Source organism: Anser cygnoides, chromosome 2 (assembly GCF_040182565.1).
Source record: "Anser cygnoides isolate HZ-2024a breed goose chromosome 2, Taihu_goose_T2T_genome, whole genome shotgun sequence".
Lineage (NCBI taxonomy): Eukaryota > Metazoa > Chordata > Aves > Anseriformes > Anatidae > Anser > Anser cygnoides.
The window spans coordinates 27,588,146-27,726,277 of NC_089874.1; the positions used below are offsets into that span (position 1 = coordinate 27,588,146).

Here is a 138,132-nt window from a genome sequence, read left to right on the forward strand (position 1 = left end):
GCCCAATTTTTCCTTCTTGGACTCTTTGACCCTTAACAAAATGAACATTAGAGTCATTGTTGTTTGAGATGGATCTTCTTTCTACGTCACAGAACAAGACTAATCTCTTTCTTGAAAAATTTGATTTCTTCTTCAAAAAACAAAATTTGGCCCTTTCGAAACTACAGTTTAGCGGAAGTCAACAGTTGGAGTGTTAATTTAGCTTAGGATGCTTGTGCAAATATGAAAATTTGGAATTACATCATATTTAGTTTCAAATCTTAAGGACCTGAATTTGATGCATTAGAAAATAAGAATGTTCATTAAAACCTTACTTTGTAGAGACAGCACTCGGAAACATACTGCAGCCGATTACCTTAGGCCCTTGACTTCCTGTGGCAAGGAGTGCTGGAGGATCAGAAAGACCAGGGGGCCTTGCTATCCCTGAAGGTACAAAAACAAATAAGAGGGTGGTGTTGACTTCAGATAATCTGCTCATTTGTTTCCTCCTTTGTTATTGAAAAGGTATCTAACTATGTTTAGTGTTTGGTAAAAATGGCTGTTCCTAAGACCTCTACCACTACTTCCATTGAGAGGACCTTCAATCTGCTTGCTTATAATTGTAACAAACGTAATTTTGGTACTGACACTTTTGACATCATGGTCCTGGTTAAAGGTTCTTCCTACTCTCCCAAATATTCCAAAACAACTTAGTAAAGCTGGGGTTCTTCACCATGAAAGTATTTTCACAACTTTTTCTTGTTGAACCCCTCAGTGAGTGCCTAGAAAGAAGAGCACTCACCCACCAAGAAGTTACTTTATTCGGTTTTCTCCTCAGTTTGTAGCTCCTGGCTTTACTTTCTGCTCATTATAAAAATAAGACTCTAAAGGAATAATTCCTAATTTCCACATGGGTTTTCCTATGTGTATCCTAAGCCTTATGAAGTTTAATGGAGGCTGAGGAAATGAGGAATAGTTCAGCCTTATGTTACAGAAATTAAAATTAAAAGCTTTCACACTTTCTAGGTGTTCTGCTTGAGATTTTCACATTTTAAAAGGATTCTATAGTATCATAGAAATGGCACTGTCCACCATAGGGAAAACAGAGCAACGTTCCTTTAAACTATGCAGAACGGATTTTAGAACTAAAGGTTCATGTTCTGACCCAAGTTAACTCTCCTTTAGTCTCTACCCTGCTCTTCACTGACTGTACTGTTTCATCTGCTCCAGAGATGCTTGTGTTCAGGCAGTCATGCATAAGTGGTGTAGGAAGATTCCGTCCTCACTTTGCCAACATACAGAGCTAACAAAACATGACAATGTTTATGAAATCTCTGTCACAGCAAGCAACTCTCCACAGATTTCTGTCTCCCCTCCAAAAAGACTGCAGAAGTTAAAATACCTAAAAGGAGATAAGACTCCTTCCATCAACTGCAGACAGAAAAAAATCAGGGACCTAACATCTACAGTAGCTAATGAAAAAAAAAAAAAAAAAGTGTTGGGCAATTACTTCCAAGGGTACTCTTCATTTTGATGGGAAGGGATTTTTTTTTTTTTTGATTCAGCACAGAATTATTTAACAAGCTGTTTTCAGCCTGTTTGAATGGTTTCAGTCTCTTCATCTGTTGGAGGCGTACTTTGTCAGTCATCCTGGGACACTATGGAAGCTGCCACTTTGGCTACTTGAGGAGCTTGCCAGAAATTCCAGCAGCAGGGGAAATGAACTGGCAGGTCCTCAGTAAAATGAAAAACATATCACAGCACATATGGAGGGCCCAACTGAGCTGCCAACTGTGCCAAAACAGCTCTGTGACCTGCGCCAGATGTGAAGCAAATTCTTGGAATTACCAGAATGCATTATTTCTGCCTCCAAAGGTGTACCATTTATCAACAAAATTAGATTGCGTATGAAACACAAAATGAACTCTCAGAAAACTGTAGGAGTATTTCTGTACCTTACTTTTCAATTACTTGAGGTCCCTGAGGTCCTTAAGAGCCAAACGGACCTTCCAGTTGCTACGTATAAAGAAAAGATAGAAATAAAATATATTAATTTATTAACACCTATTAATAATTACTAATCATAATGTTGGATTTTCAAAATTCAAAAAATAAATTTAAAATAAAATGCATTCAGCATTAATTCTTACACATTAGTTTAACAAAAAGAAAGAAAAAACAATTTTAAAACAATATGCCATTATTCTGCATTGAAATACCCTGAATCATCCTCCTTCATAACTATTCAAATCTTTTGATGCCATTTATAGCTTCTTCTTAGTTCATTATAGTTTCTGACACTTTATAGATGGCAAGTGCTTGTTTCATAACTATGTTTTACAGGCTACATTAAAAAAAAAATCCATAATTGTCCCCTCTCTCCCCTGTAAGATTTTCTTATCTGCTTTTTTACATTCAGAAAACATTATGAACATGTCTTGCATAATATCCTGTTGTCTCACAAAACACTTTGGCTGCCTAAAAGCTTCTTACAAGTTTAAGGTGTTTTATGCCTTTTTCATATGAGATGAACTCCTTCCTCTCTTGAATGAAGTTTCAACTTTTTTTCTCTATAATAATTCCCTTATTCCTGAAGGGATGTTACAAACCCCACAGAAGGCAGAGTTTCTTATGCCTTCAGAACATTACCATGTCACAGCCTCATTTTTCTTTTGACAAACCTAGTTTGCCTTTAAGCTCTTTATTAAAATACTTTTCTTAATGACTGTTCTTGAGGAATTTACACACACTTTCGTGTTGTCTTTGATACAGTATATAGAATGAAAGGGAAAATACCTAGGATTACCAAAGAGAGGATTCAGTTATGATTCATGTGATCTGAGCAATGACAATACTTATTTTTCAGTATTTCGTACTTAGTATAATGTAGGCAATTTAAAATTTATCCTATGTGTCTAGATAATGAGCGTTCAGCTGTTTCTCCTCTAAGCATTAATGTGTACAAAATCAAAAGAAGGCTCTTGTTTGACATCTACAGAGCTTGGATTAGACTCCATATCCACTTATAATTCCCTTTACAGAGCACATTTGAAAACAGTGAAGCAAAGGACACATCTAGAGAGCATTTATAGAACACATGTATAATTACTGGCAGGCCATGTAACACTCCCTTGTATTAAGGTTGCCCAATATTTCCTCTTTAAGGCTCTGCTTTTCATTGTTTATAGTTTTATGCAACTTTAAAGACATAAACTGAAACTATTCGTGCCAGATGTCTTTCTTTCTAAATTTTAGCCAAAGCCATTCAGTCATTTACAAGATGAAAGCTAACAAAAAACAGGTGTTTTTCTTGAGTTAAAAGTATTATTTTAAAAATAAAATCTCCACCCTTAATGTTTTGGAGCAGTAAAGTATACTTTGGAAAGTATATGGCTTAAGGAGGAGAAAGAAGATAAAAGAACGATGTACTTGCTGTAGCTCATATGCAAATCTACTGAATTTTGTCCCAAATGTAAGCCTTTGAAAAAGGTAATCTGAACTCTGTCATAAAACACTTAGACTAGAATGGGGAAAGAACTTGGAAAGAGAGGAGATAGAGGGACAAAATGCAAAAAGGTTGGACATGCAGGTGACCGCCACAGTCTGTCCTTGGTGGAGCATATTCCTCTGTAGCGCCTGAAATCAGACGTTTTACCTAGACTTTTCCATCCCTCTCTGGGGATTGTCAATATAAATGCTAACAATCTCATCTTCCTATCTTCTACTTCATTCACTCTAGAGGTGGAAGACCTCAAACATTACCGAAGGATAAAATCTGATCTTAGTGAAGTCTCTGTTTTCTCCTGTGAACATAGCTCTAGTAATAGCAATTCCTTCTGAAATACAGGCTTTTTTCTTCTGAAGAATCTCTTCAAAGATGCTGAAGTACAACATACTTCATACCACCCAAATGTTTTAATTTAAATGTGCAACTTACTCTGTCCCCTTTTAGCCCCAGTGGTCCACATTCTGCTGTTTCACCCTATAAAAAGCATTAGTAAGTTTCATATTTGAATGGGATTTTTCATATAATTTTTTCATCTGCATAGAATATAATGTTAAAGTTTATTTTAAGGATTTCTATTATCCTTAATAATCTTTAAGTATATTTTAATTTTCATTTTTTTTTAACACGTTCTTGTAATGCAAAAAATCTGGTATTTAGGGAAGACTTTGTTCAGCACTGAAATATTTCACTTAAGATGTAATTTTTTTCCATCACACAAACTAACAAACTAACAAAGTTAAAGAACAGCGTATGTTGTAATATAAAACTCAGATCTTGCAGTCTCTTCTTTTAGGCCAAGCTCCCTTTGGATGATCCCTCTTGACATTTATATAACAGGCTAATTACCATGGTATTTGTGGCCTTTGCCTGGGTGAAATTTGTGGGGAGAAAATACTTGACGGGGGGAAAAAAGAAAAAGAGTTTTCCTGGAAATGAAACTGCACAAGATTGGTTACAAGGAAGGACTAAGGAAAAGCTTGTGTCTGCAAAGGGAGAAGTCCGGCTACCACAACCTTCTTGGCAGGCAATAACCAGAGTCCTCTTGGCTGTGCTGCCATGTGCAACAGGTGTGCTGGTTTTCAATCACACTTATTTTTGTTGTTTTTTTTTGGTTTTTGTTTTTTTTTTTTTTCAGTTGCACTATTATGTCACGATCACTATTAAAGAAAATAGAACGATTCCATACAAAATTAACATTTTATTTAGGAACCCCCCCCCCCCCAAGCTTCCCAGCAGAAAACCTCCTGACACCGTTTCTTTATTATTCACAAACGGCTCCCTCTCCTTGTTTGCAGGGGCTTATGGCACACCTATGAGGAAATCTGCACGTGCTATGCTGCCATGAGGAAGACACGGAGAAAAACAGACTCCAGCCGAGGTACCGCTGACAGAAAACCTTTATTTTTGTTTTTATATTGAGCCACAGCCGAGGGCCCACAGCCGCCCTCCCGGCACCGCCCGCCGTGACGTCACCCGCCCGCCGCCATTTCGGCCGGCCCCCGGAAGCGATCGCGCCCCGCGGCCGGCGGTGCCCCGGCGTTTCCTTCCCCCGCTGCCCGCGCAGCCGGAAGGCGCCGCGCGGCTGCCGCTGCGTCCCCCCGGGCCGCTGGGGCCGGAGCGGGGCGTGAGGTGCGGGGCGGGCCGGGAGCGGGGCCCCTGCGCCCCCCGCAGCGGGGAGTGGAGGTAGGGGGAGGGCTGGGGGAACCGGGCGCTGCCTTTTGTCCTCCCGCAGCCGCGGGGGTCCCGTGGCGTGCGGGGGGCGTCGTGTGCGCCTGTAGGGGCGTGCGGTGGTTCGGGCTGCTGCAGGCGGCGGTGGGAGTCGGCGCGGTGTAAGTCTGTGTTTGCTAGGCCGGGTGTTAACGAAGGCGTGGGGACGCTGTGGCAGAACCGTGGGGTCGCAAAGGTTGGGAAAGAGCCGAGATCGGCCGGGCTGAGGTGGAACTGGGAGCAGTAGAGCAAGATTAGGAGCGGAGAGCCGTATGTTTATACAGCCCTTCAAATAGGGTCAGGCTTTAGGCAAAACAGGGAGACTGGTTTCTGTCAGCCAGCGCACTGCAATTAGGCAGAGACGTTTTCTACATGTTTTAGGGAGTGGCTCTTTACGGGCAGCACACCCACACACGGTGCCACACCGTGTTTTGCTTAATCCTTCCTTCCCTAATAACGAAATAGTTCTGCTGCGGAGTTTGTAAACACAGCAGACCCTGTTGTCTGTTTGTAGTTGGCTGTGTTGATTTTTTGCCTCAGTCAGCGTAATCAAAATCAAAGCGTGCAGCAGGGAAAGGGGTGTGATGTGGGGAATGCTGAGGGTTTGGGCCTGAAATGTATACGTGACAAATCCTGGGGCTAAAAGTAATCCAGAACCATCTTTGTGTTTGCTTTAAGATGATCTCAGATGACAAAGGAATTGGGATTTTGATAACATTCCTACAAATTATTTTCTCAACAGTTTCGATATGAATGGATATCACCTGAGTCTTCCTGCAAGAGTTTAAATTGCTGGTAAACTCACCCTAAACATGAGTGGCTCCAAACCTGATATTCTTTGGGCCCCACACCATGTCGACCGCTTTGTTGTGTGTGATTCGGAACTGAGCCTTTATCACATTGAATCTGCCGTAAGTTCAGAACTCAAGGCAGGGTCCTTGCGGCTGTCAGAAGAAACTACAGCCACGTTGTTGTCCATAAATTCAGATACACCATATATGAAATGCGTGGCTTGGTATCCAAAGTATGATCCCGAATGTCTTCTTGCCGTTGGACAGGCCAACGGCCGAGTGGTACTTACTAGCCTTGGCCAGGATCACAACTCAAAATCTAAAGATTTGATAGGCAAAGAGTTTGTTCCCAAGCACGCACGGCAATGCAATACCCTGGCATGGAACCCACTAGATAGTAACTGGCTTGCTGCTGGATTAGATAAACATCGGGCTGACTTTTCAGTACTCATCTGGGATATAAGTAGCAAATATGCTCCAGAGACTGCGGTTGCTACAGAGAAAGTGAGGCTTTCAACAGGCGATCCAGAAGTGGGACTGGTAGTAACAAAGCCACTTTATGAATTAGGGCAGAATGATGCTTGCCTCTCTCTTTGTTGGCTTCCACGGGATCAAAAGCTTCTTCTAGCTGGAATGCATCGAAATCTGGCTATCTTTGATCTGAGGAATACAAGCCAAAAAATATTTGTCAATACCAAGGCTGTCCAAGGAGTGACTGTCGATCCATATTTCCATGATCGTGTAGCTTCCTTCTATGAAGGTCAGGTTGCCATATGGGATTTAAGGAAGTTTGAAAAGCCTGTTTTGACCTTGACAGAGCAACCAAAGCCTTTAACAAAAGTCGCATGGTGTCCTACAAGAACTGGGCTGCTAGCTACTTTAACAAGGGATAGTAATATCATTAGGCTGTATGACATGCAGCATACTCCCACGCCTATTGGGGATGAAACTGAGCCTACAATCATCGAAAGAAGTGTCCAACCATGTGAAAACTACATTGCTTCGTTTGCCTGGCATCCCACGAGTCAAAATCGAATGGTAGTGGTGACTCCCAACAGGACTATGTCTGACTTCACAGTGTTTGAAAGAATTTCTCTTGCATGGAGTCCAGTGACATCATTAATGTGGGCTTGTGGACGACATCTATATGAATGTACAGAAGAGGGAAAGGCTAATTCCTTGGAAAAAGACATAGCAACCAAAATGCGGCTCAGAGCGTTATCGAGGTATGGTCTTGATACTGAACAAGTTTGGAGAAATCACCTCCTAGCTGGAAATGAAGATCCCCAGCTGAAATCACTTTGGTACACTCTGCATTATATCCTTTATTTTACTGTAATTTATTTTAAGAAGTAGCCTACACTTTATATGTAAACCAGTTATATGAAATGCATGAAAGTCTTTGAATATAATACAACATCCTCTAAAAACTTTGCATATGTTATTAGGATATGACTTTTAACTTTAAAAAAGTGTTTTTCAAATGCTTGGGAAAAAATTAAGGTTCCTATACATGTAAATACTTATGAAGCAGTATACTGAAGATATGGATCAAAAACTTACAGGAAACAAAGGTCCCTTAGTTTATGCTGGCATTAAGTCTATTGTGAAGTCATCTTTGGGTAAGAATATTCCAACTTTGATAAGTTATATTATAGTATATTTACAGAATGATGCACTCATGGGTTTGTCTTTAAAAAATTATTGGAAGAGACTATTAAAATATATCAACAAAGTATTAAAGTTTGTAATTTAATATATGTAGGTAAACAGTTTATCTTACAGTAATTTCCTGAATTTTTGGTTTTCTTTGAAGGTCAATGATCAGAAAAACAAAATAACCTCAGAGGTAAATCTTCAACTGAACTATTTCAAACATTCAGTGATTGACAGTGACACTGAAAAGTCTTGCTCCGCACGCAATTGTTTGTTACAGTTCTCAAAGCTCCACATGGGAGCGTAGTTCTAGAAGGCTGACTTCGGTGTAGCCAAAGTACATTTATATAACCATGTTTAAATAAGCTATCTTGTTTTGAAGTGGTAATCACCTCTTGTGCATCACATTACGCCTCTTATGCTCAGTGAAGTATTTTTCAGTGGCATTTGAATCTTCCCTGTTCATTGTGTGTCTTGTATTCATGCTGCTTGGAGCAAAGGCAACTCCTCAGTGGTGGGAAAGCTTCTAGCGTGTTGATGATTGCTAAGAAGAGGAGAACTGGTAGAGCAGGTGCTTGGCTGTATTTTGAAGTTGGACACGCTGATCATATCCTGTCAGCTCTGTAACAAGAACCTCCAAAAACTTAGGATGGTGAGGAAAGAAAAAAAGACTCAGTAGGGAATAAATGTCAAGTTTAGATACGTGATTATTAGGAGATCAGAATAAAATTGTTTCATAATGCTGCTCCTTACAACAGAGTTAATAGTGATGTTAATTTAAAGTAGTAAAGTATGATACTTCACTTTTCTCTCAGCTTTATGATTGAAATCAAATCACTGTGGCTGCAATTTAAATTGTGATTAAAGCATATTTTAACATATTTCCAATTTCTAGGAACAACAGAGAACCTCAGGCACAGCAGGAGTGGATCTGATAGACAGGCAGATATTATTCAGTATCTGAGTGAGGAGAGATCCTTGGCTTTGCAGCTCTGTGGGTGGATAAAGAAGGGAGCAGACTTAGATGTGGAACCTTTTTTAAATTCATTGGAACAGGAAGGAGACTGGGAACGAGCTGCTGCTGTAGCACTGTTCAATTTGGACATACGGCGAGCAATACAAATTCTAAATAAAGGTGCTTCCTCAGGAAAAGGTGTGTATTGCGTTTTCGCGTTGTCTTTTGGAGTTACATCACCTTGGTGGATTTTTCTGTAAACAGGATTCTGGAAGGTGGTAGGAAAAGGTGTGTGCTGTCTTTTAAAGTACTTACTTGAAGTAGCTGGATTGGAGCCTCAGAATCTGACAAATCTTGTTCTTTCACTCCTCAGACTATAATATGCCTTACTGTCTAATTAAAATGCATTGCATGTTTTAGAATTTCATGCTGATGCATGACACAGAAAGTGTTACACACAGAAGTAGTGGGACTTTTTTCTTGCAATGGAATTGCACGTTGGTCAGATGTCATGTATGTCCCCTTCAGTTGGGCCGTACGCAGCTTTCTGCCAGTGCAATGGCTGTGGAATAGCTAAAATATAATATTCAGGATTTACAGAAGACGTTTGTTTTGGAATAGTATTTGGGAAGTGTTACAATGTATGAAGGAAAAGATAATCATTTTACAGCTAAGAGATGGAGGTATTTTGTTACGTGTTCTTGCCAGTATTCCTCCTACATCTCCGATTTGCATGTGTGTTCTCTTACTAAATTTAAAATACTGTCTTGACAGTGTTTGCCCGCTTTAGAATTGCGGGAACTATGTATGTGTTTTCTGTAGGGAAGGTTCAGAACAGAGACTGGCCATCTTTGCATTGAAAAAAAGAAAATTGAACTTTCTGACAATAAATATTTAGATAAAATAGATTTAATGATTTTAGGAAATTTTATAACTTAAAGCTGTTATATGCAGTTGTCATCCACCAGCATGGTCTGTTAAGTAATGGTTATGTGTATATTCCAGTACTTTCACTTCTTGTGGATATGAATTATGGTAATGACAACCTTTCGTGAAAGCAATATGAATGCATGTAGCAATTCAAAACTATTGCAAAACACCAGAGCTAGAGTGATGTTGCTTAAAGTATAACTCAGGTTGTCATGCATGTGAGCTCGTTACTTTGAGAGCAGAAACTGGGTCATTGAAAGCAGAAACTGCAAAAAGCTAGCATATGTAAAGTTGTTTTAGCTCATGATAATTCTACCAGATTTTGTCATGTATTCTGTAGAATATTCTGCTTCAAACTGATGTGTTCAATTACAGTTTCAATTGATTTTCCAAGTCCTGAACTTGAATATTGTTTCATTGTTTCATTGTTGTTTTTTTAATAAATCAGGTGATCTGAACCTTAATGTAGTAGCAATGGCTCTATCAGGCTACACAGATGAGAAGAACTCACTTTGGAGAGAAATGTGCAGTACTCTAAGACTGCAGTTGAACAATCCCTACTTGTGTGCTATGTTTGCTTTTCTGACAAGTGAGTCTGGTTCATACGATGGTGTTTTGGTGAGTAAATTTATGTTAAATTCCTTTAAATAATAGGTGTTCATATATACACCCGTATGTAGGGGAAGTGTTACATACTCCATGAATTAATCAGTTCAGAATGTATTATTTTTTTCCTCATACTGGCAGATAGCATTTTTCTTCTAAACAGAGATCTCATATTAACGAACATTGTGTTAGTGTACAAACTGTGTAAAAATGGGTGTATCCAACAGAGTTCACACAGTTCTTAGAGGAGGTTTGTGGTAGTTTTTTTTTTTTTTCGTGGCATGGAATTCTTGAACCATTAGAACTGTATTATCAAAATAACTTAAGCAGGGGAAGAAAGCAGGAGAAAGGTTGATGAACTGGGAGGTGCTGTCGACTCCCTGAAGGGAAGAGAAGCCTTGCAGAGGGATTTAGATAGATTGGAGCACTGGGCGATCAGCATGGCCTGAAGTTCAGCAAAGGGAAATGCCGGGTGCTGCAGCTGGGATGGAGCGATGCCAGGCCCAGGCTGGGGGACAAGTGGCTGGGGAGCAGCTCAGCAGAAAGGGCCCTGGGGGTGTCAGAATATTGTGCCAGAAGCACGATAGCCCAGCCCTACGTGGTTTGGAAATCCGTTTCTGGAGTTTCAAAAGCCACATATGATGTGTTGAACCAGCCTTTCCTGCCATATGAGTAAATTGCTCCTGTTAGCCTCAGTCTTGATCTGATACATGTATCTGAATATCAACAGTTTGTCTGATATTCAGTGTTAGCTTTCTTCAGGTGCTTTCTTTGTACATAATCAAATCCGTTAATATTAGTTATACATTAAGGTAAATGTTCTGACTTTTACAAACAATGTATTGAAAAATTGGAAATTTGTATGTGATGGTAGTATTCCCATTTTTCTCTCCGAAGTATGAAAATAATGTAGCTGTACGAGACAGAGTTGCGTTCGCTTGCAAGTTCCTCAATGATGCTCAGGTAAGTCTATGGTCGGACATTGAAGCAAACTATTAAGCTGGGCTTTATGTAGAGAGGGAAGAAGATCTGGGGTGAAGAGGTGATGAACAGTGGAAGCAATGATTCATGAGGGATTTGTTTTTCTCCTTACACAATAGGATATAAGCTATGGTATAATCTGATCTTCAGTTTGTAACTTCAGCTTGATTTTTGACATTTTTAATAATAATATTCATGACCATGCTAGTTTTTAAAACTGTTGTATGGCTTGTATGTCTCTCTTAACAGAGTGTATATTTATTTATTTGTTATTTATTTCCAGACACTTACTTTCTCTTGAATAAAGGTTTCGTTTTGCAGTAGGAATGTTTAAGTGCTTAAAAAATAGGTGACCTCGCTCTTTGCTCTTTGTGTCAGGAGGTTTAAAGTACATAGATAAATCTGTAAATTCTTGCAATATAGTAGATATTGCCATATAAATTTTCCTGCGTCACATGCGGCAAGCAGCATGTTCTGTTAGCAAAAGACACTCTTAAGGAAAGCTGTTCAAATTGTAGAAAGTTTTGCCATATGTCATAAATGAGTTACAAGGGGATGAACAGACAGCAAAAGTTAGTGGGCTTTTTGTTTTGTTTTGTTTTTTGTAGCTGAACAGGTTTATTGAAAAGCTGACGAATGAAATGAAAGATGCTGGGAATTTGGAGGGAATACTGTTAACAGGGCTGACAAAAGATGGAGTGGACTTGATGGAAAGTTACGTTGACAGAACGGGAGATGTCCAGACAGCAAGCTATTGCATGTTACAGGTTAGTGTTTCACTCAAAAATAAATAGTTACTTAAGAGAACTATAGTTTCTTTAGCAGCATAGTACTCAATCTTGCGAACTGAAAAGTATTTTCTGTAGTAAATTTTGGCAGCATATATCATGCTGTGGTATGTGGATTTTTATGATCGATATATGGATGATGTTGTGGAATCATCCAGACCACTTGAGGTTAACTACAAACTTGTATCTTCGAGTTATCTCAACCAGAGAAAGTAGGGAAAAGAGGAGAAAAAACAAAAATAGCTGCACTAAGAATACCCATTCCCCTGCTTATTACTGGTGCATTTTCTGGTAGGTTCAAAGTATGCTTTTTTTGCTTCCAGGATTTTGATGGAGAACTGAGGTGTGGTGTGTTTTTGTTTGTTTTTGTTTGGTTGTGGGCTTTTTTGGCTGTGAGTATTGCTGTTGAGTTTATTGTGGTTTTTTGTGTGTGTTTGGGGGGGGGGGCATTAGTTGGGTTTGTTGTGGTCCTTACTGGCACAGTTGCAGCTACTTCCAGCACTGTGCATGTATCATTTTTATGGTTACATATGTTACATATACACGGGAATATGTGACAAAAATGTATAATCCTTTGTTTGACAGATGCAAGTGTTTAGGAGAACGTGGCAGCAGAAGTATTCTCAACCTGACAGGCAGACTGAAGAAAAGTTTTATGAAACTAGGGTTAAATTTTAGCAGATGTTGTCTTTCTCTACACAAATTACATTATTTCTCATACGTTGTAGTAAGCTTTGTAAAGACTTTTGAAAACGTGAATAATATGCATTGTGTATCTTCAGTGTGTGACTGGCATTTTTTTCCTACCTGCTTTAGGGTTCTCCATCAGATGTACTTAAGGATGAGAGGGTTCAGTACTGGATTGAGAACTACAGAAATCTTTTAGATGCGTGGAGATTTTGGCATAAACGTGCAGAATTTGATATCCATAGGAGTAAGCTGGATCCTAGTTCAAAGCCTTTAGCCCAGGTAAATTTATTTCTTGTATGAAGTATGACCAATCCAGAAAGGAATGCAGCATGGTGCTTCTACAGAAACAAAAATGATGGCTGCATCTTGGTTTTCATGAGGGTTCATGTGCAAAAGAAAGATTTAAACCAAGGCTACCCTAAAAGGGTAACCATGTTTGTTTGTTTTTCAAAATAGTTTGGAGAAAGGACTTTTAACTGTTTGGTAGAGAGCAGGGAAATAGGGTAAACAAATGTACTATTTTTTTATATCTAATCAAGGAAATGCCATTCTTCATCATGGTGAGGATGATGCTGAAACCAGGGAATTGAACCGAGAACCAGTTCAAATTGACTTTGTTTTAAATGATCTGAACCTCAGCTATTTTGAAGCCCTTGAACCTAAACTAAAGTGAACAGCACCTTTTATTATCAGTTCAGAACATAAGCTAAACTGAAAAGTGACACCCTATACAAATGTTATCTGGTAGCATTTTTTGCCAATGTGGTCTGGCCACAGCAACTGAAACTCGCTCATATTTGCTCAGTATGTGCATTACAAGCTTTAAGGTCCCAAGGATTTTTAAGGAAGGCTATATTTGAATTCACCTGTCCTTCACTTCACAGCTGTTTAAGGAGAGCTGCATCCATACTGTTGCGAGTGGGAGGGAGTTGTTTATTGCTCCTGCCTTATGTAAGCATTGTAAATAACCCCTAATGAGTGTAAAGTCTGTGCTTTCCTCTATATCACACCTCAGCTTGTGGCATTAAACGTGCAGGTGAAGATTGCTAGGAAAATCCTCATGTTCGGGACTCTGGAATGGATCACCCGAACAGAAAGAGGGAGAGGCCAGTAGAGTAAACTTAATTTATTTTATACCTTCACATATAGCTTTTTATAATCTTAGGTAATACCTCTCCAAGCAATAGCAATCGTGCATGGTGTTATGTGCTGTTGAGGTAACTGGGCATTGTTAAGGCCTGCTTCACAAAACTGCACGTCAAGTCTACAAGCCAAGATGTTGGCAACGCCTTCACAAGAGAGTAACTTTCCAGTGCACTATCAAGAGTATCTGGTAAATGAGCGTTAGCTAGCTTGAACAAATTCACTTGTAGCAGAAGTAGGACGAAACTGAAAAATTAATGAGCTTTTGTTCTCTTTAGGTGTTTGTGAGTTGCAATTTCTGTGGAAAATCCATCTCGTACAGCTGTTCAGCCATTCCTCATCAGGGGCGGGGTTTTAGCCAATATGGAGTTAGTGGTTCACCAACAAAGTCAAAAGTTACGAGCTGTCCTGGTTGTCGTAAGCCCCTTCCTCGCTGTGCACTTTGCTTGATAAATATGGGAACTCCAGTTTCCAGCTGTCCAGGTATGACATACTGGTTTTTAGCTATTCAGCTAGAGTAGTAGTTAAAGGCCTAATTAACAGTTGCTGTAGGAAGATCTTCTGTTGCACCTTTCTATTTGTTCTCATACTGTAAGTATTCATACCCTTAATTATAAGGGGGAGAGACCATAGTAGAAAACGTGTTTACATCCCATCTAATTTTATGATAAAACCTATGTCTCAATGTGTTGGTGTCAAGATAGTATGCAGTTACCTGGTTTTGACCATTTTTACCAGTGAGGTTGTCAGTGGAATCCCATGGCTTAAACAGACAAAAAGATTCAAGTGTCGTAGTATTTTGCATTACGAGCTTTAAAATTGAAAGAAACAGGAGGTATGGTTTTTTGGGATGAATTGATGGGAAGCTGCAGAAATCTTGGAATGTAAAACAGTTGATTTTTAACTGAAAGAAGAAGAGAGAATAAACATATACTTTCTGTGGCTAAGCATGAAAGAATTTATGGGTGCTGCTGGCACATCTAAGAAATACTATCAATGGAATCTCTTGGTTCTAAATGTTTTGGGCTCAGCATTATATAAGGTTTAAATGAAACTCATTTTGCCCCTATTTTTAAGTCAGTCTTGTTAAAGAGCTATTGACAGCTGTAAAGTTGTCATCTATTTATGTATCTCCTCTCATTCTTTCACTGGTCTGTGTTATGACTTACTGTTGCAATTGTTCTAATTCGTAACTGAGACTTTGTGGATTTCATATATTTGCACACACATATATCTATTTTAAAGCCAAAAATCCCATGTGCAGGAAAACAGGTGTATAATTCACTGGGACTTAAATCGAGTACTGAAACATAAATCACTGTTGAAAGAGACTGTGTTTCCAAAGTTTGTTTAATAGGCAGGGGTAGCACATCCATAGAATGCAAAGCATTAGCTGAGCAGTATAATTCTTGTTTTGGTTTTCTATCAGTTTTTCTTTCTTTAATAATTTTATCAACTTCTCTTTTAAAATCAGACTACTTCTTTGCTTGAAGTTCCTAATTCCAAGTTTATTGTAATACTGTTACTGCAATTGCAGTATAAATGAAACAAAGATTTACAGGCATAACTTTGGGGATGGGTTTGCTTTTGTACAGGAGGATCTAAGTCAGATGAAAAAGTGGATCTTAGCAAAGATAAGAAGCTAGCCCAGTTCAACAACTGGTTTACTTGGTGTCACAACTGTAGGCATGGTGGACACGCTGGGCATATGCTTAGCTGGTTCAGGTAAGTTGTTCAAATCTCCCGTGTTTCACTCGTGCATGCTGCACCAAGTAGGACACGACTTCTTAGTTTTATCTACAATTAAGATGTTTTGTTCTAGAACACTTGCAGAGCTTACCATGCTGCTAAGTGTTCTTTGAGATACTGTGTTCCTGCACATCCTTAAATTTATAGAATGCAAAATTCTTGTTAGTTTTATTTTACCTGTTTTTTCTTTTTTTTCTGCTATTGCTGTCTAGGGACCACACTGAGTGCCCTGTGTCTGCCTGTTCATGTAAGTGTATGCAGCTGGATACCACAGGGAATCTCATTCCAGCAGAGACTGTTCAGGCATAAATACTGCTTGAAAACATGGGGCTCTCTAATGGATGTCCATCATAGTCCAAGCATATATTTTAGACAAAGGTCATTTGTGACTTACTGTGAAAAAAATAAATTTGCTGTCAGATTAGTAAAATAATGTGCGTATGATTATGCTTGGCAGAAACTGATAATCGTGGAATGAGCCTCTGGTGTGGGCCTTGTTCAGTGAATTTAAAAGTTTTAAAGTTTAAATTTAAAAAGCACTCCTAGTGGCTTTGTTAAATTCAAAGAACTTTTAATGAAGTTTTCAGGGTAATGCTTATGGGCCCTTTTATCAGTTTTCTAAACAGAGCAGTGTTTATATACAGTGCTTAGTAAAAGTGAAACTTCAAAATAAACAACTGAAAGTGTTGTTCTCTAGAGGATGGCAGAATGATACGGTAGCATCCTTTCATTGATTGATCACACTTCCTCGAATGCAGTCATTTCCTTGTAAATTAATTGGGTGCCGCTGTTAATTGCATTCTAAAGATATTTAAAGAAAAATCCATTTATTTCTTTCCTCAAGTTTTGTTAATAGTAAGCAATATCTTTGCAATTCAAGATCTTATTTGATGTACCTATATGACCTAGCTGATGTGAATTTTAATGCTAAGGAATTCAGGAGCTTTGTCTCCTAACAAGGTTGATATCCTGGAGAAGAGTTTGCTGAACATTCATGTGTAACTTCGAGTGCAGAATGCAGGTGAGCTACAAGAGGTTTTATTTTGAACACAGTACTGTGAAGATCTGAAATCTCAAGGACTGGAGGCTTGTAAATATTTAAGTTTTAAACTATGTGCTGAGTTTTGACTACAAACATATTTGAATTTTTAAGACTTTGGGATAAACAGGATTTTCCTGCACTTCTGAAACATGCTGGGATGTGCGAAGTGAACCAATTTGTATCCTGCTTCAGGTCACTGCTGGACACCAGTGTGCTCCCAAAAGGCTGCACAATTTTAGGTCATTGGCTAGAAATGGTACTAGGTATGTTACCAGCTGGAATTAAGTTATTTATTAACTTGAGAGTCAATGATATCTTGCTAATGCTGTGTGAGGACCTAATCAGTATTGTTGTCCTTGATTTTGTAGGCAACAAAATTCACATAAATTAGGGAAAAAAACCTGTTTTAAGGTATGTGAAAATAACATCAGTTTACTTGGTGTGTGTTTATTTACTATTAGAAACAGTATGAGTTACTTAACACTTGCGTGCTATGAAATACTAAATGGAATGCTAGCAATAAACTGGTACCATATTGCCAGGACTGTGAAATTTGTTGTTTTAAAACAGAATATATTGTAATATACCACTGGTTCTAAGTGCTGTAGTGTAGTTGCAACAGGATAAAATGTGGAAATGTTTTCTGTGGGTGTACATGATTACATTTTGGACTTTCAGTTATATTGTCTAATTAATGTTGTAATACATCTGCTACATTTATTCTGATCTACGATTCTTGCCTAATTGACAAAGATATTTTTAAAGTTAAAATCTAAGAGGTACTTGATATTTGTAGTCAGACTGTCGTGGGAGAGCAGTTAATGGTTTTTTGTGTTAGAATATTTATTTCTCTTTCTAGTATTTTTGCACACCTTATGTTGCTCTTGAAGAGCTCTTTAAAATGTTCACCATTAATAAATGTAAACTGGGGTTTAATGTATGATACCCTATTTATATAAACACAGGCAATAAAACTTGCTTTATGAAAATAAGGATTTGTAAGTGTCAAGGATATATTTTTATTCCTCTGTAATACCACCTGTTACTAAATTCTCCAGATAAAATTCCATGTCCAGGAATGTACGTACTTAACAATGTCTAATTTTCTTATGTAAAAAAATGCCATATTTGTAACAGTTTTGACTTGACTGTATCTCTTTTGTTTCAATTGCCGTCATTAGATGCTTACTTTGACATTCAGCATGTCTTCGAAATGTTTTGGATTATGAAACATGTACATATTCAGGTCTAAAGTATCAGCTTTGGCTGTTGTAATGGGTATTTGGGGTTTCAGGCCAATAATTACACTATTTGCAAAACTTATAAAATAAGAGGTATTTAATCATCTTTTTTTTCTTGTTTTTGCTTTTAAATTAATAAAATCATGCTTTTGGGGGAGATTTGTTGTTTTCTAAGTAAACTATAGCTATAGCTATTTTATGAGCTGCAGTTACAGAACCACAAAATGGACAAGGTTGGAAGGGACCTCTGACGATCATCTAGTTCAACACCTCTGCTGAGCAGGATCACCTAGAGCATGTTGCACGGGATGGAAACCACGTGGGTTCTGAATATCTCCACAGAAGGAGACTCCACAGCCTCTCTGGGCAACCTGTGGCAGTTCACTATCACTCTCACAGTAAAGAAGTGCTCTCCCCTATTCAGTCAGAACCTCCTGTCCTTCAGTTTGTGCCTGTTGCCTCTTGTCCTGTCACTGGGCACAACTGGAAAGAGACTAGCTCCATCCCCTTGACACCCTCCCCTCAGATATTTATACACATTGATGAGGTCTCCCCTCAGACTTCTCTTTTCCAGGCTAAACGGTCCCAGTTCTCTGAGCCTGTCCTGGTACGACAGGTGCTCCAGTCCTCTCGTCATCTTCATCGCCCTCCTTTGAACTTGCTCCAGTAGTTCTGTGTCCCTCTTGTACTGGGGAGCCCAGAACTGGACACAGTACTCCAGGTGTGGCCTCACCAGGGCTGAGTAGAGGGGGAGGATCACCATCCTTGACCTGCTGCCAGCACCCTTCTAAATGTAGCCCAGGGTGCTGTTGGCCTTCTTGGCCACAAGGTATGTAGCTTGCTCATGGTCATCCTGCTGTCCTCCAAGACACCCAGGTCTCTCTCTGTAAAGCTGCTTTCCAGCAGGTCAGCCCCCAGCCTGTACTGGTGCCTGGAGTTATTCCTCCATAGGTGCAGGACCCTGCACTTGCCCTTCTTGAACTTCATGAGGTTCTTCTCAGCCCAACCCTCCAGCCTGTCGAGGTCCCTCTGAATGGCTACACAGCCCTCTGGGGTATCAGCCATTCCACCGAGCTTTTTGTTGTCAGTTCACTTGCAGACGATGCACTCAGTTCCATTGTCCAGGTCGTTGATGAGTAAGTTGAACAATACTGGACTCGGTACTGAACCTGAGGGATGCCACTAGCTACAGGCCTCCAAAATACTAGCTACAGTCCTCCAAGATAGGCTCGAGTTAAAAGGGACCTTAAAGATCATCTAACTCCAACCCCTCTGCCACAGGCAGGAATGCCACCCGCTGGATCAGGTTGGCCAAGGCCACATTCAGCCTGGCCTTGAACACCTCCAGGGATGGGGCATCCACAGCTTCTCTGGACAACCTGTGCCAGTGCCACACCACCCTTCCACAGTGAAGAATTTCATCCTAATGCCTAGTCTATCCTCTTTTAGTTTAAGACCATTCCCCCTTGTCCTATGCCTTCTTATGGGTAAGAGGTATAAATGGTATAAAACAGGCCCAATTTACCCAAAACGGAGCTCCTTTTGTCTAAAAAGCTTCCTGTGCTGCTCTGTGGAGAGCAGCCCATGCTGGAGCAGTCCATTCCTGAAGGGCTGCACGCTGTCGTACGAGTCCCGGGGTGGCAGTTCTCAGGCCGGCAGGCATTTTCTTGTGCACCGGGCTCAGGAGACTTTTTCTGTCAGCCTTTTTCCCATTAGGGCCTGGTCACATTCATAGCTGCTGCCGTCACCCAGCTACCCGATCCCATGATAATTTCCCATTCCCCAAATGATTTCCTTCTGGGTTGCTTTTTAAGATTCATTTTATTTTTTTCTTTAAACGCGGGGCCCAGCCTGGCGGCCTGTGTGGTCGCCAGCCCCCGGTTCCTCCTGCTGGGCCCTTTGCATCCACGACGTGTCCCTGGAGTTGACGTTCAGCGGGGACCGGGACCGTCTGCGCCCGTCCTGCTCCCAGTGCCAGGAGAAGCTGCGGACGAGCCGTCGTGGCGTGGAGGGGCTGCGGTCCCTGCGCCTGGGCGAGACGCTGCGGGACCTGTAGCTCGAGGGGCTCCTCCGCCGCTGCTGCTGCCGCCGCCCTGGACCCACGTTAAGTTGGGCCCTTCCCCGGCGCCGGGCGGGCGGCACCAGCCTGATGATGGCAAGGATGGGCCGCCGGCAGAGCGGGCAGGTGGCTCTGTGGGCGGCCCAGGGCTCGATGCACTCCCTGCAGAAGGAGTGCCTGCAGGGGTTCAGTCGTGCTGCATCGGCCAGCGGGCTCAGGCAAATGGTGCAAGTCTCTTGTCTGGGTTCCTCCGCCGGCAGCTCCCGGCGTGGCTGGCTCATTGTGCTTGCGGCTGCTCGGGCGTGGGGATGCTCGTCCTCCGCGGGACGCTGCTCCGATGACGAACGGGTATCAAGCGCCTCCGGTCCTCAGCACCTCCCTCGCAGGTCAACGGCAGAGCCTCAAAGACTCGCAGTCCACCAGCGGCACCTCAATGCCTTGTGCTCCACCAGACGCACCTCGATGCTTTGCCTGCAACCAGAGAGACCTCAGCATCTCACGTGCCCCCAGAAGGACCTTGACATCTCCAGTTCCACCAGCAGGACTGGGGTTCCTCACCTGCCACCCAGAAGGACTTCGCGTCTATCGTGTCACAGGAAGGATTTTGACGTCTCGCGTTCCACAGGAAGGACGTCAACGTCGCACCTTCCACTCGCAACACCACCTCGCACGTTCCAGCAGTGGGACCTCAACCTCTCAAGTGTCACCAGCCGGACTGAACGCAGGCTGGACGCTCAGGGCATTTATAGCCAGCTGCCTTTTGTGAGGTCATCGGGTGACAGCGACTCTGTGGTGACATCACACGGCTCTTGGGGTGCCCCTGATGGCAGCACTGGTGGGGGTAATGTGACTGTTGTGAGAAAACGCTGATGTGAAATGGCTGCTCCATGCTGACAGGAGCAACGTCTGCCAGGCTGGGGTCCAGGCTGGGGTCCAGCCCGTGCTGGAGCAGTCCGTTCCTGAAGGGCTGCCCACTGTGGTACGGCTCCCGGGTTGACAGTTCTCAGGCCAGCACTTGCTGGTACCGGTGCTTGGGGTTATTCAGTCAATCCATCTCCCTCTCTACTCATCTAGCCTGCGCTTCCTGAGCTTGCCCACTGTTTTCTGCAATCTTCTTGACTCTGATAGTTAGCTGTATGAAGGTGGCTTTGCATGCCAGAACTCCTTTTTAACCTCATGGTTCATTCTGATTATATTTCATTACTTTCATTATACGTCCTTGCCTCTCCTACCTGATTAAGCATAAACATTTTCTCATCTTATGCAGAGGATGCTTGCAAATGAGCACAAAATAACTTAATGTTTTCTGATTTGCTTCACGGAAAATAATTGTGGTCCCATGCTGCCGGAGCAAGGAGAGCAGAGCACATCTGGTGATAGTGACCAAGGTCAACCGCGAGTCCAGTGATCACCAGACAAGTCTGCAGTGACCAGGCACATCTGAGGTCAGGCTGGGAAGTCCTGTCAGCAGGAAGGGGACACCAACAGGCACGGGCAGGTGCAGGTATCCCTGCGCGGTGACTCAGGCCAGGACCTTGCCAAAGGACCATGAGGCAAAGAGGGGGACAGGGCTTTAATTTGTGGTTTATTGGGCTGGACAGCTAAGACAGACTGACGGTTTTGAATTGTTTCTCAAAACACAGCTCTCCCGCTCCAACACAGTATTACATAAAGACTGCACCACCTCGCAGCCCTTGCAGCAAGGCAGGTAGCCTTATGCTGCCTCTCATTTTTGAAGTAGTTACTAACTTCTGCCAACACCTAATTTCTCTGCTGTACCTGAAGGGAGCCTGGCCTGCGACCTGCTCAACCCTCCCTCCACCTTTCCTACAGCTATCTTGTCCAGTCTGTGCTTCCCAGTGCTTCCAGCAGGCATCCCTTTTCTTATAAACCCAAATCTTTTTTTTCCAATCATGCTTACTCAGACCAGGGTCCTGGCAATTATGCCAGATGTTCCAGGAGGAGATGGCAATGCAATAGTGTGTCCCTTGCTGATATTGGGATGGGCACTCCAAATATCCCCTTAGCAACAGCAGGGGAAAATGTGCCGTGCCCCTGAAGTTGGTCACAAATATGGTGGGAAAAGTAGGCTTATTATCCTGCTTCAAATCACAGTTATTGAATATGGGGCTGAGTGACAGGAATGCCTCCCAGTCAGCCCTGGCATCATTTAGTTTATATCCCCTTCTTTCATCTCCCTGTCTTTGCCATACTCCTGTCCTCCCAAAGAAGCTGTTAGCCCCAGTTTACACTTCCACTACTGGCCCTATCATTGGCCCCGGCTTTGCTGGTGTGATATCCTCCTTTGGCATTTATGACATGGTTGCCCTAGTGAATCCCCTTCAGCCAGCGACCCACTAAGCCACCACCACTTCCCCTTTTATTATTTATAAGGACAGGCAGGTTCTCCATTTATTTTTTGCAGTCCTAAGCGAGGGGTAGCAGCACAGTGCCTATGGTTATTCCTTTCTCTTTGATATCCAAAATGTTTGGCAATTTAACACATTGCTATCCTGCTAAGTGCACATATGACCTGAGCATTAATTTTCCTTTCATAACAAGAATATTCCATAGTTCCTTATTAGTATAAGCCATATAGTCAGGGTAGGCTGTTTATTCACAATATTTGATGCAGTGTAGAGAAGCAGATTAATGAAAAACACCTAATGGAAACTTTTAGTTTTATACCGCTTGCCTGACTGCATATCATTGCTCCAGGACAGGATGAAAGAGAAGTCTTGACAAAGGAAAACTATAGCATTTACCACTCAGATGCAATCAAATATTTACACTCATGACCACATATCCAAGGATGGTCTCTGTGTCAGGGTAAAGTGCTATAGCCATCTAGTGGTGGAATCTATTCTATCAGGCCCAGATAGGCCTTGCTAAGAACTACTTGCACGTAATATTTTACAGAATATATATACACAAGCACAAAATACATCTTTTCTAAAGTAGAATAATTCAGAAGAGTTAAATGCTAGTAAAATAAGCGTGTAGTTAGTAACAATGACGTTTTGCTGGACACTGCTAAGCACTAAAATATAGCAGGGACAGCACTACAGGACAAAGCATGGTATTGTGCCACTGGGACCTTCTTGTTCTGGTTTGCTGTACAAAACTGACCCACACTTCAGAGGTTGTTCTCCTCCCAGTGACAGTAACTTTGTCACTATCTTCTAAGTAGAAAGTCGAAAAACAGATCACTTGTTAACTTGATCACCTACCCCGTGGATGGGTGAACTAATGATCCCACTAATGATTTGCACAAATTAAGAATAGGGCTGTCCTTTGTAGTAACTTTGATAAATAAGGAGTCTTTAAAACACAAATTCCTTGACTGAAAATCGAGATATCCACAAATAAGCACAATGCTAGCAATCTTAATAAGGCACTAAATCTAGCTATTAAAACAGCAGCCTGTTTCTCTGAAATGTTAATGAACATGGATCCAAATAAAAGATTTATTTAAAATGCTTTGAAATGTTTCACTTTTTACCTCACAGTAAGTATTTCAGAAGTTAGATTTCACTTCGATTGTGTTACTTTAAGAGGCGTAAGAATTCTATGTGCTGTAAAATAGCCTGGATAGTAATGAAACTGGGGATTGTGTGGAAGTTTGTATGATTAAAGTCATCATGGCATGCCAGCTGAATCCTGGTACTTCTACCTTGACATCTACCAAGAATGAAAGTTGTAATGGGAACTCAATAGCACTTGAAATTCTCAAGCCTAATTAGACACTTACAGCTTAAGTGTTTAACGTCAGTGCAAAAAGCAAGTACCTTGTACTCCATTTTGTTAAAATTAAATTATGTGTGCAGGTAAAATAGAATAGGAATCACCCTGTATCACTGAAAATAGCACTCAAAGATATAATACTGACACAAGTATTTAAACATAGTCAAACCTTTTTTTATTGTAGAAGTGACCATTATCAAGATGCAAAATAAAACTCCCCCCCTCCATGTTTAATAAATTTATACCAAAGCAAATGAAATTAAAAAATATTTTTACATTAAAACCCCACTGAATGTCTTCAATACAAGTTTTGTGTTAAATATCCTGGAACCTCAATAAACAACAACAAAAAAAGATGCCTACAAAACTTCAATTTCTAGCAAGTCAAATCCTGCAAGAGACCACTCCTCACGAATGCAAAAGGGTTAAATATATACAGACAGTGAGACAGCTACAGAAACGTTCTGCTTCTTCCTTTTCAATTTCAGAGAAAGTAAATTTCACTAGCCACAGGTGGCGCATACAACAGCAGCATCTTAGTATATTGGTGGAAACTGATGCAACTGTTATCAAGCTGTCAGGCAGGAAAGCTAAGGTACTGTTGTACCCTCTGAAGCTCTAAATATATGCTAAGAAGAATCAATTGTTCCTCCCGGTACCGAATGGGAAGTATTCGGGGAATTCATGAATAATTTTCAGTGCTTCATTGTAGAGTTCCAGATCTGAAAGAGGGCAAAGAAAAACTCGTTAAATTCCCCACTAGCAAACAGCAGCATTAAAGCACTGCTTATTTTAAAGCAGTACAGCTGAGTGTTTTCAGTCCCTCTCACCCTCCGCAGTTTTCCCAAGCCTGCCACATTCTCATTGCTTTCCACCTGGAGGATTATTTTTAGACCTGCTAACTGGACAATCACAAAAGGAGTACAAGGCAAGGGAAGACAAAGAACCTGGGACTGGGAGAATGATCAGACCATGGCAAGGACCTAGATCAGCTCAGGCCTTGAGTCAGTCCCTGCTTTTTGCCTGTAAAACAGCATATTCAGTACGTAATTCCCACACCAGTGTCCATTTACTATTTTTCACAGAGCTTGAAGAATAACCTTGTCCGTAAGAGGGGATAATCAAGCTCTCTCTTCTTACTTAATGAAGAAACGTTCAGAACATAACATTAATTTCTCTTAACATATATCCTTACTTACCAAATGGACTTTTATCTTCTCTGAACTGGACGTATGACATGCACATGATGGTTGCCTGATTTGTTACCCTTCCCACCACTTCAATAACTCCTGAGATCTCTTCGTCTAGCTAGAAAACATACCAGAAATTAAATTAGTATCACCAAATTAGCTGCTGTTTCTGCTGCACAGCACTTGAGCTAGGAACAACAGATTCTGTTCCATGTCAAGCAATACACTACTACTGGGGAAACTACTGGAAGCGTGGTACTACTTCAGTTATGTCCTTCCAATGTAGAACTCCTGCACGTTATTTCTGCACGTACCAAGTTTCTTCCCTACGTACTTATTACAGCAGTGGAACAGGCTGTGAAATGCCTAACATCGTAGCTACGTATTTATAAAATTCACCCATTTACTCTCTCCCAGAAAGCTGTGGAATCACTGGTTGGATGCTGACATGCAACGCTTTAACAGTCCGACACAGGAAACCTTTTCATGGACTCAGGAAAGATTTCAATACAGGGCAGAACTTGTAGGAAAGACATTTTCTCGCAATTTGGAAATGAAGATAGCAAGTTTCACAATTGTAAGACAAAACTCCTCACCAGAAGAAGCTGCATTTTTTTTTTATCAACAGGACTCAAGTCTTGAAAGTCAAGGTATCACGTGCAAATATTTCATATCAAAATGGACAGACTTGCCAGCATTTAATGACTCGTTCAGCGGGAAAGATGGGATGACTACTGACATGCTCAATTTAGCCATCAAAAGGTGTCATAACCATAATAATCCTTCAGTCACAACATTTCTCAGACACAAAAAAGAAAAACACACAGAAGAAAATGCCTGGTTCTTATCCCTTTACAAATATTTGATATTGAAGCAATATTTCTGCACGTTAGTTATAATGCAATGGGTATAGGAATTGCTTAGTTGCTTTTTTTAACCAATTAAGTAATTCCTATACCTTGAAGCATTCCTATTTTCAAGGATGGGAATGCTATCCATTCTTAATAAAGAATGCTTTGAGCAAACTCTGAAGTTTATTGAAATGCTATGAGAAGTATTTTAGGAAGGGTGGGTGAAAGGTCAACTCAACAAACTCTCAAGAATATCATATTCTTCAGTGTTTTTTTTTGGATTATATTTACAAAATAGTCTGTTGGGGATAGGAAGACGGTTGATAAAGAGGCAAAGGAAAAAGTGCAAGGAAAATGAAACTAAGATATGTACTAAGATGGAATAGAGTAAGACAAAGCAGCCACACAGGGATGTGCTTGAAACAGAAGGAAATGTCTCTCTTTTAACTCCAGCCGAAAATTCATAGGCTTGTATGATGGCCTGAGCTGGAAGGGACCCACAAGGACCACCGAGTCCACCTGCTGGCTCCACACAGGACCACCCCACAACCAAATACAATTGGCAAAGATAATTGATTATTATTAAGACTGCGGAAGCTAGCTTGAAGATGAGTGGAGCAGGGACGGTGCAACGTGGGTGGAAAAGCGAGAAGCGGGAAAATTTTGTCCGGGTTTAAAAACAGAAACACGCAGAGGTGCGGAGGGGCCGAGGAGGGCCTTGCCGCCTCCTCCCGGCTGTCCCCGTAACTCACGGGCTCGTTCAGCTCCACGGTCGCCTGCTTCCCCTCGCCGTCCACCAGCACGAAAAGCTTCCCGCTGGGGTGCACCTGCAAAACAAACCGCGTGTCCCAGTGAGCCCGCAGCACCCCGACAGGCCGGGCCTGACCCCGGGCCGGATTACAGACCTTCTGGAGCCGCCCCACGAAGCAGACGGGCCTCCCGATGTGCTGCGCCAGCTGGGCGGCGGCGATGCGGTGCCGCGGCGCCTCATGCGCGTCCTCCATCATGGCGGCGGCGCCTCCTCCATCATGGCGGCCGCTCCTTCCCGCCCGTCGCCCTTAGCAACGGGGAAGCGGGAACGGAAGGGGGGAAAGGAAGAGGCGAGGTTTGCCCGCCGCCTGCCAATCGGCTGGCCGCGCTGCTCTGACGTCACCGGAAGAGCGGGCGTTGCTAGGGGACTCGGCGAGGCGGAAGTGGAGGCGGCGGTTGGGCCGGTGGGTGACCGCGGGCAGAGGCGAGGGAGGCCGGGCAGGGGGCCGGGACCCCCGGGAAGACGGGAACCGGCCGGGCCCGGCCGGTTCCCGTCTTCCCGGTGGTCCCGGCCCCCTGCCCGGCCTCCGCAGCCCTTCGCGACGCGGGTGTCGTGGTCTCAGCTCTGTCCCCTCCCGCCGCCCCCCCCCACCCCCCTCCCCCTCCGGGCTCTTGTTTCGGGAGGTACCGGGAGCGGCTCCCCGGTTGCTGTGGGGTTTAAAAGCGGCCCCAGGTCTCGTGAAGAGGGTCTGGCGAATGTCGCGGTTGGCGCGAGGTGCTTCAGTCTGCTGCAGCGTCCCTGCTAGGGCTCTTCGCGTCTGCCGCGTCTGAAGGGCTAGCCTCTAGGAAGAAGGGCTAGCCGTCGGGGGGAAAAGGGCCAGCCGTCGGGGGAAAGCCAAGCCGTGAAAGTTGTCACAAAGACGCGTCCGTCACGCTTAGTTGCCGTCGAAGGTTTGCAGCCCAAAGAGAACTGCTTGCAGGGAAAGAAGCGGGCTTTCAGCCTATTGGCTCTTGGATTTTGCCAACGCCTGGCTTGCTCTTTTAGTGTTTTCTAGCTCCTTGAACATTATGAATGTTGGCATCGGTTTGAGTGCCGCTATTTCGTTCCTGGCTGTGCCTTCGTCACCTGTGCTTTTATTGTCTGGCTTAATTGTGGTTGCTTTCTGTGACTCAGCATCTCAAGAGTGTAGTTAGATGGTGGTAATTTGGGTTGCGCTGGTGTTGGGTAATTTGAGTTCTTGGTATTTCTGATTCCCTTCAATTTTAAAAACTATAAAAATAAATATTCATATTGAGTTTAAGAAAAAATGTCTTCCTTAGTGTTTTGTTAAATGTGTATATGTATATATTTTTGTGTTTGTGCTTCTCTTGGCACTTATTTTCCTTTCTTATACTTTGAAGAAGCATAAACTACAGGAATATGACTGATGCTAATGCCAGATAAAGAAATGATCTGTTTAAATTATTTATTTATTTTTTAATTCTTCAAATAGTAACTTATACTAGGTTAAAAGCTTTTAAACCCATCTCTTGGTGTCACAGAAAAATCTTTTTGACGTGCATGTTCTCGACTCTAAATTGGTCTGTTTCATGTCATAAGCAGGCTGTACAGTGCTATAAACTGTACAGTCTTGCTGCTCTTGCTGTTAATTTATTGATGAATAACAGTGGGTGTTTATATGAAAGAGAGAATTGCCCTTTTCTTCTTCCATAGTCTATATAGCTTAAACAGCTGTGTGTGAAATTAGTCTCTTTCTTTAAGATCAGTTTTGCATCTTTTCTGAGCTCATTTCGTCATTTATTTATCAGCAGTGCCACTGCAATTCTGCTTTGCTGAATTCCCAAGCAGCCTCTCTTTTTCTTGGTCTGCATCTTTGCTGTTTTTAATATCGAATAGTCTTTCTTCTTCTGCCACTTGTGAACATGCAGGAAAAAGCTGAAAGAAATGCTAGGGTCCTTAACGTATACAAAAAATGGTATCGGGATATAACATATTGGCTTGGCTCAAAGGTCACCCATATCTCTTGTCGAAGGAGACCGGCAAAGTGCACCAGGAATAAATTAACCCCTTTGTGCAGCTCTGCAACTCATCTTCGCCCAATCCCATGTATGTTCTTAGAGCCTCACGTAAAGACAAAATATTTCTTGTAGCCTCACAGAATTGCTATAGTTCGCAGTTTATTACTTGTTAATGACTGAAGCAGTGCCAAAAGCATTATTCTTAACTATTAACAATTGAGATTAGAGAAAGGAAAAAATTATGCTCGCTTTTTGGTGAGGGGGAAACATGAGGAGACGGGAATTGCATATTCCTGCCAAGGGAGATTTTTATCTTTAGGCAGTGAATTCAATTTCAGGTCTCTTACAGAAATACAATTAAACCCATCTGGAAGTGGAAAGTGCTGAGCTATATAGGAGACATTACTGCAGAGACGTGGTGCTGTCTCTGACTGGTGGATGTGTTTTCTGTGATTTTGTGCTGACTGCTTCATTTAAAAAATACAGCACGAATAAACCCACCACCATCGACAAAAAATCCTTAAATAATTTTCTCTCTGGTTTATGTGAACATGTATCCACATTTGCAAACTTCAAATTTAGTTTTTACTCTGAAATTAAATTTGTGCAGAAATCAGTTGTTTTCAGCTTTAGTTAAACGAACCTCAACTTATCTACAAGTAGTAAAACTCAGCCTGATTCTGTAAGTGCTTCAACTGTGCTCGTCTCTTCCAGAGCACGAGTGTTTCCATTCAACTCAGTGTTTCTTTGTTCTGTTTTTAACATGTAATTCAAGAAACTTAGCCTTTGCATTTCACATTGCTGGAGAGATTTGTTTGCTTTTGAAGTACCACCGTTGATAAAATTCTTAAAGAGGGCAAATATCACAAATGCATTGCCCATCTAGGACTTTACCTATACCATACTTGATACAGCTCTACTTTTTGTTTCTGTGCCCCCCCCCCCCCCCCCCTTTTTTTGTGCCTCTTATTTAGTTTAAAGTTAATTCTGTTCAGGAACGATACTGAAATATGGCAAGTAATAGTTGGTGAGTTCCTGCCTCCACATCAGTTACGCAGACCTGTGTGATCTACAAGTTTTGATTTGAAGTGGTGAACACCCAGAGAAGGAAATGGCCTCACAAAGCGTGCTAGTCTGTTTTAACATGCAGATTCCTTACCACCCTCCCAACATTCACAATCCCCAAATACAGCGTATTTCTCACTGCTGGCCCAGTGATTTTATCAGAGTAAGAATTTGAGGCCCGCGTTTATAGGGATACTTCATTTCTTTTTCTGTTTCAAACAAAAAGATGTGTTTTTTTCTTCTTGAGAAATACTGCTGGCGGTGCAATTTAGTTAAAGAAGCTACTTCAGAAACTGGAAGCTACAAAGTAAAGTTTGAGCCTTATGTAGATAGGATGAATTTCACCTTTTTCTCAGTATCCAATTTTTTTTGTAAAAGGTTTGTCTTTTGTCAACAAAAAGAAAAAAATGAGTATGTGAAAGTGCTTGTAATGTTAATTTGGCTAGGTCAAGTTATACCAATTGTTAATCTACTCTGAATTGTAATGCCAGCAATGTGGTGTTTTTTTTTTTTAAGCAGTGAAGATTATTTTAGATGTGCAGGATTTAAAAGATGATATTCATGGTTTCCTATACAACTTTATTGTGCAGATGTTACGTATATATGAAGTACGATGCTTTTCCGTGCGCAAGAGAGGGAGGAGGGAGAACGGTGCCTGATAGAGCTGCAAACTGTATAGTAACGCAGATCTCCAAGAGAAAAAAATGTGACTGGAGCAATTGCAGCTCTGGCACCTTAAGTGGCTGGCTGGAGTCTGAGTCTTTACCAAAGCTACCTATAAGATTGTACACATCAAGTTGATTTTCCTTTTTGTTGCGTGCTTAGGAAGAAGGTAAAATTGCATTTTAAACTGTTCCACAACAGCCTCTCCTTCATACATCATTGGAGCAGAAACCTGACTCTGGAGCATTGCAGCACAGGTTTTTACCACTTGAACTATGGGACTGACAACCCTAATTGGTAGCAGCAGAAGACTTATTCCCTAAGGGCTAAAAAAGGAATATGCTGCTGGCGCCATGTGTTGAGCCCGGGCGTGGGGGGAAGGTAAGGAATAAATGAGGCAATTAGGAGTTGGCGCTACGCAATCTCCATGGGACTGGAAATATCAGTATTTCACGTGCTAAGGTAAGAAAACAAGCGCACAAGAATGAAGTGCGGATAATTAACATTTATTTTTGGTATTACCACATACCTGAGACTGGCTGGCTCTGCGCGTGCTCGCGTACCTCGATGTAGTTTGTTTGACTGATAGAAATTCCACTGCGTCAGCATAGCGAGCAGTAGCTGGCCAGCCTCTGGGGTACTCTGTTTCATTCGTGGGTATCAGCCCACGGCTTGAATCGCTGCTGATTTTTGCAGCGTGCTATTTATACGCCGTTCTGAAAGCCAATGCTCACGCTTCAGAAAGGGCTTTCTGTGATGTGCTGCGTGCAAGTATTTGATATGCTTGTAACGGCAGGGTGCGAGGCGGTTTATACGCGGTGAATTGTCGGTGCTGATTGTCAAGTGAATCACTGCAGGTCACTGGCCAGGGCACAAAAGTCTTGCTTATGGTGTCGTGAATACTTGGGTGGGAAGTGAGGAATTTTTGGCAAATAGTTAATCCAGGGGGTTGGTTTTTTATTTTTTGAATATAAACACTACATTGTGGTCTTCTGTGGTTCACTCATAATAATTCTTCCTTGTGAAATTTAGTGCAAAACAATATTATCATTAATATGCCTCGTTTCTTTAGGTTTGACTTTGATTTTCCTGGAGGTATATGTTAGGGTGTATGCGTTGCTGTCGGTTTCTCAGTCCCTGCACCTTGAAATGTGTGTCGGGGAAGTTAATCGGGATTCTACTCAAACTCTGCTTTGGACTCAAAATTACATTCATCAACTTCCCCTATTTGATATTGATATTTTAGTAGAGAGAGGCTTTCTGTACCTTTCTTAAAACCTTGGCGGCTGTTTGACACCCAGCACTTTGAGCCAGACCGTGTGCGGGCCGCTGCGCAGGGCAGCGATGTCCAAGGTCCCATGGCAGCACTCGGGGCGCTCCTCTGCCAGGGAGCCGGAGGAGGGTTAATAGTGTCCAAGAGGCAGCTGCTGGCAAGTGCTGCTTTCCTTTTTTCATCATCTCAGCTCTGTAGAAGTGAGCTGCTGTTGCTGGAGGAGGCAGTGGAGAGTTACAGCTGCTGCATTGAATGGTGTGCACTTTATATAGAGCACAGAAAGTAGGTGGTGGCACATTAGTAGTCCTCTCAGTGAGCTGAACCTGTACGTACGTGCTTTGTGGCTTCTGTTGTTTGGTCTTCAGAAGAGTGGGGCTTGCTTAGGAAGTTTTTCTTGCAACTTTGTTATTTAAAGGAATGAAACTTCCTCCAGTCTGCACCTTAAAGTTCACAATCATTAGAGAATTTGCTTAGAACAACGTTTCTTGATTTATCCAACTGTACGGAGGGATGCATAGGACTTAATTTGGTAAAAGCTGGCCCGTTTGGCCATCTTGTGGCTAATGCTTATAAGGTTTTTCAGATGGATTTGTCCTTTTTAAGCTGTTAACATTGCTTCAATATTGTCTTCCACTCCTGAGAGAAAAGAGATGCTGAGCATGATCTTTTCCAGTTAACACTTCCATCCCATTCATGTTATTTGTAGCTGAAGTCACAGTTCCGAACCAGTTTGGAAGATTATGAATTATTGAGTGAATTCTTGTTACGAAAAACTGCTCAATAATGTTGCAGCTTCTTTTAAGGGAATTAGTGTTAATTTGATCAAATACACCAAAGTTTTAAAGTGTCTGTAGGTTTACAAACTTGAAAAATGAAATGGATATTTGCAAGTATTGTGTATTTTGTTCTTGTTTTTTGTCTTTATAACTGATACACAGACACTGAAGACTGAGTATCTACTGTAATTTGCTTCATTCATTTGCTTTCATACTGCTGCATTATGAAGCTGCATTTCCTATAGGATTGTGTTTTGGGCTTCCAAGTTTAAGAACTCAAGAACTAATTACGGTTAGTTTGTGTAACAACAGTTTGAAGTAGCAGAAGAACACGAAAAAGTGCTTGGTAAAAGCTGACAGTAGTTTCTTTCTTTCACTTTCTAAAGGAAGGATTGAGGTGTTTTTTTATAGTTCTACTCCATAACTTCATAGAAGACCCTTTAGTAATTTATTCTTTTTGCCTGTTGAAGTCAATTGCTACATCACCAAGGTACTCTGTCTGATGTGCAAATGCCTGATACTTCAACTCTATTAACAGAGATTTAGTTGCAATATCATGTATTTTGCATTCAGAGTGGTGTGAACCTCTTATGCTAAATTCTGCTATCTTGTATTTACTTAACATGTATTGTCTTCGTTTTAGATAACAACTTAGAAGAAGAAAAAAAGAGGCTATGTTCGGCTTCTTCCGAAAAAGTCAAGATTCAAAGAAGATTGCAGTGCCAGAGAGAGAAGCAGATGGATTTGTTATTGTGGGTAAGTGATGCTTCTGTATGAAATGACTCTTGTCATCTTTGAAATGTAAAGAGGTCTTTGAGATGCTTAGATCAAATAAAAAGAGTTAAAAGAACCTATGACAAAAATCACTCAGAATTGTTACTGTTCCTGAAGGAGTTTGTATGCCTGCCCTCATTATACAGACTAAATAGCTGAAACTTTTTCTTCATGTTGTTTTCTGAATAGGTGCAAACTCTTAATCAATATCATTGAAAATGCAATTTTGTATTTTCTTTTCATCTGATAAACAAGGAGACCTTATTTCCTTACAGAGCAAGAAACCTCAAAGCTGATGCTTCTAGCTTTATGGTTAGAGTTGAGAATATCTCGTTGCAGCTGTTAGATGACTTCCTTTATTAGTTTCCCTCCTTTTGGTGTTACCCCCAATGTCTTTTTATATTAGAAGGCAAGGTGTGTAGCTGTTCTGATTTAGAACATTACTCTTGATTAGTTTTAAAACCCTAAACTGCTTAATTTTCATCAAAATCTTTTTGTTATTCAAAATTTAATCTTAAGTGTGTTCACCTGTGAACTGGCCAAATCTGCAGTTTTAGGTAAGCTCTTTCACAGTCCTGTAGGATGGCTCGAGCATGCAGGGGATACAGAATTTATTACTGCCAAGCTGTAACCGATCCTTTCCTTTTTCCTCTTTTGAAAAATTGGGTTTTCCTCCTTGTAAAACTGTCGTCATTAATACTCAGTTTCTGCTGCTTTAATTTACTGAGTTCTTATCAGGAATCTTGCAGTGTTTACCTATGCAAATGTTGCTAGAGCATTCTGAAATTGAGAGAGCGCCTGGATTATCAAAATCTAATAATACGAGAGACTACTGGGACTCATTCTTAGGAGAGCTTACTTACATTCTTTGTAATAGTTCTCCATTAAAACAAATATCCCCAACTATCTACCAGTTGTTAAAATAGATCTGGTTTCACATGTGACTCTGTGTTTTGATGGCTACATCAAACTGATCCAGCACTTGCATTGTGGAAACGTGGAAGGGGATACACCATCACCCAAAATTTGGAGGCTATTCAGAGCTTCAAATTGTGTAATAGGGAGAGAGCTCTGCACCTGAAGATTGCTTATGTGCCACAACTGCTGGTCTCAATTCTGTTTTTAATTTAGCTTCATTCCTTTTTCCTTAAATGCTCTCAGTGACTATTTAAATGTTGAAGAATTATCAATTATGCTTTAATTTTCTGTTATTTCTATTTACTATTTTTATGTTTGGACAGCAATTAATTTTGCAGACTGTGATGAAACAGACTGTCTTTTCATCCTAACTTCTACTTGGCAAAAGAATTACTGTCAGTCTCACCAGTTGAGCATATTGTCTTGCTGTGTAGAGGCAATTGCAGAATTAAGTACATGTAAGTACATCTGTAGAAGTTTTGTTTGTCTACGAATAGAGGCAGTCCAAAAACCTTAGCTATTCTGCTAGTTTGTTTTTTATTGCTCAGATGGGAGGTATTGAAACTTTTTAAAATTTAGATGTAAGTGTTCTAGAACACCAGCACTAAAAGTTTGCAGCTAATCTCAGCAGTAGTTATAGGAGAGCCATCTTTAGAACTGAACCTCCAGGTTGTTGATGTGAATACTGCTTTAGGCAGTGAACAGTGTCAAAGGGGGGTAAGAATTAAGTTTCATGTATTTTAGGTTGGTTCCTAAATCCAGTCTTTCATTCAAAGCATATAAGAACAAAAAGCCTTGTCCACTAATTCTCTGTGGACAAGTGAGGAAATTCTTTGCTTCTCTTTCATGGATCAAAAAGAGAAAAATGCATCTTCAGGGGATGCTTTCTCCTGATTTCCACCCTTGCAATAATGAGAAGCTCGTCTGTCACAAATTCCTTGCAAGGCTGTTCATACCATGCACCACTAATAAGGGCATTAAGGAATCTTACTGGGGGTCTCAAAGAGACTTATCAAGAAATAATCAAATGCTGTGTCCTTTACAAGTATAAAATAAGTCTATATAATAATGTAATGAGAGTACTTGGCATCCCAATTCAGTATAGATGAAATTAACAATACGTAGTTATTTTCTCTCTCTATATCATCTGATTTTTGAAAATGGGGGAAAGAGGTTTGATGCTTTTATTGAGAAAGTACCACCAGAGCTATCCCCTGTGAAATCTTGAGGATATTTTTTGCTATTTTTTCATAACTCCTCCAAGTGCTGTTATGTATTTCAATATTTTAAAAATATACTTGTAGAATATTTATACATTTGGAATTTCAATATCTGAATTTAATCTTTCTAGTAGAAGGACAACTCATAAAAACATCAGAAGCAACAAAAACCAACTTTGCAGCATAGTAGCTCAAAGAAATTCTGTATCTTACTTTTAAGGAGAAATCATTCTCTACAGAGGAGCTAAGAAAAAAATTATTAATTCACTCTAAAAAATAAATATAAAATGTGATTTTAACAACAGAAACCGAAGCATTTTTATGCCTACCTACCAGTTCACTCATTTTCCAGATAACTGGTCATCTCATCTCTTCGTAAATCTGAAAAAGCGATGCTTGTTTTGTAACAAGCACAGCTATTATTCTGCAAAATATGAAATATGCACAGCACGTGCAATTGATTTTGAAGCGTGAATCAAACATAAAGATATGAAAAATGTTTCAAGGGTTTGTCTGATCATCACAAATTGCTTTTCAAGTTAATGTTCTGAATGCCATTGTTTGTTTTGAGTTAGCTTAGGGTTCTTGAAGAGTAGCTATTTTTTAAGGATTTTTTTTGGCTTTTATTACACAAATTCCAGTCTATCATCCATTCTTATTATTGCTAGCCACGTAGAAGAAGACGTATTAGTACTAGTGCATTGGTTTGACACACGGCTGAAAATCTCCCATCAGATATCAAAGATACATGTGATTGGTACTCCTAACATCTGTCAAAGATCAGGAATTGAAAAATTGAGGCAGCAGTGCTGTTTCTATTTGTTTTTTGGCAAGGTGGTCAGAAACTCTGTAAACATCCACATAATGCTGATGGTTCTGCTGTGATGGGTGGTGAGTGGTTTTTTTGTTAGCTTGAAGACAACTGAAATCTTACTTGTTGCAGGATATTGTTCTGTATGTTCTCTTCAAAAACTACTGCTAATTGTTCATCTTGTTTTCAGGTTTATTTTAAGATGCTGATGTGCAGGGTCTTGATTGTTCTTGCAGCAAAATTAGAAAGAAGCCAGTGTGCAGGAGCAGCGAGGGCGGCTGCTCCACAAGGCGGGTGAGCCTGCAGCCAAGCGAAGGTGACAAGAGGACAGGCAGGCGTGGGCAGAGACGTCACCAAGGAGGGGCACAGTCCTGTGCTGCCTGAGCAAGGAGAGCAGAGCAGCTCTTAGCTGTGGGAAAAATCCTGGTCCATGTGCTTTCGTTCTGCTACATCCGTGCCATCCTTGGGCACGGACAGCCAAACCCCTGGATCTGGCGAAGAGGCTGCAGAGCCTGATGGGTGTGCTTGGGGCTGCACGGAGTTGACTGCCTAGTATTTGGAGGAGCTCTTCGATCGTGCCCAACTTCAAGTCTGCTTTATCTATTTTTACTTTTGTTTTAAAGGCCGTTCTCGTTCATGGATTTAAGAGTTGTTTTACTATTTTGTTTTGTTTCAGGGGACTTTTTTGTGGCAAATTGGAATGGAGTAAATGGCTTGGAGAAATAGTTCGGTTGCTGATACTGATAAGCCTGATCTGTAAAAGTACCTAACTTTTAGGGACTATTATTAGTGACTTACACGTGACTGTCACCTAGGGGTCTTTTTCTGAGATTAAACAATTTAGTTGTAGAATTTTTCAAAGATTCAAGAGTAAGTACCCAAGGAAAAAATGGCAAGGCATGGGATTCTCAATGGAGTGGAATTACTGTCACGGTCACAGAGAAGCTATGATCATGGTGAGAAGGGTTGGTAGGAATTTTGAGAAGACACGTCTATTCTGTAAGCCTCACTTTTCCCTACTGTGTTCTCCTAGATTCTTGGAGGCCATGCAGAAATAATAAACAACTTCTGAATTAATACCTATTTATTATGTTTATCATTACTGTAGTAAGCGTGATTTTTGCCTGTTACTTTTCTTCTAAAGAGAATACAAATAATCGTAGGCCAAAGGAAAAAAAAGTGTTTTGAAATCTTTTTACCATTAAGGAGAAGGACTTCTGATATTTAGACGAATCCAGGTGCATTGAATTAACCACTGCATACCTTCAGTTTCAGTGCTCATGTCTAAAGAGAAGGAGTTCAACAAAACAAGTGTGGTCAGACTTGCAACTAGTTTGATAAATTATGATTTGGACATATTCTTATGTCCAAATTGTGGTGGTCAGTTATGACATCCTATCTGAAGCCAGTCTCTGCAAAGCAATTGAACTTCGGTTTTATCTGCAGTGAAGTACTTGAACCTTCCTCTGATGTACTCAGAATGTATATTACTGAGTTAATTCAGTATTATAACTCCTTTATATGGACTTATCCTCATCTGTAGGCAGAAGCATCATCATTCAGCTATGAGACTGTGAAGGGTATGATTTATAGCCACCTGAATGTTTCCCTGTGTTAACCATAGTTATATTGCAAAATAACATCCTTAACAAATCAGGAAATCTTCTGTACCAGAGATATAAAACAGTAAAATGATCAACACCAGTCAGTCTTTAGTTTTGGAAAACAGAAAATCTGTTTTTTTGTTGAGTAATATTGCATATATTGTTCCTCTCATCATTTCTGTTTCCATTAATTTAATCTACATACAGATATTTTTTGAGGTACTCTTTATTGTGGAATGAAGAACCGGTTAAATTGCATATTTGAATTAAGGGACACCCACATTGTCACTCGACATGTAAATATGTCTTAAAATAAAATCTGTATTTTTTTACATGTTGATCTTACTAAAATAGATCTTTACGTATGTTTTAAAGATCTTGAATTTTTACTTCTGAGAGAAATCTGCAGTTTTAAAATTTTCAAGAGTGAATATATTATGACAGAGAAATATACTGATCCTTCCAAATAAAAGGACTACTTCCATACTATTTTATTAGTACAATTCAAATATTTTTTTGGCTTCTCCCATGTGCATGTATACCTCGGAGATGAAATACATCAAGAAAGATTTGTAAGAACTTGGTGTTGCTGCTGCTGTTTGTTTTCTATGAGTTCATAGTAATGTGTAGTAGATTCCTGTGAATCTCTACGCTGTTCTTTCCATTAATATTTGAAGAGCTTTTAGTGGTGCTAGTAAGGAAGGCTGGGAGGCTACAGTGTTTTAAAATATGCTATTACATTTAAGAAATGTACAAGGCTTTGTACCAGTTGGAAAAAAGCAGTGGCTCACTGTCCTTTTACTTTCTGCATCAATGGGCTTATGTTGTTTTTTTATATGTGTTTGTGTATCTCTTTCCAATGTTGCAGTTTTCAAAAAAAAAAAAAAAAAAACCAAGCTGCCATTTCGTTTTCTTGTTTACATTTAAAATATTTAATAATAACTTTACAATAGTCTGAGATTTTAGGGAAATGTATTATTTAGATTTAAAAAAAATACTTTATATATGTTAACTTGCACCAAGGTAAGTGATTGCTTTGGTGCACTCCAAGAAGTTGCTGTATTAAGTGACCTTTTTCTTGAAGTGCTGCTTTCTGGATTTTATACTTAAAAATAGTCAGTAGCTCATCTGGGCATTGAATTCTCCAGTTAGAGTTGACTGAAAAGAGAGGGGGAAGAATTCAGAAAGAGAAGAAACAGTCCTCTCCTGTTACTGATCGTTAGCTGCATAAGGAGGTAATGGCTACCCTTCATTCAGTAATGAAGTCAAACTAATCCTCCTGGGTACTAATTTTTTCACAAAAACAAACTGCATTTTTCCATAGTACCGCTAGATGGTGATTTCTCTTGTATTCAGTAGTTGTAGTGCTTTTCTCTGTCTCGTTCAGACACCCGCGTGCGTGCACACAAAGTCGAGCAGTAGTAATTATCAGTACACCATTTTATTAGACTGTAGGTTTTCATCAGATTTATAAAAAGCTTTTAAAAACCTAATATCAAATTTATAATGGCATTCCGAACTAATAAAAATAATGAAGCTTGAAATGTTGACAGCATGTATCTAGATGTTGGCTTGTAATTCCTTCCAAGCAGATCTGTTGAGGCCCATGTGGGACCTAAATAACACAAAGAAGTAAATTTGCATATTTTACAGCAGGGGGAAAAACAGAATGCAAAAACATGAATAATTAGGAGCACAAGCTTCATGCTATATTAATACTGTTGAAAAGCATGTGTTGATTGTATTCTGAAAGCCAGTAGTGATTTGGTTGAGTGAACTCAGCATCTCTTATGCAGATTAAAGGAATTAGGTTACAGAACAACTGAAATACATTGTTTTGCTGCATAAGTAGGTATATTTCTTAAAGGAAATATTTTTCCTAGATGCTGTACAGTGCAGAAAATCTTTTTTTTAATGCCTCATCAAAGTGGATTTTTCTGTCGACAAAGGACTGTTCAATTGTTCATTTACTTGTGTACTTCTAGATTTTAAAATAGTTTTCTCAGTCACAGATCAGATGTTAGAATGTTTAGCACTTTAGTGTACATGACCTACTTTTCATTTCATTACATTTCTCTTTGCTTTCTAAGGCTTGAGCCCCTGTAAACACAATTATGATATGTATTTGATTTTTTTAATTTAAATTTGCAAAAGTGCCTTTCTTTAAATGTTAGCGTACGGATGATTTTTGAGTATGAATAATGCAAATCATTGTGTTTATGTCTATTGATTACAATGAAAGATATATAACATACTTTTTTATGATAAAAATGCTTTAAAATGGTAAAAAGGCATTAACATATTTAGCCTAACCAAAGAAAAAAAAAATGCTGTCTTGGCCCCTTAACTCACAGCTATATTAAAGTTATCTTGTTTTGAATTTGACTAAAGAAGGAAGATAAATACTTTTTGTTTAACTTTTATTGCAGTTTTATTCCTGGGGAGGAAAAAATAAGTTTAAATATTTGGTGATGTATTAGAGGCAATTATTTTGAGGCTTTTAAGATAGATGAAAGTGCACAGTAACATTTTTAATTAGTCTTTTAAGTACATATTCTTAATTTGCATAACCAAAGGGGGAAAATGGTAAAATGTACCAGTCGTTTTAGAAATTGATGTAATTGTAAGAGGTTAAAGAGGCATCTGGCAAAAGGTTGTTTTGAGGTCACACATGCATCTGACAGTTTGCTGCCAGCCCTCTAAGAAAATATTGGTTGGAGTTGCGTTCCTGTTTTTCGTATTAACTGCCTTCTGACTTGATATATAATAGTCATTTTCTAAGTGTGCAGGTCTCCAAAGTGCTCCTGAGAGGTTTGTTCCTACTGATTTTAAAACTTGAAAATAGTGATGGAAGTAGAATATGCTTAAGAAAATCCCCTTCCCCCCACTTCTTTTACTCCCCCCTCCACTTATCCTCAGGAAAGATGTGGGCATTCCTTGGACTTGACAGTCCTGCAGCGATGTATTTACATAGTTGTCCTCGTGTTCTTTAACCCTTGTTCATAGTGTTCTGTTCGCTTCTGACACCTGGATTCTGACAGTTTTACTCCCATACGTAGTACACTACCAAGTAGGTAGCGCCTTAGTCTGGTGACGGTGGTCTGTATAGCGTTCTTAAATCAATGTGCGGTTGGAATATCAGAAAGGAAAACCCTGGCTGCTTATTGTAAGAATAGCAAAATGCAGTGTAAAAGTAGGGATTTTCAAATGCTGGCTGTAAGCTTTATTTTCCAACTTATGCTGGTCATTAAATCTATTCTAGCAGTAGAAACTTCTTTGTTTTATGATGCAAAGAAAATTGTTCAAGATATATAGGAAAATGAGGCTTGGACTAAAAAAGGTATAAGATAAACTTACGACTAGAGCTAACTGAAAAACAGAGTGGTGGAAAATGTGTTCCAGGAGTGTAAGTTGCTATCCTGGCAAATGATAAATTCAGGTTGGAGTCTGTCTTTTAGCAATTTACAGCATAGTTAGAACATCATTCTTTCCAAAGAGAGCCCTAGTCATTAGCCCATGCAATCACTGTCTGTCTGGTTGAAGTCATTCAGCCTTACACAGATGTTAACCACTGTTAATTTTCTCCGAAGGAAATGTCATGTTGAGCTGATTTTACACACGTCCCTCCCTATCTCTGGCAAATGTTTTGGTGCATTTCTTCAGTAGATGAATTAAAAATACTTTACCAAACTGCAGACTGCTTTACCCCTTTTTATCTGAGAGACATGAGAGCCTGAGAGACAGTATCTTATTTTTATATTTTTTTATTTAGGTAATATAAAGAAACTCAACAAGATTACTCTTTGTTTCACAAATGTTTCAGGTCACTTACATTGTAGGTATCCATGTGAAAGGTGACTTGTCACCTTGTGCGTAAAGGTGTTTTTTCTCTAGCTGCTCTTTCTTGATTCACTAGTTAGTACCTTTCAGTAAGGGCCAAAGAAATTAAAGGATACGGATGATTTATCCAGGCAATTGTTTTGCACTTCAGTGCTATTTCATCTACTTTTGCCATAACGCATCTTTGGTGCTTGCCAAAAATATAATGTACTTTCTGATCTCTGCTCATGCAGACGAATGATCTTCAGCTTCTTCATGCTGCTTTCCCCCTGCAAATGAGGGCTGCACGGAGTCGGTTCTGAAATTATTCTCTATTCCAGCAGTCAGAAGTAAGCTTTTGCTCGCAACGTTGACCATGGTTTACTATATGGATAATATCCCCAGCTAGATTTTTGGTTGTTTGTTTTGGGAGCGTGGGTGGTCATGATCACTTTATGATTTTTGTATGTTTTAATAAATTATTCTTGTAATGCTACCACTGTTATGAGGATATCCTGTGACGTGATATTAAAAAAAAAGTTAAAAAGAAAAAAAAGGTGTGTGGAATGAGGGATGCCTTGGAACAGCACAAGGAATTTGAAAAGTTTGTGCAGTGTTTCTATTTCTGTAACAATTAGCACACAGTTTGATGTTGTTATAGTTAACTGTGTTGATCACGGGTTGCAATCACAATCTTAATTCTGTGTATTGGTTCCTCAATTTAAGCTTGGTAACTTGCTACAAAAGCTATGTGTGGGGCAAAAATGATAATGGGACAGAAAATCATGTAAAAGCTTAAGTCAGTTGAAGTCAGGAATATTGTTAGGATGTGAATGTCTCTGTTTTGACCCCTTCTCAGCAGTTGTGATAAACGTGGGACTTCAAATACACTCAGCAGATGCATATAGCCTTTTATGTCATTGTTTTTTGTGTTGTTGTTGCTGGCATGGTGTTTTTTGTTTGTTTTTGTAAGGGTATCTAGGTGAATGTGGAGTTTAGTATTTTGTCTATGAGAATGAGTACAAACTGTGGAGAGAGCTCTCAGGGTCAGTATTAGTAAGCTGTCAGCTGTGAGGGTGTCTTTTGGTTTGTTCTGGTGTTTTCTTTTTGTTTTTCTTCCAGTTACGCCCAAATTAATGATGCGGTCTTTAGCATCTGACCACCATTAAGCGCATACAATATATTCATTCCTTTTTCAGTTAAAAACAGGCAAACTTCCTTAAAATGATTCAGAGTCCCAGGCCTTTCCTGGGGGAGGCTGGGGGGGAGGCAGGGAGAGGATTTTTCCTGACAGGCCATATCATTCTAAAGCTCTTTCTGCTCAGACCTGTCTAGACCAGGAATATACTGCAGTTGCTCACGAGTTCAAGCTCATAGCTTTCCTGTTTCAGGGTGAGTAAGGGGGAGGAACAACATAAACCCCCTGGGATTACTTTTTATCCTTCTTTCAGTTTGTATAAATTTTTTGGCTTTTTTTCTTCTTTTTCTTTTTCTTTTTCTTTTTTTTTTTTGAGAAGGAGAGAATAGGAATTCATGGCTATTTCTTTGCCATTTATTTTTTCTTAAAGGAAACCTGCTTAAATTTCTTCAGAATGACTTCATATTTGGTTCTTGCAGCTGGGGAAGGCTACAACAAAGGAAGATTTGATTTACAAAAGCATTAGCATAGCTGTTGTAGCAGAAAGCAGTAGGTATTATCTTTAAAACATGGATATTAAGCACACATACCAGTGCACCCTTCATTAGGATAGAGAATAAGGAGAGAGATTTTTTTTTCCTATAATTTTTTTTTTTACTAACTCACAAATTAAGTCAACACAGTTATGAAGAGATGCGCAAGGAGGAGCTTTGCTAAGATTTAAAGGAAATTGGATATACTGACTCAAGTTGAATATAAACTTCATATTTCTTCATATATAGAAGAATATAAACTCCATATATTCATATGTATATACAGACTCTGAACTTACAAAAATTTATTCCTGCTTTACTGCTCTGTGAGCTAGAGCTGAGACCCAGAAACAAGCCACACACAGTTTCCAACTTGTGCATTTTGTTATAGAAAATTAGGAAAGAGTGAGCCGATAAATTGAATTAAACATCTCTGAAATTCAGCTTACAAAATGTTTTGAGCATATTTGCCTAAAATGATCCACTAACCAAGGAGTGGATTGAATTCCACTTGGAATGGAATAGTGGAGTAAGCTTGAATTCTTGGTATGCTCTGGAGCTGAAGTGTTAGAATCAAGGCACCGTACATCAGGCACATCTGTCCACTTGATTCAAAACCAAAAGCTGAAGTTACAGAATGTTCTTCTTGAAATGTGTTTGGTGTGTATTTGTGCTTATTCAAGCATTCATCCAAGAAGTAGGAGACCTCAAAATCTAGTTCTGCATAGGCTTAGCACATCGTCTAGCATCAAAGTCTAAAACAGCCCAGATGGGAGCACCACCACTGTTTATTCTGGCTGCATAGTGGTTCTACTTCAATAATGCCCAATGCAGGAACTTCCCTGATACTGCATAACTCATTGAGCTGCAGTGATCTCAGAGTAAGGAAACTGGAATACTGGTCTCTGCTCCCTAGCCTGCGTATGTTGTAATTTTTGTTTTCTTTAATTGAGATGACAAAAGGTTCAAAACAAAAAGACCATAAAACAGTATGAAGAGACATGAACACGTTGGCATCTCTTAGGCATCAGGCTTGGCCCCTTTCTGGCTTGGTTCAACGCTGTCCAAGTTGACCATTCCTTTTTGTATGAGCCAGGTCCAGCTTCTAATGGAAGGGGAAAACGGTGCCCCAAGCAAACTCAAGTACAGGTGACCGGGAGGGCTCTTTGTGATGGGCAGGACCCTCAATACCTTCGGACTGTGGGGCCCAAATCTCATGTTCATTGCATCTAGAGTAGGCCAATTACAAGGTGAAGCAAAAAGTGGGATCTGCTCTGGTTTCCCCTGTTTGTTTCCTTTTTTTCCTTTTTTTCAGGAAAAAGGGTGCTGCTTATGCATGCAGCGTGCCACAAGGGAGGCAAGGCGAGGCAGGAGTTAAGCTGCCTCCCGGTCAGATCCAGGACACTTGTGTTCATGTGCAGAAGCTACAGCTAATGAATTTAGATCTGTAATGCTTTTTGTGGCTTCTGAGACAGCTGCTTTTTTATATTATTGTTTTGGATATGCCTTTCCAGACATCATACCCATCCTAATCTTCTTGTTGATAGCAAAATATGTGTACTGTGTGAAGATAATGAGTTGTGGTTTGTTAATATGCTTTTGATTTTAAATAGAACTTGACTGCAGTTTAGTACCGTATTATCAGATCTTTGCTATTAGACTAAATTACCATTTTAGAAATATTAAGAAAATATGAGGAGAAAAAAGGGGGAGAATTTTAAGCAAAGCAATTGAAGGTCATACTTTTTGGGTGAAGATGATTGAAGATCATACTTTTTGGCAACTTGTCACAGCCTTAAGCTGGGACGTGTGTTGCAGGCACAGGTTTCGAGCAGCAGAGCTCTTCTGGGCTCCCTCTGCTGCCAGCACTGAGACCTGACCAGTGTGGACCTTTTCCAGCTCCTTGGGGGACTGGGGCTGACAACACTGGCTTGTAAAAGAAATGGAGTTGTCTTGTCTTTAAAACAAACAAATAAATAAGTAAAAGCTGTTTGCCACATTCTGGTTCTGTGTGTGATTGTAAGAAGTTATTCAATATTTTACATTTTGAAGTTCTCAGTAAATATTATTTATCTGCATAATTTTTTTTAAGCCTGAAGCAAGCAGTACTGCTGTGGAAGTTGTTTTAAAATAGAACAGGGCTTTTCCCTGTTAGTAAGGGTCTGGAGCACAAGTCCTATGAGGGGCAGCTGAGGGAACTGGGGCTGTTTAGTCTGGAGAAGAGGAGGCTCAGGGGAGACCTCATTGCTCTCTACAACTACCTGAAAGGAAGGTGTGGGGAGCTGGGGGTTGGCCTCTTCTCACAGGTAACTAGTGATAGGACTAGAGGGAATGGCCTCATGTTGCACCAGGGGAGGTTTAGGTTGGAAATGAGGAGACGTTTCTTCTCAGCAAGAGCAGTCAGGCATTGGGACGGGTTGCCCAGGGAGGTGGTGGAGTCACTGTCCCTGGGGGTGTTCAAGGAAAGGCTGGACGTGGTGCTTAGGGACATGGTTTAGTGACATTGGTGGTAGGGGGTGGTTGGACCAGATGATCTTGGAGGGCTTTTCCAACCATTATGATTCTGTGATTCCATGATGTTCTGATACCTTTTACTGGTTGAACAACAGAAGCTTAACCTCAAGCAGGTATCTTTCAGCTGCCCGTCTTATTCACTTACCTTCTTAGCAGCTACTCTTGAGCAAGAAATGCTTTCTTTTCTAGCCTCTCTTTGATAAATCAGATGGAAAGCTATAGATGTTCATGTTGTTCTTTTGTGTTCTTATTTGAGAAGGCGTGGTATGTGTGTTTTTGCCTACTACCTCCCTTCTCTCCTCTCCCACCCTCTCCCTTGGGTCCAGTGAAACTTCCGAATCCTCTGCATGTTCCTGGCAGCATAAGACATCTGTTTGCTTGCAGTCTGTACGTAAAGTCAATGAACTTCATGTGCAGAGAATAAATTACAAAGTTAAGGCCTTTCTGATGAGGACATGTCTAGGAACTTCTGATCTAGACTCTGAAGATCAACCTCAATGTGGGATAGAAAGAACATGTTATTAGGGGCCCTTACTTTATAACCTCTCTTTCCGCTCTACTACTGATGGCTTTTCTCAAATACATCCTCTGTCATCTTTGCCAAATGGAGAACAACCAACAATTAATTTTGTTGTCTTGTCTGTGTGACTTAAAATAACAGAAGTGCTTACATGTGACATTTGGAGTGTTAAGGGCCAGCCTGTCAATCTCATGTGTCAGAAGTCCAGTGTGTTCTGCCCCTTTTGAAAGGACTGAAAGGACAGTGTGCCACAACGATGACCTGCAAGGAGAAGATGATAGCTGGTATACTGTGGGATGTTATTTGACTTTTGCTCATAGTTTTACTCTGTGAGTGCGTCTCATGTGTTTTCTGTTACTGTTAAACAACTCAGAAGAACAGAACTGGTGTTGAAGTTAAAAAAAAGAGCAGTTGGTGGGGACTTGGGGTGTATTCTTTAAGATAATTAAACAGATAAATGCAGTATAAACTGCATCCAGAAATAATCTGCAAGCTGGAACAGAATGTAACATTGTCCTTGTCCTTCTTTCCTCCCTCCAAAACACCCAGCACTTCTAGCTGGGATGCCATATTCAGAATTATAAATTGAAGGTCCTGTATGAAACGTAGCTGTTGCAGTACGATGTGCAGGTATTCAGAATAAGTAATATGACCCTCACTGCTTTAGAAATGTGCTGAATTGCTAGTCAAGCAGAGGCAGAAATATCCTGAAGTGCATTTAGTATTGCAAGTTGTTAAAATCTTGTCTACTTTTAGATATTTCTAGTTTCTGGTGTATTAAAGACAGATAAAAGTCTTGGATTGTATGTTTGGCAGACAAAATGTATCCAAAGGAACATTTATAACCTATATAACCTATATAAATATATATATTTAAACATATCTAACCTATATAAATATATGCACACACACTAATTACATTTGATGGGGTGCTAGTTAATACAAAATAATTTTCCTCCTTAAATGGAAGCATGTCTTGACATCTTATTGTACTTACTGAAGCACCATGAAGCTAAGCATGATGGACTCTCACTGAGATATCTGGTGAAGAAACTTTGGGACAGTTTGTATATTCCCTTGAAACCTTAAAAAACGTGTGTATTGAGGGTCATGGTCATGTCTGTCACCTTCTTGCTTTCCCAAGTTGGATTTATATGCAATTATTTTTGTTGGTTGAGCTCTGGGGGTTCTCTTGATGGTGACGGTAAGTCATGATACAGTTATAGTGGAAATGCTTGGATGTTTTGGATCTTGATGTAAATTTTGATGTAGATGAATAAATATAGCTTGAATAAATATAGTTTGAGTAAACAGCAGTGTGGATGGTGGAGGCTGCATTATACTTAGTTTGATGTAAACTGAGTGCCTGGTTACCTTTTTCCCCCTAAAATCTACCCATATTTTAGCATTGAAGGATAATTGTTGCCTTTATTTTCATGTTTTACAAAATGCAGAGGAAATATTTCACTGTGGAATTGATTCTTAATGAATGTTACTAAAATTTTGCTGCACTACCTGCTTCTGAACAAAATATTTTTAGTGCATTAAATGTATATGGTTTTCATCTGCCAATCTGAGTTTAATGAATTATTTTCGTCACAGTGAATTGAAGAAGTAGCTTCAATTTAAATAAGTGTGTGCACTGGAGGTGGTTTTGGTATAGTATTGAAAAGATCAAAGTTAAATTCTAAGTTAATCAAGTGAAGCAGAGTTCCAGTTCCTGACTTGTTGCTGTGAGATCTTCCATTGAACATCCTCAGGCTGTCAAATAACAGGTAAACAGAGTAGCAAAAGAGAAAAAGGGTAAGTATCTGGTCCAGTCTCATAAAACCATTTCTTTCTGGTGTTTGCTGGAAGAATGCCAGGATGTATTAGAATCATCCATGATCATGGTCTCTTGACAGAGGGGAATTTCAGAGCATTAAACACAGCGTATGATGGAACCACTGCAATTAAATTCTCTGTAAATGCCTTGGAACATGAGAAGAAATGGGGAAGGGACCAAGTATGTCTTTAATTTACCCTTGAACTAACCAAATTCAGGTGGCCTGTCCACTAGATCAGTTTGTCCGTGTAAATTACAATGCCCTTCTGCCCCTAAAGCTAACAAATTTTAAAATGAATAGGTAGACGGGTAGAAAAAACATAACTTACAAAAGACATAATGCAAAGTATTAGCTATCCCTGTTCAAGATTCATCTTCAGATGCTCAAAAGACTTAAATCTTAGAGAAACCAATAGCTTTTGGCCAGATTCCAGACATTTGGGGGAAACTTTAGGTTATAATTATGCTTTACAGCTTCTTTTAATTAAAAAAATACAAAACAACTTCATGCTGCCAACAATTTACTTTGTATCTAAGTGCTTTCATTAAAATAAATGTTGTACCATTCTGGAAATTTAGTTCTTAAGAAAATGAGTTTAATTGTTTGTAGTTCTTATATGTGAATATATTCTGCAGAGATATGTGATAATCTATGCAAATTGTTAGTTTCGAGATCTGGTCACAGCAAAGTTCTCTTTCCCTGTGTAAACTGAAAGTAGTGTTAGCGTACTTGTTAGTAAGGTTCCCTACTAGTTTTTGCACTGGATGTAAGTTGAACGCTGATGACATCTATTTTGTATGCAGCTGTCTGTGCATTTTCAGTATAGGAGGAAATACAATCAGTTCTACATGACTGGATTACTATAAATAGTTCTAGAAAATACCTTAATTTCCTCTCCAAATTTATTTTTGTCATATGCATTACTGACTCTTTAAAAATCTATGTGATGTAATGAAAGTTGAATATGATATATTTATTTTAAAAATTTGAAGTTGTGGCACAGAATGGTGCACGTGCTCAAGAAAAATAGTAACAAAATAAGTGCATTTTATCCAAAAAAATTGGGCATGCTTTGCTTATTGGTTTTTAGGGAGGTAAAGAATTTACTTATCAAAGATCAGTCATGATCTTTGGGCTAAAGTCATACCTATTTTGGTAACTAAATAGTACACTTCTGCATTGATAAGAAAAAAAAATAGTAGATTGCAGTCTTTTTTTCTTTCCAGAGGAAGCTAGTTAAATAAAAACTAATATATATATATTTACAGTATTTCTAAAATACTATTTATTTTTAGGTGTAAAAATTGAAGTTCTAATAGGATAGTTATGCTCTTTAAAAGTATCATCGTCTACTAAACTTGTGGCTTGCAGGCTTCTAACTAGGTAAAAAAAATCATGCATTCCGTGAGACAAATGAGTGCTGTACGATGAAATACATAATGCTTCCGAAAGGAAAAACCTTTCAAAATAACTGGTGGTTGCATCACGAGCAAAACCAATACAGTCTAGCCTCCTATGGCTTTTTGTCACATGCTAGTCTTAGCTAGCACGTAACTTTTTCTCCCTCAGTCCCATCCTTTTATCCACGAAGCTCTCTCCTTTAACTCTGGCCTTACAGCGTGGCAAGAAGTGGCGCTCTGGAGACAAGCTAGCGTGCTCGTCCACAGTCACGCAGCCACGCATCTCAGCCAGCACTCTCAGCCTGGCAGCACGCTCGGCTTTGGGCTGCCGGTGGGCAACAAAGGCCCCGAGAGGCTGCGCGCAGTCATGCAACCCTTGGCTGTGCTGAGCTGGTTTAGCAGCTCCATTTTAGAGACTTTCCTGAGGCTTAATTGACTCAGATCAATGATCATAAAGTTATTAATGAGTAACAAAGGAAAACAGACCATGCAACTGCAAAAGCCTATTTTTTTTTGTACCTATGAAAGGATATCGTTACTCTAAACTAACCTTTTCTCTTAGAAATAATTTTCAACCTTTTAAAAATCTTTTCATTTGTTGCAACATTTACATAAGACTTTATTAAAACCAGGAACAACCTTAAACTTTCATGACTAGCTGCTGTTATTTTTCTTTCAAAATGGAGTGGTTCAGCACTGTATTCTATTGGTATAGCAGTGTTGTGCATATATACAAGACTAGGTAGTTAAGGTTTACAAAAACTCAAGTGTTTGTAGCTCAGTTGGTTTCACAGCACAATTGCAGTCTTGCTATACTGTGCCTCTTTTGGTTTGGTATGGTGTTTATTTGTTTCTGTTTTTTTGTTTAATTTAGAATAGAACAACAGTTCAGATGGACGGGCCATGGAAAGACCATGGAGTCTCTGCCTGACCCCTTCAGGGCTGACCAAAAGCAGAAGCATGTCACCGAGGGCATTGTCCAAACGTCCCTTGAACACTGACAGGTGTGGGGCACCACCCACCAGGACGCCTGTTCCATTTGTTTGTCTGGAGTAATCAGATTTGTGTTTTTCACACCCTAGGGTGGGAACAGTTGAGAGATTCCTTGAAGGAAAAGTGCTGGAGTGTGCAACTCTTAGCATGGTCTGCCAGCGTGCGGAAGGCATTTGTTCCCATTCCCTAATATCTCCATCAGGGAGAATAAAATTCTGTTCACATCACTTCATAAGTTCTGCAGCTTTTTACCCCACATTTAATCTTGTTGTTTTTGTTGTTGTTGTTAGTGGTCATTGTTTGTTTGTTTTCAAGAAGTCAAGTATAGACTTGCCTTGGTAAGAAAGGAATTTTCAGGAGTGCCACAAAAAGGTGGTTTGTTTCAGTTGAGAAAAGCATTAGCACTGGTGGCTCCCAGGGACTTCATTCTCACTGTTCCACGTGGCAAGTCTGTTTTTCATCATTTGTGCCCATTCCAGAGGAAGTTGAGAAGCCATCTAGCTCTTATATAAACCTGGGTGTTAAGGGCTGTGTTTTCCTGATAGGAAACTTGCTGTAACCCCCAAATTGAAGTAGATGCAAATGTGTGCAAGACATCAAGAAGAAAGCCCTGAGGGAGCGCGCAGTGAAACAAATGTGCAGGAACGTACATCAGGTGGGGTGACTGCAGAAATAAAGCTATGAACTTTGCAGTCCCTAAAACATTTTACTAGGTGAGTTGTAAGTCTGTCACTAGCGAGCTCACAGGTTTGAGCAGGAACAACTATAGGCAACTTGGCTGAGAGCAACCATGTGCCAAAAGCCACCTTGAGAATATGTAAGCCAATGATGGGTCACAGGTGCATCATTCTGTAGCAGAAAGTTGCTTGCTTTTGCAAATATCTATGCTAGCTAGATACCTGGATTATTTGATATCTCAAACGGAGTCCTCTAAAAAGGAGTAAAGATAATAATACAAGAGAAATGTTTTAGAACAACGACGTTTGGGGATTTTAGAAGTCCCCTGAAAGGGGGCTGCTTTGATCCTAAGAACACAAGTTTCCACCTGGGATTGTAGTGAAAGTGACTGAGAATACATGGATGAAGAGTGATACGTAGTAGAAAAAAGCGGACAACTCTACAGAAGTATTGCTTGATAGCTTCAGAGCCACCTATTAAAACCAAGCATCATCCAAAGAATGCAGATTCCTAAATTGATGATTGATGTTGGAGAAAATACTGATGTAGTGCTTGTATGTGTATGGATGCACCTGCATAGCCATTGCAAATTTGATGTTTAAGCTGGTAGATTTCAGGGTGTTTTCAAGTGAAGCTTAGGTGGTTTTACTGGTATGTTTAAGGTGCTTGCTACAACACCTGGATACATTTAAGAAAATATGTTTCTTAAATTAGAACTTTTTTTTACAAGTGGAGTGAAAGCAGTTTCTTTCACAGGAATTATGTACATACGCTGTGTCCCACGGCGAATTCAGGTTGAAGAAGGTTGGGAAACTTATTCCAGTGCTAGTATAAAAGATAGCTGATTAACAGCAGACTCAGGTGAAGTTGGAACATTTTGTCAGGCTGCAAAAAAAAAAATAAAAAAATCTGTAAATCTTCAAGAAAAGTAGAATTATAATCTGTATTTCTGCTCTCTATATACAGACTCCTGTTTTTTCTCCTTCCTCCATGTTGACCAGGTTAGCTTTCAGTAAGAATTGTGAAGTCTTGATATGATTAAGTGAAGTTTATAGAAAGTTAAACAGTTTTGTATACTTAGCACATTGAGATAAGGTGCTTAATATTGCCAAAGATAGTACCTTCAAGTTTATTTTTAATAAAGTATAAGTGCTTAAGAATTCATAAGTGCTCAGCAGAGCATTTGTCACCTTGAAAGTTTACAGTGGCAAGTCTTAGCTTGTACTAACTCAGTGGGGAGGAGACATCTTTTAGTTTTTCTGTTCATCGTGGTGACTTGTGAGAATAACACAGTGTAATTGGTAGATCTGATTTGATATTGAAGGAGTTCATCCATCTACGTTGTCTCCATTGCTCTAAATCCTTGTAGTAAGTAAACACTGGTAATTTTTAGGGGCCTAGAAAATACAGAATAGAAGCATGTAGCCTTTTCTGCTGTAAATTCAAGTGTATCTGTATTTGAAGCTTACTCTCAAGTGTGCCACCCACAATTTTAAAGTAGATTTTGGGAAATAGATGATTAAGGGCAGAGCAAATACCAAACTATTGCCCATATTCTGAAATCTTCAGATTGTTCATAGATTCAAAGCAAGAAGAACCTGGATAAAGTCCTAGTGGTTGTATTATGTAGGAAGATGGGTAAGGTGAATCTCATGTTTTTTTCAAATACTAAAATTCAACAAGATATTTTATTTTGCTGTCTTGCACAGATTTTAATTCTAGCATTTATCCACATGTTCTCTTGTTACATTGCTTGTCTGGTATAGACCAAATACTGCAGTGAATGGTAAGTTTGGCTAGATTGACAAAGCTGCAGTTAAGATGAAGACGTTCATATGCCATGTGTAAGTCAGGTTTGCTGTGCTTCATCTTTAAATTATGTTTCCGTAGAGGTGACTGGAACATTATCTTTCTGTTTCTTCACCTAAAGCTCTGCGGAAATGTCAGAATATGGAGGTAAAGTAATACAAAAAAATGTTTGGTATACAAGTAAGGGAGCTGCAGCAATTCACGAGATGGATTGTGTTAAGCAGGGAAGTTGAGCGTAGGTCTGGTTGTGTTTGCTCTGCTGACCAGAGCTTAATGCTATTATCAGCAAAGAAAGATTGATTGACTTTTCCTTCCCTTCCTTATGCACTTCTGTTGGTGATGTCTTCTGTGGCATTTGCACAATAGTAGAGCTTAGTATTTTGGTGTCTTTCTGGGAATGTAAATAAGTCTATTAGGACTTCTGGATCTGTATACTCATGTGTTACTGATCCAGATCTCATATGATATGTCTGCACCAATTATGGATGCTCTTTCACACATTGTTGAATTCCATCCTTTCCATGTGCAAACTGAACTCTAGCTCAGTCTTCCAGTGCCACAGCCGGTAAGCACAGCAGTCAATGTATACGTGTTAAATTAATTGTCCTACGTGTTCAGCACAGTGAGTTCCAGAAGGAGAGCTACCCCTGCCCACTTGGCAACACCTTGACCGCGCTGATGTCTCACAACCTACTTACTCTAGATGGTCATGCTGCTTTTGCCAGTTGGTGCACTGAGGGTGAACATTTTGTAGTTATTGGAAGACAAAAGGAGCTAGGTCGATTCTAGAGGGGGACTTCCCTGTTCTAGGTGGAGCAATTTCCCTTCGCTGTACATAGTCCACCAGGGGGAGATGAACACCAAAATTTGCCAGAAGAGCACATGAGCAGAAGGTTTGGCTAGGCCAGCCTTTTTTCGTCTGAGTACAATACCTCATTGCCACTCCTGTGTGTCAGAATCCAGATGCGAAGTGGTGGGTAGTTCCTTGCGCTCTTGAACAAAGAATAAGGCCGTCACTGTATTTTTAACTTTTTGCTGCTGTGTCTTTGCCCCAGTAAAACCTTATAGGAAAGAGAATAGCAGTGATACTGCTGTGGATTTTCTTAAGCCCTTCTGCCTGGATGGTCTGTGGCTTTTGCAGTTGATTTCACTTACCTTCAGTGTGTCTGGGTTTGTCTGCATGGATAAGCCCAGCCAGATTCCAGTTCATTTTGGAGGTAGGTTTTCTGGACACGGGACTTCCACACTTACTTTAAATGCAACGTTGTTTATCTGTGCCTAAGCTAATGACCCCTGAGAGCAAAGTTTTGGTTACCTTGAACCTAGTGACACAGTAATGGAGCTACATGGTTCAAGTTGGAGCTGCCTTGACTCCTGCTGGTGTAGAAGGGTTGGCAAAGGAGCTTGTCTGCCATCGTATAGCTATATAGATGCATCCTCGGTCTCAGTGGCAAGTGTGTTACTCATTTCTATCTTGTGTCCAGAAACCATGTGGTTTAGAAGATTATTGAGGTGGTACTTCAGGTTCGTAAGACCAGTAGAACTTAAATATATAGCAGCTACTAGTCATATAAATTTATACCATAACTTATTTTACATTGTCAGTCCAGTAAAATATAACGCAGGGAGGCTGCATTTGAACTTCAGGTCACATGTCTTACAGTTGTTTGAGCAGATTCAAGAAAAGGAAATCATACTAAATGCCTTTTTTGGGTATCAAAACCCAATCCAAACCTGTTAGTTTAATAATAAGTTCACTTAAATCTGTTGTCAGCTGTTACCATTTTCCCAGTAGAGATTATTTTTAGTGAAGCATTTTGATTGCAATTGGGCGCTTTCCTTAAAGCCTAGTATCTAACTCAAACAATTATAACAGTTTGTCGTTCTTAAAAAAGCATATGCTGTGATAGACTTTCTTCAGTTATGTCTCCAAATGTCATCTTCAGAAACTGAAGTAGAGTTGTGCTTTTTGAGTGTTTTCTTTCTTATTGCAACTTATTGATCAAGTGGTCAGAGACAGATCATTTGATTTTTAGAACAACCATCTCCTTCCCTGTGCATTAGTAAACAGAAGAAATGGGAAAAAAAAATAATGTAGATTCTACCTAATTTTAGATCTTCATTGGCAGATCATGTACATTATCAAGGCACACTATAGCATCTTACATGGCAGGGTATCTGAAAATCTTTTCCTATTCTTCATGTTGTGCTTACCAGAAATCTGCTGTTTTTATAGTAATGTTGTCTACAGTTCTGGCCCACTCTTCAGATAAATAGATTGTCCAGAATAGGATGGAAACAAACGTCTGAGGATTTGGGGACTTGCCAATAAAATAAATCGTTGACTTCTCTGCAAGGATATGTTTAATGCTTCCTTAACCAAAAGAAAAAAATAGTGAGTAATCTCTTTGGTGGCCAAATGTGCTGGATATGAATACTTCCTTGATTGAGAGAAGTCAAAAAAGCTTCCCCTGCTCGGTGATTCTGGTACCAGCATATGACTTTGCTCAGTTTTTACAGATGTATGTTGTTCAAAACATCAGCTGAGTGGGGATGCATAGAAATATTCATTTAGCCATAGGTGCTGTCACGTTCGGTAAAGATTTATTTTAACACTGTTAACATTAAGACTATAACCATTTGCATTTTATCTTGGTCTAAAAGTGTTTCATATATATTTGTAGTTGACAAAAAAAAAAGTTGGAGAGAGGACAGTGATTTTTTTCCGCATTTTGTTTAAAATAACAGCAAAATTAGCCAGGTTGGCAGGGCTTGATGTTAGAAGTCTAATGAGGAGTTTTCCATTAACTGGAAAATCCTGTAGATGTCAACTTAAAAGGTAAAATAGTTAAAGTTGTATACAACATATCATAAATAGTTGTCAGATATATTTACGTTTGATTTTTCTGGCCAGCTGCTGATTTTAGGAGAGCCACTAAAATTGCAGATGTGGAATATTTTGAAGAATCTTTTGGTTTTGATTTTTTTTTTGTTTGCTCAAGAAATATTTTCTTTGACAGATAGCATAAATCTGCTGTAGTGGAAGGTTGTACAGTTGATCTGTAATAGCTCAATCTAACTGTTTACTAAACAGCTTGTCTGATTCTTTGCTGTTTGTTTCATATTAAGGACCACATTTACCAACTTGGAAGGCATGGGGAAATTCAGACTTTACCACTAATTGTTTCCCTTTAGAATTTTATCCTGATTTGTGCATGTTGGTGGTTTCATGTTTGTTTGGTGTTTGTATTGTAAATTTATATGGTGAACCATGTTAATTTCCCACTACATCCTGTGATAAGCATGTTTAGCTAGCAGAGAACCTCATCCTTGATCTTTTTCTTTCACTTTTGTGTTTGGCTGGTCCTGAATAACGTATTAAAAATGAATTCACTGAGATCTCATGTTGACATTTATATTCAGTGAGTCACTGTAGTGTGTTGCTGTATGATTAAGATCTATTTTGGTTTTTAATCATACATCCATGCAGTGTAATCTTGAAAACAATTATTTGAACGTTGAAAATTCTGATTTCTGTCTTACCAATTTATTGAAGTCTAAATCTCTGTAAGATATAAAACTTAGAGGCTCTCCATTGGCTGAATAAATCAGGACTCAGCTGTAGTGCACTTCTGTGCAGCAACAGCTCATCACTTTCGTTGGTAATAACACAGATAGTTTTGGTGACCCAGTACAGACCCCGTCGTGTAGTAAACAGAAGTTTTCATCAAGTGTGCCAATTAAGGACACTCTTAGTGCTTTACAAGGAGACATCTAGAATCTAAGCTTCAGCTAATTAATTTCAGATGACGCAAACAACCTGCTAGAGTGGAGAGTAACTTGTTCCCTCAATTGTGATCGAAACAATTCCATCATTTGGTTACCATGTGAAATAAGAATAAGGAAAACCCCAAACCCACTTGTTGTAAGACCTGGGGTAAGTAGTTTTTTTGTACATGCAATGTTATACTGTCTGTAAAATGATTGTAGGGTGGATACAGTGCATATATAAAGCAAATCAATGTGTCATTTCCAAATAACACGTGGAAATTTATATTCCATTGTTTATAGTAACTACTCCTAACCATGACATTTGCTGTCTTGCATGCTATTTTGGGAGAGGCTGGCAGATTGTTTTGTGCAAGCCTATATGTGTAACCCCTGAAAAGTAACAGCCACACACGTTCGGTGTGGCAACGTTACTAGCGTGGCTGTGCATAGGTTGGGTAAAGAACCAATCAAGGAATCAGCTCTGTGTCGGTAGTCTGGCCAGGGTGGTGATGCAGTGGCAGTGTGGCCTTTTTTTCTGCTGCAGCTTGTACTTCAGTTGGTCATATCGACTGTGAAAGCAGCCCTGGTGGGCACACACCTATGTGTGTACTACTAAATTTTTGAGAAGAAAAATGTGATGAGGAAAATCTAGCACAATTTATGACATGATTGTTACAATTGTTTGAATTTTCGTTGTAAATACTCTTGTTTTTTCATGTGTGAATTCTAGGGTGGTTTGATCAGAAGAGGTATGTAGGCAATGCAAAGGAGGCTTCTTTTCAGTAGTAGTTCTTTTTCTGAAAACTGGCCCCTTTTAAAACTCAGAGTAGGAAAAAATACCAAGAAATAAATCTTACAACTAAGCAGAGAATATGTTTAAATAAATGAAAACTCGATTTGAGTTAGTGTATCATCCCTGTATTGATTCCATGGACACAGTAAGTCAGTAGTTCACCCTCTGGGTGCTGGTCTAGCTTGATAGTCTTAAGGAATTTTATTGCCTTTGTGTTGCACAGGTAGACTCAGCAGGTTAAACCAGTGAGGAGGCAGAGATCACGATACACCTGTATGCAGATCTCTGAGGGGCATTTGTATCCATTTAGGCTTGGTTAGAATTTTCTGTAGGTGCAAAGTTCTGTTCTGACAAAGTTTAAGGCAGATACAGGCCTTGGTTTCTAAGTAAGGAATATATTTTAAGCAACTGATAGATTCTTGGTATTAAACTAGAAATTTTTCTTCCATAAAAATCAGACAGCCTGAAAACTTCTAATTTCTGAGTTCATTTATGGCATGTTTTGTCAATTTTTTACGACTAACGGTGTTTTTCGTGCAGTTTCTTTTTATTTTACTTTATTTTTATTTAGTTGTTGCAATAGAGTATCGCCAAGCTGGGTAGATTAGTGTATTTTTAACCTTAACTGGTAGATTAGTGTATTTTTAACCTTAACTGGTTTACTGTATAGTGTTTAACATATTGGGGATTTTAGGCATTCTCACTTAACAGTTTAAAACCAGGACATACTGCTTCATAAGAAATCTTAAGAAATTAATGCAAAAACCCTAGTAAAACTAGCTCCTTCCTTGCACTGTGCTTCAGTGTTATTTGCAGCTTTGCTTAAAATCACACAGATGTAGATGGTTCTTAAATGCCAACCAAGATGGATCTGCACACTTCTCATAGGCATGGTGTTTTACCTGTATTTGCAGTAATGATAAGGAAGTTTTGAAGAATATAATATTAATATTTTTGCAGGTTTTAAAAGAAAAAGGTTGTCTAGTTTGCCTAATGAGTTGATTGGGACTTCCTGTTAGGTGACATCATTTAGAAATTTGTTTTTACCAAATAGTTCTGTCACATACAGATATTTTACAGTATTTTGCAGATTAATTTGCTCCTTAAAATGGGGGGGGGGGGTAGAGAGGGGGAAATGGTTAAATGGATATCTATTTGATACCTACAGAATGTACAGTTTTAATTGACCAATCTAAAGCTTTGGGTTTCAATCTAGTCCTGTATTCAAATCCTAGCCTTCACAGAGCATGGGACTAGGGGTGTGTCAGTTCAAAACAATTATTCAAGTACTGTCACTGCTCACTAACCTTAGGAAAACATGCAGATACTGACACAATATGTTACCAGTATAATATGTTTTAGTCTTGATCAGACATACTTTTAAAAACCTGTAGTTTGTCAAGAATTAAATCTCACTTAGAGATGCACACGCACATTAAAAATCTGTAACCAATTCAACTTTCAAACAATGTGCAAGTAGCCAATGAAGAAAACTACAGAATGAAAGAGAAAAATCGCCTCCGCTTTAATGTATAAACAATGTTCTCATAGAGCATTGGTCAAGTAATAAATCTTCATATTTACCAAACTTTTATGTAATAGAAATATATATCCAGTTGATAAGAGTTTGTTTTTTATAGCTTCATTTATGGCACTATCACCATCCCCAGAACTCGGAATGTAATAAATGACTCCCAGCAGCAGATCAACTGAATTATAGTTTAATGCAATAGTGATGGGTACAGTGGAGGAGTGATTACGCTGTGCCTGAACACTCCTGCTGGCTAGTCATTAGAGGAACGGACATTGGATTATTTTCTTAGAGTCTTGTTCTGAAGTCCTTGCTGAAGCAAAACTCTTTTTTTTAAAAAAAGATTTTATTGGGTTAGTTCAGGGGCTATAGCTTGAAAAGAAACAGTCCATTAGAGCAAAATAAAAGGTAATAAACTACCTTAATTTCTGTATTGGACACGGACATATTAAAGGCCAAAGCCAGACACTTTTCACTTTAGGGATGCAATAAAAAAGGTTGCACATAGCTTCCAGAAAATTACAGCTGCAGTTACTTATTCTCTTTTCCATCTCATCCCCTTTGTCTTTGTAATAAAAGCTATATTTCAGCTTATATTTAAACAAAATCATTGTATAGCAGTAATTCCTGTTGAGTAATAACTTATTTTTGTCTAGTAGCCAACTGTACAATACAGTGGTATGGAAGGTGTGTGCATATCACAAACTTTTTTGTGATATGCATACCCCAAGAATTTGTCATCTGAAAGATAGATAAGAGATGCATAAATCAAGAAAAATATGGAAGGTTGTGGAGGTGTTAGTTTTTGTTTTTGTTTTCCTTTGAAATAAAGTTGGGATGGTTGTTACCAAGTGGCAATTTGGTCTACATGTTCCAGGGAGCAGGATTTGGGGAATTGTCTTGAAAACTCTTATGAATATAGTAAATTGGAAAAGAAAAATAGCAGCAATAAGCATGGAAATGGTTTATTCAGAGGAAGGAGCTAATGTGGAAAGGGTGGAAATGAGATGGAGTCAGAAAAGGATCTCAGAATGATTTTGGCATCAGCAGTAATTTGGTAATTACCTGGAGCAAATCTTCATGGTCTTAGCTGTAAGGATGCCTAAGCCATGCACACAGCAGTCGAGGTGGGGCCGCACCGCGCTCAGTGCAGCAGGAGGGAGGATCACCTCTTCTGGCCGCTGGCTGTGCTGTGCTCAGGGCACCCCAAAATGGGCTTTGCCCTCCTGGCTGCCAGGGCACGCTGCTGGCTCGCGCTGCGCCTGCTGTCACCGGCACCCCCAGGTCCCTTTCTGCTGAGCTGCCGCCCAGCCCGGGCCTGGGCCTGGCATCGCTCCATCCCAGCTGCAGCACCCGGCATTTGCCCTTGTTGAATTCCGTGCCACTGATGACTGCCCAGTGCTCCAGTCTGTCTAGGTCCCTCTGCGAGGCCTCTCGTCCTTCCAGAGAGTCAACAGCACCTCCCAGTTTAGTGTCATCAGCAAACTTGCTGAGCCTGCATTCCACTCCTGCATCCAGATCACCGATAGAAATGTGGAACAGGACTGGCCCTACAATTGAGCCTCTGGAGCACCTCTAGTGACCGGCCACCAGCCAGATGTAGCCTCATTCACTGCAACCTTTTGAGCCCTACTGTTCAGCCAGTTTATCACCTCGGATAGCATGAATCTGTTCATCTCACAGTTGGCCAACTTGTCCAGAAGGGTGCTGTGAGGGACAGTATCAAAGGCCTTACTGAAATCCAGAAAGGTTTTATCCACTGCCTTCCCTTCATCCACCAACCGGGTGACCTTATCATAGAAGGAGATCAAATTACTATCCGGACTGTGATAACATGCGAGGCCATACGTGAGGTTTTGTCCAGATGGTGTCAGTTATGGAACCGAGAACCAAACTCAGGAAATGCACAAGTTAAGGCTTGATTACACTGTGTTAACTGTTTGTCTGTACACGTCACAGTAACGGCTCTAATTAATGACAACAGGCTATTTTAAAACAGAAATGTTTAAGATGGGACTATGTGGTGCTTTCTGTGCTTAAAAATGATCTTTGCCTTATGCTATGAATTATTTGGTCTAATGTCTTTGAACTTAAAATTGCAGAAATGTAATTGAATTTGCTTCATGTTTCAAAAGCAGATTAGTCTTTGAATTTTTAGTTCAGATTTTCTCTTGCTAAATCACAGTATATGAAAACCTACTTGCATGCTGTATTGCAAGCTTCTGTATTTCTGCCCTACTTCTGAAAGGCAATGCCGAACAGTTGGAACTGTGAGGTAACCTGAGCTCTCTGCAACTAGCATAGAGTTTGTCTTTCAGGATTATTTTTTATTCATTTAGGTTTTATTTTACGTATTTTATCTGTTTGGTAACAAGCCTTGAGGCAGGACAACTGTAACAGGCAGAGGTAATATTTCCTATTAACCACGAATGTCTTTACAAAAAGCTAGACTAGGTTTTTGGAGAGACAAGCCCTTCTTCAGGTGTGAAAAGGAAAGCTGTGGCTCCTCAACCAGATGGCATCTGAGACAGTGGCTCAAAATGTAAACAGCCCCATCCTGGGAAGAAGATGGTTGGTGCTTTTGAAAGGGGAGAAAGAGCTGATGGGGTGGGAAGAGAGATGACAGGGATTCATTTTTTTATAGGGAGAAGACAGGCATTTAGAATTGCTGCAAAACAAGGACCTTTTCTGAGGCTATGGTTTTTAATGTCCATCAGATAAAATTACAGATACTATTTACAAACTGAATGTAAATCTGTAGTCAGCTTTAAACAATCATTTTGAATTGGTTGCTCATTTTCAAAGCTATAGCTTCCAGTTTTAGGCTCAAAGGGTGTCTGAGACCCAAAGCCTAATATTTCTATCTAGTCCAGTTGATCTAATAAGATATATTACATTACCTCTGCCTATAGACTTTGTCCTGCCTGCTGTTCTTAGACCTTTATAACTACAACATCGCTACAGTTACTTTCAAAAGTCACTTGTTATTTGTCCATGCTTTTATTTTTATTATGTCCACAGTTTTATTTTATTCTGGTACCTACCCGTTTTTTTGTACTCTGTATTTCACTGAGACTTTAGGCCTACTCATCCAACTTTTTTCTCCATGCTAAAATTGAGAAAATATACCCCAAAATCCCAGACTAAAAGATATATTGTAATAATCAAAGATCAGTCTGTATACAATTTTAAAGCTTTGTTGCATCATTCTGGCAGTTTTTTCATCTAGTTAAAATCTTTGCTCGTTCGTGGTTTAATCTCCGAAAAAGGAAAAGCTGCATCTGTTACCTTTCCTCCTCAATCTGGCCTATCTGTGCCTTTGAACCTTCTTGTTTTCCTTCCAGCATTTTGTTAAGAAACTAATCTTAAATAATGCTTTTTGACTGACAACCAAAACAATTTCTGTATTATTACTTGATCTTTTGGCAGTTAGGTATGCTAGCTCTTTTATTTTGAGTTCACATGCTTTAACTGTTGTAAAAGTAGTACAAAGATCCTGTTCTTCTTTGGCAAATCAATTTTAGTTGTCTGAGTGTGTGCATGGTAATACTAAGAGGTCATCTTGGATATTTTCCCCTTCGCTCCTACTTGACCAGCCATTTTACATCTACCATAATCTAGTATGTGGGTTCTCTGGCAGGTTTGGGATCTCTAGCACTTGTTTTTCAGTGAGATAAGTAGACATTATTATCCCAAAGACAGATCTATTATATTATTACTAGATCCATTATATTATTATTAGGACCAAAGCAAAGCATGCACTTCAAATGGCAAGTCGAGCTTATTTAAAGTGCCACCCCAATTTAACTTTTCTCGCAGTCCTACTAAATGCAGCACTTTTGTTTGTCCGTTGTTTCCAAGGCAATTATTCGCATACGTTTAAAAAGCAATCAGATCTGGTCTGTTAGGTCAAGATAATATGAACATAAATGCACGTTCTTACTAATAAGCTTCCCTAAAATATAAAGTAGAAAAACAAATGTAGTGTGAAATGTTATGTAAAACGCAGGCATGGCGTAATTAGCAAAGGACAGTAGAAATGCTGTTTGTTAGGACTTGAATAGTAACAGTCAATTAATTTCTCACAACGGGAAACAGCAAAGCATTTAACAAAGAAACATCATCTGTCTCTGCAGCATGAAGGCTATACAAAGAATCACAAAACTGAGACAATTAATAGATCAGAAGTCATGAAGTTGTTTTTTTAAAAAGAGTGTTTCTTTGCAAATAAATCTGTGTATGTTTTAATAATAGATTTTTTTTAAGTAGCAGATGAGTGATGCTGTTTTATATAAAAACAAATACATACACAAAACACAGCTAGGTGTGTAGGTTGTGGTAAATGTGATTGTAGGCTTGATAATCTAGGTATAGCAATCGTCATTCAAACTAACTGCAAAAATCTCAAATTATCAGTTGAAAGTTAGCAAGTAAGGATATGATTAATGTTTCTTCCCTTCCTTTTCCTCAGTAGCAGAATAATGGCAGTGTTCTAAGTTGGAAAAACAGGGAGGCAAAGAAACATTGTTCTGTTAGATGCAGAGAGAAAGCTGTTACAAACAAATAAAAAGCTCTTGTAATAGAGTCAAATCTTAATAAAATTTTTTAGCTTTTCTACTTCAATACCTTGAATTGCCCCCCAGAAAGCATTGGTGACTGTGTTAACTCACTAGGCTCTAATTTAGGTACTTTCATTGAATTCCTTGTAATGGATCATGTGGTTATCTGTGTAATTATCTGTGTAAAGCTCATTTTCAGTATATAGATAGTAGAACCTTCCTCCAAGAGTAGGCTCAATCCTGTATCACTAAAGCTGCCTACTTTTCATAGGACTGGGATCAAACCCCATGAGAGGATACAAGGATATTTTAAAGGTAACACAATTAAGGGAAGCAATAACACTATCTGAAAACATTGTTATCTGGAATTTCTGGCTTCTCTGCAGCTTTTCAAAGCATCATGTGTCAGGGCTGTTGGAATAGTACAAATTTCCATTTAGTCTCCAAATCACATGGGGATCTGTGTGGCATTTTTTTTTGTAATGGGGGTTATTTTGAAGAAGACTGATGCCAAGTAGATGTTCAGGAGAGTTTTAAAAGATGTGCTAAGTTTGCTAATAGTAACAGCTGGTCTTTACTCTGTTTACTTAATGATTTTAAAATTTCTATTACAAAGCATACATAAATTGGTAGTACTCCTCTGGTTATGAGGAGAAAAAAATCCTTCCCTCTTTCCCCATCCAACATTAAAAAAAAAATAATAAAGGAAGGAAATATTGGGCCTCATTTAAAATGGAGAGATAAAAATGCAGTCCTAATGTAAGTCAACTCCAGAAACAGTGAACAGGAAGGGAACAGAGTGGGGGGAAAAACAACTTGATTCTGCATTGCCTCTTTTACCCACAAATGAATGATGCCAACAAGAATATGGACTTGTTGGAAATTAAGTAAAGCGATCCTTCTCAAAGCACACAAAGAGTAAAATAAATGTCTGAGTTGTAGGCGTTCTGGATGTGGTTTTTATCTGCTTCTGGGCCAATACAGTAGTTGTTAGTCACTGCAGCCTAGCCCAAGGACCATACATAGTGTAATATTCTTGATCTAGTGGTGCTGCAGTCAGATAAGAGCATGCAAACCTTGTCCAACAGTTAACTGTTTTCTCTCTAGTTTGCATACTTACAACTTTTTTCTTCTTCTGCAGTGTTTTAAGACCTTTGTCCACTGTAGAGGTAATTTAAGTGTAATGTTGGGCAATAGTGGCAACATCCTAGAAATTGTGAATGCCCCAAAACACTTGGTACTCAGAGTTTGAAAATGTACTAATATTTTAAGGAATTACAGACTCAAATGCAAATGAAATTTGGGGTATGCACAGCATGGTGTTTTACACTGAATCCCAGGTTGCAATTTAGAGAAGTCATTTGGATTCCATTGGACATGCATGAAGTGATTTTTTAAAAAATTCCTCTCTTTCATTTTCAGCAGAGCTATAATAGCTTTTTTTTCCCCTCTGTGGGGGTACTGCTCTGCCATTGCAACTATAAAATGCCAGTAGCTTCTGCTGTAAAGAATTTTAAGGAAATATTCTATTTATGGGTAATTTCAAAGCAAGAGGAATTTGAAAACAATCCCTCATGCCTGCCCCTGGAGAAACCCATCACAAATATTTAATATAAAATAGCACCAAAGAAATGGTGCTTTATTACTGGTGGACTTGTGTATTAAAACTTTGTGCAGTAAACACTGTCCTACTAACGTGTAATAAGTGATGAAATTTTAGAGCTCAATGGATTACTGTTTTTTGGTTGTTATCTGAAATTGTCTGTAATGTTATCTGCCATAATTGTCCTTCAGTATTCACACACACCCCAGTTCTGAGGCACAGTCCAGCACTAGCTTCAAGTACCATTCTTATAACATCCTTTTGTTTAAAAAAAAAAAAAAAAGAGGCAAGATAATTTGTGAATAGTGGAGACTAATCTCATGGGGCTTCACCCAAGAGGCTCCCACTTAAGGTGTCGATAGGACTGATGAGTTAATTTAACAGATCTGTGTCACCAAGAGGGGCTTGGCCTTTTCTCCCCTGCGCCTAGAGTCAGTCTCGCCACTTGTCTGATTTCTTGGTAATTTGATTCATTTCGCTAAGCTGGTGAAAAACAAGTCACCCCCCCCCCACACACACACATGTTGGGGTTTCCTGCCTGCTTAGCAAACTGAACTATCAGCAAAGCGTCAGGTGAAGAGCAGATAACGGTGTGAAGGGCCAGCTCTTCTGGTAGCAGCAAGGACTTAATTTGGTCCATAATTTGTAAGAAACAAAGTCGTGTTACTTCAGGTAAATGCTTTGTAAAATCAGCTTGAGATACCATTCAGAGGTCGTGCATTTTGAGCTGCAGTAAAAATGCAGAGATGCTCTGCTGCTGTTGAACAAAGGTGCAGCAGTAATGAGAGCACAGAAAGGAAGTGGCAGAACTGCACAGAAGAGCTTCATTAAGAGTAAAAAAAAGACAGGAGGTGTTGAACGAAGGGATGACTTTTTTTGTTCTGCTAGCAGTAGCCCTGGAGGATGAATATTGCTGTCAAGAGCCTCCGATCTAAGCCATGGGGAGTATCTTTTAGCCCAAAGCAGCACAGTCTTCCCAAATGTTAATTCCCATTTACCTTAACTTGTAAAGGGGCCCAAGCAGCATTATGGCATATTTTTCTGCTGTACCATAAATAATTTTCTAAACCTTTAACTGTTTTTAGCCAGTAGCTTGATGTTTGCATTGCTTCATTAGACTAAAGAAGCAATTGATCACTAAACAAATGTTTTATTAGTTAAATGAAAGTTTGCAAACAGCAATATGCTGATTTTGTGTACTAGTTACTCACTAGTTACATCACTCCTCTCATCTCAAAAATGTGCAACTGATAAAACCAACCTTTGACAGTTCTCTGAAATGGTGCAAATTTAGCAAGAAGTATGACCAAAAGTATGCAGAAGCCACTTGGCCTCCGATCTAATGCTGAGAAAGGAGGTCACCATGCAAACTGGGTGGTGTCTTTGTGAAATGTGACAGTGGAAACTTGGCCACACAGTGGCTCTGGTAGCATAGACTGAAGCCTTTGCAGGCAAGTTATATTACAAAAACACAAAGCCTTTCCTTTCTTCTCCTGCTCTGTATGTCAGTGACTTCAGCCTCTTAGTCTTATCTTCCAGGTCTGTAGCTTGCCACTCACGCTGCCTCTTTCCGAACTGACTTACTACCTTCTCAGGGCAAAGTTGTGTCAGTAAGTGCTGTGTAAGGAAATAAAATTGTCACCTATCAGGATCGATAAAACAGAATGCAAACTATAAAGCACATCCTTCACTGACTTTATACGCAATCGCTGCTCTGGGTTGCTCACCCATGTCTTGAATGTTGGGGTAGAAAAATAATAAGGGAATGAGAAGGTAAACTTCATGGGATATGGAAAGTGTTCCATCTCAGTAAAAAGATGCTAGTGTTGCTTTTTCATACATGTCCACTTATTTTTAATGTTAGCGTAGCAGTACTGAAGCTAATCCATTGTCTCTTTCAGTTGTCCAGACAGAAAAGGACTTGTATAACTTTTTTTTTTTTTGAATGGAAAAAATGTGGTGGATTCTGAATCTGGAGCTGTTGTACGTTTCCAAGCATTAGTATCAGCACTGCTATTTTCAAATTAATGGAAGTGCAGATGACTGAGAACAAAGGGTTCATGTGATTTGAATGGTTTTAATCCTGGATTATTTTAGTCAGAACTCGACCTTAAAACATACTAATACTAAGTGGGAGGAAAATGCATGGGATTTTACTGCTTTTCATAGCAAGTGACAATGTATATAGCTTGTTCAAAACATTTATCAAGATTTACTTCTAAACAAAGATTATGATAGTATCCAGTTGATTCCATTACTGCTAGGATATTTTATCAAAGTGGGAATTGAATCCAAACACTACCTCTTGCCCCTTGGAATACTCTTAGGTCTGTTTATTTCTGCTTCTGATATTATTTTTGATCTAGACTTTGGAGATTGTGCCTTGCACTCTGTCACAAAATCCCCATCAATCTTAACTAGCTGGGATTTCAGAAAAGGTATTTTATCGCCTTGTAATACCCAGCACAAACCTTCATACCGGCTAAATGACTAACAACGACTGCTGGATGTATATGGTGCATTTTGGTGTTCATAAAGTTATATCGATTGTGGTTAGTTTTTATTTTACTTTTCTAAATGTCTGAACAAGGTTAGCTTCCTTTTGAAGTAGCTATTTACGAAGAATGTGTTTGTAAGTGCAGACCTCAAGACTTTTTTGAAGCTGACTCATTTTTGACCTTAGTTTACATGCTCTTTACTTGCTTTCTCCTGAGCCCTTGAGGAATGTCACCTGATTTATCTTACCAACATTGCTGCAGTAGCAGATCTTCCATCTGAGTGAATTGGAGAGTATTATCAAAAATAAAAACTACAATAGTAGTTTCATAATAACTCTGTTATGGTTAAAAACAGTTTCTTTATTTTGCATCCTAATGATTCTGCATTTCATTTAATTCAGAACCTCCTGACTGGATAATGTTCTTGATAACGCAGTTATTACATTATTAAAGATCAGACTCTTCTCTTAACTTGCTTGGTCTCCCTGTTAAGAAAATAGCCAAACAAATAATCCATAGAGTGCAAAAATGGTGTCACAGGAGGTGCACAACATAATACATCAAATGGATTTTTCACTAAAAACTTGTAGTATTTGTCTCTCCCCACCCCACTCTCACATGTTTGAATTCAAGTGAGACATTTTCCTTGCTGGGCCCACCCGTGATTGAATGATGAGCTTTGAATCAGGGGAACAGCCAGCAAAGAAGTACCTTGGTCACTCTCTAAAAACCTTGGAGAGCTTGGAGTAGATAAGGATGGGAATATTCAAAAGCGAATGTAGGTTCAGTAAGTAGGTCCTGGGGGTCCTGTCAGTCCCTCCTTCTCCCCCTCTGCTCCTTGCACATGACAGTTAACCTAAAGAAAAAAAAAAAAGTTGTTGAGAATGAGAATTATGCTGGTGTTTTTCACGAGGGCTGGAATTATTGCTGCCCTGACTCCTATGGATTTGTCTCATGTTTTATTGCAAGATCTGGCTGAAGGTTTTTCTGCAGTTGGAGCATTACTTTCTGTCTGCCCCACTGCTTTGTTCATGAAACTTGTGAAGATGTAATTGGTTTTGAGACTTGCGTCCATTCGTCACTTGGTCGAAATGGCTGGCTTGTTCCTCTTAGAAGACCACATTGAAATAGCGGCTGTTGCACGCATTGTGTTGAATGTGGTTTGTTTTTTTTATTTTTTTTCAATCTTAACATGCCCTGAATATTGCTGGAAACTGTACTTTGGGGAAAAATTTTAAACACTGTATCTCTTTACTGAGTTATAGCGTATAGAGTAGTGTGCATAATTCTCCAAATACCAGAAATTCAGCAATGTTTTCATGTGAGAAGCCTTTTCCTTGCCAGGTGGGCTCCACAGAGCCTGAATTTTCCTTGGCTTCTGAAGTAACGGCGTTGAAAATGGAAAGCACAGCAGGATTCTTTTCTCTGTCTTTCGATAAATGTGTATGCTAGAGTGAAAATCAAATGCATTTTCAATATGTTAGGCTTTGTTCTTAGCATTAGTGTAGAAAATTCATATTTCTATTTTGTATGCAGTCTTATTAAAGTGAAAATATTGTTTGACAATTACTAAAGAGTAACTCTAAAAATGAAGTAAAAAAGTACTTCTGTTTAACAAAGTTCAAAATTCATGCTGAATTTAACTGCTTGAAAGACAATTAAAAAAATGGAAGTGGCAGAATAACTTTGTGACAGGAGCTGCAGTTAAACCCTTGTAAATCCTTATTTTTCTTAGGGACAAAACTTTTCTGTTAAAAAATAAAATAAAATACCCAAACAGATCAGTTCTGTGCCATGGAATATAAGGTTTTCAGAAAACAGTCATTCCTTTGAAATCTTTATTGTTTGTTTGCAGATAAACATTTACTTTCTCTTCATCTTTCACAGTGTCTTTTTTCTTTATAGCAGAGACTAAAAAAAAATCTTTAGAAGCAATTTACAAACCTGCTAACCTTTTCACATGGAGTGTATTGATTTGTGAAGCAAAACCCATCAAATAGTTTGTTTTCAAAATGCTGATTTTTTTTTTTAAATACTTAAAAGATATCCAGTGGTGGTAGTTTATTATCCTCGGTTACTACTCTCAGACTACATTTTAAAAGCAACAAAAATTTTAGTTTTGCTTGAATTTAATTTTGCTAAAATGCTGCAGTGATATGTATAGCCTAAAAATTATCCTCATTAATTGGTAACACAAAATCAAACCTTTTCCAACTCCTAAAGATAAAAAGAAAAGTAAGGTAGATTAAGTTTTTGGTTTTCCTCTTATTCTGTGCTAAAAAGATAATATTCTGATGCATTGTATAATGTCTACTCTGTATTTAACCTGGTATGTCTTAATCTAGCTCAAGTACAATAGGAATAAAGGCAAAATAAATTAAATGGTGATAGGGAGGCTACAGACAATATTTTAAAGAAAATTCCCTAATGAAACTCAACTTTTTTTTTATGACCTAATTTGCCCCACTTTGACTGTAGCGAGATTGTTTTATTTCATATGTTGTAGAAAAAACAGGTAAGTTCTTGGAGTGCAAGTGATCAGGGGTTGACTGATATTTTGTCTTGATGAATAAAATTATGGCTTCTTTCTATCATTGTGTTAATACATATAAATAATAGTTATTATTATATCTCTCTTGAGTTATCGTATCACTGAATATGGCACTCAACAGCATCAGTAGTGATCAGCTGATGAGCAGTATCTCATGGGATATTTTTTTGTTTAAAGTTGAGCACTGCTGTTCCTATTTAATAAATCTGCGAACTTGTTGTAAATAGTTATTAAGGGCATCTCCAGGAACCCATGGGGTGCGTGTGTGCATGCTTGGGGGAGGGGTTGTTTTTGGTTTTGTTTTTTTTTTTAATTCATAGAGGAACACTGACGTAGAAATCAAAAGTCCAGACTAAAAAGAAAACACTTGTTTCCAGAATAGAGGAGACCTTTTTTCTTCTTCGTCTTCTTTTCTTTTCTTTTTTTAAAGTCTTTGACAATTTGGGAGTAGTGTGGTTTGTTTTTATTGTGAAAACTCTCAGGAAGAACAATTCATAGTCGGTGCCATTCTTCCCAGCTGAATGGTGCTCGGTTTGTGAAATGGAGCAGCTGCGGTAGTTTTAGCTTGGCTCACAAAACCATTTGCTTTTTAATCAAGAACTTCAGATTCTGCGGTGGTTGTTCATGATGGAGATGGCCAGCCATGCCCTGTGAGACAGCTGTAGTATAATTGAGGCAGACTATGTGAAGCAAATATAAATGCCAAATGGGTGTCTTAAAAGCAGAATATTCCCTAAACTGTTACTGAATTTTTAAAGGGTTGAGAAGCATTTATACAGACAGGAATTTACTACGCGATGAAACATTTTACATATAAAGATGTTCTTAAATATATTGCATAAAAAAGGGTTTAAGTCTTCAGTATTAGCATGGAAGTTATAGCATGGAATAATAATGCAGGTTTTGGTGACAATGTGTGTGTACATAACCGTACACCAAGAAATGCTCCACTTTTCCAAAAACTTTGTTACAAATATAGCTGAGGTCTCTTTCTTAAATTGTCTGGGATGTGTTGTTTGTCTGCATGGCAATACTTTAATACATGTCACACTTTAATACATATGCTTATTTTAACAAATAAAGTTGTTTGTATTTTATCAGGTGGAATAGAAGGCTACTGGAGGCACCAAGGGCAGTCATTAATCTTCAGTGGCAGTTACACATTTAGAACTTTTTGAAGCAGGTTAAGTACGGGGAAATAAGTGTTCCATCCCCTATAATGTGAAACCTCAGACTGACAGTTTGTTTTAGAAGGGAATTTTCTAAATAGCAGTGTTTGACCGAAACAAAAATATCTTTGTTTCAGATCACAAATCAGAAAGTGCTGCCCATGTGAAAGAAAAAAAAAGAAGAAAAAAAGAAAAGAGAAGAGAAAAGAAATTGAGTTTTAACATTTTGTAGTAATTCTATAGTCACAGCTAATAAGTAGTTTGAACTTGAAGTGGCCAGTTGTGTTTCATGCTGAACTATACATTCCTCATATACGTGACCAGTTTGCTATGGATCTGTGGTTAATTATACAGATCAGAGTGTTTCACTCTTTCCAGACTAGCTATTTCATTCTGTTGATGCCTTTTACATAACATTTAGCCTAACGTTTTTAAAAAAATACTATTTCCAATTGTATAGAGGGACCCCTGAAGATAGCAGTCCTTGTGGCAGATACTGTCTTGCTCCTCGATGTCCTCCTTTGTTTTCAAACACTTTGTCCCATTTTATGTTTCCGATGTGTGCAGTCTCTAACCTCTTTGATGCTGACTAATTGGGGGGGGTGGGGAAGACAATGTAAAAGGGTTAATCCGTTACACTGGTATTAATGAGTCAGCTGGATCCCTGCCATTCTCTCTTTTCTGGTTCACTTAGCACCGATTATCACAAATGACACTTAGTTTTGTGGGGAGCAAGCTGGGAGGATGGCAGGTAAAGCAGACCTCGGACAAGAACAGCCTTGGTCTCAGGTTAATACAGGTAAATATATCCATGCCATGTGGGTCGAGATAAGAAAATAATCCTGTTTTCCTGCTGGACCCCTGGGATCACTGGGAGTGTTGGTAGGGCTGGGATATTTTAAGCTTACATGTGGTAAATCGAAAAGTGGTCCGGTGGCGCTCTGAACCTCCCTTCTCTGATGCGCTGCTGGAGGCTCTGGCTGTGGGTGTGCTCACCTGGCACCGTGTGTTAGAAGTCAGGTGATGAAAGAAGAAAACCATTATTTGCATAGCTGTGCAACTATTTGCAGGGTCTGCGCAACTGAAAGCCCCCGTCTTAAACCCAACATCTCTTGTGACATTAATACAGCGGTAATGTTTCTATGATCTATTCTGAGCTTTTAATTTATGATTCTGGGAAAGTAGTAAAGAGACGCTAATTCCAAGATGTAGTGTGTTTTCATTACTTTTGATTGCAACTACTACAATAAACTGATTAAAGCAGCAGATGGGAGAAGGAAGTCATGCTTCTGAAGGCTTTTGTAGTTGTTGCTTTTTACGGTGCTTTTTATTAATTTAGAAGCAAATTCAAGCAAGGCAAACTCTGAATCCCTGTCTTATATGTATACATTGGAAGAAGCTTTGAGTCCAGACAAAGCATCTGCTTCTGTCCCCTGCTGCTTCTGGCTTGGATCTTCCCATGATTAAGGCAGAGATCCATGTTCACAGGTCATTCTTTCACTGCAGGCATTGTTTTGCCTGCACTGATGCCTAAAAGGAAGCATATGCGGGGCGGCAGCAATTTGGGATGGACCTCAGGTAGCTAAAGGGGGTGGGGGCATCTCTTGTGCTCTGAAGCATTTTCTTCTTCCCCAAATCTCTTCAGTGGCTGGGGGCTGTCGAAGCATGCTCACATCCCCCATCTGAACTTGCTGTCAGTATAGCAGAGCTTTTCTCCGGATAGCAGCCTTTCAGGAGCGCTGCCTAGATAAGATCTCCCTTCATGCTGCAGAATGCCGCAGGAATCAGCAATTAGATCATTTACAGGAGTGTTTGACTGCAGATTCCTTCATTTGGGAGCAGTTCTTCCAACTTCGTCACTGGATGGAGAGACACTTCCCTGCATATGGAGCAGGTGTATAATTTAGGTGCCTCCTTGTCACCTTTTGAAGAAGTCTATTAGCAACAGCAGCATGGTCTCCTAACTTAGGTGTCTGTGTTGAGCTGTTCCCTTCCCCAGTAAATGAGCCCCAAAGTGGTCTGTGCATTTGTACACCACACCTACATTTTAGCACACTCTAAACAGGCATGGTCTTCTATCTTCCAAGATGCCTAGAAGTTGGAGACTGGTTTTGAGGCCTTAGTTCCTAATTAATCCCTGTAAGGCAGGACGGTAAAGCAAAGGAATTTTGTCTAACGACAAAAGCTTTAAAGTTAACTACTGTGGGATATCTCAAAGGCAAAATCCTTTATGTCATCTTCTCTCGTGTCTGATCTTACTCATCTTAGAGTTGTTTGGCCAGTATTGGTTTTGAGAGAGAGGATAATCTGATTTTATCAGCTTGTTGCCACCCAAAATCAAAGGTGCTACTTTCCTCCACTTCAGTGGATCTTCCTTTGCCTAGAGCTCCAATGTTTCCTGGACTTCCTTGTAAATCAGCTCAATTCTCAGAAAAAAAGGTGTGAGGATTTCTGCTGGGTTAGGTTGCAGCAAGGCCAGGGCCTTTGAGGGTGAGGGACGAACAACTCCCTTCCTCAGTGGCAGCAAGCAGTTCAGTCAGCTCTCCTGGTCTCACAGAGCTTATCCAAGCAAAAATTGAAGACGACTGATCATATTGCACACAGCAATAGTTGCTCTGTTGAGGAAATCTCCCTGTCTTAGGCTAGCTCTTTGTAGACCTGGTCTGATCTTATGGCCTCTTGACAGAGGGCCAGGTCCTTCATCCCACTGCAGACTCTGCAGTCTTTCCATTTGATTTTCTGCAATTTTGTGAGCTGTTTCTCTTCTGGGTTAGTGTTGTGTTGTCCTAGCAAAGGGAATTGGCTCAAAGGGGTTGAGTGATAGAGCCAGGGAAGGGAAGAGAGAAGACAGAGTGCTGATGAAAAGGGAAGAGTGAATGGAAACACATCCTTGCGCATGGGTGAGCTGCTCAATTACCTCCTAATGTCTCCTGGGGCAGTACTATTCAGGTGCCTGCTAGTGAGCTGGATCTACTGACTAAGATGACAGCAAATTTAGCCAGAAGAAAGAGTCCTTTGGGATTAGAGAGCTGAACCGAAGCCCTGAGGAACAGGACTAGCTCCAAAATGGCTGAGGTCAAAGGCAAGAGCAAACAGCCCGAAGCAAAGAGGAAGGAAGGGCCCATACACTGTGGCAGCACTGAGTTGGCCCGATGGCAGCCATGTGTGGTATGTGTCCCGTGGCAGTGCTTGTGTTTGTAGGCCTCTGGGCACTCAGCCTGCCTTCCTCACCCCTTCTTAGAAGGAAACCTGTAATCATTTGCCTTCGAGGCAGATGCCATGTTCTTTGGGGAAGAAAGGAGTGTCATTTTGAGCTCATGGCCCTGGGTTTTATTTTTTCTCCTATTTTTTTGTCACATACCAGGCTGCAAAATGATTGTGGGCAGGTTGTGGCACAATAATTTCAGGTTCCAAATACAGGATGATGCTTCTGAGGATGTGCTTCTGAGGAGAGTACATGTAATACAATAACTTCATTATGGAAACTGAATTTGGTCTTGTTTGGGGAAAATCATTAATCTACCATAGCAGCTGCCTATCAGATACAAACGTTCAGGTCTTTATGACCTAGAAATTCAACTGCTAGTCCTCAGCCAGTTGAATAGGATCCCTCTGTGTGGGCTGGGTTAGTTTGCTGGCTTGTTTTATATGAAAACAGCACAGTGATAGTGTTGGTCTATGCTTTTCTCTAAATGAGTACTGAATTCAAAATTAAGGTGGTTAGGAATGTGGCTAAAAATGGGAAAGAATATGGCTATCACTGTTTCGGTCTCAACTTTGCAAAATTCCCCATCTTCAGGGTTCATTTAAGTGCATCCTAAACAGAACTTATAAAAGTTGCACAACCTTACATACATTTTTATTGATATACCAACAAGAAATAAAGTACTTGACTGGGCTCTTTGACCAAGTAAAATTTCAGATTTTCCATAAAATTATTTTGCCTGTAATAATTCTTAAAGCCAATTTGCCTAAATTCTGACAGACCTGTCATCCAGACTAACGTTGTTTACTTCAAGAGGTGGCTCCTTGAACGCAGCGGTTCAGCTTTGCATGGTGGGTGTTGACTTGTCTGGTTCCCAGGGGCTGCCAATGCAAAAGCTAATGCAAGTTTCTCGAGAGGATAAGGCAAAAGACTAGCTGTGCTGTTGACCGCTTGGGAAGAAAAGGGGGAAAACTAAAAATATTTATTTCTCTCATTTCTTACAACCCACTGATATCGGTAATCTGTTCTGAAGAAAAAACGAACAAACAAAAATTCCTCATATAATAATTTGTTCATTTTTTTCTGTTCTGGTTCAATGGGCTGAGGTGGCTGACAAGACCTCAGTGGGAGTCACCACAAAGACAACTGCAGGAGCAGCGGGGCATCAATGGGACCAGGGGATGAGGCAGGGCTGCTCCTTTTGGCAGCACTGAGCTGTGAGCCTGGCTCAGCCACGTGGTGAAAACTCACCCTTGGGTAATAGCGATCGTGCTACAGATTGAATGACACTTCTTCAAATAGCAGCCAGATGGGAGTTGCCAGATGTGTGTGGTTTGTTTTTGTAGGGTGGCCTTGGCTGTTTTCGGTGTGTTGGGTTTCGAAATAGATACTCAGTTTTCATGCAATGACACAATCATTCTGCAGAAAAGTTGCATGTGTTGGGCATACCTGGGAACTTGACACTGAGCAAGTAGGTAAGCTGGAAAAATCTGTACATCAGACTCTGAATCAGTCTGCCTGTTGGATGTGGGGGAATCTAGCAGCCTTTGTACTGCTGAATCTTGCAAGCTTGACAGCCTGGGACAGCTTCATCTTTGAACATTAGGATGTTTTTCTCAGAAGATCTGGTAACCCCTGTTAACATCGCTGAAACATTGCCCTGTGTCTTGGGCTCCCATAAGCCTGAAGTTCATTGGAAACCCTGGCTGCAGGGCATGAAACCCACTGCAGGTCACCCCACCAGGTCCCAAGGGCTGCTGGGGAGGTGCGTGGTTGCTGCGTCGGGAAACCAAAAGTGCTGCTTGTCAAAAACTGCCTGTCTCCCTTTGTGCTCTTGAAGCTGGCACGGTCCTACATGGGTTCCTTGTCAATGGTTTTGGACAGTTAAAACACTTTGGTTTCAGTTGGAAGATGCCATTTCCTTGCAGAGTTCAGGGAAGGGAGTAATGTACAGTGTAGGCATAACTTTGCATATATGATCATGTCCATCAGGCAATTCCACAGCATGAATGATAAAAGTTAGAGCCAGCTGTGGTCTTTGTTAAGTTTCTCCATGTATGATAAGAATACAGTACAAAGCCCTGGCATATTTTTTTTTTTAATGAAAAATTGAAATACTGAACGTTTTTTAGTCATTTCTTCCTCTTTGCTTTGTGGGCAGTGTTAATATCACTTTTTTTTGTGTGCATGCAAATGTTTTGATGTTTCATTGAACAGCATAAGCAAAAACATTCCAGCTAGACTTTTTTGATCTGTTATCTTTGTAAACAGATATATTAACATTTTTTTCCTTTATTTTTCAGGCTACATAAACTATGCTTCTCTGTCTCTTCAAAAATTCTTGTTTGTCACTTTCTCCCCCCACTATTTCTTTAATAGCTTCTGCCTTCCTCTTTGCATGATTTTAAAGAATTCTGCTAGTGCTTTTTTGTGCTGATGCTTTAAATTTTCACAAATCTGTGCCATTCTGTGTAAGACAGAAATGCAGTTGAAGGCCCAAGCGGTTAGTGGTTAGAGGGCCCATTCAGTGGTACTGAATCAAACATACTAAAAATCTGTGAATGTTTGATGCTATTTATCCCATTGTCTTCAAAATCATGTAGTCTACTGATAATATGTTAAAGTGAACATTTCAAAGTTATTTACCTACAAGTCAAAAGTAAACAAGAAGTTCTGTGCCATGGTTTCTTCTACAAATATGGATTTAAAATAAAGTTCCTAGAAGTACTAAACCTGCTTAAACCACAAAAGTAATCGGAAAATAACACTTTAATCCTACTTAATCCACATTATTGACCTATGTGCTCTAAATAAATAAATAAATAAATAAAAATATGCAGTCCTTTAATCATTCATGTGAAGCTGGTTATTCACGAGAGAAGTCTGATCCAAAGATTAGCTACTGTGCTGTTTTTGCCATTTCTGAGGACAGGTTAAATGGATAGGTGTTTTATTTTGTGAGGAAACTGCCTACTTGTCAACTTCTTTCGTTAGTTTACTTTTCAATTTTATATGTCTTTCCTAAGATTAAAGTAAAGCAGATGGTGGTAGCAATACAATAAAATTAATGTTAGAAACCAAAACTAATATTTCAAGAAGTTTTGGAGGCAGAGACGCTTTGCTTGTTTCATTAAACAATGTATTATAATTGCTTTTGGATGTAGGTTTTCCTTTTTTTTATTCAGAACCTCTTTATAACAATTTTGAGTGTATTCCCAAACTTGTGTTTGTTACTATGCAAACTCCTAACAGAGAACTTACACTTCTTTTTAGAGGAAAGCAAAATATGCTCTGCTCTTAAATATTCTGCAAGCGTGTGTCTGAAATGCAAAAGCAGCAGTGGATATAGCATAAGTTTTTCCACTTAAAATTGATGTTATATAGATTGTCCCAGTGATAAAGGATTCCAGCAATCAGGCTGCCTTATAGAAAATCATTGGGAAAAAAAAAAAAAAAAGGGGAAGGGAACTTTGTGAGCCAGAATATTTATAAGCCTTGTCTAAAGCACGTTGGATAGAAGCTTGGATATTATGACTTAACTTCTGCATCAGGTGTATTGGCACGTGTGTCACACAGGCACATACCCACTGTGTATCAGTGCATTCGTATAACTTTATGTGAGTTGTTTGTTTTAAATTCATTCTGCTTAACTTTGTTCTGGAGTTGAGTGAGGGACTACCGTGTCTTTGGGACCATGGTAGCACTCTAAATTGGAAATGGTGATGACTTCGGAGAAGATTTTTTACAATTACATACCATGAAAGTTACGTTAAATGAGTGTTCTGTCTTATGTGTTAATTCTTCTCCCAGGAAGTATTAACTCAGCTTTCAGGGTTTCTAGAAGACAAAAAAAAAATTCTTAATAACTAACAAAAATAACTAACATGAATGTCCTAGGTAGCTGCTCATGCAAGGCAGAATAAAACATGGTGTTCCCTGGAACAGGGGAAACGCTGGCACTCAGTTTCTCAACAACCTCTTTGAGGATTGCTTAGTCCTACTCCTCTACAATAGCCATAGCTATTTCCCTGCATTATTTAGGGACTTTTGCTTCTTGCCCTTCCCTTGCCATCATTCACAGGGACCAGCCACAGTAATATTTGCTAGTTGTGCTACCAGCAGGCCAAGAAGAACAGAGAGTGCAATGGGTTTTTCCTTTAGCAGCGGCATTACTTTTGGTCTCTTTTCACTACCCAGCTGCAGATGATTATATTCTGTAAAAATCTGGTTCTTCTGTATCTGTGCCAGTTTGAACCACATTTGACAATGTTTTCCTGTCTTATCAGGGATAGAAAGTTGGTCATGTAAATCCACTTCCTTAGGAAAGCAGGTTAAATTTACATTTACATCAGGTTTTCTAACATAATTTGCATTTATGTAGCAACTTTCACATGCAAATATGCGACAATCAGCACCAAAATTTTTGTCAGGCAAATCATTTCAATGCATGCTGGCCCTATTGGCATGCAAGTTCAGTGTCTGACTGAACAGGCAGACCACGCTGCAGATTTTTAAGTGCTAGGAAAATGCTCTTCTGTCCTGACCAAAGTGGGCTTCAAAATGCTGTTTTTATTCTGGCCTGGATTGCCTTCAGAACCACACAGTGAATAAAATGGGGGGGGGGGGGGGGGGGGGGGGGGAGGGAGGCTAACCTCACAGTGGAATGAGGATAGTAAAATAATCTTAATTTCATAGTGAAAAGTAGAGTGTTATAATAAATGTTTCTTTCTCAGATAGGTTTTATTGGTTAGTTGAACTAGTAGCAAGGAAATGATACTGCTAAAGGTTTCTAAGGGGAGGTTGCTCACCAACTGTATACTCTGTGAGCTCTACTATTGTCTTCAGCGAAGTTTGTTGTTGTCACTGTTTCCCCGTAGCCTTTTGCCACTCAAAAGGAACTGAAGAGGTAAAGTCTGTTATTGTTCTAAGTTTAAACTTCTTATCGTCCTTCCAATTCAAGTAAGAAAATGCAGGAGGGATTGTGATGATCATGTCTGTCATATCCTCCTCAAAGGTAAAGATGGAGTTAAGCAAGAGACATAGAACAAATAAAGGCAAATAATATTATCTTTACCTCCCTCCCTTGAAAAAGCAAAAAGGAATCGTGAAGAGACTGTAACCTTAGGAGGAAGTCTGGCTTTCAGACTGCTGCTTCTTTTGCTGTTGCTGCACACCAGATTTGCCATATAACAAAGTTGGATTGTGCTAAGTCACTACCCAGGAAGCAGATTTGAGGGTGAGGTGGAAAGGAAAGAGATAATTTAAGTCTAAATTTCTCCAAACATATAACATTTTAAGGGACTTCTTGTTTTATTCTTCACCTTAACACAGACTAGTTATTCTAGGATGGTTGAGCAGGTCTAGACGGCCATGACAGTAAATTCTCAGTGATTATGTAAACAGTAAGTCTAAAGAAAGAAGTAACTAATTTATTAAAAAAAAAAAAAAAAGTAGGTTAGATGGCTTACTTCCCCAGTAAAGTACGATTCACTTGGGCTTGAGGTTGCGTTTACTTTGATATGAAGAGAAGGGGCTTTATTGACAGCTAGAGTGAATGACAGGAAGAATTGAAGATTCTCTAGGAATGTCAAGAACTGCAACTGAATGCATGTGGAGACTGGCCTGTGGCACCTAATCTATGCCTTCCAGGCAGTTTTGTAGATTTTTTTGTAGGGGCAACATTCACGAAAAGTGCTAACACATAATAGATATGGCGTGGCTTATACATAAAGCAATATCAGTAGCAGTAACACAGGAAGAGTAGTGAATAGTTGTGAAGTAGTTGTTGCCCTTAGGCACGGGCAATGCGCGGATAACAAAGAAAGGTGCGGCAACATGTAGGGTAGTGAACTCAAGAATGGGATTTCCAAACAGCAAAATGGATGAGTGAGGTCTGCTGAAAGTGGTGAGGGGATTCGGTGTTTCTGTGGGCCACTTAGAAAGGTTGGTAGGAGAGCATAATGGGGAAAGTAATTACATGGAAGCATAAAACAGAATGGTATTGATCCTTAGCCTTTCTTTTTGCTCGACTTGGAAGTATCATAAGTTTGTTTTCTTTTTTTCAAAAGGGGGGTAAAACAAAAAATCATAAGGAGGAAACATAATACGTCACTGAATGAAATCTACAGCTTTCTTTGAATGTGTCTGTGGGTTGGAGGGATCAAATAGTAAAGGGATAGATTTAAATGAGAGCTGAGAGGCTGTGGAATCTGCATCTTCGGAGGCTTTAAAAATTCATCTGGACAAGGACCTGAGCAATACGGTTTAACTTTGAAGTTAGCTCTGCAATGAACTGGAGATTGGACTAATGTGACCTCCAGGGATCCCTTCCAACCAAGATTTCATTGAATATTTCAATTAATCAGTTTTCTCAAAGACCTCACCACCCCTAGAAGAAAGGCAGGTAACTGCAGGGAGAGGGAATGCTTTGGTCTCAGTGAAGTGGCTGATGATGGATTTGGTTTTAAGCTGTAAGGGTCCGTTGTCTTAGGATCCAGGAAAGCTTTGAAAGAAGTCAAACTTTAAGAAGCTGGATATAAATTATAAAAAATAAAAACACAGAAATAAAAAGCTTTTTGCAAATTTAACAGTATGTAAATCTGTGATACTGAAACTCTACAGGAGATACATGAGAAACTCTCGTAATGTTTTTTCTGTTGCCATCTTCTAAGAGCTACAGCTTGGAAAAAAAAAAAAAGTCTGTTGGGGAGTGTTTGATCTGTGGTCTTGATAGTGGGATGCGGGTTGAGAAGACTGACATAATTGTTTAGCAAGATGGAGACTGCATTAAGATCACCTACAGAAGTATGGGATACCAAAATGCAACCAGGTGGAAATCTGGAGTTGCACTCCTATAATCTTCGGTGGCATGTGCAGAGGTTTGATTTGCTGTTCCTCTTAATAAGGACTGGACCTCTTAGCTTCATATCTGCAAATGCAAGAACATTTATGATAATGTTTACCTTGTTACATTTTCCTCCCTTCCCTTTTTACAAGTTTGAAGAAATGAGTCTTTCTGGGTCCTCACTCTGCAAAGTTTATACAGATTTTCTCATGGTTCATCAGAATAACTAGGGTAGATACTAGTAAGTTTTACTACTGATAAAATGTTCATTTATAGGACCCCATAATGTCCAGCTATAAAAACACTGTTAAAATTCCATATAGGGCTGCCAAAACCCTAGTGTGGGCCTGCTTAGACTAACACAGACCTGTGCTTTAGCATGGGCTTACTCAGACTTCCTTCTCTTTTACCCATATGCAGCATAAACTCTTAAACTTTTGTTTTGCTGAAAATTGCAGATGTGGAGATTCTTTTTGCTGATATATTGGATTTTTAGGAGGTATTATTAGCTTGTTGAAATGAAACTGCTGTTAATATGAAAAGCTTTAATATGAAACCAGGATGAGGTGACCTGAAACTAGGATGACCTCATTGTTTTGCCAACTATACATAGAAGCTAACGAGAGTTAATGTATAGGTTGTACAGCACTAATGCTGTACAAAATGGTTGTCCCACTTTAAGAAAAGAGAAGAACCACTCGTCCATCCATGCCCTATCTCATGCATTGAAGAGGACAGCACCTGGTCAGTGCCTTATTTGATTCAGGTGAATCAGTGAGTGTTACATTAATCTGTAACAGCAAATATCAAATCAAAATTTTTTCCACTTTGCTGTATTTGTATACAATACGTGCTCATTAGCAAAGATTTCCAAAGTTCTGGATACTGCCAGCTTTGTTCCCTGGAACCACCCCACTACAGCCCACAGCTCATTCATTGGGCGAGTGGTGCCTGGAAAATTTATATCTGGAAATATATATATGGAAAACATCTTTGACTGATGTTCTGGAGTGGCAGCTCTGCACTCTTCTTTGGTGCTAAATGTGGCTGTGGACTCTTCTTAAAAGCAACTGTGGCTATTGAGACAAGGTTTGAGGATGGAAATGGCAGGGAGGAGAACAGCAGCAGCTTGGAGTCCATTGCTGATTGCCCGTGTGTTGTGTGCACAGAGAAAGGAGAAGAGGAACTTTTTACTAAATAAGCTCGGATCTGGAAACCAATGGAAGTTGAAGTTGCCGGAAGCTGCTAAATGAGGCTGAGAGAAGAGCAGGGCTGAAAAGCAATACTATCAAACCACACTTCTGCACACAAGTGAGATTGTAGGCAGACCTGAGAGTCAGATGATCGGAGGGGAGAAGGAACTTCAGTACTTCCTAAACACCTCCCTAGGTTGATAGTGTTATAATGGTGCAACTGTTGATGAACTGAAGCTTGAAGTTCTGTGATTGACTTAAAATTGGTGTGTCTGGACTTCCTTCCTTATCTGAGGGAAGGAGGGGAAGATTTATGAGTAGGAAAGAGGGTCAAGAAACAGCATTAAAACCTTTATGTTTCCATAGCATCAGCTTCCCTCATTTTCAGATCCTACTAATCCTTTCTTAGAACTGTTTGCCTTTTTGTTTCTAAGCATAAGCCAGAATACTAGAATCCTGCCGTTTTTAGGTAGGATAGAAAAGGCAGTGACAGGCAAGAAATAGTTAAGCAACTAACTAAAGTATAATGGAAAATAACTGTCTTCCTTTTGAAGCTGAATATGACGTGGAAATTTGTGTATTTGATATCTAGTTACTGCTTGCTGTGCTGCGCATGGTTCGCTTTCTCACAGGATTCTTGCACAGAGCAGGACAAATTGCAGACCAAGTTACTCTAACGTGTATTTACAATTCTTTTCTCTTTTCTAAGCTGAGGGTAGGATAGACTTTTAAATGCAGTCTGTTGATCAAGAGACTACACAGCTTGAGGATGACAAAATGCTGGAAGAGGAAAGAGTATAAATAGAAACCCCACTTCCTTGTTGAGTAGAAGCCAAAGTTGTGGTTGAACCTTTATATACAAGAGTTTGCTGAGGTCCAGGTAAATGCCAATTTTTGAAGATGCCAAAAAATCTGAGAGGGGACAGGGGGACGTACCGAGTACATACTGTAGACTAGGATGTGTGTTTCTTTCCTGGGTACCACCTGTATGCAGCTCATGGAAAAAGAAGGTGCCAGTGAAACTTGGGGAAGGTTGGTGCAAATCCAGCACCAGCTCAGAGGAAGGAAAATCTCTGTCTCTGACCTTGGAGTGCAACATCTTTCATTTGGACCTGCAAGAGGCTTAAAGTAACTTAAAAACAGGACTGAGGACTCGAAATACATCCTCATCTGGGCAGTAGGATAAATGTCTACTGCTCTCCTTTCAAACGTGAAAATATATTTCCATTGATAAGTAAAGGAATATTTTACAGGAATGAGCATGACTATTTTCCTGATAAATTCCCCCAGTGATGTCCTGCGTATCATGGATTATGGGGCCGATGTTTGAACCACATTACACTGCACACGGCATCCCTTCGTTTCTAATTCTTATGTTCTCTGAGTAGTGTATGACATTTGAGGTACATGACTTCATTTTTTAATAGGAGTTTTATGACTAAAACTTTGCATAATGCTTTTAAACCAAGGGATATATGAGCCAGGAATCTAATTGTCTTGTAAAATGAATCATTTTGCCTGTTATCTCTTAATTAAAATACAGCTTTAAACTTGCTCTAGTTCAAACAAATTAATTCAAGAAATCTTATAGCCTATATTTATACAGGAGGTTAGGCAGGATGATTACAGTGGTCCCTCTGGCCCTGATTTGCTATTCAGTTCTGATGAAAGACTGACCGGGGGGAGGGAGGTGAGCTGGTAGCCCTGCCGACTAACGTTATGTGCTCTTGATTTTTTCAGAGCCAGATTCCAGTTGCTTAGCTTGGCAAAATTATAATTACATACCTATTTATGTCAGGATTGTGTACGTTTGTTGTTTTTCTTTTTTTTTTCTTTCAGTTAAAAAACTGCAAACCTGGGGGTGTAATGTGCTCAAAAGAACCCATCTTAGTTCCTGCTCCCAAGGCTGTCTGTCTCATCAGCATTCACCTTTGTCCGCCTTCCTAACATCTAGGTAGACAAGAATAGAAGGGTGTAGGGCTGCAGCAGAGAAGAGGAAAACCAGATCAGAGGGGGAAGCATCTGAGAGGCAGAGACTGAAGAGGGAAGAGAAACTGACTTGCAGTGAAGGAAGAGATTAGAACTGAGGTCAATAGGAAACCAAGGCAAGCTGAACAAAACATTTGGGTGTGGTGAGACAAGATGCATCGGTTATGGCTAGCATAATAGGTTGGGAACTGTTGGAGCTGGGAGAAGCTGGGATTGGGGAGGTATGTGAAAGTCAATTCATCACTTGGGCTAGTAGAAATAGGGTGATAATAAGGTTGATTAATCTATTTGGATATTTGAGAAAGGAAGTTGTCAAAGAAGTACACCAAGAATATTTTTTTTTTCTGTAGAAAACTATTCTATCCTAGTGGATGTCTTAGATGGCTTAGTGTGCAGCTGCCTATAACTGCTTTAATTCCATTAAGTCAAGTAATACTAATCTATGCGAAGATTCATAGGTTATCTTTGCAGGACCATATATGTATCTAAAAATCTGGGAAGATGTTGAGTTTTTCTCATTTGCACTTTTTTTTTTTTTAACGAGGAAATCTGCATTGAAGTTCAGTTTGCAAAGTCAGTCCAAGTTGTGAAACACCAGATACCATGAACTTCCCACCTGTGGGAGTTGGATGTCAAAGTTCTAAGTCAAAAAAATGTTTAATTTCTCTCCCAATGAGCTGTCCTTATTCCTCTTTTCCTGTGAACATTTTTACATTTTTGACCTTTTCGTACAGATTTCAAGCAACGATTTCTTTTCATCTTAAGGAAAACCAATCACAGGAAGAAAAAAAAAAGTATATTCTAGATAGCACTAACACATATCAATTAGGTCTTTTGTTTCTTTGAATATAAAAACTTCCAAGTGCTTTTCCAGGAACAGTATGTAAGGATGAGGAGGAAGAAGTTGGTTCGTGTGTTTCTTAGATCTCCAGTGTAACTCTTTCAGTATGTTTCTGCATACTCCCAACTTTACCCAATATGAGTCCTCTCACTGACTTCTATTAGCTGTCCCTTTGCTACGGACAGGCTACCCGGCTCGTCCCTTACACACTTGCTTAGCCTTTGTCCAGCAAGCTGCAGTCTGCTTGCACCGCATCTTCACAAGTCTCCGTGCAGCCAGCATTTGCCAGTTCCCTTGACAAATCGTGATCTGAGGGAGGGGTATCCTGTGTTTTTCCTCCCGCATCTTTCATAGAGCACAGGACTAGGAGGGAATACAAAAGGTCATTCATCCTCCTTGTCTTGGCAGGGCTGAAGCCATTCGTAACAGATGTTTCTTCAGCCTCTCTCCGCAGCCCTTTAGAGGGGGACATTCCACTACTTCCTGAAGCAGTTGATCCAAGCTCTCAACCAGCCTCACTTCTGGAGAAGCTGATTTAGCCTCAATTTGCTACGATTTCAACTTGTTTGCACTCTCATCCGCAGCAAATGTACCAAAAATATGTTTTATTCTCCTCTTCATACATCTGCCAACTATTTTCATGCCTCTCCAAGTTTTTGCAATATTTCATTGCAGATGGCATTTACAAGACCTCTAATAATTTTTCTTTGCAGACCTCTACTTCAGTACATATGTAAACTAATTGGGTGACATGATTTATTTTAATGGCAGTTACTTATATCATAATCTTATAGGTGCTTACACATTTTATTTTTCACAGTGTCATAGGGAGGGATTGAAGATGCTCTGACTCCCCTTCTCTTGTGTTCTCTTCCCACTTTTTTCGCACTTCTCCCCTCCCCCCTCACAAATTTATCTTTGTTTTAAAGAGATGATGTGAATGCAAGTACTTCAGAGTATTTTATGTAGAGAACTACAGGCTAACTGAGAAGCGTTTTTCAACTCCAGGAAGGTTCTAGAAAGGTGTAGACACTAATGGAGTGAGTAGGCATTAATGACCTACAACATGTATTTACTGACAATGCTCCTGACACTGTTGACACTGTTAGGAATTATCCTAGACTATTAAAAATATACCCGATGACTAAACACTACTGCTAGATTTCGTAAGGTACTTTTCCAAATATTGCAGTGTACCCAGGGGTCTGACCGTGGGTCCTTGGGGGTGGGTGACAGCTTGGTGCAAGCACGCGCAGACCGGGATGCCACCAGCTTCCAGGCTCGCTGGGCATGGGCAGAAGCTGGCTGCTGTTCATGGCAGCCTCTGCCAGGTGCACCACTCCTAACCAAACCTCTGGAGAAAATGGCACAGGAAAGCCAAAAACACAGGCTTAGCAAAGGAGTTAAGCTACAGTAACTCGAACCCTTTCATTTAGAACTGTGGCGGCAGGACTTTTTAAGAAGACAGGCTTCTAAAATAATCCATTACAGAAAGCACCATCAGTTCAAATAAAAATAAAACCAGAATGACACAACTGAATCTTTTTTCATCTTTCTAAGTTGTCTCTTCTTACCAACTATTTGCTGAGTTGCACTGACAGCATAAAGAGATAATCCACAACATTTTTACAGTTTCTTGTATGACATCCCACAGTCAAAGACAATTAGAGAAATAAGTTAGTTAGATTTTTTTTTACCATATCTGAGAAATGCTGCTTTTTTGTTTTACTGCCTTTACATTTTTACTAAAATTACTGATGTAACTTCTCTCTCTAAAATAAAATTAATACTCTGCCTCTAGTTTATTGCTGTGATCTACCCGTCTTAGATTGGTACCAGCTGCAGCTTTTGGGCGCTCGTGTCTCATCTGCAAAATCCTAGAAAGAGGTAGCCACGTCCATGCAATGGGATGAGGTTAATGTCCAGCCTGCCCAGTAGTCATTTTCCCTGTATGGCTAAAGCCAGGGAATTTCTTTTTTTATGCCGCATCTCTTTCTTGACACTTGTGCACAGATATCTCCTGTACAGAAACTAGGTTGTAAATGAGGATAGAATAACCATGCGCGTGTCCTCCTAGCCTGACTTGGAGGGACGTGACTGATGCTTGTACCGGCTATGGCCTTTGCACCGCTACATCTCCTTTGCTTGACACTTTGCCATTATTAGAATTTAATGGTCAGTCCTAAGTGTTCAAAAATAGGGGGGCCCTTTTTTATTACTTTTTTTTTTTCTTTTTCTTTGTTTTTCTGTATTTTTCACTTTAACTAATTGAGACAGATTTACTCCCGGTTTTCACAGACCACTACTCAGTGTTTGTTTTCTCATGTTCAAAACTGTAAAATATAAATGTGGCAACAGAGTTCTCCCTTTCCCAAGGAATTGTACAAGCTCAAGATCTTTTCTTACTCCCTATAACACATGAAGGATTTCAGTGATTTAATAGGTATTTTCTTTCTTTGCTAGGTGAGACAGCTGATGATCAAAACAGAGAGTCAAAGGACAAAACTTCGTTTCCAGAGACCAGACCGACCTACAGTCAACCTTCACAGGTAGGGGATTATCTCTTTACTCATGCATGCTGAAACTTTGATAGCAGATCATTTAAGAAGTATGAATGTCCTGCAGGAGAAGGTCTCAATACATTCACATCCTCTGCAGACTAAGTGCCTACTCAGCCTTTCTTGCCATCTATCATAGAAGAAGCATTACTAGTAATTAGATGACAACACTGTTAAGGCCACCGATATTGATTTGAAAAAGAAAGAGTAAGAAGGGAAGGCTGGGCTGTGTGCTGTTGCTGTTTATCTCATTTTTATACTTGAGATTTGCAAGCATGGAACTGTAGCTGGAGTGTTAATGAATTGCATACAAGTATTAGTGTAGTGAGCAGTGATGGAAAATGTCAAACGTTTACATAAGTTATTTATTTCCCCAGTTACTGTTATACGTTACATGTTGTAAATGTGTGAGTATAATAGACTGTCTTTATTGTGTATTTGTTTTCTGTTTCAGTACTGTGTGGCTGTAAATCTGGACTTCTTTTTCTTCATCTGGTTTATTTAATATTTAATCTGTGTATGCCAAAGAGGGCTTTCCGGAAGATTTTTGCATATGGTGTACACGTATTTTTCTTCTCCACCTCCTCTGAAAATGTTTTTGCAATGAGTATGAGCCTGTTTTCCATTGCTGTATAGTCCTAGATATGTGCAAGATAACTATAAAACATTTTGTTTGTATTTTTATGCTTTTGAGGATCCTTTTTCTTTTTTTTTCCGTAACCCATTCTTTATCTCTCTCTTTCTCATTTCTAACCTTGTAACTAACTCTGTCTCTCTCTCTTCTCAATGACATTGTAATATATATTATTGCTAAGTCCCTTGATATATCAGAGGTGTGTGCGTTGATGTTGCTCGTCTAAGAATGCTCAATGTGTGTGGGGGTGTGTTTTACAGTTCCATTTTTTAATTATAAATTAAAAACTGGGCCTGATACAGAAATCTTTCATTCATCAAAACTTTAGTCTGATTTCTCTGTCTATGCACATCTGAGCAAGGTGTTTTGCCACTGAAGTCGTGCAATTTTGAGGCACTAAAATGCATTGGTATTGTTGTTACTGCACAGATATGGTTTCCCTTAATGTGGTGTTGCTAGGTATGGTGAACTGCTGGTTATTATAGCATCCATGGTTTGTTCACTTCTGTGGGGATTCAGAAAAACAGGAACTTGTATAATATTACGGATTTTAAGCGTTTATGAGTTAGAGAAAAGAAACAAATTTCAAAATAAAATATCAGATATTACCATGAAAATATGTATTTATTTTAATCTTTATATTGAAGGACTTGTATGTCACAAGAATGTTTGTACAAATTTACAACATCAACTTAATTAAGATATATTTTAATTCCAGTCTCTGGATTTGGGTGTTTGGACTTCACATTTACTCAAAGGAGTTCTCAGTTTCTCAAATTAAATTTAGTAACTGAGGATCATCAAATGAAATGGATAATCTGGGATATTAGGAAAGCAATATTTCCATTTGCAGTAATGAGTATGATTTTATAAATTTGTGGCAGAAATCTACCAATTTAGCAAAACTGGAAAAACATTGTATTACCTACTCAATATGTCGTTGAGACATAGAACATTAATTGAAATAATAAACTTGTTAGCATTAGAACAAAAATACTTCATAAACACAGTGCACTATGTTAAAAGATATTTGTTCAACTGCAAAGTAGTACCAGATATTTGTCGTGCATAGTTGAAAGAAAAGTGTTTAGTTCTTCAACTGAATCTTTCAGTGTCTGGAAACTTGCTTTTGTTTTTAAATATTATCTATTTGACATCTTAATAGATGTCGACTTTGTGGAACATGAACAAGTGCTTTTAGAAATGTGATTTAAAAAAGAATAAAGTAATACTTTGCTCATGGGTCACTTCCTTAGTCAAACGGGAAATGAAGCTGAGGTTGATTTTTGAACAAAATGTTTTCTGGAGTATTTTTTGTAACTGTCATCATCTTTGGAATTTCCCACTTACTTAGATACTACTGGAGTTGTTTTCTGTACAATTATTGAATTCTCCAATACATATTTCTGTATAATATTGCTTACTTCATGTAAACTACTGCAGAAAGAAAAGATTGTAACAAGACCATCTTGCTGCAGCTAGAAACATTTAACAGAACCTCCCATAAGAATTGCAGTACCAGCAGTCTGCACTGTTTTACGAGGTTTTCGCATTGCATGTAGTGCTGTCAGAGGAACTGCAGATATTTAGAAACTTGTTGGAGGGAAGGTGTTCTCAGCTTTAGTCTGAAAGCTTATCCTTCTGCTGCACGGGGTGGGAGCAAAAGCTCCTGCCTTGAACAGTCCCATGTGGAGCATCCTCTCCATCGCCAGCGAGTAGACAGAGGCTTGGGAGGGTCATCTCCTGATGCCAGGTTTGTCCTAGGGAGACTGGTCGTCCTGCAGGGTAATGAGTGCTCTGGGCCTAATCAAGCATGTACGATCCCACTGAAGTTGCTTCAGGCTCATGAACTAAAAGTTAGACGTGCATTTAAGTGCTTTTCTGGACGGGGGCCAAAATGCTTAGCACTCTGCAGGACCGAGAAATTAGTCTCTTTGTGACTATGAAATGCAAAGCTAATTTTAACAGTGCAACACCATCATAATAGAAACAGATAATATGGTCTTATTTTTTTTCATGCTTGTGGGTTTTCCATTATTATAGTACAATTTCCAGATAATTCAATCTTTATCTGCTTTCATTGGGAATTTAAGCTTATAGAAAGTAACCAAATGGAAAGGTTAGTTTTGATATATGAAGAGTGCTGGAAACTCCAGTAATGTGGTGGGGTTATTTTTGATAATGAGCTATTCCATTGGTAAAGCAAATTAGCACAACCATATTTTTTTGTCCTACTGTGAAAGCAATTATGTAGCATATCTATTAGGAGACATAAAAAATATTTTTGACAGATGGTATGGCTGTGAATTAGGATTTATGTAGATTATTGTACGTCTGGTGTCCAGGGCACCTGGGATTATTAAATTGATGCAAGAAAGAAAAAAAAAATAATCTGATAATAGCTGCAGTGTTTTGCATCTCCATACTGTCACCTTAAGAAGCAGCTCGTGTTTATTTGATATTGCACTTCTTGATAATCTGACATGCGCTCTTTAGCCAACAGATGTCAGCAGATTTAATGGGTGGAAACTGTACCAGTAAGTGTATTAAAATAAACTACCAAAAATGAGAGCCACATTTAGATTGTAAATTAAGATTTTCCTCTTACTGTGTGTTGGCTTTTGGTTTTCTTTATAGTCTTATTTCTCCCTCAAATACTTAATTGCGATTGCCTTCTATCTAAGGAGCTTGTTATATGTTTTCTAGGGCAAGAGAGAATCCTCCAAGGGACTGCTTAACCCATAATTATCTAATTTATATGTTGCTGTTATAGCCACTCTTAATTATATACCTTGCTGTTATACTTATCATTGTAGGACATAGCTTTTGTTATGAATTGCAGTTGTTGTGTTATAGTTCTTGTGACCTTTCTGTGCATAATTTGGTACTACAAACTGAGAAGTAGCAGATAGAATGGCCATGTTTACTGACCTAAATTTAAAACTATCTATGGCTTTCTCCATATAGATACTACTGTGCACTATTTTGGCTGAGTATTCAAATTAATTAGAAAAAATATTTTTATACCAGAAGGTGAGGAAAATATTCTCATTAAATTGATCCTTTTTAAAACTCTGCTGTTTAAGAATTTTGAATAGATGTAGATAACAACTTCTTTCACATTTGTTTTGGGGCAATACTGTTCAATTGGGAAGACAGAAATACTATAAGATATAAAATATCAAGGAAAAGATCATGCAAGTTGTGAGTGCATAGTATAAAAGTGAAAAAAAAAGAAGAGTTTGTTACTTTTAATCTTCTACGGAAATTAGTAAGTAGTGCTGAAGCTGATAGACTTTTAAGATCTCCTTTTGGGCAGATCACCTGGCAATCATCTGATATAATTCCAGTACATGAATAATGCTAACGCTGCCTTGTTGTCTTTTTAAATATATATATATATATGTATGTATGTATATGAATATTAATTAATCAGTTCTTCCAGACGTGTTATTGTCCAATGTTTGCTAAAGCTTGGCTGTCATGAATATTTTTACAAGTTACCAGAAAAAGAGATGCCAACTCTTAGGTTATGGTTCAGAAGGTTCCAGATTTAAAAATTCAAGAAGGGTGCTCTGGGCTAGATTTGCTGCATCATTTCAAATTCCCTACTTTTGCTTTAGAGTAGGTGGCTGATATTTCAAAATTATCGGCCAACGTTTGTAATTAGTTTGCTCCATTTTGACAAATGTTAATGTTTATAGAAAATGTAACAGCTTAGATTAGCAGATTAGGGTTTTTTGTTTCGTTTCTTTTTCTTTTCTTTCTGTATTTTTTAAAGCCCTCTTAAGCTAGGATTCTAGTTGTGGCCTGGTTAGATTAACTGCTTGTCATATGTCATATTAACTACAAGTACTTCTTCACCTATAAAGCCCTTAAAGCATGTTGCTCCATATTTTCTCTCTTCTTAATTGGGTATGTAAGCAGTAATCACTTAATGAAATTATCCACTCTTAGAAGGGACTGGAATAAGACTGTCTGCATCAGGTCATCAAGCACGTACTTTTCTCTGAATGCTGGTACCTTCAGAAGAAGGTCTTATGTTTCATTCAACTGTTACGTAGGATTATAAGCTATAGGAAGTGATGTTTTTATGTTACTTTTAAAGAAGGATGAATAGTTCTCAGTATTGGTGGTTGCAGTGGACACCTTCTTTCTTAGCTCCCTGCCTCCTTTGCATGTAGCTGGCAGTTCTTTGGGGGACCTGCATTTACCGCACAGACTGAGAGTGCCTACAAAGCAGAGCTGCCATATGATAAGAAGGTTGCGGTATATGGTTGTGACCTTACTGAGAAAGAAGGTAAATAGCCCAGTCAGCTAAAAGTCAGCAATTACATAGTAATAGGTATTTACTTCATAGAGCTTAATTACATCGTAACGTTCATATTGCTACCTGTTTGATAATTGCTCAAAATACCTAAGAGGTCTTAGGAAGACCAAGGAAGATCTCCCAAGTTTGCTGACCCGTGGACTTCTTCCTGCCCTCCACAGTTGGGCACCTTGGGGTTTGCGGGTGTGTACATATATTATGTATACATACATGCACGTGTAAAATTTAAGCAACGTGATCATCCATAAGAAAGTCTGCTTATACACGTCACAAAGGATAAGTTACTGTGGCCTTACAAAAAATACTGTATGAACTCTGATTCAGGTGATCTATCGACCTAGAGTCAACCAGTAAGACCTGAGCATGTCTTATAAGAGTACCACCTTGTAGGTTGTTTTTTCAATTCTGAAGTGAATAGTTAGACTCATTATCTGTGTAACGTGATATACAGTTGGGGTTACTTCAGATACTTAGCAATCATAGTAACACCAAGAATGCTATGTCAATGGTCTTTTTTTTTAAGGGAAGTATTACATTTTTAGACATAGGGAACTGGAGTGGGAATGGAGAGATGTGAATTAATGTGTTTGCCACCAGCTTCCTCTCTGAATTCATCAAAAACAGTTCATTTTCAAAAAAGTAATGCAGCTTTCTTACAAAGCATTTTCTTACAGCAGTTTGCAAGTTAACTGCTACTTGTAACATCATCCCTTTGTTTAACTTATGTTAAGATTTCATTATGACAAGAACTGAGGATGCTTAACATTCTTTTAAGGGGCTTGAATGTCCTGCCTGGTTAGCAAATGCTTGTAAGCAGAAGCCAAGCACCAACACGGGCATTTGGGACATCCCTGCCTCCCACCGCCGTGCTTGGGGAGCTGAGAGCCACTGCTGTGATGGGTCTGTACCACTGGGGAGGTTTGCACAACGCCAGACAAAACCACCTCCTGCAGAGAAAAAGTGGCCCACAAGCATGATATATTTTCATTGTTTACTGCCTACAGATAGCAAAGAAGTTATTATTTCCCATGTAGAAGTTACAAAATAGCAAAATTGGCCTGATTGGCAGCCTCTGCAGTTTGAGAGCTAGGCTTTAGTAGAGGCACGTGTACTCCAAATAATGACCAAGGCACGTGTATCCAGAAGCACAATTCGCATATCTCGCTATTTAGTTTGCGCAGAGACTCGCTATATGCTTAATGAAATTGCGTGCTTATTCTGTTACACTGGCTGGTTATTTGTAGTAGGAGACGCTCAAATTAGGTGCCCAGATGTTCCCACTCACATTTTTTAGCCTTTGTCTAATTTTGGAATCTTCTGACTAAGTTAATCCCCAGATAAAACTACTGATTATCCTGTATCTCTTGCCCAAACACATGCGGTTGGACTAAAAGCCAGTAATGCTGGTTCACTTTGCTGCTGTCAACGCATTGATCGGTCAGTCATCCTGCCTCTGGGAGTAACCCTTCTGGGCTTTCAAAATATTAAAATTGATCTAAAATACAATGTAGATCATACATCATTTGATGAGACAGCATGCTAATATAGCCTGATGGTACAGTGATATTTACAACATGATGCATTAGTGTAAAATGGTGGCTAAAAGACCGTGGTGTAGGGCAGCTTATTAATAATTACTCTAAACACCACGTAAGGAAAGTAACAGTGTTCTTAGGTTAGTTTCACTGCCACTGTCGGGAGAAAACAAAACAAACAAACAAAAAAAATAAACAGCAGTGGCCAGTCCATTTTAATGGAAAGGAAAAAATCACACAAAAATGCCTCGTTTCAGTCCAAAATGCAAGATTGGTAAGACAGGAATATGTTTTTCTGTACATAAGTGTGATTTGATGATTTTATTGATTAATTCTTCATAATGTGCTACTGCTTTAATTTCTATCTTTAAAAAAAATCCCCCAAAACCTCACCACTTCTCAGCTGCATCAGATTTTTAAAAGACTGTGCATTGGGTAGCACACAGTCAAATTTTGTTCTAAAGTACTTTTTAAAAATGCATCAAGATAAAATGGGTTTGTTTGCACATTTTTTTGTTTCCACATTGTTACAAATTTTAAGAATACTTTTCTAGTGTTGCAATGCAAATAGATCTACTTGCTATAGGAACAAGTCTATTTTAAACATTAAGAAATTACATTTCTTCCTTTTCATTATGGTTCAATTGTCTTCCTTCCACAGAAAACCAGGAGGCTAAAAGAGGCCTACATAATCGAAAGAGATGGCCAATATCTGTTTCTTTTTGTTTTATTTATTTATTTATTTGGTCCTTTTCTGCTTTGGGAGTCATCTTGCTTTTATTCCTGTGTCTCAAAAGCCTAAGCAGTAGGTGCTGAGGACAACTCGGTCTGTCATTACCGTTCGTAGATCGAAGCTTGACAGACTCTGGCTCCTGGTAAACTCTTTGCTGATGGTGCTCTTGATGAGTGCTCCAGCTACACACTGTGTCTGGAGGAACTTGGAGTCAAATATCTAGCCTTCCTTCCTCTTATTTCTCACTTGAATCTCTGTGGGGAGAGCAGGTAGAATGTTGCATTAGGCAACTTGCCTAATTCACTATTTCAGACTTAGAATATTTTTAATTTTGAGATAGAACATAGTGCTACTCTTGCCACACGCTTGGGTTTATATATATGCAGCAGGAAAAAAAAAACTCAGAACAAAGCACTTAGTGCAGTGACTTTTATTCACACATCTGCCTGAGGATCCATTTGTGTTCTTCAAGACTGAGAAGAGGGATTTCTGGAAAGATCTCGGGGTTCAGTTGCCAAACAAAACTTTGCGAAGGACTGCGAAAACATTGTTTGCAGTTATCACTGGAGAAAAGCTTCACCTGGGTTCAGACTAGTAAATCTTTTCTATGATCACTCTTATCAATTAGCACTTTCAGAAAACCAAAAGACCAAATCCAAGATAATTTCCTTTTTCTTTCCTCTTGTTGTAGATGGAAGTTACCCATCTGTCTTTTTCCTCTCACTGATACTTACATTCTAGGGAGACATTTCATGGATGTCTTCGCTACTGTGACAACTCAAGGGGAGATTTACTTTTCTTGTCAAACAGTAACATCATTTTAACTTCACATTTAGGCAGCTTTTCCCACTTGGTCCTATTTGCTGAAAAAATTACTGATTTCTTTTGTGAAACTGTGTTGGCTAAATATTTTCCTACTAGGCTCTTATTTTCAATTGACTTTTCTAGGTTCTTTTCTGAAGTTCACAGCTTTCTTTCCCATTCAAGTCCTCGAATTTTCATACATCTAGTAGAATAACAAGAACGCAGTATTATCCTCTTTTTTAGAGGTTTTGCTCCATGGCCATCTACCATCTCAGAGAAAGTGTCATCTTTCTCCTGTCACAGTAGGTTACTGTTTTGGAGCTTCTACAATAGCAAGGGTTGGGAACGAGGTAAAGACGTGGAAGCAGGGACTCAGTTTGTCTGAGCTCCTCCTGTTCAGGATGGCACGTGCCCAAAAGGTCTTATGGTTTTATTTATTTTTTTTTGCCTGGAGCAGTATAGAGAAACTCAAATCTTGTCACTACAAGTGACCTAGAGATAACTACGGTGACTAAATGTAGCTGCTAAATTAAAACAGATTATTTAAATAGTGTTTACTTAAATATGCGATTAACGTTTTATGAGAAATTCATTCCTTAGTATGTTCTCTGGCTATATCAAAAAGTTAAAATATAAACAGTGCTCCTGATTTCAGCCCAATTAAAAGAGTATTTTCTAGGGGGATAAGTAACATTGTCATTGTCCACGTACAAAGAATTCATTCATGGCTCAAAGCTGCTTCAATAGATAACTGAATTTTAGGAGTGAATATCAAAGGTTTGTATTCCAGCAGAAATGAAGGTAGCAGCAAAATAAATGTGAGTATTTTGTGCTTTGGGATGACGCTGAAGTTGCAGAAGAAATCCATTATCAGCATTTATCAGACTTCTCTGATCATTTTGCAGTATGTTGCCTTGTCCTTCACCTCTGCCTTGTGGCTGAGGAATGCACTGCTGGATGGCCGGAATTTTCAGTTGCAGTTCTTCTGGCTGGTAGTTTACTCACTGTAGCCATCGTCATGAACTTTTCAATCTTTAAGCATACATGCTGCAGCAAAAAGTATAACAATCTGGCCTAGTTAGCAACGTTTCCTGGCACTGGCACGAGCACAACGTGTTGAATATTGTTCATGTTGCTTATTATACTGTATGAGGTCTTAGCTATGAATAGCTTGCATAGCGCTTCAAAGGAACAGAGGAACTAGATAAACTGTTCCTTACTGAACCCACATCTCTCTGTCTCTTCTAAGATAATTCTTATCACGGTATTCACGTTGTAAAGGGGAAAGTTGTCCAAAATTCACGTATTAGGACTGTGCCCTGTGTTCAAGGGCCTGCAGAGGGGTGCAGGAAGGCAGCAGGAAAGGGAACCCTGCTGCTGAGGGTGTGTGAAGGCTGATATGCATCTTACATTTTCACATTCAAAAGTGCTGGAATTGGTTGGGATTGAAGTGAAGATAAGGAAGGGAATAAAGTTTTGATTCCAATGCAAATGTAATTATTCAAAAATTATTTTTAGCATAAAAACATTTTGCTGTAGAAGGATCCCATGACACAGTATTGTCCTCAGACAGAAGTGAGTTCTGACATCTTAAATTGGTGACAAAATCATTTGTGTGCTGGAATATCCCTGGCTCCAGGAAAGGAGAAAACAAGAAAATGAATTCTATTATAGAAAAAAAAAAAAAAAAAGAAATTTGGGCACTAAAAAAAAAAAAAAAGAAAAGAAGCTGGGGCCCTACCTCACCTACATAGGGCAGAAACTAGGGTTATATGGTTTTTTTTTTTCATCTTTTATTTCAAACCTCTCATCATGATCAGCATGAAGATCAGGCTTTCTTTTCGATGTGGTATTTTTCAATGCTGAGTGACAAAGCTCCAAATCTGTGGCAGGCTCAGAGCAGTATCACCTCTTACTCAGATCAGTTACTATTTTTGGATCTTTGAGGTTCTGCGTTTTGGCTTGTACAATTTGGTGTCATTTTCATTGTATGGAGATCTAGGTGTATTCATTGTAAAAGTTATATAGTCCAAATTCATGTGCCAAAAATATTTTAGTTATGGTGGGAAATTAAGTCCTATTTTTAATTAAGATTTAGAATTATTTTCTGCCTTTTTATTATTTTTGCTTTCTGTTAGTTCTACAGTTTTTCCTCATGTTGCATCCCTGTTCACAATTATGTAATTTCTTGTTCTAGATGCCCACATTTGAGATGTTATGATTTTCTGTCTTTAAACAATTAATGAATAAAACAGTTAAGTAAGATAAATGGTATTAGGAATAAATGTGTAGAAATAGGACTTAGAAATAAAAATATCATTATACAATCTCAGTTATATGAAGTTCAATATCTTAGCTAAATTTATCACCAAACACCCTCCAAGTATTTCATGTGTCAAATCATTATTATAGGGGTTTGAGTAAAACAGAAGCTTAATCTTATTTCAGTTGGAGTTTGTAAAATTGTTAACTAAGAAAAACAATGTTTTTCTTCTAGCATTAATAAGGGGATAGATGCTTTAGACACTAGATATGCAGTCTTTTGTGTTACTTAATACTTTTCAGGGTGGAATTGCATTTTACAAGTGTTAACAGGCATCTCTAGTATTTACTAGGATAATTAACACACTTTAACCACGCAACTATTCAAAGTATCACAAGTTCAAATGGCAACTTTGCAGTGCTTCCCCTCTATAGTGATTAACAGTTTTAGCTGTTTGAGGGGGCAAGGAACATGTATTAAATACAGACAGCTCATTCTGCATTTAGAATATCAAATTGTTCCTGCATGACTGAAAAAGCTAGTTCTGAACAATTATACTTTTCTAATTGCTTTAAGGCCAATAAAATGTAGAAATGCATATCATTGCTAATACAAAAGCGTGGTTTAGCAGAGGTTCCCCTATTGCTGTCAGTGTGCCAGGATACTCTGTGGGGAGATTTTCTATAATAATAATAATAATAAAAAATGTAGGATGTCAGAGGTACTTTTTACTGTTTCTTTAGAATTTTATTTAAGATCTCAGGAACATTAACCTGACCTTGATTCTGTCCTAGTCTAGGAAACAGCTGAAGAGCATGCTTTAAAGAGGATATATAACTAAAATATATGTCATAAATCAGTAAAAAAAATATACTTAAAAGCTTATTTTAGAACCTGGTTCTGTGTTATTCTGAGCAGTAATATTGATAAATGGAGAAAAAAATATGCTGTGTACTAAGACATGACATTTGTGCAGGTAGCAGGAGCTCTTTAAGAAAGACAGATCGGTGCTGTATTACAGACTATGAGTCATGAAAAGTTGGGAAATGAGAGCCCAAAGCAAACAGGAAAGCTGATTTCCATTGACAGCCATTGTTGCTCTAAAAGCCTCTCCAAGGACTCGATCTTAGCCAGGAGCTTTCAGCGTGCAAGTCGTCCCCGTTGGAACCAATGACAACACCGATCTGAGGCTAGGATTACGATTACATTCGCTGCATTTCTCTTCAGAAAGAAATACACTGACCAGAAGCCATTACCGTACTGCAGCCAGCCACTGCAAGGTCTCCTGCACTTTTTCTTCCACCTACTATTGTAGTTCCAGAGCAGAAACAAATTTCTTCTGGAGTCCCTGGAGGGGATGCTGAGTAAACTTTCAATTGAGCCTCGAAAGAATAGCAGCTCCCAACATTCACGTGAAGTTTTCTGAGCCTTTTCAGTGGCTTCTGTACTTTACTAGTCTGGGTAAATTCTGTAAAGATGTAGGCCATGTACTTATTGGTGTATATTGGGTATGGGTTTTTATGTTTGTTTGTTTGTTTCTTCTGTTTCTGTTGTTTTGGTTTGTTTCTTTGTGATATTTAGAAAGTCTCATGTCATGTACACTTTCCCTCCCCTCCAGCAAGGTTTTACTGATCCTTTTCTCCTAGCTTGAACTTCTGAATACAACATGCTAAACATTCAGTGAGCCTTGCAAGTAGTTTTTCTTTTCCCATCTGTTCCTCTTTTCAAATAAGAAAAGTAATGGCAAAGATCATTATCATCAGTGGTGATGCTCACTCTGGAATTCCTACAAATTTTCTAAAAAGGCCCAGTGAATATCTTAAAAGCATCAATTGAAACACAATTGGAAGAAGAATCCACTGAGACAATTTCCATTTCTAGATACATCAGAAATAACTGCATAATGCTACCTACGTTGTAAGACACATTATGACACACTATGGGCTCTAATACCGCAAAATTGCCTGAATTAAAGATAATATTTCTGTATCAACATCAGTGTTGTAGGTCCCTGTCTTTGGCATAGGTATGATATTGTGGGGATATTGAACATACTGCTTGTTTCTTAAGGCTGGCTTTTTAAGGAAAATTGATCTGCTTCTCAGAAAAAAAAAAAAAAAAGCCTCTTTTACAGAAAGTACACATTTCTTGAGATAAATCACTTTTTGGTAGAAAACCTTGTTCAATAATTTGGATGATAATAATGCTGGCACTGATCTTTGATTCTTCTTCAGAGCACTGTAAATCCAGCTTCCCAGTACATTGTAAACTGCATTTTTTCTTCCTTATGAGGCTCTTGGCAGACTTTGCGGTTAGCACACATAGATGCAGCGAATTAGATGTTTTTAAAGGCATCTGAGGAATATAAAATATAAAGATATAAGAGCGTAAGAGGAGGAATTTACTTTAGATGATAATTTTATACTTTGTTGGTTTCGAAATAACATATAACACCCTTGCTGCCACAATTAGTAGCCAGTAGCCAGCTACAGCTACCATCTATGTTTCCATACTCTTTCTTTCATCCCTCTTCATTTGGGTTCCAAGCCAAGAACGAAGAAAACACCTTGCTTGTTTGAATTAAATCTGAGTACCATACCTTCTGTAATTGTAACTGATTTTTTTAACTCCCCAATGCTTGGAGAAACGTAAATTGTTTGGTGATATTCTAAGTGCATTCAATTAATATTTCTCATAGCAGGATTGTGTGTCATAGCGTTTGGCAGTGCTTTGTTTAGCTAATGTCCAGAGAATATGCTCTGAATAGATTGTGTTCTGGATAAATAAGTTAGACGTTTAAGTAGAAAGCAGTGTGACTAATGTGAGATATCAAATTCTCTAGGACTTGCAGTTCTATATGTGCCTGAGGAATGCGTGCATGAGAACATAAGCCATTTCATAACCTTGGCTTTGATTGCATAACGCAGCTTTCTGCTGGTGTTTGCACTGTAACCAGCTTGGCTGATTTAGCCCTGATGGGTGATGGATGTTCTCTACTGGGGTGTCCAGTTCTTCCTTCCAGTACCACGGACACCATAACAACCTGCTGGTCAGGTTGGCCCCATCAAGCTCTTTTCACTGATGTGGGTTCTCCAGCATATGAGTGAAATACGTCTCGGCCCTTGTATAGGATGCCTTTATGATTAGGAGGCCTACAAATACATCTAGCTTGGTAAGGTCTTGCACGTGAGGCTATTATCTGAATATCATTTTAAGAGTGTTCAGAAACAATTCCTCATAGCAAAGGCCAACAAGTGACTGCAATGACTGCACTGGACAAAACTGTAAAAATACTTTGTGCAACCTGAATTTTTCAGGACAGGAACTTTTTGTCTTTGTATGTAGATAGCTGGCAGATAATGGGCACTGCCATAATGGACATGAAACTGTGTACCAGGTAAAAAGATGGGGTCCACAATATTCAAGGATTTAAACTGCAAATGTGACAATTTTTCCAGCTGTCCATCCTCAATGCTGGGCATTGCTTATACTGTCTAGCGCGGCCTCCATCTCTGTACCCTGGAGCAGTTGTTCTTGCTTTTGGAAGGGGACAAAGTGCCCGAAGAGTCAGCTTTGCAGCACACTTTAATGCTGCCCCTTGCATTTTTAAGCCCTGCTTATCTGAAGAGCATGGGAGCAGTGAGGTATGACCAGGTTGACTTTGGCCAGGGTTTTTCTACCACACATGGGTTTTGCACACTGCATTGAACAGCCATCCTCCCCAGGTTTTTTCACGTTGCATAATTTGCAGGGAAGTCAGTCCAATAAAGAAGTAACATGAGATGTGACTTTCTATAAATGAAAAAGTGAATGTGAGCATTTTAAGATAATTTTTAAAAAATAGCTTTTTTTCTTGGGAGAGTTAGTAGTGGTTTATGCATGGAACTGAAATAGGAAATATTGAGTTCTTTTCTCATTTCTGATGTAAGCTCATGATATTGGACCCAAGACCTTCTCATGAGGGGATGGGTGGACTGAGACCCAAGGACTATTGGATCAGAGATCAGATTATGGCATTTGTTATAATGACCAGACGCTTTTTTTCATTGTTTCTGGCCTGTCTGCACTATGTTCTTCCCATACCTTTTAGTCTTTGTTTATTATATTGTTTTGATTATTTAAATAGTATCAGCATCTACAGACTATTAAGAACTTCACAACCTTATATAGAGATTGAGTATGGTAAAATGACATTTAAAAATAAAATATTTCTGACGTAATTCGTCCTTCCTTCCTTTGAAACATGGAGTGGGACTGAGAATAAGGACAGCTGGTTCTTGCCCTGTCTCTGTCAATACACAGTATCTGCTGTGTGCAGAAAGGGTTTCATTTCTGAGGCTGCCCGTTTGGCACCCTTCTAACAACTGTAAGGTTCCTGGGAGAAAAAAGAAGATCCAAGATGCTTTGTGCTGTCTCCCTTTTTTTTTTTTTTTTTTCCCTCTTTGAAGTTACTTTTGCCACATGATGGTCTAATTTGCATTGTAAATTGTGTTCATCCAGCTTGAGGGACAATTAAGATAGAAACAGGTGTTCTTAAATGTATAATTTGCCAAACAAAATAAACATTGCATTGTAGGGATTTCTGATTATCATCCGAGCTATGGGAATAGGACAGCAAGTGAGAGATCATTTTTCCCTGGAATGTGGGAGTGGGGGAGGCAGGAGGTCCTTTGAAGATTTTGTTTAATTGAGTCCTAGATGTAACCTTTTCTTGTTTTTCATTTTGGGCTTTCTAGCTCTGCTCTCCTCTTCACAATACAGGACTGATGACATACAAGCAAATACCAGCACCTCAGTAAAAGCTCCGCCAGTTCTTTCTTTCAGGAGGGAATATAACAAATTTGTGCATAGTAGACTTTACAGGAAAGCTTTGAAATATACAGCATCTACAAGTTTAAGTACATATTTGAAGTGTGCTGTTTCTTGTTTAGTTTTGTTTTTCCAGATAAACATCATTAACATAAATATATGTTCTGTGTGTTTGGTAGTGTTCTTAGCAAACCTTCATGTCTATATCAGAAATATCTTCTTGAATTTGTTCTGATGCACACCTTGAGCCTATTCGGCCATGACAAGAAGGAAGGCTTCCCTGTAAGTGTTGCTAATTGATTAGCAACTACAGAGGCTAAGATCTCCTTTAAAGTGAGAGCTGCAGGTCTTCAACTTGGAGATAACTGTGCTGATCAGAAGAGACAAATGGAAGAGGTTTTAGGGTTTTTCCTGAACTTACAGACTATGGTGCTATTGCTTGTGGTGGTTTTTTTTTATTATTATTATTTTATTTATTTCTCAGAGCTTGGAAAGCTGCCATAGGAGAGCTATGCAGGCTGTCTTTCTAACTTCTCTGTTAGCTTTCCTATGTTCCTTACCCTCTAAAGGTACCAGAATCAGCAAGGAAAGCTAAAAGAAATCTTTATCAACTCTTGCCTTTACTGTTGCATGTTGCTTTCTGAAGTGCTGTTAGGTACTCATAAGAATAAAGAAGAGAAGAAAGGAAAGCTGAGGGATATGAAAGAAAGACCTGTAAACTGGAACTGGAGAAATTATGTAGTACAGACACGTCAGCATTACAGAGGCTCAGAGGCAGGGTGCAGAATATTGTTAAAACAGGAGAAACCCAGCCATGTGTCTTATTTATCTCCAGAAGGCTCTGAAGTGGCCTGGATGAATAGGCAAAGATGAGACTACTCTGTCCTTTCTGATACCTATTAAATAAAGTAGTTTTGTAGCAATTAGCCAGAAGGTGATCTGAAAGAGAGGAGAAGAATCAAATAGGATGTATACTGGGAAGCAAGTCGCAGCAGCTCGGTAGGAAGCTGCTTTCATTATTTGCCTGCTATGGAGCTCTTTTGCTCCTCTTCTGTATCGGGTGATAATCTGGCAGTCATTCCTTATATTAAAACTTCTTAACCTTAGGGAATTTTACATTAATATGCTGTGTCATACTGGTAATGGATCTTGGGAAGCTTAGCTTAAGCTTTGGATATCCAGTCATTGTGACTATCAACAAAACCTTCCAAATCTGGTCCGCTTCAGGGCGTGGAGCACCACTAACCCCTTCTGTCCCTACAGCGCATGGAGCAGTGGGCTTCTTCCGCTCAGCAAAGACAAGTGTTTGGCTTGGATGGGCAAGATGGTCTATCTGTTTAACTGTTAACACTTTAATAGAAGGTTTAATGTTTGTTTATCTGTTCTACTAGGTGAGATTGTGGATTGTGTAAGGAATGACTAGTTCTTAGTTGCACGCAAGTCAGCTCCAGCCCTTCCTTTACGAAGCAGATGGAGCGCCCTTTACATGGCTAAATGCTTAGGTTATGTACTCTTCAAGCTAGAAAACAAAGAGCCCCACCACCGCCACCTCACCACCCAAAACTCTCCTTCTGCCAGACAGCCAGGGCCTCGGATTGTCTGTACCAACCACGGTCTGTAACGTTCAGCGCTAGCACAGGTCAGATCTGGAGAAGCACAACTCACCTTCGGATCGTGACACAATTTAGGAGGAAAGCAACCTCCATACAACTAAACCTGTTTAACTCTTACAATCAGCTGAACATCAGATTAGCAAATTTAAAGCTTTTGGTGCTTTCCCTTCCCTAATAACAGTGTAAGCTTTGTGTAAGTGTAAGCTTTGGATTTTTCTGGATGTGTGGGTTGAAAGGAGTAAGTCAGGACTGCAATCAGAAATTCATGTACAATGTTTTTAGCTCTGACGTGACTTGTTAAGCACTTCTGAACAAGTCAAATTTAAATATTTGCGTGTGTGCTTATATGTAATAAGTCCCTATGGCAATCATCTTACTCTTTGAGACAATTGGTTTAAACAGCACTTTGCTGCTATGAATAGTAAAGGAAGTCAGATTTGCTTTCAGAGGCGGAGTAGTAAATAGTTTTTTCTTTGTTTTTAAAATGGTAGAACTTTTAGGATAGACACTTAATAAGGTCATTTTGGTAAGCCAATATCAAAGCGTGTAAAACTGTAGGGTCCAACATCCTATCTGATGGCATTTTCCATAAATTATATTGATTTATTCTGTATGGCAGAGCTTTTTATTTCATTGTTTGTTTTGGTTTAGGGGGTTTGTTTGTTTGTTTGTTTTAGTTTTGTTAACTGGGCTTTTCTAATAATCTATAAAGCACATATTTGTCAACGCATAAATTGACATATTACAGACCTCACCGGCTAGCGAAACAACTCTGCTTCAAATTGGAAATCAGTATCAGCAATACTTGGAAAGAATTAGGCTAGGAGGATTTTGTTGTTGTTGTTTTAATAATCAGAGTCCTACATTTGTAGGACAACTTCTGAAAGGGGGTAAGGAGCAACAAAACTCTATATTTCAGAAGGTTTTTCATCAGTTTAAGAAAGAAATTATATGGAGTAATTTTCCCTAAACAAGACTAGACTTGATGACAAAAAGTCCCATCAGCCTTTGTTTTCTTAAATGCAGAATAACATTAGATAGAGAAATTACACTAAACCATTCAAGAAATAAAATGTTGTTTTCAGCCTTATTTAAAATCAACATAACCCAAAGTCTCATATCAATATGCATTAGGATTTGCTAATTCAGATCTACCTGAACTAAACTCTGTGACTATTTTTTTAAATTATTATTGTTATTCATTAATAGGTCATGATGGTTCTAAGTAAAAAGCCTTAGCTGCCTGGTCTGTAGTGTCTAAGTTATTGTTCTTCTGTTCTCTTCAGACAAATACTGGGCACCGATCGCAGTTGACGGTATCAAGTGCAGAGATGGGAAATGGAAGGAGTCAAAATTTGGAAAGCAGCCCTTTCATGTCAGATCTTCTGAGTGACGTACCCTTTGCCCTAGCACCACATGTGTTAGCAGTACAGGGCACCCGTAATGACGTTCCTGACCGATTGCTCACCTATGACATCAATGACAATTTATCAAGATTTTGGTATGACTTTACACTTGAAAATTCAGTGCTTTGTGATCTGTAATGTTTTCTTGATCTTTTCTGTATGTGTCAAGTCTTAATATGAAGATAAAAACTTGTTTTAAACATCTTGATATTTTGGGGGCCTACCACTGGATATGAGATCCATTGGATCCAAAGGATTGTTATTCGGTACTACGTTATATTCTTTAGCTTTAAGTGAACTGTAACTTGCTATGTTAGGTATTCTGTTTATCTCCAAAGAAATCAAGTAAAGCTGTTTCAGCCCGGGCTGGCTGTTGGTATCTACTTCCCGTAGGTAGGCTGTAGGCGCAAACATTTCATAACTTTAAGATGAAGTCTATGCACATCTGCACTGTTTTGTTATTTCACTCTGATACTAAGCACATATATCCTGTTCTACACGTTCCTTTAAGATCACCTTTGATTTTCTGCAGATAGGAGCCAGTATTAACGTTACAGCAATGCTTCTTTGTTCTACTGGACAGAGAGCTTCCCAGCCAAAAACTTTTAAAACCCAGACTTAATTCTGGCTACTGAAATAGTTAGGAGTACTTCACCCAGTCAATTAAACTTACTGATTTGAAAGTGACAACCAGTTGCCGCGCTGTCTTCCCTGTAGATGGTATTTGTGGCCTCCCCATTTTGTGCCGCTCCTGTTCCCTGGAGAAGTCCTCTTGGGCTGCCTGTTGGCTGCTGTTTGTTCTCACTGCCACATGTGTTCCTGATTTATACACGGATCAGCTTTTCCATTTTAACCTCTTTGCCCCCTAAAGAAGGAAATCTCAGGACACGTACTTTTAATGGTCACACCCTTCTTTTTTTAATTTGTGTGCCAGAGATACAGATGGCAATGTTTAACAACAGGAAAACATTACATTGTTCCTTATCCAGCTAAATTAGATGGTTAAGTACCTAAACATGCTTTCTCACAAACCACCATGTCCCCTGCTCACCACCTTCGGTTTTTTCCAACTAAAACAAGAGTTGCTGTTGTAACATCACAATTTGCGTGAATAACAATCTGTGTAGCTCGAAAGATTACACTGTTTTTCTCTCTTGGGGTAGAATATTTGCATTGTGCCAAATGCTAGTAGATATTTTCATATATTTTCTATGCTCTGTGATAGCTTAATATATGCAGATTTTCAGACTTGTGTCCTCTTGTGTTAGAGATAAAAACAATAAATGATGGAGAAATTACATTGTGAATGTCTTAGGCTGTTAAATATATTTTTTTTTCCAGATTTTTTTTAATGTATGTATTTAAGTAAATTTGTTAGCATATTTTTGACAATTTATGTTCATAAATGTTTTGAAGTAATTGTTTCAGGGAAAGTATCTGTGCTGCACTCTCAATAAAAATGTGTTAAATAATGTGTGAGAGTTTAACTTGTCTTGACCTGTGTTGTTCTCTATAGCTGTGACCATTCAGGCTTTATAGGAGCTTGAGCTTGCTTTAATTTGGAATTTATTTTTTTTTCAGTGCCATTTAAAAATCAGGGTCCTTTTGAACAAGTATATCACAGCTTTATCTGATGTTTTCTGTATACTGTGCTGGTGACCTGCAATAGTTTGTTGGTGTCCATGACACTGTTCTGAGAATAGCACTGCTGTGAGCTAGGAAGTGCTCAGACTTCTTAGAAGGATGAAGTATTTTTACAAAGCTGCTTTGTACTGTTTTGTGTGCTGAGTTTTCTAGTTAACAAGTACCTGAAGCATTAACTTTAATTTCCATGTTTGTTTTATATTTAACCTTTAAAAATTAACCATTCTGCAAATAGCTTGTTTCCATTCAAGCTGTTCATTTCAAGTCTGAAATGTTTCCCTGGCTCTAGAAGCAGAACTGCATGACACTGCTGGAAAGCCAACAAACTCACAATACTTGTTCTTTCCTTCTTAGCTGATATAGCATGTAACTTTCTGGCATTCATTTTTTATTAATCTTAGATAATTCATCTAAAATAATTATATCTTGTCAAAATCATGCTCTGTTACATTCACAAGCCAATATCCCGTCCTTTCAAAATAAAAGAAAGTGCAAAGGAGGGTGGGGAGGAGGCTTTATTCACCCATGATGAGAAATATGGGCGGCAGGTTAAACATTTGGCCTGCATCCTTAGCCATGTTCCATAAAGGGTAAAATTTACACATCGCAAGAGTACTCATAATGAGCAGGGTTACCGGGAATGTGTCTCCTCGCTGCCCTCTCTCCAGCAAGGGTTGGGGCTCAGATCTCTCCCTTGCTTGACATCATCCATAAAAAGTGGCTTGAAGCCTAATGGTATCCAGACAGCAAAGGTGAAGTTCTTCCCACTGGGAAAAGAAAAAATACACTTAAACTGTTATAAATTAGTAAGATTTATGGATATTACTATTTGCCCACTAATAACGTGAAGATGGCACAAAATCTTCATAAAATGAAAAATTTCAAACAGTCTTAATTCATATAAAAATATGTGGCACTTGTGTATGGTGTAGTTAGCATTGTATGCTAGGTGATTATTACATAGAAAAAAAATGCCTCTGTCACTGTGAGCAAACACTGAATGGTTCTGTATAATGGCCTTCAAACATTTCACCAATTATTTAATTGGTCAAAATAATTAAATAATATAAAATTATTATAATCAATACTCAGATCAAAATACTAAAACGCCCTAGCATTCCTTTCTGTATGTTCTATATATAAAAATGAGAACTTGAACAGAACTGTTTGCTTTGTGTTATGAATACACATGTGAATTGTTTAGACAGACCTGAAAGATACTTCATAGCTGGTATCAGCAACATCAAGGCAAATTGTCAGCTCCAGAACTAATAATGAAAGGCTGAGGTGTGATCCTGTGCTAGTGGAGTGCTGTAAATGGGAGCATCGTTACTGCCATTAGTGGACATATTACTAGGCCTTTACTCCTTCATTTAATAGTTTATTTAGGTAGAGTTTGGTTCTTGGGAGAATTTGAGTTTTGTTTGCAGTTCTGTACATTTTCCTTGCAAGAGGTGTACTCAGCTTTGTGTGATAGCTTCCTTATGGAGCTTTCCAATAAATCAAACATAACAAGACACTTCCTATTTCCTCTGGAAAAGTTGTAAATACAGGCCTCTGGAAAAGTCTAATTTTAAATGTAGAAAAAGGAGAGTGAAGCCCACATGTTCAGAGGTAAATCAAAGAATAATTGCATCCAGAACAGCCCGACGGAAGGCTGAGCGTGAGCTAGTCCCTACAGACAATTCCCTGGTGGCAAACCCCGAAGTGGAACCAGACAACGCGGTGCACAGGAGGTCAGTCGAGGAGATGGCTGCAGATCCACTTTCTGACATTTTCTGTAAAGTATGATCTGAACCTCGATACTACAGTGGTACTGCAGCTGGCAATGCACACTTGTGTGGTCACAGATGAGAGGTTTTGACCCTGGAGCAAAAAAAAAAAGGGAAAAGACAAGGAGCATAGTCACTATGGTAATTACAATAGCTCAAAATAATATGCAGTTTATTGCATTTTAGCTGGAGAACCTGTCATGTTCAAAAAAAAAAAAAAGAAGCAGCCTCCCCTGCAAGACAAGTGGGTTGTTCGGAACAATAGCCTGAAACTTGCGCTTGAGAAACTGCTTTTCTCTCCTCCCCACCACCTCCCTTTTGTTATGACATGACAATTCATCTTGCTTTGGGTTTTCTGTTCTCAGCCTAGTGAATATGGAGAGGAACCAGAACTGCAAGTAATAGGGGCTAACTCCTTCCCTTCTTGGGTAACTGCAACTGCTCCTCTGGTGACGAGGCCATTCCAGATTGACCAGATTTCCTTTCAAAGCCAGTGAGTGTCTGTTACAGCAACAAAGATGCAGAACCCATCGAATAACCCCTTAAAATCCAAAGGTAGGCTCCTTTTTAGTGCTGAGGGAAGAGGAAGATTTAACAAGCCACGCTGGGTTCCTTCAGCCCTTCTGTGGTGCTACATCTTTTCATGAGCGTAGCGATCTGTAATAAGCTTGCAAAGTTAGACGTTGGTCCATCAGGCCTGATTTCTTCCCATCAATATGTCAAGTTCCTTAAAATAACGAAAATTAATCACCCTGTGTTGTCCATCGAGGCCATGTTCCTTCTTTACCAATTAGGTATTTATGTTCTGCAAAAGGGATCTGTTCACACAGGCACTTTGTTAGCCTTCCTTCTGTCTGAATCAGAACCATCCAAGAGAAGAAATGTAAGTATTCATCCTTGCTAGAAGGGGATAAAAGTCGCTGCCCTGTTCCCGTTGTGTTAACAGTCAGTTAATTTTGGAAACATTACTGCGTAAAATGCAGCTTAGATTTCTGTCAGTTTAGAATTTCATCATTTTCAGATGCCAAGAGATTAAGAATGTGATTCAGTCTAGGCATGGCACCTCACTGCCTGTTTAGTTCTGGAGAGCAAATTTGAGGTTCTGTATGTGGTGCTTTTCTTTGCTCTGTATGATGCTAATGAGTAAGACTGTTTTAATTCTTCTGCACTTGCTGATGGGCCTGCAGAATGATCTAAGAAGCAGTAAGACCTGCACTGCTTTGACCTCTGTGGATGACATCCTTGGTGAGACAGTTCTGGTTGGAATTTCTGGAGGAAACTTTTTCCTCCATGCTTAAATGATTTTAAGCAATCGGTAGAACTCCTCAAAAATAATGTTTTTAACTTTGTTTTCTGAGACCTATCTGAGACCTTCTGAGACCAAGCTTTTCAACTTTCATGGGGAATGCTAGAGGTCTTGACTAAGCCTGGCTATTCTGCATGCAATGACTTTAAGGCAATTAAAAATTACTGGTTTTGTACAAATATCTACCTACTATCACATGGCATAGTTCTCATGTGTCCATTATTTCTTTTAGTTGCATAGAAGGAAAAAATACATAGTAGAATTAAATCAGACTGGGGGAGGGGGGAAGGACAGGAAAGACATGTAGAGAAGTTTTCATTGAGCATTATTTCTATAGCAGCTAACATTGTCTGTAACGAAAATGCAGAAACTAAATGAAGTGCAGGTGGTAACAATATGATGATAACATCATACTGGCGATACAAACCAAGAAGCAAATTGGTACTGTGCCCCGTGGTGTCTTTTTCTGTGGTGTGTACATGTAGTAGCTAGCAAAGACTGAACTCATATTTCTTTCAGCATCTCAGGGCAAATACTTGTTTTCTGTCTGCAGCCTGCCATGCTGCAGTATTTCTAGACTGTATTTTACCAAAAAAAAAAAAAAGGACAGTGAATATTAAAGTTTGCTTTCTCATGAGGCATCAGTGTAGCTCACAGAGATTTGCTGTACCAGAGCTCAGTGGTTTATCCAACACATTCCTTCTACAGAGGCAAAACAGTCTGAGCGTGCTGCATGGTTCATACAATAAACCAGGAGCTGCAGAGCTTTCAGCATTGTGCTGCAGGTTATGATGAAATGTCACAGAAGCCTTTTTTTAATTCTTCAGCAAAATAGAGTGTCTAGTGGTGGAAGTGGAAGCTGTGATGACCCCAGAAGGATGTAGCAGCTGTAGAAAAGAGAAAAGAGAGGGCTTAGTTTTGCCAGCCAATTCAATTCACTTTTCCTTGCTGCAAAGATAAAATAAACTCTTGAGATCAAAGATCTCATTTACAAGGCTGTCCTCTTAAGTCATTCAACACATGCACTTCAATAACAGAACATAAAAGAAACTGCTCAGAAGCAAACAAAAAAAAAAAAGATGAGCCTCAATTATAAACATCCCTCATCCAACTGTTCGTGGATATCAGCAGTATGGTTAGAGTAGCCACTCATATCCAAATGTTCGTGTAACTGCTCCGAGAGGTCAGCTTTGGGCATCCATCTAAATCATGCTGGAAAAGAAGCCAGATGAGCTCAGGAAACACAGTCTCAGGTAAAGTGGGACACCATGATGAGAAGGGAATTGCTTACTTAAAGGAACTGATACTTGTTAGAACGGAAAAAGACTTTGGGACTTTAGTCTGACCACTGTGTCACCCTTTTTTTGCAAAGAAATCTGCTGTTTGTTTTCCTCAAGAAAAACAAGAAATGTGTGGTGCTTTGGGAACTATGCTGTAATTTCCTTTTTCAGCTGTTTTTAGAAACTACTGGTGCATCTGCTTGGCTTATTCTGCTCTTAGACATTTTCAGATTCCTGTAGCTCTGATTTTGTCTATTTTATGTTTAGATAGGGCTTTTGTCAAAGATGTAATATTTGTCTTACCAACTTGAGTCAAAGGCTCCTTTTGTTGTTGTTTGACTTTAATGTCTTTTGTAGTTCAGTTAGTTCTCCTTCAGTTGTCTCAAATAAAAAACATTTACACTTTTCCCTCTACTTGATAGGGTGGAATAGAACATATGCATTAAATTTATCCCAGAAAGGATTGCCAGATTTTATTTCAAGTAGCTTTACAGTACTTGTAGGTATTACATATCTGTCTTAGTATAGTTATGGACAAAATTTTATCATGGTTAACAGGGTTAACTTATTCTCTGTATTTTTGATGTAGGTTAATTCATATTGTAATTTAACGCATGCTTTGGGGGCAGACAAACTGGAAAGGTGTCCTATGAGCAATGGATATTGGATTAATACAAGGGTTTGAAATTACTTCCTTTATATACTTTTACTGCATGTACTGTGCAGTATATTCATCCACTGTCAATGACAAAGTTAAAATTACTGCTTCAAAGCTAGAAGTTGCCATCAGATTTTTAAATGGCATCAAATAAGAGGCTGTTGATTGAGAAATTGCAATGTAGCGTTTTGCTGTAGATCTCTAAAATGCTTTACAGTAGAAATCAGTATTAATATTCATTTTGAATCTTAATACAAATTAAACTGAAGACAAATTTTAAGTCTTAAGACAGCTGTAAAAATTAGAGTGAATGATCAAAAGCAGATGATGTATTTTGTTTACTTAGAGACTAGCTAGTGAAATTACCTCTATTCATGTTGCAGTTATTTCTGTAAAATTTTTTGTATGACAAACTTCTTCTAGCTCTTCATTTGTACAAATCTGAGAGAACGTCTAGGAAAAAAAAAAAACAACTATTCCAAGATTATAGGTTTCGTCCAAGCCAGTTCACTGTCATATTTAAGACCTCTAAGTGTGGTTATAGTCTCCGCATTTCTCAAAACATCCGTCTTTCCCATCACCTCCAGTGACTGTCCCTTCTTCAGCAGAGGGACTTCAGAATGCGCCTGTTTCAGGGACATCAGTTAAATGCCTCTCAGGGGATACTCTGCTCCATCCAGTTGGGTCTTGCCAGGTGCTTTGCTTCTGGGGTGAAGCATATCCTGGTAGACAAGTATCTCAGTGGTTATAGTCCTTCAAGTAAAGCATGTCCTATACTGATATCCTGTGGGCAAAAGCAATACAGACTGGACCAAATTCCATTTCTGTCTCCTACGTGACTGTTCACGTAACGACAGAGACTTGACACAATTGTTCTAAGCACGCAAGGTCATGCTGAAATCCTACTTTGTCTTCTTGATAAACCAGATGTCTTTAAATACTTTGAACTGAGCAAGATCATCTTCTGGCGGTCCACCAATCTTAGCAGATTGCCTGAGCCATTTCACCTTGTTTAGACCACAATGGGAGATACAGGCCAAGATGCTAAAGGCTATCTCCTGGATGGTGAAGTCATCCCCAGACTGATTATACACATCTTAGACATCAAGAAGAAGTCAGAGAAGACTTGTTCTGTGAGGATCTTGTGTAGCAATGGGACTCCGGCTGTTCATAAGAATATGTGCACAGTGACTAAAAAAATCACTTTTTGGTGATCACTTAGGTGGGGTTGTTCATCCCCATCTTCATGACATGCAACAGGAACAGTGTTCCTAACATGTCTTGAACACTTGAAACTTGAGAGTAGAATATTGTTTTAGACGAATTGCAATTAGTCTAGAAAGCAAGGCCTTTCTGGGATGTACTGCATCATCTTGCCTCAAATTATTTTCACTCATCCACAGGCTGACAGTCTTCTCTAAAGAAGCATTCTATGAAGATAATGCTGAAAACTTCTCCTTTGAAATACCTTTGACTTCTGATTTGCCATTTTAGTCTGGAAATGAGGACCCAGTAACCTGTCAGTCTCTAACAGAACAGTCCGTGGTAACTCAGTAAAACTTGCCTTACTCTGTTTACCTTTTCCCCCTGTATATATATCTATCGATCTTAAACTCCTTTGACCTAGAGAAAGTCTCTTCTGTAATATAATATAATTATATTACTGAGATGATGAAATATGGAGTAAATATAAATATAATATAAATAATATAAGTAAAGTAATATAAATAGTAAAGTAATATACTTTATATATATACTATAATACTATATAATAATATACTATAATACTATATAATACTATACTATATACTATAATACTATATAATAATATACTATAAAGTATAGTAAAGTAATATAAATATAAACGGAGAAGAGAGAACATTCTTATCTGAGAATTTCCACCCTTGAACTTTTTGTCCCAGACACATCCAACCTGCACTTTTAGGTGCCTAATACACTGTGCAGGCTCAGTGCAGGCCAGAAGGTCCAAGAGGAAAATTTCTCAGATACAAATCTCCATTCTGTGTTTCCTTCATGCTGATGTGCTTAATTACAATCCCAGCCATCCTAGTTTCCATCTACTTGCAGGAGAGGAGGGAAAGAAACTCTTAAGCCAGCTTTAAGATCAGAATTACCTTCTGGCTCGTCCTCTCTTCCTTTGGTTGTCTACAAGGGAAGCCAAGTGTGGCTGTTACCGCCAGCCATGGCTCCAGCTAAGTGCTTGGAAATCGTCTGAATTTATCTCAGCCTTTTTGCCCTACTTCTCTTCTGATGAATTTTTTCTGCAGAGATCAGGCCTGTCATTAAGAGTGGAAGGCTGTATTACAAATGGGAATTCATTTACTTTTAAATAAGTATTTTGATTTGTTCAGAGTGTTTAAGTACTGAAAATGTGGTCTGGGAAAGGTTCAGTAAAGTGTTTCTTTGCTCCAAATATAATGAAAGAGCTGGTGTGCTGCCAGCCATGGAGGGAGGAGGGGGAAATTAGAATATGTAGCATTTAAAGAAAAAGTCAGATAAAAATAATACTTCATTTTGTATGTGCAGTTTTAGTTATGCTGTGAACAACAGTTCAAAATAGTGAGATGTAGAGAAAGTTAATTTATAATGACCACTTCCTAAAAAGGATTTATTTTGAATGCAGACCATACACTTTATTGTAGTACTTGTAGTTTTTTGATCTGCTTCTTTCTCCAAATGCATGGGAAAATGTCCGTGTGAGCTCACATATTTTTCAGGAAGCTCAGTTGCCTGTTGCTGCCTACATCTTGTCCACATCATGGAGATATTATGCACACACACACACAACAGCAGTTCTGAAAGAAAAAGGAGATTTTTGCATAAACTTGGCTTTCATCAAAGTTGTTATAATTAACATTGTCATAACTGACAACAAGACTTGTCCTAAAGCTTATGGCAAAATCAATGTAAAAAGTTTGGGTAGCAGAAGCGTGTTTTAAACTCATATATATATATACAGAGGATATACATATATATGTATCATGTGTGTATATATATATATATATATATATAAAATGGTTATTCACAAAGAAATGTGTTGCTTTCAGTTTTTCCTGAAGAATTTTCTTACGTCCTTTTAGTTCAGATGTCAGATGCTTCACATGGCTCTACTGGCTGGAATCCTGTGTCGTTTTGCCATATCTCCTGTTAATAACACAGTTACCAGCTGGTCCACCTGAAGTAAAAAAAAGATTATGTTTTTTGTTGTTGTTATGGTGGTGGTGGTTTGTTTTGTTTATTATTGCTTTTGTTGTTATTAGTATTATTATTATTTTATGCCCAATAAAAATAGTACTCAAAATTTTCCCAATTGCTGTTTGTGTGAAGTGGCTAATTACAAGTGGCTATACACATAGGTGAAGGTGCAATTTCTAGATCTGAGTCTCTGATAATTTCATGTGAGGTATGTGCCTTTAAGAACTTCTCTCTATCCTCATAATTCCTTATTATAGGAAATTGCAGTTGGCAGCAATCAGGTTAAGTATTTAAATATTTTACATTTAATTGAGGGGATTAAATTCACATTTCCAATTTAAAATGTTTTCCCATCTTAACTACAAAACCTGATCGTATGTTTTTAAAGCTTTTTTAGAATGCTAATACTGATTTTGTATGAAAACACTTTCCATGAACACGAAAGAAAATTCACCATTACCTTTTTCTCATCATTTATATACAGCTATGGTCTCTAACAGGAAGCAAATTGTTTATTATTTTGATTGCTGCCCTCCCTTCACTCCCCATCTCATCCCTCTCCTAGTGATTGATTTTAAGTGTTAAATGTGGAGAAAATCGTCATAATGAAAGAACTGGCAAAATATGGTCAAGAACAGTGATCCCTCTTGTTAGGGAGACATCTAAACACAGCTCATGTCTTTTGTCTACGTTTATCTACGTTTTCCTATTTTCCTACTTTTTTTTTTTTTTTTTTCCAAGTGTAAGCAACTTGGGTATTTCCAAGATTGAAGCTAGGGAAAAAGAATTGTGGTGACCCCTTCTTCAAAGCAGGACTAAAAATGGACAGGGAGAAAGTCTATTCACTGGTGGCTGGCTTCCACGCTTGTTAAAAATGTAAAAATGTGCTGTTTGCATGCGCAATGCCTGCCAAGGAGCCTGCGTGCGACTTGTGTGTTCTCATCAACAGGACTCACCCCATGATTGCATCTCATCGCTATTTTTAGTCAACTGCATCTCACCTTTTCTCAGCTCTACTAAGCAGGGAAATTCATTGGCATAGTCTGCTGTGTCTGGATGCTTTCAGCGATCAGCCTGGTGAGGACATTGGGGCTCAGTTCTGTTGATAGCCCAGGTGGCGTGGCAACTGGAGCCAACGTGATGGGATCCAGGGCAAGAGCTGGGTCCGCCTTGCCCTGGGGTTGTTTCTCTTTCTTAAATCTAGGCAATTACAAAGGTATCAATTCTAATCTACAAGAGCGTCAAGGCTGCAAAGCTGAGCAGGAAAATTCTCCTTCTTTGGGGGGAATAGTCTCTATCTGGAGTATTTCCAGAAACTTGGCAAAGTAGCTGTTACTGCAGGGATCCTAAAAGGCAGCAGCTGACATGGGAGCTGTGCTTTGTAGGGTAGCACGTTCAGCTAATTGCCTGTCTCGCTGACACGGATTTGAGCCTGCAGCCCCTCACTGGGTTCTCCTGCTGTTCCTGGAGACAGAGTGATCATTGATCTCAGTGGAAGCGAGGAGATCAATTGGGAGCCAGGAGCTTTGCTTTCTTACAAAGGCAAAATTTTGCTCCTGTGCCTGGTTGCTGCCCCCATTTCCAAGCTCCTGCTGGATCTGAACTCCGTTTCTCACGGACACCAGCTCCTGTGTCACAGTTGCTAGTAATTACGCATCTAATTCAGGAGTCAGAGACACCGACTTCCAGATTCAGACACACACCCAGGCTGCGTCCTGGGTGCACAGCAAGACGAGGCCTTGGCGCCTACTGTTTTTTCCCCGTGTTGCCTTCACATGGAAAGAATGTGTGTGGGTAGAGATGTGGTGCCTTTCTGCACATCCCCGCCCGGACCGACAGAGATCTGGGACCTCAGTCCTCAGCACCCTGCATCCTGGAGTATCCCTCCCCAAGGCCATGCTCAGCAGCAGCATGATGGCTTTCCTGAGGGGTTCTCGACTCAGAATTTAATCCTTGCCTTCCTCCTCCACCTCAGACAGAGGAGTCTGTGTTCTGCTTTTACAGGCTGGATATAATGAACAGAAGGCTTTAAGAAAAACAATCCAAGAGAGATCATTCAAGTAGTCTGTTCACAGTCAAAATAAAAATACCATTGAAAAACAAATGTTCCCAGGTGTTGCAGTGAAGGAGGAACTAAGCCTGATGTCATGGGCAAACAAGTTCTCCATGCTTGGGTTCACCACAGCAACACCGCAGCTCCCTTGGGGCAGAGCGGCGAGGTCTCTGCCGGGTGTGAAAGTGTTGCTCCTCCGCGGGAGGCTCCAGGACCAAACCTCACATACGGCCAGCACCAGCTCTATCTGGCACTTGGAGAGTCAGCACGGCCAACATAAAATCAGTCTTACTAGGGCAACTGGTAAGACTTCTCAGTTTGGGCCTGGTGCAATCACAGCTTCTTAACGTGCTGTGCAAGTCTCTGAAGGAACCTGGGAGCAGCAAACAGTGAAATAGCTTGGTTTGAAATTCCTACAGCATGGCCACGTCTGTGGAGAACGTGAGATTTTCAGAAAATCCCAAGACCCCTTCATTCTCTTAAACTTGGCATCAGTTTAAGATTATACTCTGGGTACTGTACTCAGGGTATTAACACTTCCCTTTAGCCATGACCATGCTCTAGCAAATAAAGCAGGCCAACAGGAGTCGATCTGGAGGGTAAAAAGGTTGAGGCTGAGGGCTCAACACCCACCCTAACACACATTTCTAGCTCAGACTGCTGTTGCCGTTGTCCAGCGGGCCAGATGCCCACTGGATTCTGTAGCACATCTTCTGGTGTCATCTTCTTTCCTTCTTTCAAAGGAAATGAGTTTGCACACTCTGAGATTACTCCAGGACTCAGATGAAAGCATGGTAAATTGGGATGACCAGGAAACTGACTTCCAAGATGAAATGCCAACATATATGTATATGTACCCCTTGTATTTAAACAAAACTTCACTGCAAGGACTCCTCAGGCACAGAATTAAAGGGCAGAGATAACGTATGCTCTTGTGAAGTCACAAAAGTGGGATTTGTTATACAATTATGTAATTATTATGTAATTATTACAAAAGTGGGATTTGTCATAATCGGTTAATTCTGATCTTCTCAATGCAGATCATGTAACTATATTTTTATTTCAGAATATCATCCAGCTCCTTACTTTCATTCACTCTCTGGGCTTACTTAAATACTCCAGTAGATTATTCTGAAATGGCTCCTGTTTCTCCATGCTTTGCCCTTCATACACATAACTGCTAGGGAGGCAGAATTTGTATTTTGCAGTAAAATGTTTAAATTAACATTCCCAAACAAACTCATCATGGAGTGATACACAAAACAAGTCACTGATGTGTTTGCATTACTTAAAATTGTAAAATATAAAAAAAATCTTTTCCACCTTTCATATCTATTTCTTAGCAAAGTGATTCCAAAACCAAATTAGAAATCTTAAAAATGTGGAAATACCACAAAAGGCATTGAAATAGATACCAGTGAAGGAAAATATTTCTTTTTCCTTCCAAATTTGCCAGAATAGTGAAAAGTTTAAATTTTTATGACTACCAGCTTTCCAGTGGAAACTACAGTCAGTACAACTGATTAGTTGCTTCTTTACAAATCAGGAGGAAGATGAACAAGGCTTAGTCAGAACATTTCTGAATCTGTCCAAAAGGAAAAGCACCTATAAGGTTTGAAACCTCCTCCGGGTTCTTCTTAGCCATTCTCTGAGATAGCTTTCAAATTACGATTGCCACCATTAGTGAGCATCATGATGAGGACTTTTTTTAACTGGAAAAGGAATTAGGAATGTGACTTGTGTTTTGTGCATGGTGCACATGCTTTTAGATCTTTTTCCTAATCCACCACAAGATGTACACAACCTAGCCATATCTCCTAAGAGTTTGGGTCAAAAGAAGAAGCCGTTTCCACTACACAGCCTTCAGATGTAGCTTCGTAGTGGCTCCTTTATTGAGGAGCATTATATTTCTCCTCGAAACACAGTCATCTCCACCGATCCATATGGTATTGAACAATTTGAAAATAATGTTATTAATGGGAAGGTAGTCACCCACAGAAAGCATAATCACATTTGATTTTGGAAAATAATTATAAATTGAACATGCTGCCTGGCTCTCACTTGCCTATTTGCTTTTTACAAAATGATATAGGGGCTATGGATAATTTATAAACAAATAGTATTATATTATTGATCACTAATCTCCATGGTTACTGGGCTCCTCCAGTTTCATCTTGGCTTCTGTGTGATTAAGCCTTACTGCACACACACTGCAGTGCAAGTTGGAGTAGGCTGGAGGCACACAAATTGTTACAGAGGACAAAGAGGGAAATTTCCTTTATTTTTGCAACACTGCACAACTGGCAAAGCCGTTTTGTCTGTACGTGTGGGATTGGTGGTGAAAAGGCAATGCTGCGCTCAAAACTACTTGTGGGTCGGAGTGCCGGCAGTCAGTGGGTCGGGGATCAGGGGAGGTCCTGATTTTGGCCACAGCATTGGTGTACATCTCCTTGGCACCTACTTCCTTGCTGGCGTACTGGATCTACAAGCATGCTGCCAGCTTGAAACTTGCTCTGTTCTAAAGTGATTTTAAAGTAGCGGTGAGTACTCAGGCTTGTGCTGCTCTTTTTTGAAATATATTTATTTTTTCATTGTTCCTATTAGAAAGACACAGTCAATCAATAGGAACATTTTTATTTAAAAACAAAACAAAAAAAGCAATACGAAAATACCTACACATACAATATTAAGAGACAAAAACTTGACCTTCCTCTCCACCTCCATTTTTCAGTTACAGTAATCTCGAATAGTCCTTGGAGCAACAGCATGTTAAAGTTTAAAGTAAACTTCAGCAAGGTTTATTTTTTTAACAGACATGTTTTGGATACTCTTCTGTGTCACCTTTGAACTGACCTGAAGCAGGTTAGTCCTCTTCTGGACACCTTGAGCCCAAGGTACTGAAGTACTTTAAAATGCAAATTGGAAACAGTGGAGGAAGCATTTGCATCTTGAAAAAACTTATTTAAAAAGTCTCCCTTTTAGTCTCCATGCACTGATTATTCATTCACTTCTCCTTATCAGACTGTTTCCCGTTTAATTTTAGTTTCCCTGTTTCTGGATTCAATTTTCCCCTCGCTTCACCTTTGTGGCATATTTATTGTGCTGCAGGGTGCTCCCGAGGCTGTGGATATCTGCTTCCTCATCTAACTGCAGAGGCAACTGCTCTGAAGGGCATGGTCACCTCTACCAGGGCAGCTACCACGGGGCTCACCCACTGCTCCTTCCCCTGCCATCTCGCAGTATTTTCAACCCATTGCTTATTATTCCTGACAATATTTTCACATGCTGTTGCCTATCTCCTCCCTTTCTATTTTTTAAAGCCCGTCTTGGGCCATGGAAACCTTCCCAAATAAAGCATGTTGATCATTTTTTTCTCGTTCCACTGCAGGCCCACTTCCAAATATGCTGCTTTTGGCATCTATCGTATCTCTTGAGGGCTCCCAGTGGAATGGACGCTCACAACTAGTAGCAGATATTAAAAAACAAAAATGGCATTTACAAAGGGGTTTTACAGGGCGCTCTTCCACATAATCCATTTCACAAAAAGCAGCTGAAATAAAAGGGTTTCAATACAGAAAAAGAACCATAAAGCTATTAAACCAAGGTGCTTAGGTGCTACTGTAGTCACAGAAGGACCATAAGTGACAAAGAAATCTACTTTTAAAACACAAAGTATATAGAAGTGTATAGAAAACAAAACATTACAAGGATGGAAAGAGGATTTATGGATGTTTTTACATAGATTAAGTCCCAAAAGATGAAAAGAGGAGTCATTCCAGAACTGCATTTAGATGACACTTTCATAAAAAACAACGAGGCAACAATATAATTCTGTCCATGTTCCTGCACAGCTGCCTCATCCCCACACACAGACGTCTAATTCCCCTAAACTTCTCCATCTCCAAAAAGAAAACAGTGGCAAAGAAGCGAACCCAAATGAGCCCATTAGTGAGGACTGAAAGTAAGGATTTGCAAAAAGCAGAGTCTGTGGAAAATTACCATAAGAAATATATATATTTAAAATTGTTAAAAATGGCTTCGGAAATCAGATAGAGTGGTTTGGTCTTCACTGCTTTCTAAATAAGAATAATAATTGGCAAAATATGCAAGGCTGGATCACATTAGAGAGTTCTCATAAATTATATATTACATAGTTGGACATTAAACTGTTAATACAAGAAAGCTTGAGAGCATGGGTTTCCAATTTCTACTTTATGAATTTTTGTCAACACAGCTTCCTGTGGTCAGATGACTTACTCTGTCAGTGGTAGTCTTTTTTTTTTTTTTTTCCAAAAAAATACTTAATTGAATTTTAATGTCAGGCAGAAACTCACATACTGGTGTTTTGTTGAGATGCAGCACTAGAGATCATTTGAGTGTTTTGCCTCTGAGTGTACCTTTGTGATGTCTGACGATATTAATTCTTGTGAGCACCTTATATTTTCTCACCAAAGACTTAGCCGTGTGAGCCTTTAATTAAACACGTCAGTAGTCATGGAACAATTAAAGTAAGTCTTCATTAGGAACAATTGGTCTGTAGGGAAGAGGAGCGGTACAGTAAGCGTGCTGTGTGCCTGTGCTTTATTTACAGAGGCCACACTGGAAAAAAAAAGAAAAAAGAAAAAAAAAAGATCAAATCAATAGCAGTTTGCCTAAAGAAGAAGCTATAATGCCTCATGGATTGAGACACTAAAGTCTTCTTCTTGCCTATTATTCTTAATACACAGCCACTGCCATGGAGCTTAATCAGAATTCATGAAGCTGCTAAAGCAGGGGAAGATTATTGATCTTATTAAAGATGTAGCAGCACCAGACTGAGAAGACAGAGCCTCCAGAGAAAGGACAAAACAGGAGCCTCCGAGGGAAGCCTACCAGCTATACTTTACCCTGCCTTTAGCTTGCAGTTTCGCCACTGCAAGAACCCAGCAGCATTTTTCTTCCACAGATAAGGATCTTCAAAGCCTGGCCACAACTGCCCCATGTTGAGCATCTAAATCTCTTTACCTATAGCTTCTGACTATGCCTTCCTGATCGACACCACCAATATTTTCATTAACTCCGAGGACTCAATTCCTTCCGCAGTTAATCCTATATAATGCCACTGAAAACAAAGGAGTGGCATAGGTGTAACTGGATGGGAATTTAAAAATTGTAGATTACAAACATGTTACTGATGGCCTAATTTCACTGACATAGTACAAGTGACAGAGAGAGAAATAACCTAGGTGTACTTCTGTGTCCTAGTTGTTTTGTTGTTGTTGTTCCTTTTTTTAATCTGTACAGGCTCTTTTTAGTGTGCAGAGTGCTTGCTATATTTATACAAAATATTCAGTCATAACAGTGGAGCTAGAATTGTGCTAATGATTTTTTGATCAGTTGCCAAACTGAAAAATTAAAAATAAATTAAAATTTATTTGGACTGACTCACAATGAATGTTTTTAATTTTTCTTGATGAAAAGAAAAACTGAAGAAGTCTCAATTTGCATAAGTTTTTCCATTGTGTGGGAAGTTTGATGCTTTATTTAGGGGTAGTTAGAAAACAGGAGAAATCAAAGGGCTTGTTTCACAAAAGTTTGGAGTCACGGGTTCCACCTGCTGAACAGCTGCATGGCTATGCTGTTGGTCTTTTAGCGAGACGCAAGAACCTGGGTTAAATTCCCCTCCCAACCCATGGAGAAAACAGTGGAGTTGGTATGGATCTCCCAGCCTCGGGAGACAGGAGGGTGACAACTCTTCCATCCCGCTTCTGTACAAAATGCACACCAAATACTGGCTCTTGCCTCCCATCGCCAGCCGAGGAGGGCAGAAGAACCTGCAGCTGGGCACCTTCATGGTCACCTCGAGATCCTCCAAGCATTCTCTGTGCCCTGCTTGCAGCCGCGGCAAGGCGCTGGGCAGTGGTTGGTTACACACACAATATGCACCAGTATCGTGAGCAAGAACAGGGGACGCCACCCAGGAAAAAACATGGTAATTAGAGGATGAATTTAGGTAGGAAATTAAAAATCTGAATTCATATAGTGCCATGAAGAGGAAGGTCTTGAATATAGAGCTCCCACGTGGTACATCATTCAAGTGCTGGGTACTGCATCAAAGGAGACCTCAGCCTTTCCTTTTCCTCCTCCAGCTTTATTTATCTGGGAAAAAGGTCATCAGAAACTATTTGGCAAATCTGATTCAGACTAAAGTGGGGAGGACTAAAACCAGTTGTTTTGATAATTACTGTAGTCATCCAAAGCATTCACCTAGCTTTAAATTGAACATTGCAGTGGTATTCGTGCAGCACACCTGTGCAGGCAGGATCTTCAAGCTGAACTGGAATTCGTTTTATCTTTCCACAGCAGGTGAAAATTAAAACTTAAAACCCGAAGGGAGTGACACAGGTTTCTTGGCCAGCAACCACTCTGTGGATAACAGGTGACCTGCAGCTGCTCCTATTGGTGTCAAAGCTACAGCCAGATGGATAGGAAGGAAATTTTGGGTTCATTCCCATTGCTGCCTTGCAAGGAGCTGCTGGGCAAATGCTGCCACTGTGAGAAAGCCTTTCTGGCCCCCTGCTCTTTCCAGGAATTGTCCTTTCTGCTGTGCTGTGCTCCCTTACGCACCTGCCTGGGCAGTTCCTTGCTTGCTGAGGAGGAACCTCCAGCCGCGAGCTGCTCTGCATGGGCTTTCCTGCTGTGCGGGCACGTGGGGTGCTGGACGTGCCTGCCAGTGGTGCATTTCCTTGAAACCATGGCTCAGGCTAGTCTTTCAGTTCCACTGTGTTGTTCATGTACCATCATAGTTTATTTTTTTCACCTACAATCTGTATATTCTGTACTTATGATCTACCCAATACATTTGAGAGACTTTAAATTGTGAAGAGATCTGACTTCATAAAGAAAGTGATTAGAAAATTTTCATCTTGGTCTTAAGAAGCTGGGCAGAATATTTGCAGTGTGTGTCTTATTGCAGAAATAAATTTTGGTCTGACTTTCCTAAATTAGAAAAGCAAGCTTTCACCCCTTAACGTTGTCCTTAGAAAACAACCTTGACAGTTTCTATGGAGTGCTGACCTCAGCTTGCAGCTGTGGACCCTACTGTGTCAACCCATACATGCCATGCATGTTTTGAGCAAATAATTTCATGCATAATATCAGTTACCTTCCACATCAATGGGAATAGTTAAGGAATGTAAAATCTTAGTATTGTGTATTAATTGATAAAATGATTTGTAGCATGGAATCTACTATAAGAACAGTCAATACTTCACATGCAAACAAGAGATGCTGTCCAAAAGCATGCTATCCTTTTGCAATTTTTTTGTATCGCTACACCTCTTCAGAAGATTGAACATGAACATAACTAAAAGTAGTTGTATAGTGTCTTATTTCTAGACTGGCACACCATTCCAGGATAGGCAGCACAGGAGTGAGGCCAGGGGGGTGGACTTCTTCACAGGCAAGAAATGGAACTTGATACAACTCTCCCTCATGTACTGGAGGTGACTGAAAAAAGACTAGTGAAGAGACCTGACTTACACCAAGACATTGTGTTGCCATTGACAATCTGTGCAAGGCCACTGTGTGCAGGGCAGTATTGGTCTCTCATAACAAATGAAAGATTATCTCCATATAGAGAGAAAGACAGGAAACATCAGTTATGGAAAAAAAACATGACAATAGGACAATTAAATATTGCATAATATCAGCAATATAATATATATATATATAAAATATACTATATATTCCTACTTTAGGGAAGAGTTCTTCACCCTTGCAGTGTAAATGTACAGAAACCAGTACCAAAGATGTGTTTTAAGAAGCCATATACAGTACATTTATGACTGATTTGGTAAAGTGTGAAAAAGTGCCTCATAGGAAATCCATTGACATATTTTATTGGTGCAAATAGTTACATATTTTTCTGTGTAAATCAAATATGCCTTCTGTCTCTGGAGGAAAATAAGATATGTGGATATAAAATTTAAGTGGTAATTCTGACTCTCATCATCCAATTAATTTCTTCTAGAATTTTCTTCCTTAGATAAATTATGGATTATATCAGCTCACTATATCATTTACTATGTTGTTATTCTATCGATGTACCATTATTATTTCGATATAGGGTAACAGTAAATCAAAATCAAGGTTTCTCTTTCCGATCTGCTGATATATAGCAGAATTTGGCACAACTAACTTCCTTGGTTTTCTGAAAAGTCTATCACGTAATTACTACAAACATTCCCCGTTCTCTCTGAATGTAAATGAATTAATAACGGTGGACTTTTATAATAAATGCTTTGCTTCTACAGATTCAGGTTTCCTTGTTCTGCTGAGTTCTTTTAATTAAAGCACGCCCATGAAAGCTGGAATGTTGGAGGATGATGTTTGTTGGAGCTGCTGCTGGGTGCTCATGAGTTTGCTGCAGATCTCAAAAGAAAATGGTGGTTTTGAGACAAGCCTAAACGTCTTCGAACAGCTTGCTCTGTACTTATAATTTATGCTTCTTTTTTAAACATGTTAAATTTTAGTTTATACGTAGGCTCAGCCCAGTACTTTTGTACCAAGTGTGTAAAGCTGCTGAGGCGAATGATGCACTCACTACAAGCTATAATTTAGGGGCAGGTGGGAACTGCTTGAAATACATGTATCTTCAGAAGTTATTCCTAAAACGCTATTATTACCTAAACTCTCTCTAGTTTCAGAACTAAATATCCTTCCATCCCCCCTGCCCCTTTCCTCTGCTTCAAGAAAATACTGGTGGAGAGAGGCCTGATTCAGACCTAGGGTTTTAAAAAGTTTCAGCAGCCATTCATCTGCAAGCAACCACCTTCTGTGAGTTGCAGCCACACTTGGGCTTCAGGAACCACAGGAATACAGGAGAGTCAGCAGCAAAGACTCAGCTGCCGAATTTCCACTTTTTCTCATCTGCTGGAATTTATATGCTTTTTATTCATCCCTGTATATTTAACAGAGCATTAGCCCTGGATGCAGAGGGAATATTCGTCTTTGGCTGTCTGTCTGCGTGCCATGGAGAAGCAGTGGGGGAGGAGGTTATTTTTGTATTTTCATGGCTGCGGAGCTGTTTTCATGGCCAGTGCCTCCCAGAGCCTGCATGAGCCGAGGGATGCAGCTGTGCTGCTGAGCGCTGCTCTAGGTCTGTCCAAAGCAGGGCTTACCCACACACAAAGAAAGCCTCAGAAAGCCCATGTGGGGCTACCAGCACACGTAATGAAGCTGGTACACAAATACAAAAGGCCCATCTACCTGTTACAAACTTTTAAAAGTGAGCAGCACATATTAACGTGGCTCTCGCGTGTCGCAGTGATGCCCATTCAATGCATCCTGGTGTTGGGATCAAAGGATCAAGGTGGTCATGCCAGTGTGCTTTACAGCATCCAGATAAATTACTTAAAGTCCTATTGCAAAAGTTAAACCCATGCGATCTTTCTTCTCATAAATCTTAAATTTATTCTTTGCATTGTGGCTCATATGGAAGACTTTTGCACAGCTATTCAAATCCTTGAGTGCTTCTACAAAACTAGCACTAATTAAAATTCTTCACTTGCATATAATAAAGTGGGATATTTTGGGTGTTATTTAGCATAGTGAACATGTATATATGGAAAACGGCTATAAAATGCTGAAATTTAAATTTAATAAACTGCTAGATGGGAAGTTGTAAATGAGAACTCTTATTTAGAAAGTTTGCCACTTGAAAGAAGGCAACTCACACTCCTACTGGATAGGATATTCCAGTTTTTAGGACCATAACTTGTTGCCTGAAGCAATTACCTCAGATGGCTTCCTGCCAACTTCACTGTTTCCCAGGTTTTCAGTTTCTTCTGCATATGATCCAGTCAGCTGTTTTGAGGTCACTATCAAAGATGTGACCAAATCTCAGGACTTCTTCCATCTTCATGGTCTGTGATGTTATTGATCCTACTGTGACTCTGAACTCTCTGTCTCTTGTTTTCTTATCCAAATCCTTGCCAATTCCTTAACCTTTCAGCAGTGGGAGATCTCCATCCAGGCTTTCTCTTTCAACAGAAATCTCACCAGGCTCTATTTTTACCTCTTATTATCCTATTTGTGTGCTTTCTTAGGTGATTTCTTGTGATTGCATCAACTCAGCTGTCACCTCTACAGTGCAAGTACTCCTCTTTTCATTATACACACCTGGTTCCCCCTGGGGCTAACATGCTGAAGTCAAGATGACCTTCCTGAATTCTTGCTATGATTTTATCAGCCTGTCTTTGTATCCTTTCCTGGCATTCTTCTTTCCTGCAATTCTGAATACAAATTAGGGCCATACAAATTAGGGCCACCCATTGGACACTCATTTATAACCTTATCTTGTATTTCATCATGCAGTTCTTTGTTCTTAGCTAGTTATGCCCGTGCATCTCTTCCTCTCAGAAGTGCTCTCATTCAATTATTTCAGACTTTATTCTAGAAAACTATCCCCAAAATAGATTTAAAAAGCTCCTCAACCTTCCTTCTAAGTTATTTCAAATCCCACTACTTTCATGAAGCATTCAGGAAACTGAGACTTGGTATTGGCCTGGGACATTTTCATCAGGGAAATATTTTTATTATTATTATTATTTTTTGTAGCCTTATAAATATATTGTATGCTGCATTTTGTATTATAGAAATCTAGTCTATACTATATAAATACTCAGCTTTATTCTTGCTTCTTGTTTGTTACTTCAATTTCTCTTATAAATATTATAAGCTTTAAGACCTGTCTTTTTGGGTGTGTACAGTATGCAGTACAATATCCCATGACACAACAAATAATACTATTTATTATTATTTTTAGCTCTACTAACATAGCATTGCTGAGATTTCCAAAAACACCTGTTCTCCCCGAACACCTGTAGCAACACATGCAAAGCAGTAAGAATCAGCACTAAATAATGTAATGCCAAAAAGTGAATTAAGTTCTAAAATGTCAGATAGTTTGCGGCATCAATACCGTGTCATGCCAGCCCATTTAATTGCATTGAAATAATGTAAAAATACAGTGTGTAAACCAAACTTGTGCAGTATCGCACAACTCTGTCTGGCCAATCTGGTCGGGATTTCACCCTGATTTTTAGGATATCAGACAGATCCCCACTGCTGCCAGTCAGAACTGCGTGTATCAGGACAGGAAGAGGGGATGGTGAAGTACTTACGGTCTGTGTATGTACAATGCCAGACATAACAGGATCATGATTAATCACTCAGTCACTCGGCTACTATGACAGTAAACAGGAAAAACAGTTCAATTAAAGAAGGCTGAGGATTATTCTGAATTTAGTTTCTTAGAGGTGTGACAATCCCAGGTCATGTCAGATTCAGCTTGTTCTACTTTGGTATAAAACCAGCAGCTCAAGCCCACTGAATTGCATAATTTATAAATCACTTCAAGGGAGTTCAGTGTGAAAGGTGATATGAAAGTGCAAGTTGTTAACCACCACTGCAGCTGGCTGAGCGTTTTGTTTATTCACTAACCATATTCTGCGTCAGGAGCCTGTACCACAACTAATTAACCGTAATGCTTTATAATTGTATAAACAGAATATATAATAGATCTGTATGATATATAATTAATTCTGCCCTTAAGGAAAGCTTTTGTAACTCAAACCACGTGCTCTTTGAGAACTGCCTCTTTATGCTCTCACTTATAAGACATATGCCTCTGCTGGCAGAGCTTGAGGAACCTTCTAGAAAATAGCGTTCGTTAAGCCTGGCCAGGTGTTTTTGTGCAGGACTGAATACTTGTAGCCACATCTCCGATGCAGAGGTGGCTGCAGCTGCCCCTGTGCCTTCCTTTAGGCCGCCAGCAGTGAGGAGAGGGGCTCCTGCACAGAAGTTTATTCATTAAAACAAAACAAAACAAAACAAAACAAATCCCAACAGCATCAGACTGACCTTCTGTTTTTGTAATCATTTGTAATTTAAAAAAAAAATGTAATTTTTTGTAATCTTGAGTTTTGTTGCCCTTACTTTTTTGTATTTGTGTGTGTGTGTGATGAGTTCCAGGCTTAACTCCCTTATAGCTACTGGACCCACAACACCAGAACAAAACCTGAAACAAACATAAATACATTTTTTTCTGGATTATGATCTAGAAATAAGCACAGCCCAGCGTGGTTAGAGGATCACCACCCTCCTGGCTGGTGTTTGGTTTGCTTATCCTTCCTACCAAAAAGAAAAAAGGCACACCAGACATCAGGACACGAGACTCCAGGAGACCTGTGGGATCAGACACCTGATTCCATCTTAGGTGAGGGCCTACTTCCTCCAGGTGAGAGAACAGGCAGCATCCGTCCCTAGGACCTGTTCGAGCAGAAAAATGGAGTGCCACGTCACCCTTATGGGGACCTGAGCTCTGCGTGTGCCAGGCTGTGGCTGGTAGAGAAGTCCTGAAACACCACCAGGCTTAGCAGAGCTGAGTCAGTCTGGTGACAGATGCCACCAGATCCTGTCTCCAGATGAAGCTGGTCTTTGCAAAGTGCTAATCAGAGCCAGCAGCCATCCCAGCAACCCGGGATGGGAAACTCCCATCCACCTCGCACCCTGTTGACGTTCTCGTTGGAGATCCCTTTCCAAAGACCACTCTGCCTTGTGGCATTGGTTCACACTTTGAACATTTAAAGGTTAATGATAAAATAAGTTAATACCAACATAAATTGTTTGTAGGAAGGAAAGAAAGAAAGGAAAAAAACAAAGGAAGGAAGGAGCGACCAAGCAATGAGCAGAAGCCTTCTGGATCTCGCAACCGCTCAGCTGAATGGGAGGCATAGCTTCACCTCACACTCCTCTGGAATGATAATCACACCCTTTCTGAAGCCTGACACACCATGGGGAGGATTATCTTTGCATGGCTGTCCAGATCCTTCCCACTGATAACGCTTCTGTACCTGAGAAGTATTTGGCAGAACTGTCGCCATATACACAAACAGAGGAGCTGACTCGCTTAACCTCAGACACTTGTGTTTAGGAGTAGTCTGTGTCAGCTTGCGTGCCCTCCAAACCAACTCTACAGGTCACTTGTGTAATCTCGAAAGCAAAATATACAATTTCCCTGGGGAGCTTTGAGGTTGGTTTATTAATTGGCTTCCAAACCTTTTGAGGTAACTTTTCTTGAGGTAACAAGATTTTTTATCTTCTTTCACTGCTTTCCCACCCACACCCATTTCTGAATTCAGAGCTGCCTTCTGTCCCTTTGGGAGCTAAGAAGGCAAAAAATAAAATAAAGTAAAATAAAATAAAATAAAATAAAATAAAATAAAATAAAATAAAATAAAATAAAATAAAATAAAATAAAATAAAATAAAATAAATAAAATAAATAAAATCATTTTCTTCTTTCCTTCTCCTTTCCAAAATTAAGAGACACAGCTTCTATCTTCTTTCATGATCAACTGCACTTCTTACTCCCTTTCTCTACACTTCATACAACGAGTTATCTTACTTATTGTTCTTTTTCCAAATACATTGTTTAGTTTGTTTAACATTCCCTCTAACACAACAGAGACAAGCCATTTGCTGGAAGAGCCAAAGCTGTAACTCGGTAGCGTAGGGAAGGTCTTCCCCTTGAGATGTTTCATCCTGGGCATACAATAACAGAACAACTGCATCAAACAGTTTGGTTTCTGCATGATGACACTGCTCTAAGCTGTTATCTGAATGTAGTAGTTATATCCCCACCAGTGCCACGGTGGTTCCATTATATCTCAAGCATCGGGGAAATGATCCGTGTCTACCTGACTGGCCAGTCCGTCTGCACATGACTATCCTGGAAAAAAATTCTTAAAGTGGTGTGTGCGTTTTTGTCCATGAAAGCTATTAAGAATCTGAAGAAAATATACAGAACATATACTTCATTAGAACTGTCCTGATATCTCAAAGAAAACGCTCTCTTCGTGGGCAAATAATACATATAAATAGATTTGCCAAATAACGTTTTTCTTTCTAAGGGCCCATAAATCTCAGATAACTCTTGAGAGTAATAAATACTGAAATAATGTTGTTCTTGATTACAGGCAAGACTATAACAGCTCTGACTGGTAGTGATTTCATAATTATGTTTGATTACAGACATGTTGCTATTGTACTGATGCAAAGGGGTTATTTGTTTCCTTCTATCAGTCTACTGGATTGCACCGGAGACCAAGAGCACGCCGTGCCAGCGTGCACAGCTTACTCAGTTGCCTTCCTCAGAGCTCTGTCACTAAAGCATAGCTTTTAATAAGGACCTCTGATAACTGGGCCAGCAAAACTTTTTATTGAATTGTGATTAAAACTCTGTGTAACTACATCAGTGGAGGCCACTTTCTAAAAGGATCCTGAATTTTAGCAACTCTTGAGGGCTCCGTCTTGCAAATAAAGTTTTACTTCACAGTGCAGAGGCTAATGTGACTCATCTCTTTACTATATTACCATTACAGCAAGAAGCAACATGACAGTGAGAAATAAAGAAAAACTATAACCATAACACTGTCCCTGCTTTCTATTACTACAGAACTAAAAAAAGGAGATCTATTAAGTCAATTAGCCCTCCCTCTGTCAATGAACAACAACAACAAAAAAATCACGCCTTACAATTTATTCTCCAGTGCTTTGTTTATTTGGTATTAAATGACTCATGGAATAAGGTTTCCACCTCTCCCCTTGGGAGATTATCCCAGCTGCTGAAACTTTGTGGCAGTTCCCTTTCTTTTGTCTCACTTTTAATGATGCCTAAGTTTTTCATTCTATTTTTGTTTGGGATATAAAAGCTACAAAGGAAACTCACCTCCTCAAACCTGCTTTTAAATGCAATTAAGGCTGTGACACGGACCCACAACCCAAGGAAACATGCAGTTAAAAAAGAAATGCATCATGTGGTTCACTTAAATACGATGCCACCTCAACAGTACACTTTTAAGCAAGCTGCATGCTTCCTTGTTTTTGCAGGTTTATTCTTCAGTGTTATGTAAATGTGCTTTTATTGTATGTAAATTACCACTAGGCTAACTGTTAAAGCCTGTTTTACTGCTGTCACACCAACAAACCACATTTACAAGTAAATATTTGTTCCACGGGCAAATATATTACTTGCCTGGAAATAATTATTATTTCCAGCATTTTGTCTCAGTGCCGTGCCTCTGTTCTGGCCCCATAACCTGTTGTGGGCACAGAACCTCTCAAAAGGGAACGTATTTATTAAGAGTATGCAGCCTGTGGAGAAGCAAAGCCTAAATTTCTTTAAGCAGCTTGGCTCTGTAATACATTTTATTCTTACCCTTCTTACCAGACTGCAGTACCTATTCGACAGGAGACTATTCTCCTGCTTTGAAGATGTCGAGAGAGCATCTCTATTCCCTGGCCGTGGTTGTGGAGTGCACTGTGTCACTCAGTGGCATCCTTGTGGGCTGGTAAGGGAAAGGTGATGACAAGTGATGCCAGAGAAAGCTCTGTCCTGTTCGTTGTACCTGGGAAGAAAGATGGTGGTGAACAAGGCTTCACTGGTGAACAGAAGCAAAGTAGGGTAAATAGAGGCAGAAGGAACCCAGACACCTCTCTGAAATGGAGGTAGGAGTTCCCAAACCCTCAGATTTCCCTTTTTAAATCAGTATTATCAAAACGTACCCTTACTTAGAAGCTGCCCAACAGCTAGGGCACGGTTGTGATATGGGCTTTCATGGTTAATGCAGTTCAAATAAACATAAATAAATAAATAACAAATAACAACAACAACAAAACAGATACAGACCAAATCAAGAAATCTTAATGGGAAGATGCCAGGGACTGTACTATCCGACATTTTTAACTGATTTGATGGACCAGGACGGCTTTTTAAGGGGACACTACTCATTTAAAAAGTAAAACGCCATAAAAATCAAAGTACTATACAGCACATTTGTGCCTTCCTAGCGTCCTTAGAAAAGTAACTGCACACACGAAAAGGTGCCTTTCCTTTCATTTGTCATATTTGGCATGATTGGTAATAAATATAACTGATGTAAATATACTCAATTTGCTACTGGTATTTGCCTACTCTTTCTGTCTTTTCCATTCCCTATTGCAGCACAGAATACCTAATTGATTTCCTCACAGGTGGCTCTACAATGTAGCATGAGGGTGCTTTATAAATACTAAGAATTATTTTCATTACATTCTTGCAAAATAAAGTGTTGTATTATTTACAGATGGTCATTGGTATTTGACAAGTAAGACATGGGCAAGATAAATTAAGGTAAAAAATGGCAGCAGAATCCATTACTCTTTGACACCTCAGGTTATTACAATATTTAGCATTTTACACTGTTTCATTAATTTAAGGCACCATAAGGCTTCACCTTGGTGTTCAGAGGGCCTCAAGTGTCGTCACACTGCCTGGAAATGGAATAAGGGGAAAACAAACCCTCATAACCCCTCAGCTATGCTGGTGAAGGGAGCTGGGCTTAGTCCCAGCTGTGCAAATTGGATTTTTTCCCAAATGATGAACGAGGAAAAGTGATGGTGATGGAGTCAAGTGACTGAACATGGAACAGTAACACAGGGCAGGGCGGCAGGCTAGAGGCAACCCACCTTCTTTCAGGGCATGGTCTGACATGTTTGACTTGTGAGATAAAGAAGAGTTTGAATGGAATTACCTGCACTAATAGACAGAAAGAAAAACTTCAGAATGAACGAGGAGCCTGGAAAGACGAAGGATTTTAGCCGCAAGTTGGATGTTTGCCTTTGTGTTAAACCGAATGCCCAAGGAATACATAATTCAGAAGTCCCAAGAGGTTGGCCTATTTTCCTGAAGACGAGAAGAGGATGAAGCAGCAGGTCTGATTCCCGATGAGATAAGATTTTGTTATAAAAAAAGTAATGGTTAATGAGCATGTTCTGGTTTAAATGAGTTATCCACTATTACAAATAAAGCTTCCGGCAGACAGGAAAAAGAGACAATTATCCAAAATGCTTTTTGATATTCTTAAGGGGAAATCTTTTGGTTCTTATTCAGTAGTTTCCTGGCTTCTTCATTATGCACTCCTTACTCACAGCAACAATCTTGTGTGCTCAATGAAGTATGGCAACAGATAGCATTTGGCTAAAAAGACAGCACTGTAATACCTGTTTGCTGAAATTTCATGCTAAACTTAATCCTGAAATACTCTTAAGTTGTTAGTATATGTAAATACTAACATGACTCATTGTAAATAGTCCATAAGTATTTGGAGTCCACATGAATCAAGACGACGAGGAAAGGAAATCTAACACTTGACCATGTGTTTGGCCCTAAATTGGGGCCAACAAGGTTGTGCTGATGCTCTGGAAGGCACAGCTCCACGACTGCAGTGTGAGGGACGAAAGGTAAGTCCTTAGCAGGGGGGTTCCTTTTGTTGTGGGAAGATAACCTGAGCGTGTGAGGCTTGAAGCTCATCAAGAGGTAGAAGTGGTTTGGTACTGAACTGGGAAACAGAAGTTTTGTCTGCATCTACCTGTTCCATTTTTGCTCCTGCTCCTTTTTACTTCTCCTGTTTATTCTCTGTGCTTGAACTTCCCGGCCCTCCTACCCTATTCCTAAATACTTTACTTCTTTTTTTTCTATTTTTTTTCCCTCTTTGTCTTGTCCCATGTCTCGTTCGTCTGCGTTTTACCCAGACTTGTCAAGGCCAACTTCTTCTCTGGAAAGCGTCAACAAAAACAGCAGTGGGGATAATGACTTTGTAACAACAGCCCTGGAGAATTCAAGGGTGCAATTGCAAGGTAAGTCCCAAGGAGCCTATAGACAGAAGCGCTCAGCTGATCGGAGGAGATAGACCTGGGCCAGTGAACATTCTGGAGCTGTGAGGAGATGGAACATGCTTGACTAAGGCAATCTCCAAAGATCAGCTGACAAAAAAAAACTTGTAATAAAAAATTTCCCTACATTTTGTTTTGCAAATTCCTGGCTTTCTCTAGCTATAAGAACTTTTTCAAGGCAAAATGGGCCAAAATACAAGTGAATCCCACTTGTAGGAAAACTTGCAACTCCTCCTTGAGCAGAACTGTGCAGCACCAGGAGCTGTATTTTACACCGGAGCCCTGACTACAGATGGCGCCCTCATTCCTGGTTGTGGAGCCCCCAAGTGCAGCTTCTTTTGGACCAAATTTCATCACTTGAGAGATGCACCTTGGCTTGTTCTAGTCCTCTGCTGCAGCTGGTGTTATCTGACTGTCTCCTCCGGAACAGCACTTGGATGTAAATACTTCATCTTGTTGTTTTTCTCATCCCAAATGTAATTTTCCCAATTGTAAATGCATTAGAAATAAGTCAACCGTAGGGAGTGGATCAGAAAATATGTAAAGATAAACACACTCTTTTTCATTGCTGTTTTGTGTTAGACACTGCAAAAACTTCAGCGGCCATCACAAAGGACTTGATTCTAAGTGGAATGGGCAAAGGGTGGCAAAGAAAACGTAGACAGAGGGAGATAAAAGAGACATGAAAAAATGAAACAAGCTGTTTTTTTAAAATTATTTTTATTTTATTTTATTTTATTTTATTTTATTTTATTTTATTTTATTTTATTTTGGAGTTTTTCCTCTCTAAAACCTTCAGGTAGGGACAAACTAACAAACATTAGGATTGCGCTGTGCCTGGTGACTGCCTAAACCTTCTTGGTTTCCATGGCTCGTGGCACTCAAGTAAGCCTGTTCCTGCCCTAGAGAGATGAACCCGTTAATTGATAATGTTAGGATAGATGTGTGTAGCTTTGCTCCATGCTTGCCTGCAGCTGCCCTGCTCCTTGAGTTTACTCCCTTGCTTCCATGCTCTTGCTGTAACGTATAATTTCCACTGCTTTCAAGATGCCTCTCTCAACCACGCTGAGAATGCCCATGCCTCCCAAAAGGCTTTAATTTCAGACATTCCCGTTACCTCCAGTGTAAACTCCCTAAAGCACTTGTGATCTGACACAATTTTCAAGGTAGTTTCTTAAAATGGAAATGAGAAGCAAGAAACACTTTTTATGTGGCTTTTGAAAACTTGTCTCAAGGTATTTAAGGCAAATGTGTGTTTTTGAAAGATATGTAGACTCTGATATGAGCCTAGTTTTTACTTCACTTTCCCCATTATATCTTTCTCTGAACATTACAGAGCAATGGTATTCCCTGAGGGAAGTACTATGAAACCTAGAGCAAACACTTAATAGAAAATACCAGCGGTTGGCATATCACTTTAAAATAAGGATAACACTTTCTTCATCTTGTCCGAACTAGATGTGACATACGATTCCTGGGAGTATGGTGTGGTAGTGTTATACGATGTATGCTAACTCTAGCTGAGACAGCGACAAGGAGGGAAATAACTTTTGGGGAGCAAAGTCTACCCAGTACAGCTGTCGATGGGCTTGGCAAGTTTGACTGGAAGTGCCTCTGGTAGACCATTGCTCTGAAGGCTGTGTGTTCACTGGGCTGGGACCGTAAGGCTACAGCATCGTCCTGGGTTTGGCTGGAAAGGAAGAATTACTACTGATATTTTACACTGCTGTGCCTGATTACTGCTGGGGGGATTTGGGAGAGGGGCTATTTTAGTTTGTGTGATTTTCTTTGTCACATGTTTAGCTTCTCTTTATGCATCTGTTCTTCCTATTCAAATATCTCATTTGTTTTGATGGAGAAGGACATGATGGAATTATTTGCAGGGGTTGTAGAATAGTGCCTAAACATTATCTAAATACAGGAGTTGTGCTAGTTCATCTTTACTTTAGTCTGGTGTAACTCTGAGCGCTGGCAATAACTGCAATGTACCAGTTATTGTCCTGGTCAAACAAAGACATACTTTTTCTCAGTTGATCCTAAACAATTTTTAGTCTCTAAGACATTACTGTATCAGCACTGTTATCTGACAAAGTTACAGATATAGAAAAATGTGCTTACTGTTTAAAATACTAGTGCGCGCAGACTGCTTCTACAGGTGAATGCTTCCCAGCCATTTTGATTCCAGTGCAGTGAAGTAGAAAAAATAAACTAGATAGACTTCATAAGCTGTGATTAAGCACAGTGCAAAATCCTAGGGGAAAGAAACGTCTCCACGCTGCAGTTATACAAGCAAAGTTGTCTTGTGCTAGCAGAAGACTGGACTAATGGAAAAATATATGGTTGCTGACTTTTCTTAAAATTAATTTATACAAGTGGCTCTGTTGCCTGAGCACACGTTCATGTGGATGTGAGGTGTATTATTTCTACCCTTTCTGTAACATAACCGTGGTGACTGCATCACATGATGCTAGTGCAAACAAAGTCTCATTAGCAGCCCATGAA

General features: G+C 39.3%; 3 protein-coding genes across 12 annotated transcripts; 2 read left to right on the top strand and 1 right to left on the bottom strand.

The window, feature by feature from the left end:
* The first annotated feature begins 4,958 nt into the window (after positions 1 to 4,958).
* Positions 4,959 to 17,517, top strand: MIOS (meiosis regulator for oocyte development). Of its 3 annotated transcripts, none has more exons than XM_048075425.2 (11): positions 4,959 to 5,116; positions 5,937 to 7,303; positions 7,509 to 7,607; positions 8,537 to 8,794; positions 9,975 to 10,144; positions 11,030 to 11,095; positions 11,722 to 11,880; positions 12,718 to 12,870; positions 14,013 to 14,217; positions 15,330 to 15,459; positions 15,696 to 17,517. In XM_048075425.2, exons 2-11 carry the CDS (start codon positions 6,007 to 6,009, stop codon positions 15,790 to 15,792), a joined length of 2,634 nt encoding a protein of 877 aa, XP_047931382.1. In that variant the 5' UTR covers positions 4,959 to 5,116; positions 5,937 to 6,006; the 3' UTR covers positions 15,793 to 17,517. The 3 variants fall into 3 exon arrangements, with proteins under 3 accessions (XP_047931382.1, XP_047931381.1, XP_013038919.1); XM_048075424.2 differs by having other exon boundaries at positions 5,018 to 5,170; XM_013183465.3 differs by lacking the exon at positions 4,959 to 5,116 and adding an exon at positions 5,197 to 5,316.
* Positions 17,518 to 18,073: 556 nt separating this feature from the next.
* On the top strand, positions 18,074 to 107,432 carry UMAD1 (UBAP1-MVB12-associated (UMA) domain containing 1). 8 transcript variants are annotated; one of them, XR_007167784.2, is made up of 4 exons: positions 18,074 to 20,666; positions 32,800 to 32,912; positions 34,172 to 34,306; positions 36,070 to 56,801. XR_007167784.2 is itself a non-coding variant. In XM_048075430.2 (4 exons), the coding sequence occupies exons 1-4, from the start codon at positions 19,916 to 19,918 to the stop codon at positions 88,286 to 88,288; spliced, it is 966 nt and encodes a 321-aa protein (XP_047931387.2). In that variant the 5' UTR covers positions 18,074 to 19,915; the 3' UTR covers positions 88,289 to 105,878. The 8 variants fall into 8 exon arrangements, 6 of the variants coding, with proteins under 6 accessions (XP_047931387.2, XP_013038894.3, XP_047931386.2 ...); XR_007167785.2 differs by having other exon boundaries at positions 36,116 to 56,801; XM_048075430.2 differs by lacking the exons at positions 34,172 to 34,306; positions 36,070 to 56,801 and adding exons at positions 87,724 to 87,809; positions 88,273 to 105,878.
* Positions 23,722 to 26,745, bottom strand: RPA3 (replication protein A3). The gene is made up of 4 exons (XM_013183443.3): positions 26,516 to 26,745; positions 26,363 to 26,437; positions 24,769 to 24,877; positions 23,722 to 24,291 (listed from the first exon to the last, which is right to left on the bottom strand). The coding sequence occupies exons 1-4, from the start codon at positions 26,615 to 26,617 to the stop codon at positions 24,209 to 24,211; spliced, it is 369 nt and encodes a 122-aa protein (XP_013038897.1). The 5' UTR covers positions 26,618 to 26,745; the 3' UTR covers positions 23,722 to 24,208.
* Positions 107,433 to 138,132: the final 30,700 nt, after the last annotated feature.

Bases quoted from the DNA above. Each gene is read 5' to 3' on its own strand.
- MIOS (XM_048075425.2), top strand. From the start codon at position 6,007: ATGAGTGGCTCCAAACCTGATATTCTTTGGGCCCCACACCATGTCGAC. The intron at 8,795-9,974 runs GTGTGTATTGCG...TTAATAAATCAG, and splicing joins AGGTGCTTCCTCAGGAAAAG to GTGATCTGAACCTTAATGTA. The intron at 15,460-15,695 runs GTAAGTTGTTCA...ATTGCTGTCTAG, and splicing joins CATATGCTTAGCTGGTTCAG to GGACCACACTGAGTGCCCTG.
- UMAD1 (XM_013183440.3), top strand. From the start codon at position 19,916: ATGATGGCAAGGATGGGCCGCCGGCAGAGCGGGCAGGTGGCTCTGTGG. The intron at 20,667-32,799 runs GTAATGTGACTG...TCTTCGTTTTAG, and splicing joins TGATGGCAGCACTGGTGGGG to ATAACAACTTAGAAGAAGAA. The intron at 87,810-105,825 runs GTAGGGGATTAT...TGTTCTCTTCAG, and splicing joins CCTACAGTCAACCTTCACAG to ACAAATACTGGGCACCGATC.
- RPA3 (XM_013183443.3), bottom strand. From the start codon at position 26,617: ATGATGGAGGACGCGCATGAGGCGCCGCGGCACCGCATCGCCGCCGCC. The intron at 24,878-26,362 runs GTGAGTTACGGG...TATGTTTTCTAG, and splicing joins CCGTGGAGCTGAACGAGCCC to CTAGACGAAGAGATCTCAGG. The intron at 24,292-24,768 runs GTAAGTAAGGAT...GCCCTCTTTCAG, and splicing joins AGAAGATAAAAGTCCATTTG to ATCTGGAACTCTACAATGAA.